Source organism: Corvus moneduloides, chromosome 12 (genome assembly GCF_009650955.1).
Source record: "Corvus moneduloides isolate bCorMon1 chromosome 12, bCorMon1.pri, whole genome shotgun sequence".
NCBI classification, from domain to species: domain Eukaryota; kingdom Metazoa; phylum Chordata; class Aves; order Passeriformes; family Corvidae; genus Corvus; species Corvus moneduloides.
The window spans coordinates 10003083-10147261 of record NC_045487.1 but is presented as its reverse complement, the minus strand read 5'-3'; the positions used below and the strand labels follow the sequence as shown (position 1 = coordinate 10147261).

The 144179-nt window shown below is 39.1% G+C and overlaps 1 long non-coding RNA gene across 1 annotated transcript; it reads right to left on the bottom strand.

The window, feature by feature from the left end:
• Positions 1-43196: 43196 nt before the first annotated feature.
• On the bottom strand, positions 43197-138657 carry LOC116450000. Its single transcript, XR_004242626.1, has 3 exons — positions 138518-138657; positions 77306-77372; positions 43197-43247 (listed from the first exon to the last, which is right to left on the bottom strand). It is a non-coding gene; the product is annotated as an uncharacterized LOC116450000 (long non-coding RNA).
• Positions 138658-144179: the final 5522 nt, after the last annotated feature.

The window sequence follows — 144179 nt, the reverse complement described above, 5'->3', positions numbered from 1 at the left end:
AGCACCTGGAGGTGCTCCATAAGATGTGAAGATTTCATATCAAAGCTGGAAAAACTCCAGTGGAAATTGCACAGGGGTTTGTTGGAGGGCATATGCCTGTATAAGTCACTCTTGAATTTACAAAGGTAGTATTAATCTCTGGAAGAGATTTTTCGAGTCAAGTCACCCCTGGAAGGAATTCAGCTCAAGATCCTTGGAGTTATTTTCCCTTCTCAAAGTTTTAAATAATTCTCAACAAGACAAACACATGCATAGGATGCCAATCCACATGCATCAAACATAGGCCAGCAACCATCTTGTTACGCCTTCATTTTCCATTAGGTGGGATAAACACTTGCTGGATCATCAGAGAGCAGCCACTGTTTGAAACAGATCTGCCAACACAGGCTGTTGGTCAGAGTTCAGATAACACTTCTTATTTTCCTAATCTCAGCAATATATATTTTTATATATAAATAATTCCTTATATATATGTATGTCATATTTATATATGAAACATATATAAAGTATACATGCTCTGCACATATAAAATTCAAATACAGACCTTAGAACTGATAAATACAGACTGCCATCCCAAGCCTTCCCAACAGCTTTCCAACCTGCCTTTGTACAGTTGTGTTTGACAACAGTCTGAGCTGCAATTTGAGGGCCTGAAAGTTCAAAGTCATGTCAGAGTTTCAGTCCCCTCTTTCTTTCTCTCTCCCACTTACTTGAATTGTTTCTGCTTTTGGTCTTTTCTTAGGAAGTATGTGTTTTCAGCAGCTAGCTCAGGGGAATGAGTTATGTTCTCTTCCCAAATCTGTAGAGAACTTTGTCTTGCTTTCCTCATACATAAAATAAAATCAGAATTTAAGTCACTGGTTTTAGAAACAATGGATCTTTTGAAGTACTTTGATGTGCATCAATTCCAAATATGCCATATTTTAATAGTCTAAAAATAAACAGCAAACTATAGAAACAAAATACCTTCAGAGAAGTATTTTAATTAGAGGCACTTTGGTGTCCACATCCAGGATACTGAAATTCCTAGGAGACTGCTGATTTGATATACAGCATACGTCTATGACAGACAGAAGGATCAATAAATACATGCTTTTTTCCTACCATACAAACCTTTTGTTACCTCTCCCCCAGTGCACTCGGAGAACTTCCCTTCATCAGATTAGTTAATCTCCAAGTGATACCAACATAAAAAGTAGAGTTTTTTCTTGCCTGTATTATGACTCGTCCATCATTGGTTAATAGTTTCAATTTAAAAGTGCAAAAGGAAATACTGGCTAAAACCGATATGGTTTTAATTCAGGATTTTAATTTTAATTTAGTTTGAGAAACCTTCAAATTAATAGGATAACTTAATTAAAAGATCCATGTAAAGTCCATAATATGAAATTAGTGGTGAAAACCTACAGAAATGCAGGATTAATTTTTTTTTTAATGTACAAAAGTAACATTACTGACTTTTAACAAATATCTTAAACAGTCATTGTTATTTTAGAGAATGGTTACAAAAATTAAAGCCAGGCAGAATTATGACAATTTTAGAAGTGTTGGGCAGCTCAGCCTTGTTGGACACACACCAAATATTATTCAAAATAAATTCACGTGTTTGTACCAATCTTTCATATATATACATACACACACACACACACACACACATATATATATATATAAAATCCTATATTTCCCCACAAATGTCTAACCTTTGGCCAGTCTTTAGTGAAGCTACATTTTCTACAGTGTACTCTTGGAGAACAAAGTAGAACAGCAACTGGTAAAGTTTTTGAACATACTACTGGAGGGAGGCTCAAGGAGCCAAAATCATTATTTTTGTATGGAGTGTTTCATACCAAACACAAACAGTGGGGAGTCTTGACTGAACTGCTTTGCCCTCCTGCCGTTTATGCCTGTGATATTGGGCAATTACACAGCTTTGGCTGAAATAGTATGTTGGATAGGAAATTTCTCACTTATTGGGGGGTTTGGACTGCACTTGTCAACAAAAATGAGACCATATAGTAATCTTAATGAATTTAAGGGGCAAATCATCTTGCTACTCTCCTAAGATCTAGCCACCTTCTGTTTTTTCCTTCCTTTAAATAGGACAAACTTTGCTCTACGCAGTTTGAAATTTAAAGGAAACCCACATCCCAAATTAATGTAAAACTACACCACAAACAAGAGCTATGGCTGAATAAGTCTGCGGGAGTTGCAATTAATGAGACTTGGCAGTGGCTTTTGCCAGCATGCTTATGCTACTGCTGAAACACACACACACACACAGAGGCACAACACAGAGCCTTGCACATTGCAACAGAACTATAAAGGACAGGTTCCATTAATCAAACTACTTTTCTTTTACCCAATACCTATTCCAAATACATTTGCATATTAGAAGGATTCCCAACAATGAAAGAGCTTTGTCTAATCTTAAGACACCTTTTAGGAAAAGTTTGGGGTTAACCTTTTTTCTCTTTTGTTTTCACTTTTAGAGGAAAGCTCTTTGTGTGAAATTTTTTGATTTCTCAACAGATTTCTGTCTCATTTCTACTCTACACTAAAGTCTTTTTTCTAATACACACATACACCTCTAGATGTATCACACAACAGTAATATACACATAGCTATATAACTCTACATACTTAGCTCTTTTCTTGCATTCCCATTACTCCTAAGATAAGCAGAGAATTTTAAGCCATCTTGCCTTTAGCACAGAAGTTTGCCTATTTGAGCTCCCAAAGGAGAAGTCTGATTAAGAACTACTGAAACCCTCATGTTTAACAACTGGATGTTGCACTTAGTCCCATGGTTTCGTTGACACGATTGTGTTCAGTCAAAGGTTGGACTTGATGATCTCAGAGATCTTTTTCAACCTTAATGAATCAATGACTCAGTTGCTCCACTCCACCTTTTAATTGGGACATGCCCAGCAAAAATCTACTGGGTACTCACTCCTCATGTGGCTTTCTGTGTTGGAGCTAAATCAAATCCCACTCTTAAGGCCGATGCTATCACTTTCACTAGGAGCAGCACTGAACCCCAGCATTTGCATTGCCCTCCCTGATTGACCTCAGATATTACCCAAGAGTTCCTCAAGGCCTGTGATAGATCCTCATTTGATGCCATTTACTTGGTAAGTGGGAAGGAAAGGGATCTTGAGTTGTAAGTATCAGTGAAGAAGGCTTTCATATCTTTCTGCTAAGAAAAGTCACCTGAGACAAAGAGAGTTTGTGCCCTCCATGAACTGATCTCCAGGCAGGCTGAAGGGCTATTCCCAGGAAGCAGGGGGGAATAACAAACTGGTCTGTGGGAGGTTGTTGGCCCCTATTTCCCCTGCTGTTCTTCATCTGCCAGAGGCAGTGAGCTTTCCCCACTGGGGCAGACAGTCTGTGAGTGGCCAGTGAGCAGGGAACAGCCACCGAGGTCATGGAGGCTGCCACCACCTTGGCCTCCCATGGAGCTGATTAATTAGTACCACAGCGGTGCCAGGCGCTCTGTGCCAAGCCACAGTTAGGCAACACACTGACGAATGTCCCGGAACCAAACGTGTACTTTTCAAAAACACAAATTAAAATGCAGATTAGCTTAGCGTATCAGCAGTGGTATAATTGCTGTTTTAGGAGAAAGGCCAGCAAGACTACAGATAACTGCCCTGTTTTCTCATTGTTCTCTTTTAATAAGAGTCAACTTTGCAATTAAACAACTCCCTAAAAACACATATTGAAACGAATCTCACTTTGTTAGTGGGTCTGAGTGCTGGCTTTGTGCCCTATGGAAGGAAGTTACTAGTCTGCAAGCAAGGCATTTTAATACTTACAGATACACACTTCAAAGGCAGTCATTGCCATACTTTCCAAGTATCTTTTCAGAAAAAAAATATAGAGGATCATCTGCAGCTATAATATTGGTCACTTTTCTCTAAATGTGAGAAACAATACTTGTATTCTTCATTATGCAATGATAAGGCAAATGAAGAGCTATATCAGATGATATAAGAGCAACATTCCTCTAAATGTGTAACTCACTCTGCCCATATAATCGTGTAAGTCTTTATGAAGTACCTCAGCAGTGAAGAGCTGCTACAACATCCACCGGCTCTCTTGGTTTAAAATATCATACTAGAAAAGCAAATCATCTCTTCCATGACTGTAACCCAGACCAGCATTACTTCAGCTTTATAAAGTTAATACAAAGATAAACTGGTGATAACAAACTTGTTTGTGGCAGGTCTGATTGTCTGAAGGACACTTCTTCTTTTGCTGATTAAATGTAGATGTTCAAAACTATTTTAGAGATGGCTCAAAAAGCTTTAATCTCTTTCCTACCCGAATTCTTAAACTCTCTGTCATGACATCTTTATGGAGGAACCAGTAACTATAACAAACAGAAATGCCACAGAGCACGTATTTATCGGAAACTCAGCACTGAAATATGCAGAGGCCAATTCAGTCTATGCACTGTCCACCAGAACCAGTCTTCCTGGATTTGGTGCTGAATCAGTTGTAATGAGAGAAAGGACAGCAACTTATTGATTCATCCTTTTTGTTATCCCAAATAAAGTTTACATATTTATTAAAGCAACAAAATACATCAAACTATTGCATTCTCCCATGTTTTATGGAGCTCCATGTGATTTTCTGCAGGGTATTCAAGCAGCCAATTTGCAAGTAGAGCAAATATTTGCAGTATTCAAGTCACCATCTGCAAACGGTTTGTAAATATTTTACCTTTCAAAAGCCACGGATTTTGTTGACGCTTTTCTATTGCTCTGCCAAATTATTATTATATATTTTTAAAATCAATGGGGTAATGCAGAATAAGATCCCCATACAGTTGCAAGCTGGTCTGAAAGGCAGTGAAAGGTCTGCTGCTAATGAATATCAATTCTCCCCACCCCAGCACTACTGCAGCCTGACATCCCAGACTTTGAGACACAGGACACTTCATGGAGTTTTCAGTATGTTTACCTTCTCTTCTTTGCTTTTACACAGTATTTTATCTAGAAAGTAGGTAAGAAGGCAAAGAAAAGCATCCACATAGGTACGTGACACTGTCCAAGCCAAGCACAGGGGAAGTTACAGGGTTTTATCTACTCAGCACCACCAGATCACAGGCAACAGATGGAAGAGAGAACTGAGCCTGATCTGAAGTCCTAGAGCTGTGTTGAGATATAAAGGAAATAATGTAAAAGTGGTGACTGGCCTTTAAATTATTTCACTCAGCAACAAATTTTGCTATGTAAGAATACTGAAACTGATTCTAAAAGGAAGAAAACCAAAAATCTTAGTCTGTGAAACCAAACAGGGGCAGCTTGGATATTTTACCCCCAAACAAACTATAATCTGATCCTTCTAGCTGTGAGGAATCTGTTCTAATCAATGTCTGATAAGGACATGTTGGAATAAATTTTCTTTTGCTGCACTATTTGAACTTGTGACATCCAGTTAAATCTTCTTAATGTTGCCAGTGGCAAAAACACATACTGTATACATCATGATTTGCTGAAATTTCAGAACAGCCTAAAGTGTCCAGAATATTAATAATGCTTTTAAGGACTAAATTACTTTGTCTTCATGTGTTTTTCCAGCAACAGTGTCCCCTCTGTTTGTAAAGGTAGAGTGCCTTGCTACTAGCACTTGAGAGGAAAGAAAAAGCTCAAGTAGCTCCTGCTGGGGGTCTCCCCCTTCCCTGCCCTCACAGAACCCCTGCTCAAATACACACAGCTCCCAGGGGACAAAACACACATGCTAAACACTTTATAAAGCAGTAAGCAATGCAATGGCTTAGCATGGACCCCAAGTAATGCTTTGTGTAACTCCACCGATTTCAGTGGAATTAAACCTAGGTGGCTTTTGGCATGACCAGTCCAGCAGCGCAGAGGGGGCTTTTATTCTGAGGTCCTGGTTTTGCTGGCACAACGGGGCAATTCATAGAGCACAAGGAATAGCAGCTGCAGTGAGGAGGGGCTGTCAGCATGGACAGGACCAGGATGAAGGATCAAACAGGAGGTAAAGAATGCCTTGTTTTTACTGGTGCATTAAAAACATAAATAAATTGGGCAGTGTATAGCTTACAACCATGTAGCACTGCTGCCTGCCTTAAAGTCTTGGTGGTGTGCTTTAAGAGTATTCATGTTATCACCTGATCTTTTCTACTTACCATAATAATTAATGTAGGAGCAGTACTCAGAGGGACCAGCTCCAAGGCCACAGAGGGGAAGAAGAAAGAGCACATTTCAAGAGGACTCCTTTTCTCAAATAAATAAAGAGGTACTTGAAAACCGTATCAAATATCTAAAGCTGAATTTAATAGCCCCTTTTTACAGAGCTTTTTTGTTTTCCATTGAATTATGCAATATTATCTGAAAAAGTAGCATCTATAATTAACTGACAACAGGATTTGAATTAAGTAGGAGGAAATGGTGATAAAAAGAATGCTCTTTATCCCCCAAATTTAGTGAATTTGTACTTAAATGGAGGCTGTGGGGAGACAGGAGCAACACAAGAGCACAAAATTTCCTATCCAACATGTAAATGTGTACACCACTCATATTTTTTCTTTCCTGCTAGTCTAAAGTACTGTGTACACAGATTTCTCTAATATCCCCAAAAGCCAGCTTTTAGGGAGTAGAAATAGCAGAAATAATTTAACATAATAGTGCCAATTTTTTCTTTGCTATACCTTGTTGCCTCCAGTGGCATTGTCCCTACTGGATTCCAGTGCTGTGGCAGCACAGAGCTCAGCAAGAGTCAGCTCTGCTCTGCTTCCTCCTTACAGCAACTTCTCCCAGGCACAGCCCGACTTTCCTGCCCCGCCATCCCCGGTGGGAATGGCAGCCCCAGCTCTGACAGACCACTGGTGCAATGATGACCTGCCTTCCCACTGACATAGGAACTGCAACAGGCAGGTAACCCATCTCCCAAGCATCACAGAGGAATTCCTTGCTAGAGCACGTCATCCTCGAAAAACGCCCCAAAGAAGAACGTCTCTTTCATAATGAATAATCTGAGCCTGCTGAGCCCCTTCCTTCCTGAACTTCTGCTTTTATAAGAAAGAATCCCCTCTGAAGTTCAAAGAGTCAGAATAAATTATATTGTTTAAGAGAATCAACACTTACTGAGTCATGCAAAATTCTTTAATGTAGACTAGATTCAAGAGACTAAGGAGAAGCATGTATACTTTAATCCAGAGGAAACTGTATGAAGTGGCTGAGGCTTTACTGAACTTTTTTGTGAAGCTGTAGAGAGGGTCTCACTCCTTTTGCTCCTAAAAAGCCTCCAAAGAGGCTTTGTCAGTCTCTTCTTTCTCGCTCCTTACCTCTGCAGAAAGGCCAGCATACCGCTGCCCCTTCAAATTACTTGGTGCAACTACGAGTGCAAAGGCTTCAGATCACTTACACAAACTTTTCTAGTGATTAGCAGTACAGGTTGCCATAAAAAGCAGACAGCTTCTGGTACAGTGAGCTAATTATGTGGTTACTACAAAATAATGGAAACAGAAAGTAATTACGCTGTTGTAGGCATTACTGCTAACATATTATCTCTTATCTTGGTAACATTGCAGATAATTAGCTCATGTCACTATACTGGTATTTTTCACTGTGCAGTTTTACACCTCAAAAAAGGTAGAAAAGTTCCATGATTAATAACTACTCCAGAAAGTTTATAAAAGATCCAACTGCTCAAGAGACAAAGGACCACAGAAGCTTCAACTGGCCAAGAGATCAAGTACCAGCAACAAATGCACTCTGTGATGGAAAACCTGATTAAAATTTCTCAAAGAAATCATTATGGGTGAGAAACTAATTGAAAGACCTCCCTCCTGCCAGAGCTTTGCTAGAAAGAGAAGACTTCAAAGGCATAGAGGGAGAGCTAATGTTTTCACACTTAAAACTGAAAAAAGGCAATCCTCATGTTTGTGTTTGTTCAGTACACACTTCTCAAATGTTGCCCCCTCACGCTCTAAATCTGCTGGGTGGAAGATCTAAACCTTGAATATACAATGCTCTTTAGCTAGGGTGTATGGTGCTATTCTTCCATGCTGTGTGCCTGCCTATTCATGTGCTTTTATTCTTTATTCTTCAGACTGATATATAGTAAACAATATGGTTAGCCACTTAAAATTCTCTAGGTTATTAAAATGTGAGTAGCATTTTTTTTTCCTCTCTCCTGGATTTCATCTGGAACCACTACCTAATTAATATCCAGAACCCAGCAGGAATCTGAATAATAATAAAAAAACCCCACTTTTGTTGTTCCTTGAATAAATCTGTGTAATTTAAACCATAATCATGGGGATTTCATCAAAAGTAACTCAGTTCTTCCAAATCCCACACCATCGTTACAAACAACTTTGTAGTGCAATTTCCAAGGCAAGATATCTCTTTACTTTCATATTTTAAAGGAAACATTTCTAATGATAGCAAGGATGCATTTTATATGTAAAAAGCTGAGATCTGGATGGTTAGAACACAATGTACTTCCCCATATCTTCTACCAGTGCGTACACCATACTGTAAAGGATCAGTTCATACAAATCCTTCCTTCTCTCAAAGACACATTGTCTTATCAGTCGAGAGCTAAGGTGCAGTTGGAGTATAATGTAAGTCCATTTCTCACAAGCTTAGAGCTTAAGCACTTTGTTATTGGTTATTAGGGCTGGACTCCTAGAGATAAACCTACAACTACTGTACACCAGCGAAGGGCAAATAAGCAAAATCCCTGACAGAAGTCTGTTGTAAAATGATGAATAAGCCTCCTAAATTGCCATAAGGCGCTAGTCACAATGGAATTGTATTTGTCAGACACGCATTGTAACCCTAAGGTTATCATAGTGGGCCAGCAGATACAGGAGGAGTGCTTAACACTATCACACCCTAATCATATCTCCTACAGGCTAAAAACTCTGCAGGGAGCATTACCACTTAAAGAGGTGGTAGTGTTTCTATGGAATGAATGCAGACAGCATTTGGTAGAAAGAAAAAACCTATAGAAAAGACTGACAGATATATTCACCCATGTACACCCTGAATTGAGATATAAAAAAAATCCTTGCAAATCATATCCCTAAGGCTAGGGCTCTAAATAATAAAATACTGTAGATTACTACTTTATTAGTTTTTTAAAAGCTTATGAAAAATTATCTTTGCCTGTGGAAAGACATTTTATCTGAAATTATAGCAACTCCAACAGTTTTAAGAGATCAAATTTAGAAACTAAGCAGCTGTAGGAAATAGATGATATTATACCATATTATTGCAAATTAAATTCTCAAGTTCTAGTCCCCCTATAAGTTATTTAATTGTATTTATCTTAAGCTTGACTAACACTGATGTACATTGGAAACCATGACTAGCTAATATTCTAAATCCTATTTATTACCAGATATGGCCAAAAACATGACAAAACTCTTTTCCCCTGCTGGAAAATAATAACTCTTGCAGAAACATTTGCCCTCATAACCCTCTGACTGGAGATGATGCCCAGTTATCAGATACATACAAGTGAGTGAAAGCAGCTCCAAAATAGTCCTCAGCCTAGTGATTAGGACATTCCTGCAAGAAATACAAACATTGTCTCATGATTCAGAGGAAGGAACTGAGCCTGGGTTTCCCTGCAGCCCAGATGACTGTTCTGGCCACTGGGCTATGCTGTCATTCTACTCAATTGCTCTATCCCCCCGTGCCCATGGCCAGTAGGACATTCAATTATTTATACCAAGTAGAACAACTCCAACAGGAGAGATTGAGGCACATTGCATGCACCTGCTCTTCCATTCGTATTTTGCACATTAATAAAAATTTCAAAAGCTGGACTCTTTTAGGACAAAGGATCATTTTCTGGCCAGTCCTATGTATTATATGACAAAAGAGAAAAGAAAATGGTCACAGTATTTGTAATAGTGTATTTCAGCTTTTCCACTGTTGTTTATAAATGTGTGCACTTACATGTAAAATATGATAAACCTTCTTTCTGAGAAAAATCAAAATTAAGCACCTCTGATCATTCTAATGCATGTAAAATAAATAGAATCCTCATTCCCATAACTGAGCACTAGGTAGTTCTCATTCTCATTTCAAGGATTATCAGCCCAATAGTAGCATTTTCATTTTTAAATATTAGGCATAATTAGGCATTAACTATAGCAGAAAGAGCAAAATACATTCAATGAAATGCACTTTAAAAAATCCATAAATAGAAGGTGGGGACTGCTGCATTAGAGCAGATTTAAAGTACAACCACACATGATAACAAATAGAAAAAAGGTAGAGTTGTGTACCACAATGCTTCTGCAGTCTTTGTGACGATTTAGAAAGCCCTTTGAATTCATTCATGCTTAGGCAAACAAGAAATTTAAATATCAACAGCTTTGCAGTGATACAGCAACACAGAATAAATGTTGGTTTTGCTGAATGCATGAAGACATAATTAAAAGCCCAGTTTGGGGTGTTCTTTATATGATGTCTTTACCTTATGATCATTCATATGGACCTCTAGTGCTTGATGTCACTATATATCCCCTTTGGATTTCCTTCCTGTCAAGTAAAAACAAAATCAACCTCCTTCACCCAAAATATCAAACAAGTAACAGAATACCTCAACATTTTTCCAAAGAGAAAAAACTGAGTTTCAATATTTGTGAGATTAAAATCACACAGAAAAATGGATATGGTCTTACTAACACAATATTGCACAGCAGATCTGGCTGCAGGTATAAGAAAGTTTCTTGTACTCAGCAAGGCAAATGTGCTCCTACTGGGCCATGGAGGGCAAGAAAGGAGAGCTCCCTTTTTCCTGATAGCTATCTCTCTTCTCTTATGCCAGGCCCCACTGACTCCACTGCAATTTAATATGGTGAAGATTTACACCTCTGGAGGCTGTAGTGATGCTTTTCAGGAAAACGAGCCCACCTTTTGGCTCTTCAAGCCCAGAACTCAATTTCACTGATTTCTTGATTTATAGTGCAAAACCACTTACTGCAATTTACACAGGCACTGCTCTCACTCTTTCTTGGTCTAGGAAAACCATTGTTTAAGTAAGGGCAACAATGGGGTTTTGCCACAGATGTTGCCATTCCCCATTTACAAGAAAAGACTAAGGCTATCAAGAGAAGTAAAAGAATAAGACAAATAATTAAAAACTGTATATCAAAGAAAAATTCCTTACTGAGTGTCCAACCAAAGTTATTCTACATTTAATTTCTAGGTTTACACAAACTGAGACAAAGCTTCCTTTTAACATGTTGCAATTCCATATGTAGGTAGACAAGTATTTAATGTGATGTGCAGTGTGAACCCACCCACAGCAGTACTTGTGTTAGTATGAAATATTCTTTTTCCTTTTAGTGAAAGAACCAATAAAACCTCTGACATGAGCTAAACATCCCCCACTCACCCTTTTCTTTTTTTTCTTTTTTAAGCTACATTTGACAAGCAGCCAGTTTACGCAGTTAAAGTCATTGCTCAAGTGGCAGGCAACTAGATAAAAACTCCCTGTTTGGAAAAGCCGAGAAAGATTTTACAAGGTGCTGGGAACTTCTGGCATTGCAATTCCATTCTAGAGGGACTAAGAATGAGATTGCAAAAGGTGAGCTATAGAACTACGAAGAAAGGATTAGGAAAGAATCAAACTTTCCTGTGTGATTAAAAAATACTGGAATCTCTTTACAGCTGAGGAATATGCAGTCTGAGATGTACAACCTATACCAGAGTAGCTTGTTCTGCACTACAGATACACGAATAGCAGCCATTAAAGTAATTTTTGAGGCTTTAACCTCTGGGATCAGCAATGATAGATCATATTTTCTTTTCTGTCCAATCCAGAATTTACAAAAATCTTCCTCCAAATTCTCCTGGTCATTCCACTAGCATGTAGCTCCAGCACACACACAAGTTACCCAGCCCTTCTGAATACTCCCAGCGAATCAACTTGTACAGGAAAACAGGTTGAAGAACTACAACCGACATCAGTGGCAGCTGCCTGTAACATGTTCTAATGGACGATGGTGCTGTTTTATGCAGGGCATCAGCTGTACCAGAGCTGCTGAGGAGTTCTTTGCTGGAGCCTTCCTTGCCACGGGACACGCACCCTTCACCCTCAGTAGTGATGCAAAACCTTCACAGCCAGCGCAGAGAGGCACGACTGGCAAGCACACAGTCCCACCAGTGCCCCCGGCACGGGGAGAGCGACCCCGAAGCGTCCCCACCACGATGGAGCCTGGTTTGTTTTCCAGGCGCGGAGCAGCAGATGGCACTGTCCGCTGCGCCTTGGCTCCGAGCGGGCTCCCCGCGGGGGCACCGCCACGCACGGAACCTCTGCGTAAGCTCAGCCCCACGCCAGCCAGGCACAGCCAGAAACTGGCCTGGCATGTTCACCCACAAAGAAAAATACTTGTCTCAACACTGTATTCATGTACAGTATGACAGCCACAATTTTCAGTGCCTGCTCATGGGCTGGGTTCAAATCATTCTGCACAAGTACTCCCCAGAGGAGGCTGTACCAGGGATGGGTGACCAGCTCTGCTGGTCTATCTAGGGCAAGCTGTGGGTGGCCACCTATGGAGAGGGATCATTTTTCCATATCAGAACTGGATGTTAACCAGAAGATCAAAAGCAGAAGAAAGTGCAAGAAAAAAAACAATAGGAAATTAGTTGGCTAGGAAGGCTGGAACAAGCATTACCTCAACAAAACTAAACAGAGAGATAGACTGAGCAATTTGTGGTATCTCTGTTTATTTTGTCTTGTGACATGAAAGCAGACTATGCAAAAGGGATGCATGCTTACTCATCAGATCTGCTTCCTAGGGCTGATCCTTCATGTCCAGTCCCTACTGAAACTGAAGGAAGTTCTTAGCAATTTTATTCAGGAGTTGCATTCAATCATTTTTGATAAAGGAAAATATTTTTCACTATACCATACTAAAAGGATTTTAAGTGCCTTTGTGAATTCTGTGCCCATGTACACACAAAGCCTTCTCGTCAAACAGCTGCCTTGATTCACACCAAAAAAAAGCCACCTGACTTGCAGAGTAGTAGTTCAAAACTACAACTCCTTGGCCTGCTCTCCCACATTTTCCTTACTCTCAACTCAGAAAACCACTGTGGTTCCAATCCCACACTCTCAGACCATGCTAGCTTCTACCAGTGTTCATTCAAATGCACAGCATGCCCAGAGCCTGACAGATGTCAGCAGTCCAGGACACGGGAACAGCATTACAGGGGTGAGATGGAGTAACCAGGGCTGAGCAGGTCAGGTGTTTCCATTTGTCTCTGCTGTGGCACAAACTCACAGGTAGTCTCCTGAGTAGCCTGGTTTGAAGGCTTTATAAATCATAATGATGGTTGCTCAGAAATTTTCCTGTGAAACATGTTTCTAGGAGAAAACATCAATTTATCACTACTAATGCATCCTAAGGGTACGTACACTAAGTTTGAAAATAAAGGGGAAGGATCCTCACCTGACCAACAGATTTCTAATGGAAATCTTACTTGCCCAGTAGCTTGCCTGCCTTGCATGTTTGCAGCCCACATTTATGCGTGATTGTTTGATCCGTGGAAACTCTGTTCCTGAGCCATCAAGGCTTGGACTTTGGGACGGCCAACACCCATCAGGTGCACTGTCCGGGGCCCATACGGCTCACAGAGTCTGACAAAGGCCCAGAGGACAAGGGCCTCAAACACAATCACACACACACACACACACTCAAATAGAAATAAAAAATAGAAATAATAGACTAACAGTTTAAATGTCTGGGTGAGGAATCTTTTTTGCAAATTTTAGTATACTGAGAAATTTCACTTCAAAAACAGTGCCCAAAAAATACCACAATCAAATCTTTTGCTGCACTATTAGAAAAGGAGACCAAACCAAATCCAACGCTAACTCTTTCAACTGCCAAATACAGTGCAGAAGTCAAGATCAGAAGTGACTATCTCTGACAAGCCCACTCAGAGACAAAAGGTTTCAGATGTGACTTGTTGCCACATGCTGCCAAGTAACTGTTCTGAGAATGAAATCTGATAATGCAATGATGGTGAAAGGAACTGCTGAACTCTTCACTGTACCTTCACAGCATTGGAGGAACCCTTAGATGAAAAGAAAAAGCAGCAAGCACAAAATTGTAGATTAAAACATTCTAAGGAGACCAAAAAAAAAAGGTATGAGAACATGACTTAAAATAAAGTGAGATGTCTTTATATAAATGTTTGATTACTAAATGAGTGCGTTGGAGAAACCCAGTCTTCCCCCTCCCTTATTGGTTTTCCTTTGCAAAAGTCAGAACTGTTGTTACACTGTCAAGCTAGGTCTATTTATATACTGGGCAAAAGCTCTTCTCTGTACTGGCGTCCTTTCACCCGCTCAAAATAAATTGCCCTCCTCACGAGGAGGTAGATTAGTTACTATTATGATAGCTCTAAAACTGAGAGCTGGATATTACGAGCTAAACTCTGTTCCCGCATAGACACCAAAACAAATCCAGTGATTTACTGAAGTCACTTTGGAATTGCAAGACAGTAAATCTAGCTCCATGTCACTCAGAGTAATGTTTTCAATGTGGACAAAATAAAGAAATTTAGAAGTCTAAACTGGCATGAAATGAGACTCAGAAATGTGAATAATAAGTAAGAAGTGTAAGAGTAGAGAAATCTGCACTAGATTTCCCATTAGCACATATGATCTAGGCCTTTGTTTTTCCAGCTTGCAAAGGAAATAATCATGAAAATGTAATAATGCAATATTTTGCTCAAGTTTCTTCATAATGACATTTTCTAAAGTCTCAAGCCAGTCACAATACAAAAAATTACTGCTGCTTATATCCATTTCTAAGATTTTTCTTCAAAAAACGCAAATCCTAAACAATTACACCAAATCCAATGATATTGGAAGTACAAAAAGTTAAGGTGTTTGTATTGATATTCAGCTAGTGTGCTTGGGGGTTTTTTTGTTGTTTGAGGTGCATTTTTTTGGAAGGTTACTCCTATTCTGCACTTATTTGAGGTGTCACACAGATTGGAGCCATTGGGCATCTTTAGATCAGTTTCACCAAATTTTGTATTAAGCTCTCAATAAAGTCTATAACTGGACATCTTTGTGATGGGAAGAAAAAAAAAAAGCAATGAGCTTAACTACTAAATACCCCAAAATCAATGTCTACCACCCATTTCCATTTTATTTGCATTTTTGGAGATGCATTGAAGAAAGAAGAGCTGGGGAAGAAGAAAGGTGCTTTACCACTATGGCACCATCCCTTTCTTCCTGGAGGGGAGGCAATTTGCAAATAGATCTTTGACATGTGAAGGGGGAGAACGACATTTCCCTCCTAGCTCTGTATAAAATAATTGTAAAATGTGGAGAGAGAGTTTTAAAGGAGACTCTCAAAAAATAATAAAACCAAAGAGCAGATGAAAATTTGCGAGGGGCCCCTAGAGGTAATGGAGAGATCTGAAAGTCAAACATGCTTAATGTACTCCTGTGTTCCCTTTTGTATATTTAAATATAGGGCTAGAAGGAACCATTGTAATAAACTAGCCTGCCCTCCCTGTGCAACAGAGACCACAAGTCCTGCCTGAAATAATTCCTGTTTGAGTTAGAGCTTTTTTTTCCCCTAAGGGAAGAAGCAGGAGGGGGATTCCACAGTAAAATCCTTGCACTACTTCAGCTCCCCTGTGAGGCACTGAATCCCACAGTGTGCTCTTCACCAGCTCTTGTTATGTCTTTCCAGTAAGTTTTAATATAAACAGGTGACAATCTAGTCCTTTAAACAATGTAAGAGGGGTCAGCCTTTGCCTTTACCACTATGCAGAGTGGTATGCCATTAACTAACTCTAATATGTTAGTTTATTTTTTTTTAACAAGCTGAGCAGGCTCAGCCCACAGTTTCCACTCTCATTGCAAGCAGACCGTTGCTTTAGGACCACTGTGGTCTGATGTACTTTCAAAGCCTTTAGCCCAGTTCTAGTTTTGCTGTGAGTGTATCTTTAAAAAGAAAAATTGTTATGGTGACAGCTAAAGAAAGCTGGAGTCTCTGGGGCCAGTGTCATGTGTTCACATCAGGAAACTGACCACTGTTGTTAAAAATTAAATGCTTGACATGAACTAAAGTCACAGAAAAATATGATTCAATCTTTCAGCAAGCACTGTTTATGAAAGCTTGAAAGAGCTGAAAGCCCAATATGATTTACATCCTGGGAGCTGGTATGCAACTTTAAACTTGTTCTTTTTCAAGTTCATCTTGTCATCCATAGATAAATATAGATTAGGACAAACCAAAATAAATGGGTGGGTACCAAAAGCCACAAAACAACTAACCATAATGGAAGTGCTTGTCCTCCTGTTCAATAGCAAAACCAGCATATACTTGGTTTAAATAGCTGCTTGGGGTAAAATGAGTATTACTGGACAGGAACACTTAGCCAGGATGATCCAAACAAGTCAAAAAATAGCCAGAGTACAACCACATAAAATAAAACACTGACCAGATTTAAGTATAATTGGTCACCCTCCCATGTTTTCGGATTCCTATTATTATAGCTTAGGAGGCTCTGTAATGTACCTTTGGAAAAAGTCTAACAATTGCACTGGGTTTCCAACCTTTACACTTCAGTAAGATGATCCACTGAGAATGTTACTGTATGAGACTAAAAAAAAAAAAAAATTAGAGCCCACTTTACACAAAGAGGTGTAGCAGACACTTCTGTGACTGTTCATCACCACCACTGTCTCCAAACCTGTTTGCTCAATGTATCCGCATTATGAAGGCAATAGCTGAGCAATACTAAGTTTGCGTGTTCCACCATTACAAGGTACCCTATTTTCAGCCTAAAAGTGGCATTTAAGTAAATATTTGTGCTATGTCATTGGGAAATAAAGGTCAGACAGCATCCCACTGTTTCCACAAGTGCCCAGGAACACTTGCTTGGGGCAGTGAGAAGGATTATTTAGCCATGTTACATAACACAGCAGACTAAATGGGTGCTTTATGTATGGGAACAAATTCAGTAGTATTTTCTTCACTTGATTTTTTTTTTTAGTTACCCTTTTCTAACCTCTTCAGCCTGTGCTGTTCTGAGCCTCTCTGATGATACACCTGAATTCCACCCACAGTATATCCATTCTTACCGAAGTACCAAACCCAGGCAGTTCTCCTCATGCCAGGAAGGCCTGGCTGTCCTGCAGCCCCAGGAAAACGAGAACATCAATGCAGACCTGCCATATGGCACCAGTATCTTCAGCCACACAGTGCCCACCAGGTTACCTCTCACAAGCCTCTTCATGATTTAACAAGCAGGGCATGTAGGACACTACTGACATTTCCTATCACAATATTTACAGAACGGTTACATGTACACATAGAGAGAAAAACCTTGCAAAACTTTGCAAAGATCAGCATCTTTCAGAACTAGAATGAGACATGGCAGGAAGCATTTGAAGTTATCATATGCACACGCTAATGTGTACACATTCAGTAATTTGTTCATGAGCCCACTGCTGTTTTGAAGAGGAAAGGAAAATCATGTATCACTGTCTCCATTGTTTTTCCCTAGTCCTTAACCTCTGCTTCCCTTCTTTTTCTTCCCACAGACTGTAAGATCCTCTAGGAAGGATTCTCCCTTCTTCAGTGTTTATAAAGGGCCTAAACAAATCACTGCCACTAAATAAGCATGTATTAAATGGCATCCCAATTTCAAATCACAAGGGGCTGGAAAGTGCAATTCAAACAGCTGCTTTTTTCATTTATGGATCTGTAAAGGTCAACCATGAGCTTGAATGTATAATACATAATCTGCCTGTGCTCATCAAAGGAGAGTTCCAATCTTCAGTTACTTTAGGGAGGGAAGAAACCAGTCTGCCTAACACCTGGTAAGATGCCCTGTGGGAAGTAAAACTGATGTCAGAGGCAATGTGGGTGATGGTCAGTTCTTTAGCTAATCTTTACAACAGTTGAATCACTCAATGCTTAGGTTTTAAATTCTCAATCAACAAGCAATATATAATCTTTGACTTCAGGAAAGCAGACTTCAAAGGAACACAGTTTCCTTAGACAAGTGACTGAAATTTTGTAACATACAGAATTTCACCATTAAACATAAAAGCCATGATAATCCTAAGTCAATTTGTAATGCCTCTTTCTTTTGCATTTTCTCTTAAATAATGAGCTTGTAAATCATTAATAATAAGATGAAGACATTTAAAACATTTGTATGAAATATTTATAGTTGTAACAAAATTTAAAATACATTAGCACCTGAGGTGGCAGGAACTGTTTACTAGTAGAGCATAAAAATATTGCCACTGAGTTTATTAAACCAAATTTAACACAGTATATTTGATTCTGGTTGCAAAGTTCTAATTCCCATTGAACCAGATGGGAACTGAAAATTAAAAGAATTCATGCTGCGTGTGAAGGAGGAATGTAGTATATTCTCTATAAAGAACGAAGTGTATGTAATTCACAGCCATTTTAATGTGGCATGAACAGTTTACATAAAAATGTAGTCCTGGAAAATTTATAATTAAAAATACAAATGGGCAGATCAGTAGTGTGGCAAAATGTATTTTGTGCAATGCAGTACTGACACATAGGGATATTTAAATTAAAACTATGTAACCCTTTAAAAAATTACCCTGACTGATATAAATTGTTCATTCAGAATTTGTCTGCAAACAGATTTGAGTGGGTGAAGCCAGGCTGATAATGTGAAAGATGATACATCCTCTTACAAACCAACAAATCTCTGAAATCCAGTCCCAGGCAGACTTTCTGGTCACCCCAGTCCTGCTATTTTTCTTTCATCACATGATGGCTTGGGTACCACAGACACTGCCTCCCTTCCTAAACAACATTTTTATTCTATCCACATTGTCAATCACAGGAAGGACAAGAAGAGTATCTAATCCACCGATTCCATCCTCTCTAATAAGCAGAGGAAGGCGGAACAGTCAAAAGTAGTTCAAGAAGATGGTCAAAGACTATTTCCTACCACTGTAACTGTATCTGGTGAGGGATAGAGGATGACATCTGACTTATTGGCACAGGCTGACAAATTTCCAAGCCAGTAACATCTAACAGGGCCATTTTTCTCATAGTTTGATACCTTGCTTGCAGTTTCTGCTGCTTGCCAACTAGTTTAATATCCAAAAAGACTTTTTTATATCACTTTAGCAGCTTAGTGAACAAATTGTGGCAATTAAAAAGACCAGTTTTCATCATTGCTTTAGATATTGCACTAGTCCTAGTGATAATAAATGGAATTTACTTGAAGGTCACAGCCTGTTGCTTATATACTTGCAGAGTTGCCAGATCTACTGGTCAGACCCATACCCAAAGTCTAAGAATAGAGGCTGGCTTTGCTTTATTTTTATTAAGTGGCAAGTTTTATTGGTAAAATGATGATTATGGTTTATTGTAGCTTTAATAAAGGAGAAAATTGTAGCAAGCTGTGATTTTCAAGGGTTAAAGAGATGCAATATGAGGGAAAAAAAAGAATTGATAAAGGCTATACACTATCAGATAACTCAAGAAGTGGCAAAGAAAGATTTAGAGGAAAAAAACAAATTGGGGCAATTTACCCATTGAAGACATCTCAAACATACTGGGGACTAATTCCATTTTCAGTAAAAGATTCCCTAATATCAAAGTGCCCACAAAGATACCAACAAATCACATTTTAGCTCTCTCCATGTTATGCATATTTTCTTTTCTGCAATAAAGAGCACATTTTATCTGCTAGGGGAAGACCCTTCTATTTTGCATAGGCAAGGGACCTCGGACCTATACAGACTGATAGCATAATCTCCTGTTTATCCAGAAGACCCCATCACAGACAGCTGGCCATAAGCAGTTTGCTCTGCATGTAAAAGCAGTCATATTACAAACCAGAAACCTGCAAGTACAGAAGAATATGGAGAATTCTTGACTGCTGGAAGATGCCAGAGGAAATTTTGGATGTATGAACTCAGCTCTTGAAGAACACCAGACGGGGCCCCTGAAGAAGAAATTGCTTCTCCTGAGTGCATCAGGCTTAAAAAGGAAACTCCATTTATAAATCTGATCAATTTCGGGAAAGAAATGGTATGAATCTATGAATGCAGGGTTGCACCTTAAGTGCTAATTTGAGAGACCAACCAGGGGGTTTGTTGAGCACTGCACTACACACAGAAGAATCTGACTTCCAGCCCACAAACTGACATGCTAATAAATCCATAGAAAAAAACAATATGAAAGCTGACACATAAATAATTCAAACATATTGCCTGTTTTTAAACAAGTTCCTACTATTCCATAAACATGAGAATTAAACTTTTAAAAGAAAATTATTTTCCTAATCTTTTTCATTAAAACAAATATGATGACATTCACTCTATTTAAAAACTATTCCTAATAAAAGCTTTTCAATCAGCCTCATACAGAGTTTCTTGGCTAATTGTGACTACTTCAGCATGGACTTTCACCACTGACCCAGAAGGCAGCGTCTTTGTTCCTTGATACTGTTTGGGGTTACTAAGCTCAAGAAAAAACTATGATCAACAACAAAAAATGGCGCTAGGTCCAGCTTGCTTGTTTGGTCTTTAATCATCATGTCTTCATATTGATATGTTCTTGACTGCTAATCACAGGACACTGATTTCTTAACTCAATTAACTGCTATCTTCAACTTCCTTGTAAGTTTTAAAGACCATATTTAAAACTCACTTTTATAAAAGCAACCGAAAATCCAAGAGCTTGAGAATCTTCTATTAATGCAAACTTGCTTTTTATAAACAACATACATCTGAGAGGGCTTATTTTGATTCTCTCCATCCATCATGCATATGACTAACTCTGCCATCAGCAAACTGGTATGTACAGAGCTAACAATGAAGCCCTGGAAAGACTTACTGGCTAGTTCCACTACAAGGTGAAACTCACAAAGTGGGGTCAGGACTATCTCGGGGCAATGGGGTGCTCTAAGGTTACTGGCAGGAAATGGGTATTCATAACTGCCACCTAAATTATTTTTTAATTTAATGTGTTGGACAGAGTGGGCAATTGGTCAAATTCTTCTCTCAGCAACATAAATGTAATTCTGAAGTGACTCCATTGACCTGAGCACTGAAGTAGAAATGTGAATCTATTTCTATCTGAAATGTATTGCAGCCTGTCGCATTAGTTCTGTGATCCTGGCAGATCCTACAAGTAAACAGGGTCAAGACATGTCAATACACAGATGGGAGATTGTCAAACAACCTCTAAACGGGTGAAGGAAGAGCTGTTGGTACCTGCATAGCCCTCACTTTCCAAGCATATCTCCTGAGGGCCTTTCTGTGTGATGTCCACTTGGACCCAAAACCTTCTCCTTACTTTAGCTACAGTGCAAGGAACCCCAAGGGTTGTGGAAGGCTAAAGCACATGAATTTTTCCACTCATCCCTTTTCATGTCCCTGAAGGCTTCCTCAGGTTATACCTCTGACACCAGCTCTCCTCCTTCCCCATACTCAGCTGGTTACGCTGCTGCCACAAATAGGCCCTATTACTTTTCCATCAGGATGAGGTTTCTCACCAAAGATCTGTTTTCTGAATTACTTAAACCAGCAAACGTCGTTCAGACTGAGATGTTGTAAGAAATTAATGCACCAGTAAGTCTCCTGTGTATAACAACAGGGAGGCAGGAACTGCTGCCTCCCAGACAGAATACCTGTCTTTGCCAGGCACTTGGGTCTTTGTGGCAAGGGAGGGAAGCAGGTCTTTGCAGTGATCTAAGACTCATTTTTGGACAATTTAATCAACTTCAGAGCTTGTTTGCTCCCAGAAGGATTGCATCTATCCAAAGGGTTTGCTTGGTTCTAGTCCCTGTAAAAGCAGCTCCGACCAGTGATCTCCACAATATGTATTTAAATAGTTTGGGTGGACAGTCTAAAATACTGGGAAAAATTCCTGACTGGATGTGTGGTGAAAATGAACGGAATTTATGCTTTGTGTGATGTTAGGTGGCAGTATGCTGCTATGTTAAAGATCTGATATGCTTTCCAGCACTCTAGGAACATTTGGGATATTAACCCTGGAGCTTCAGGCAGATTGCAAATTTCCATTCTACTGACCTATATTATTGCTGCAGTCTTAATGCCTGAAGTAGTTGTTTTTTGTCCTAAACGTCCATTTTTCTCAACAAACAACCTGAGAGACTTCATTACTGGGTAGTGATCTGAAACAACATCACTAAGTATATAAAGCACTTCACAGCTATTTTAATTAAATGAAAATATGTATGTCCAATTCTATTATTCAATAAAAATGCTTAGACAATACAAAACTAGAAAAAGTCAGAATATTCTCTTAAATAATTAATATATTTTGCTCAAGTTAACAGCACAAAACCACCACCCTATTTTAGTCCTTATCTGTTATGTAAACCACTGCAAAATGCCAAAACACACTAATAAAGCATGCAATCCATCAATAGTGAGATCTAGTCTTTTAACAAATTATGAAAGCTTAACTTTTTCACAGAAAGTTAAAAACTCACACATGAAGCAACTTAAATTTTGCCCATTCTCTGCCTCATAACAGGGCTCCAGTATTTTAATTATCTGGGGCTCTGCACATGCATGACAATAGGATCAAGCCTTATAAGACAAGTTCTCCTTTATTTCCACTTCCCAAAACTCACTAAACTTTCAATGAACTAAGACTGCAGGATCAATTCTGCTGTGCTCTAATTTTAACATCTGAAAATAGCAATAATCAATACAGCTGAACAATCCATGATTTTAAACTAAAAATCAAATAGAATCTTCTATCATCAAAAAGGCCCTTAGATAAGACATGCAAATGGATTTTCTGAGCCTGGCAGATTATAAATAGATGTAGGTATAGATAAAAACTTTTTGATGCTATCTTTAACAAAACTTTCCAATAATTAACCAACTATAAGCAGTACACAGCAACACAGTTATATTTTTACATCTTCTGTACATCTCCTGATAACCTGGCCTTCAGGCTTGTCTATTTTATACCTGCATGAATGGTAATGAACCTTTTATTCAGGGTAACAAAGAACAAAATTATCATATTTGCATATATTATATCATGCATATCATATTTGTTTTGCTCATAGAATATCTGTAAGCAGCTGCAAGTTCCTTTCATTAAAGAGATGTATTACAATATATTTAAAACTTTACAGAATTTAGGTACTTTAGAAAGTTAATTTCACTGGAAAAACTAAATATTTTTTCCACAGAATACTTGCTGATCAATTTTTTTTTTTTTTTTTAACATCTTGGGTTCTTGTAGAGAAAAAGCACCACCCCCTATGTTTTTCAGCAACTTTGAAATTGTGCGTAAAATAGGCAGTAAATTAAGGAAAACAATGTTTCCATAAAAAAATAACATGTAAAAAAGCAACTTATTCTTTAATAAATATTAGGTTCCCAAAAAGGATTTCTAGTTGGAATGTTTCAAAATGAAGAAATGGTTTCTAAAACTATGACTGATCAATACAAGACAGCAGCCTCTAAGTCTTCTAGCACCAGCTAAAAACTGCTACAGCCACATGATATGAATTGTTGGTCTGGTATAACCTCACTCTGCCAGTTCCAATTTGATCCAAAATTTTTGATGGGATAATTTTGTACTAGCAAAGCACATACTGGATCAAGTATCATCTGTCTGTACCACTCAGAGTTTATGCCAGACAAAGTACAGCGTGTCTTCTACCGTCACCATGAAAGCACAGAGCTGGGACAAGGCCGTGTAATGTGACTTGACTGATTCACCAGAAACGTGATCATGCCAAACCCAGAGCAAATTAGACCTCCTGGGTGATGCAACAGTGCCCAGGTCTAGTGTTAATGATTGTGAAAATGGCACAGTCACAAAGCCACCAGAAATTATTTCTCTGCCTTCACTCCCAGAGTGCAGACTTCTTGAAGTAACGTGTATATATTTGAAATTATGATTTTGGTTCTAAAAAAAGGCATTTTTTGGTATAAATGAGAGCATCTTTCCGTAAACAAATGCATAGGAGAACTTCACTATGAGCACATTCTGGATCAACCAAATGGAAAGAAGGTTTTTAAGCACAAAAACTAAAAAGGAATCTATTCAAATCATACAATTTGTGAAGTCTAGTTATTGTTTAGGGTTTTTTTCACAATAACAATGTTGTAGTAATAAATCAACCAGGAATAGTAACAATTATCTAATGATCAACATCTCAGGGCCTTGTTCAAGGATGCAGCAGGGTGACAGAGTGCCGTCCCCACTGAGGCTGATGACGGGCTGCCTGCACTCCCTGTATTCCAGAGCTCCACAGCTCGCAGCCTGCAGAGCCCTCATCAGTCCATCAGCAAACCTCAGGCCCGGCTTTGATAAATCGTGTTCTAAGTCATATGGCCAAAGAGCAAAAATTTGGTTATGTGATAAAAGACATCTTTGGCTCTTCTGAAACATGGATGCTGTGCTTACTTTTAAGCCAGTGCCTTTGCAGGCTCTGACACACCTCTCCAGCGGCACTCCACAAGCAGAGTGCAGTGGCTTTACCAGTGCACTGCTGTCTGGTGACAAGGGGCAAACAAACCCAAAACTGTGTCATCATTGCTGTGTCTTTTCCCCACATGATGCCCTCTCTGTGGGAATGCTGAGGCTGTGAAACTGCAGCATGCACAAAATTACACGTTAGCTATCTCCATTATAACAGGCTGTCATCGTTCAGCACGGAGCAGCCATTAATCATCCAACAATCATTCATCCATCCTCTCGGTGAAGCATTAAACTGTGGCCCTTTCTGTCCGTCTCTGGTGATCATCCAGGTGGAAATTAGAAATCCCAGAGTGCTTTTCAAAAAGAACAGGGGCTAACCTGGGTGACCCTCAATAATAAAAGGGAAAACCTGTTTCCATTGTCCACAGCTGTGTGTAAGCTATTGCCAAGTACATAATAGGCACCACATTTACCTACACAGTCACTGCTTCTCCAGCATTTAACTCATTCATCTGTAGAGTGGTTTGGGACACCTTGAGTATGAAATATGCTTTGTGAAATCAAATTCCATTATCCCTTACAGCATGCTGACAAGCATTTTCAACCAAAAATTTCACACTGCCCCTATGATTCAATCTTAAAAGAGTCTCCTCCCAGTGTAGCAATCTGCAGTAGTGCTTCACCTTCATTCAGGGAGGTAAGTGCTCAATAGATCATAAAACATATGCTAATAATGGGGGGCGAAATTCACTTAACATGGACAAACATTTGTTGTTGGTTTTTCCTCTCTTTTTTCTTAAATTGATTTTCTTTGTGGTTAAAATTATGATGCTTGTCCTCTCTAGATTGAATAAAATCATGTTCTTTCTTTTGGAGCTTCTGGATGAAAGACATTTAGGGACTTAGATAATCACCTTCCTAACTAGATTTGATCTGATTTTGAGGTCATTTTCATGCATTAGCTTAAGAGAATTACAACACAATTTAATAATAAATTCTGTTAATATAACTTAGCCTTGAAAAATTGCACTTATATTGAGCAAGTAATATTTTAATGTTTTATTCACTAAAGCCCAATTCTAAAGACATTTTGATCCATAATCACAATGTCCTTAAGCACATCCAATTTTTCAGTGCAATGGTGAAATTTAAAACCAGAAAAACAATAGCAATATAAGGCAGTTAAGTGTCTAAGTCTCAATCGAAAAGGGTAGAAATTAAGCTCCTGATGCCCTTAATATTTTTAGAGTTTCTAACCAAGGACATGTAAAGTAAATGTTAAGTGTTGACTGAGCCCAGAAGGGGCTGTGACCTCTAGAGGTCCAATCCCATCCCACACTCTTTTCCACTTGTGTGTGCTCTCCTACCTGATTGTTTGAGGGAATTCAAAGTACACTGATTCATTTACAGAACTACAATGGATTTTGCACCATGGTCACTACTATGTTATCCAGGTGACAAATATGAAAACAGAAGCAATCTGCTGGATTTTGACTTAGCCTGCAAGATTAATTTTTAGCAAAGATACATTATATAGAAAAAAAAGGAGGCACAAGCACAGCTACATGGAACAAGAACAAATAGTGGCATAGGGGACATACCATTATCCATGCTTTGGACCATAGCTCTGAAAAATTTCATAACTACACTTATAGTAAGGGAGAGAAAAATGTGTTATTCTCCCACAGCTTTGTTTCAAATTAAGAGATTACATGGACTGAATTAATTTCTAATTGTTCCCTGATGTGCACTGGAAGGCAAGATGCTCACAGCAACGGGATCCACAGTTGTGTGAATTTGTGTACATGGATGTGCTCAACTTCACAGACCACTGACATGATGTTAGAAATCAAATATCATTAAGCTCTACCTACACCGTGTGCAAAGTTGGTAAAGCTAAAAACATATATTAATTGGGGAGGTAAATGTAGTTAAACAACAACTGGAAAACGAGAGGAATATGAATGCGGATTACAGAGATTTAATTCATTTTTTAATACAGCTTCCATGAGCACTAAACTTTCAAGTATGTTCTGCAATAAGGCATTATTTACAACATGTGTTGGGCAATTCCACATTCCTTTTTGTCACACCCTCAGCTAAAAAAACTAGGACAAATGGTCCCCAAATGCAAAACCAGAGAACACATTTAAAATAGCACGTTGGAAACTAGAAGGAAATACAAAATGCATGAAACCATATAGAAGGCCAAGGTGAATTTAGTACACAGACAATGTGCATGAAACCTCACTGAACCAACATCCTCTTGGTGTCTAAACTGCAAGTGTCCTGCCTGCAAGGAGCAAAAGAAAAAGGCCCACAAGTCTCCCACTTGATACATGGCTAGTTACTTGACCAATGATTTATATCAGGTGCCTAACGCATCCAGTCTCAATTTTTCTGCAATTAAGGAGGGCAGGGCAGGCCAGTGACAAACGGTTTTCCTACAGCACTTTTGGCTTTAGCTATTATCCCTTAGATATCTTTAAACTAATTCATCCCTCTCTAGAATCCCAGGTTTGGGTTGATAAATCAAGCGAGACCTGTGTGTGCTGGGAGCTGATTACAGGGTCATTCCTCAGCAGAAATGTTTGACCATAGTTTCCCAACTTCATATTTTATCTAGCAGCTGGTGATGTATCATCACTAATCCAAATGCAAAGTATCAGGAAATAAAAGGAGGCGGCACTGTTTATAATAAATCACTGACAGGGAAAGCTTGACCTTTTCATTTCCTACAAGGTATTTCATTGTTAGACCACAGACAAACAGAATTTTTCATCTGGTGCTTAATATGCATCAGAAGAGAACAAAGGTTTATAAGACAAGAAGAGGAGGGTACTACCTCCACTAGAGGACACTTATATTTCCACAGATCAAAAAGGCAATGCTGTTAATAACAGTTTTTTTCTTAAGAATCTTTTGTTCTTCTTATTAGACCAGAATTTAATAATAAAATGCACTCTATTACCTTTCATCCTGAAGGAACATTCAGAGACTCTGTTAACTTTACAAAGCTGCTTTAAAATGTGTTCTTTTTAAGAAAAATACTTATCTTTAAAAGCAAATATAAATGCCACCATAATGATGTAAAACCACAAAATGATATCATTATTATTAATGCTCAAGCTGGAAAGGTAACCCCCATATGTTGTTATTGGTATAGCAATTGTGGCTACAGGTGACAATGCTGTTCAGACTGGACAGAGCACAAACACTTAATTAAATGTGTCCTCTGTGAGCAGCTTCTGTTTTACCTTTCATGTGAAAAGGATGGGAAACAGAGGTACAAAAACCAGACATGATTAATACAATACCTTCCTGAAGAAAAATAAAATCTCTTAAACTGAGATATCTCCTTGGTCTATCTCCCTTAACCTTCCAACGAGGTTATGTGGTACCCAACTGCAAGACTCAGCTCCTTGCCAAATATAGCAGCCACAACATTTTGTTAAAAACACAAAGGCTGTTGAGATACACATCCCCTTTCCTCCTTTCGAACAGCGTGACCCAGCACCAGAATGAGACACCAGGCAAGGCTGCCTTTGCAGCCCAGAAGGATTCAGGCAATGGCTCTGTGCTCCTTAGCACCATCAGCATTCTAAATACATATGTTCAACTACAATCACATGGAACAAATTCAGGATGACAGCAGCAGGTCCCCATACCGTCTCTTTTCCTGTAGAAAATCACACAGTTTTATGTTTGGGCTTCCTTTATGTTGGCTTCCCTTGAAAGCTGGTGAATTTCAGAAATCCTTTCTGGAAAAGCTCAGGTAGGAGCTTGGAAAACCCAAAGCCAACCATATTTCCTGTGTTACCAGGCAGAGCACATGAATGCAGCTTCATTGGCTGTAAAACACCTTCTACCATAGTATCTAAGTATGTACACAGCTTCTGTCAGTAGTGTGGGGATTCTCTGGGGTTTTTTTCCTCCATTCTCCCCTCTCCCAAAGAATCATACCAGAAAAATTTCATTTGGATCTTTAACAGACCTTTCTGTCTTGGATTTTCAGTAGGTACTTACATGTTCACCTGAGTTAGTACAGCAAAAAGCATTAAAAGCTGTTTTACTCTCCGTTTTTACACCAGCCTACACACTAAGTTTGCTGACAGCTGGTGTCCCTAGTGGTAGCAGCAACCTCAAAAGTGACAAGAGGAGAGCAGAGCAGTGGCCTTACTCCTACCAGGAAGTTGGAGGTTATTGTAATCCTGAGGAAACATCAGCCCAGCTTGCTCAACAATAAAAATGATATTACAGCAATCCCTGTGGGTGTTTCTGTTGTATTGGTTGTCTCCAACCTCACCGGGAGCTGTCATATCACTACCACTAAGCTGCAAGTGGCTTTTTAAATTTGCCAGCATCCTAATGTATTTTACTATCATTAACTGCTACTTCTCCTCTCACACAAAACAGGTTTAGAAAATCTATTTTACTAAGAGCTAGTATATCTAATTTGTACGAATTTACTAAAGCTTGTCAGTCACACTAAAGCATTTAATCATCTGTGACATTAAAATAAAACACTTTAAAACCTTTGGCACAGAGTGTTCCTGTTAAGAAAGTACTGTAATAGTATTCACTCTGCTGGCAACACAGAAGAGAGCAGCAGAAATTAACTTGAACAAAACACAGTCATTCTCATAACACTTCCATACAGGTCAAAGTTGGAAAATTGTCGATGCTCCTTCAAAGAACTGTTTATTCCCATTGTAATGATTTGAGATGTTTCAGCCTTCTATACACAGCCGCCACGAAGGCAGGGGGAAGCTGTTATAAAGTCAATACTAGGGGGTTTTAGTGTAATTAGAACCCCTCATTGCCCAGAGGGAAGAAAAAAGAAAGTAGGAAACTTTCTCTCTGCTTTTATATTACTACTGAGAAAAAATCTGAACGCTTAAATTAGAGGAGCTATCTTAAGGGGAATATCTTTTTGCCCTCCTATGCTGAATCTTCACTGGAGTCAGGATAGTTAGAAACTGCCATTTAATTTCACTCCTCTCCTCCTACCTTTCTTTCAAAAAGAGAAAAATAAATTGCAACTGTCGCATTCACTTCACTCCAAGATCCAGTCTCAAGGAATTCACCACATCTAATGAGACTGGGTGCTACTTGGTGCTAGGAGTGCATTTCAAACAGGCAGCTCTTGGTCCCCAACCTACAGCAGAGGGGAGAGCCCCTGCTTGGCCCCAGATCCACGAGGGTGACAAGCTGATGTCAGGGCACCAGTCTTGGGGCTCCCTGCAAGATCAACACTTTTTTTCAGTGAGGTCATACTGTGGATTGCAAGATTGACAGTGGTGTGGCACATCTTCTTTAAAATAAAAAAAAAAAAACCAAAACAACAAAACAAAAGAAGTAACAAACACAAAGGAGGAGTAAATGGCGCTAATTTCATAGGTATAAAAAAGCACCCTACTAAACATACTCTGAGGTTGGAACAGCTGCCTATGGAATACTATGAGTCATTGAAAACAATGTTGCTATAGCCTGGTTTACCGCTCTAATTTTCTTTCTTTATACACCCACTTTCCATTGCTGTTGATGGGAATTCTGTTCATGCATTAGCAAGGGAATAAATTCCTTAATTTCCAAATCTCAGTCCTATCTTCTGTAAACTAGAATCTCTCCCTCTTCCTGATTCAATTTGCCTCTCTGAGACTGTCCTTAGTAGAAGGTGAATCAATCACTTCATGAAAGGCACCTCTCTGCATGACTGCCAGAAGAAAGTCTCCCCACTCTTAAAGTGTTAAACCTGTGCAAGGTAAAAGAAAATACATTCAAGAAACATAGTAAGGAAAAAGGAAGTGCCTGTAAATTTGCCAAATTCTAAGTTAGTTTAATTTGTGTGTAATTATCCACAGGCCAAGATTGTGATATTTCACTGCCAAAAAAAAAAAAAAAAAAAAAGCAATTGTTCACGTGTCCACTAAATTCCTGTATCATACAGTGATATAACAGTAGGTACTATGCTGAAATTTACACTCTCTTGAGAAGAGCCTACACAGTCCTTTTGAGGGACCTGGGTTTTTCCCTCTGATTTCCAAATGACTTGCAACAAATGAGCTTATAGGTAGCTGAAGAGTCAGTCTGAAACAGGAGCATCTTTTATGAGGAAAATCACCCCATTCTTAGACCTCTACATTTTCTACAGTAAAACATCTACTTTATCCCCAGCAAAGTTTTAGTTTTACTTCTGTAACAGGCAACTATCACTTTTCTTCTGGGGAGTGTGCTTGTCAGTGGGAAAAAATGAAGAGGCAGAGGCCAGACACAGTAGGGACTGAGCATCTGTGGTTCCTCCCAGCCCATGAGCCAGGGACAGCCTTCACAAAATTTGCAGGTGTGCAGCCCCTTCCGGGTGAGAGGTGCAAACACCCTTCAGGCAAAGCCTGGTTAAGTAACACCTGCCTGTGACAGAATGGAGTGGTATGGATGCTAAGGGTGCAAAGGATGAATGCTTAGGAAAAAGGTGCATCCGGGGCTATTCAACTGAGGATTGCTTAAGAAACTCATGAAACAAACTCATCTATGAAAATGAGCATCCTGAGGAGACATTGGTGTAGGATTGCTCTGTTCTTATCCTGCCCCCGTAATATTCATGACAGACCACTCTCAGAGACAGATACTGGGGAGACAAATCTGCTGTCTGACCAGGTATGGCAATTCTTACACAGGGCCGCGCAACCTGATTGCTTTGCTTGGACGTTAGACACATGAGGGGCTGACACTAACTTCATCCATTTCCCCCATTCTCATTTTGAGCCTGGTGAAGATGAAAATCTGCTGTCCATTTCAGGTGTAAAACTAAGAGAGGCTGAACAGCTCTGCAGAGGAACCAGCTCAGCATCTCCCTGTCAGCTGCCTTGGGAAAATCTCCTCATTTTCCTCCCCTCCAGCCCAGAAGCAAAATCAACTAATATCATGGCTGCCTATACAGCGCTCCCAAAACCTTGCTGGAAATTCTTTATAGTGCTTCTGGTGAAAAGATTTATGATTTTTCTTATTTTTTTTTCCCCTAGAGCCTGGTTTAATATCCCCTCTTTTTTTATGCCTCCCTCTCCCCTCTAGGAGAAAAGGTTTCCCCTTTGCTGCCAGGGACAACCCGTAAAGTGATCCAATATGCAGCAGTTTCTCCCCAACCTGCTGAGATTCCCACCCTGCTACCACAGCACCCACGATAGCTGTGGCACTCCACTCTCACCAGGATCCTGCAGGGGGAATTCCTCCACTCTGAAATGCTTTCCTGAAATTATGAATAAAGAATACTTGGAGTTTTTCATCAGTACTGCTACCTCATCTGCAGTGGTTCAAGGCCAAACAAAGCAAAGCTTAAGGACATATGTGAAATATTACATTGGACTAATATAGTTGGAAAAATAGACAAGTTCTTCAGTACATAAATCTCTCTTTAGGTGACCTTGTGCATCCAAAGTTTGTGCTTCTTCCTGACGGTTTTTCTAGTAGGCTTCTCCTTTGGGAGTTTCTTTGTTTTAATTCAACAAACAATTCAGCAGGCTTGTCAAGAATTAATTAGGTGGCTCAGGCAAAAATACTCACAACAATCTCCTGCCTCTGTTTACAGCAGGCCTGTACCAGCCTAGCTGCACCTCTGTTTCTGCTGCAATTCATAAAACCTGTATTAATCTGCAGATTGCCTTCCCTCACAAAACCCCAACAGCTCGCTGTCTCCTCTGCTTCTCTGTTTGGCAAAACAAAACTCAGGGAAGAAAGAAAATGATATGGTAATTAAATTCTCTCTCTGTTTTAAAGGGACAAGCAGTCTTTCTGTACTAATCTGCTCCTTGCAAATTCAAGACAAATACAAGGGAATTAATATTGTACAGTTCTTGCTAACGTACTAATTATAAATTGCTGGCTACCAAATGAAAAGTAGGAACAATGATACACAAAATGTTATTAAAAACCATTTACAGTAACAGAAAGTTAACAATTTCTATCCAGAGGATTCTGCTATAGCAGATGGGAATTACACTGTGAAAAATAAAATCTCCAATATAATTCACCAATTCGTTCTTCATCAATCCTTTCAAGATTAGGAGGGTTTAAGTCATGGTAATTTGGAAGGGGAGGGATCCAAACCTGTGGGTACTCTCAGTACTGAGTAAAAACCCAGAATTTCCCATAGGTAAACAGTGAAACTTAATTAACAGGTCAAGTGAGTGATTTGAGGGATTTTTGTAACACCTGTTTCCATATGCTCAGAGGGACTATTTTTTGCAATATTTGACAGAGCCTTTTTTTTTTTTTTTTTTTTGAATTTTTTTTTTTTTTGACTACGGGCCAAATATGGTAGATCAGGTAAACTGATTTTTTGATTTTACTTGAGACACAGTTGCACCTCTTCCATATGTTCAGATTTCTGTGGATTTTTTTTATTTGTTCCCCTGCAAAATACATCATAACTATGCAGAAAGGATGGAGGATTTTTACTGTTTTTAACTTTAACAAAATGGAAAATTTTCTATCAGGGTGTGTTGTGGCTCTAAATAAAAGGGGAACTGACAGCTGATAGAGGATGATACTGAAGTGTTATACCAAAAATATTTTTAACTTAGCATACACAGCATGAAATTGGTTCCAAGGGAAGATTATTGGTTTCGTAGTGAGTAATATTATTTAGGTGGGTGCATCTCATTCTATCTCTAGGATTCAGGTCTAGTGCCTCGAGACCTGTCAATCCCTCAGGACTGCAAAGATTTAAAGTTTCTCGGGCTGGAAGCTGTGAGAGACTGGCTCTATAGAACTGACAACAAAGCAGACTAACCCAAGAAGTCTCGAATCTGCTGACCTGGATCTCTCTGATGCTGCAAGGACTAGAAAAACCCTTTAAAAGGTCTTCATCAGTTCTAGAATAAGGAGAAAAATGTTCATCTTATGAGAAGAGGTCATGAGTCCCAATTCTCAGCTTCTTGGGGTCAAAGATCCTATATGAATATTAAAGTGAAGGAAATATAGAGGAGGTGAAACAGGCATGTAATGCAAGAGCCACGTGGGATCAGCGAAGCTATGCCATTGTAAAAACACATTTATAAAACAAATATGTGTGCACTGTGAATTTTACCTGACAGCCACTAATAGCAGGTAAAATAGCAGGTCTGATTTTTCACTTATCTCAGTAAGAGTATTCCTGCTTGTGTTGTACAGATCCCAAATGTAAAATCAGACTCCAAGGAAAGTGTTCCAGAAGGTACTGAGACTGTCCGTGGTGCTGTGGCACTGATACATTTAATGGAAAATGTTGTGATGGATTACCTGTACTCTGTATGTTCTTATGTTGTAAATTGAATTTTCTACCCGGACTACACCTCCCATACTGCAATAGGGTCTCATCATTCAGAGATAAAAAACAATAAAACATCATGCAAGACATCTGACCAAGAGATTTAGTCACTAAAGAAATATGTGGCATGAAACCAGGAAATAACCAGTGCTGTAAGATATTACTGCAGCTTTCATAACCAGAGGCTTCTGGGTCCCACTGCTCCTCCCTGCCCCTGCTACAAAAACCCCACCAAAAATCCCCAAAAAACCCAAACCAAAAAAATCCCCCACATAGACCCTTATATGTGTAAATAATGCTGCTGAAATCAAGAGAGCAGGCACATCTCTATTAATGTGACTGCCAAATCAAGTTCTCAACCAGTCAGCATGTAAAATAAAGACATATGGAATTAAATTCATTGTGTTCAATCAGTAAAAAGTGAACTCAAATTAATTATGCAAACTTTAAAAAACACATTTAGGGATATGATTTGTTCAGAGAGGTACGTTTTGCACACTACCTGAATCTAGCTGAGAGAACATATAAAACATTCATTTCATTTTCTGGTATGTGCTCGTTTAGTACAATACACTCAGCCATAATGATGTAGCTAACAATTTTATGGTCTTGTATGATTCATGCTGCAAAAGATACCATGCCACACTGAAACCTTTTTATTATCAATCACTGGGAAACACAAGCTTGAAGACTGGAATTAATTAAGAGGGTAAGGATTTACAAATGCTTCTGCTTCATTCTCTAAATATAAATATTCATGGTAGTATCTGTGGATCACTTTTTGAAGTAAAAATTGATCTTGGAAAATAAGAAGTTGTAAAGGCAATAGAAGCATAATTATGAAAGGCTGTCTTCAAACCTTAGAACTGGAATATTTTATGACAATAATTCTCTCCTTTTTGTAAAAACAAAAATATTGGAATAATTATGGAAGTATAACAAAGGTGACCATGAATTTAGATTCCTTTTTAAAATCAGTTTTTAAAATAAAAAGGATTACATTTCTATTTACTTTCTTCTTTTTCTTTACCAGTTGTTTGTCTCTGGATCGTTTGTGTCTGTTTCTCAGGAGGCCTGTTAGACATGCACCTCTCATACACATCTTTACATTCCCATTTCCTTGTGTTCATGCCAATATTGCTGCCACTTCTGTCTGTACATCTTCCTGGACAAATCGCACAGGTTTTCCACATGTATTCCAAACTGAGCCTTAGCCATAAATAAAGTAGCTCGTTTTCATTTGTATTTATATTCCTAATTCTCTTTGTGTAAGCAATTATGGTAAATGCATGCCCATTAAGTACACATTGAAAAAAAACATAAATAACTGAATGTACCTGCTTGATAACCCATTACTTGTTTATATTTTTATTATTCCAAAGAACACTAAGTAATATATACATGAAAAAAATTACATATGTAGTAACAATAAGCTCAGAAGGATTGGTTCCACCTCACCTAAGGTATGGAAAACAATTCATTTATTAGAAACAGATTGAATACTGCAAATAAAAAGACTGGCACCAACTAGTGATGCCTGTGGTGAGGAACTCATTCCTGCAAAGAGTCGATACCTCGTTAGCCTGAGGTAAGACAAACACTTGGCTAACTACAGATCTGAAGAAAGTACATAAATTCAAGGGTTTTTCTAGCTTTAAGCATAAAAAGAAAAGTACGTTTCAACTGCAATATTTTCTAGGTCATCAAGAAACAGACGTTTTTCATTTAACAATTCCATAAGTAAATAAACAAGCTTCTGGTGATAAACATTCAGGAAAAATGACTGAAAACAGTGTCTCCTCAGCTGTCCTGAAGGTAAGGGAACAATCTGAACTTGCCCACACTTGCTATCTCCAAGTTTAAAATCTGCCAGCTAACAACTGGCAAAGAACATTGATAAAAACCAAACCAAACTGACTTCTTAGCTACTTTGATTTTTTTCCCCCTCTTTTAATGTTGTTGACAAGATTAGTAGATGATGCAAAAAAATCTTTCTGTCTCTTCAAACCCCTTGTTGATCTATTTTGTCTTTATTATTTTGCTCTAACAAGCATGCCCCAGCTTCTGGAATTCATCAGCCTAAAACACCATTTAGTATCTTCTATTTTCAGACCAGGACTTATTAACCTAAACCATTCAGTGAATAATGCCTATGCCTGTACAGTGTGTGATTAAATACAACTATATTCAGTGCTTTCATGTATGAATTCTGCTTGGGAGAAAAATTGCTATGCTGCTGGACAGCATATTTGAATATTCTTCCCTATCACAATTATTTATTATTTCTATTAGCTAATGTTGTTTTACTCCTAATTATGGGTAATTAGATGATGAGTTGTCAGCACAATCCACTGTTAGAAGCTTCTACATTTAATTAACTCAAGATGGTTTTGAACATTTAAATGTCAAAACAACATTAAGAAAACAGAACATTAATATGTTGTTCATTGAACTATACATTATAGAATGTGACTTAAAGAACCAAAGGTTTTGGTGTGATGACAGGTCTCAAATTCTGCCTGTAGAGAGTTCAAATTTGCTGTCCATTTTGACAGCTTTACTACAATGGCTTTGGGCTTAGCAGGTCACCTGTTACAGAACTTCAGTGCTGATCTGAGACTACCAACTACTGCAGGACTTGGTGGATAATGGAAAAACACCCTTTCCAAAACCAGCATTTAGGAAAGCTGCAACGTCAACCTCCATCCATTTTAATGGGTTCAGCATGGGGACGACTCCTCTCAACACAAAATGGAAAGGAAAGGTAAAATCAGGCCCATCATCAACTGAAGAAGGGCTCTAGACAGAGGAAGGTGTAAGATGGCAAGGCCTTCACATCCATGTTTGTTCTGGACTATGTGATAAGACACAATAGATGTACCCCTTTCTGTTGTTTTTTACCCCAATCTGCAAAAGGATGATCAGAGAAAATCAGAAGACTGATGGGAAGTTTCAGAGAAAGAAAGAATCTGCCCCATCCATAGATTTGTATTTAATGCCACTATTGCTGAAAAAGAACCTCTGAAAGCCTGACAAATTGTTATAACAGCTGAAACTCTTTGATATTTATGATGAAGTTCATTGTTCTGTTTGAACATATCTTTCCAAAATAATCATTAAGCCACCAACTGACCATCCTAGCATTAAAGTTTCCTCTTTAACTTATGAAATCATAACATGATCTTACAAAGCTTAGCAGCTACTGAACATGTTAGTGGAGTTTTCTATTCCTGGCAACAGTCTCGGTCTCCCTCCTCAAGGATGTACAGTTGCAGTGGAAGAAGTGGGGAAGGATGCCAGACCAGCCAGCAAGGACACCAGGCACTGACGTTGTATTGTTCATGAAGAACAGATATAATCAGGGATCTGGCTTTGGGGGCCCTTATGAGCTCTCTTGGAGATGAACAGAGAAAGGGTGGGAGAAGAGATCATGACCCATCATGGTTTTGAAAACATATCTGGGAACAGCTTCCTTTCCTGTGACTACACCAGGCTTGCAAGGTACTGAGCCCAGGCTGGCAAATTCTAAGAGTTAATCCTTATTCCCACAGTGACCACATGTAAGGGTTTTCATATCAGAAAACCTGCCAGAGGGCAACTGAGATGTTTGACATAATATCTGATGAAGAGTCATGTTTTTCTCCTATCATCAGGACTTCTGGAAGGAGGCTTGGAAAGGCTTGAGAGCTTCATGCCTTGCTCAAAGCCAGCTAGATCACTGGAAGAAGATTCTTGCCCTGCGAGTTTCAGGGCTACTCATTAAAGAATAGAGTCTTAAAAGCTGCCTTTTTCTAGCCTAAAAACTATAACTGTAAATTTTTCTGCTAAAGATTCAGAGCTGATGGAATCCATCCTGCTCTAGCGAAATTTCAAACAGTTCTCCAGGGTCAGAACTTCTGGCTTTGGGAAAGGGCTTTGTGGCAGAATCTAATCTATGGTCATCTTTCAGTCAATACATGCATTTGCTTAAATTTCTTACAAAATCCCTATGGCCATCCAGACTCAGCTTTACAATGCTGAACAAAGCAGCAAAACAAAAAAACAAGTCACCAGGTATATTTCCAGCACTAAGTCAAGTCATACATATTTCAATTCACATGGCATTTGCTCTTTCACATCTCTGAAAGTTACTCTGCTTTTCACTCTGACAAGCTGTCATTGTTCCTAGTAACACATTTTTGTTTCAATGTTGGGAGACTTTTCATTACTTTCTGTATCAGAAGAACTGTTTTCCACAGTACATATCCCAAAGGCCCAAGTGAAAGAATGCTGCCTGCTTGCTTTAGTACCAAAGCCAGAACTTCAGAGTCAGCACAAATGACAATAAAAAGAAATTACTGAGAATTTGGGGGTGTCTCATACCAAGTAGACAGAATAACTTTAAGGCCTATGAAATAAACACAATTTCCTTCTGTTGTACAGTAGGCATTATTCATTACCAGTATGGTTTTGTTGTGGCTGTGCTGTGTTTTGGTACTGAACATCAACAACATGACAGAAATGTTTCAGCCTTTCTATTCTCTTTCTACAATGCGAATGTAACAGTAAAGCCAAATGACAGGTACTGCCACACTTGCTGGTATTCCATCAGTCAGGCACAGTTTGAACAGCATGGGGCCCAGCTGAAGCTGCGTAAGCCAGCACCTATTAGCTGCTTCCTTTGATTCTCCTGCTACTGCTCAGATACAGGGCAGGATGTTGCAAAGGATAAGCAGCACTAAAAACAGACAAAAAAATTATTATCCCAAAGGTCAATAAGGTACTCTGAAGACCTCTTCTGTTTCACTTTCTGGTTTTTAGAGTAAACCGTCCTGTCAAGATCTCAATGGTTTCTGTGAGCCTGAAAGATAATTCAAGACCTATATATAGTTTGAGAAAGTTTTTAAAAATGCAGCATTTTGAAACCTCTCGTACAAGACTGAAAGGTAAAAAAAGCAAAGTAATCATGATGAATGCCTTTTCCTGCTCTTGTTCTTTTTTCTCCATTCCTAAATTCCTTTCTATTACCAACCATAAGACACAATTTTCAAAATAATTTTACAGAGTTACTGCTAGGCCGTGGCAGGACTGGGGATGCTACTTCCTCAAACTAACAATTCTTTACATATTATTTTCAGTCCTTGAGAGTGTCCAGAATGAGCTGGGGCAGTGACATCAGTTTATGGCTACTATGTTCATGACTGTGCATTTCTTTTCCTCATGATAGTTACATTGCAGATTCTTACATGCAAAATCACTATTTTTCAAATGAGTGAATTCAGAAAGTTAAAATGCATGTCCTACAGGCTAGGAGTGAATCTGTACACATATATATGAACACAAATAGAGGAAGTCTTGGGCAACTCAGTGGAGTTTCTGGCTGTATGCTCTTTGAAGTTTTATGCTGTATAGCTGGACATGCCAAAAGCTCAACCTTTGGTAAGGCTGAAATAAATTAAAAATAAATGCAGAAATTCTCAGAGGTTGATATGCGACTTGGAGAGCCTTAAATGGCCAATGAATTTCAGCCTTCAGAGTCACTATGCCACAGTTGCATGGTTATGAGCTTTTATTAGTTGATTGCTCCCTTCCAACCTGCCCGTTTTTTAAATCATCACAGGCCCTTCTCCACTCACACTGAAGCCAAAAGCTGTGTTCCAACTGCTGCTCCTGGCACATGGGGCAGGACTGCAACCCACAATGCACAGTGCAGGCAGGGGAAAGGTCTGTGAAGAAAGGAGTCCTGCTGCTTCTACTGAAAAGCCCACATCTAAAATAGTCTTTTTTTCCGTCGGGGATGTCCTGGATGCTAATGTATTTCCTAAGTGAGTTTTCTGGAAACTGTGCTTTGACGGAGCTAGGGTAAGGCAGAAAACCCCCTTCAATTTTGAGGCATGTTTGGACAGCTTTGACTGTGTTTCTCTAACCAATTCATTTGACTGAAACAATCCTTCAGGCAGGCACCAATTTCTCTTCCATAAGAGAGACATGGAGTCCTGATCTTGACTAAAATATTTTCAATCTTTCAGAATATAACCACATGCATAATAACAACTGGGATATGTTTTAGCATTTCCCTCAGTGAAGTATATATATAAAGTGGAATCAAAGTACTGGATATTTCTGCTCTGCAATACTTATGTAAATCGTTACTATTTTGGACACAGTTTTCTGTTAGCACCAACATTTGTGGCTTGCAAAAGGCATTATTCTACGCTTATGCTTGGCATTCCTACTGGAATTATAATTCTGAGAAATCATCACAGCCACCTAAAGGAGCCTGCGTATGAAGTTTCTGCTCCCTTAAACACTGCTTAAGCCAGAATGACTAATGGTCTTTTTCAAGGATGACTAGATTTATATATCTTCCCCATGGACTCAATGCTCCCATGCAGCCAAGGAGCCTTTTATTAAAATGCTAGCAATATAATTACGTTTTACTCTCAAACCTGCAGACCAAATATTTCTACAGAGTAGAATACTTCCCAGCAGATCAAACTGCAAAAACAGCAAACCAGGAATGACTGAGAATCACACAGATCTCACAGAAAACTGGCACTGCATTTCCAAAAATAAATTCCAGTTCCAACCCTTTCATTCCCACAATCAAATACAGGTGCAGCTGCACAACAGTAATCAATGGCAGATAGAGACAGATGTGCAACTATCCAATTTGCAAACAAAGAACGCACATGTCAGTAGCATGGACAACCACATCTTCACTTCAAAGAGTTCAGGACTGGATTTTGGCAGGCAAAAACATACATGTGTTTGGGAGGCTCAACAGTGCAAGAAACAATCGTATGCTCACTAATCAAAATCCAGCGGAGGCCTTCTTTGACAATTTGGCCCTAAATATTAAGCAGTGCCTGGGGGCTGATTAAAATTGACCTCTCCGGGGCATAGATCATGCAACACTAAGAAAACAAGCTGAAGAAACAGAAGCAAAGACTGCTGTTCTCTGCATCTTTATTGGTATGAAAACTCTTAAGACGCCAAACAAGGGGGGTGTTCAGGGGGAGACATTAATATCTGAGGAGGCAGATCAAAAGCAGTTAACGTTCCTGGCACTGCATTGTGGCATGTGTATCTTTATACTTTTAAACTTACAGTAAAAAAAAAAAAAAAATAGAAAGAAAAAAAAGAAAAAAGAAAAAAGGAAAAAGGAAAAAGAAACATTTCTTTGTTAAATCAAATATTGCCACATGTTACTCATTGTAAGTTTGCTGTCCTAAGATCCAACTTAATTTAGACTGCATTGAACATTTCTGATCCGAACATTTAATGTGGCAATGTTTTGCTCTGCCAGGAATATTATCTGAATGCTAAACATGAACTCAATTTATTCATCAGAATATGGCAACCATGATGCCAAAGGTCACTTTGTTTATATTGTCCTCCAACTCCATAACTTACAGCCTGTTTCTTTCATCTTCAACCCTCAGAACACTCAACATTATTGGATGTTACAGTGTGGGTAAGAGAACTGGATTCTGGTTTGGTTTTTTTTTAAGCATTTTTATTTGGAACTGGAGGGAAGGAAACAGCCTTGTTCAGCAGCAAGGAAAAGCACAGAAACATGCAATAACACATCTGCTCCATTATGAACCGGTAACTGATACACACGATAAGGTTGCCCTAGTGTGGAGGATGCATAAGAAGCTGTGTGCATTACATCTTAATGCTCACAATGCAATTATAGCTTTTTGATTCTGTAAGCAGTTGCTGATCTCAGCCACATCAGAATAAAACCATAACCACCACATACACATTTTTCACACAAAACATGGCCACAAAGTCTTTGCAGAACCCATGAACCAAATTCTGATATTAATTACACTGGCAGAACTTTGCAGTAGTACCATATTCATATGCAGCTCTGCTGTTCAAAACTGTACCTACAGCAGCAAGATTAGATTAGAAACTGATACTTATTCTTCAGAAAGCATCATACATTGCTCATATTACTAGTCAAAATGATTCCAACACTGAAAATGCTTGTCCCTCCTCCCCTCAACATCTAAAAGCAGCTTGAACCAAAAAGAATGAACCTTACAAATGCATAAGCAAGTAGATGAAAGAAATGCAAACAGAAACATCCATTTTAAAATAACCCAAAACACTGTCTTTCTGAAGTAGCAGAAACATATTTCCATTCTTTATTATTTGTCACTCCTTCTAAAGAAATATTAGCGTTCACCTGCTAATATTTATCAGCAAGCTAGTTATTACCTGCTTGCTGATAACTCAGTATTAGCTTATCACTTAATGAATTCAGATGTGAAATTTTCTTTTACTTTATTAAAGAGTTATTTCCCTGCTATTATATTGAATTGCTAGTACTTTCACACAGTCGCATATCAGATATCAGAAAAGAAATATCCATCTGCTAATGCAATATCAATAAAATCTGAAGAAACAAAACTGATTATTGGTACCCAGGCTTTTCAAATCCAGCCCATAGAATCATTCGATATGGTATTGGTAATTCCCATCAAAACACTCCTCTGTGCACTATAAATGCGAGACTGAAGAAAAAGAAATGTTTCAAACTTTATCAGAAGGGGCACCTTTACAGAAAACCGTGAGTGAAGCACCCTAATACCCAAGGGAGCGCCCAGAAATGCTGCACTGAGAGAAGGCTAAACAGGTAACCTGATGCAGACATTCACATGTTCAAGAGGACTAAATCCAGTTTCAGGTACACTTTTGGTGACCCAAAAGTCTCAGCCCCCGATCTGAGTGTCAGGCTGATCCAGAAAGGCATTCTCATGACAGTGGAATTCCCTAAAACTTGCAGCTCTAAAACTTGGTGTTATTTGGGATGGATTGCAAGCTGGCCAAAAGGATCAGGCATTGGAATAACTCTGCTTTCATAATCTTAGCTCTGATTTTGGTGACAGCAGACACAAACCTTAATCCCCCTCAAAGAGTACTCCACTGATGACAATTTAGAACATCAAGGCTGTATTTTAAGTGCCTGTGTTAATAGATCCCATAGTTATAGTTCTCCTCAATCATATTTTATGCAAGTAGTTAGTGACCTCAGCAGTTCGTCCTATTCATTCAAAGGCCTCAATTTTTAAAATTTTACAGATACAGCACCTTAAGTCTAATAATTACAAAGATTTTTTTTCAATGACAGACAGACATATACACAAGTGTGTTAACTGACAGAGTACCTTACCTCCATAATGCATTCTTATGTTTTATATACAGGTAAGCTTCAAGAGTGCATTTCTTAATCCAATGAAATATTTATCAGATCTGAGATCTAAAGTGTACATATTCAATTTTTTATGCACACCTTTACATGATTCATGAAATTCACCCATAATGTGAGTTCTTTTCATTAATTTTTTTTTTTATGTATCATTGTTATCTTTTTTTTTTTTTTTTACAACTAGACTTATATTGAACTGACAAATATCATTCAGGCATCTTTGAGCAAAGTAGCTCTTACCTTTTGATAGAAATCATGAAGCTCCAGCTCCTGTGGTAGGTTTCTCTGTAAATAAACAAACAAACAAAGAAAGAACTAAATTCAGGATAATGCTAAATTTGCTGCGAAAGACAGTGTGTTACATTATGTGAGTTAGTTTCTTTATTAAAGTTTATGAATATGTTCAGAGATGGCCACTGCTTCATGGAATAACACTGATTAAAAAGAATACTCTGAATGTATATAGAAATGCACCATCACACTTAACCTGAAATGGATTTTGGACTGAAGACTGTTTGAAGATTGTCAGATTTGCTCTCTCATACATCTTGAAGGGCCTCTGGATTTCCAATCAAAACCGAACTCCTGTAAACCAAAATTTAGTCTTGCACTACAGGTACAAGGGGGTATAACTTTCTGGTGAGAAACAGCTTGACTGTCGATATATATATGTTGGAGTTTGTGAGATTGCTTTGCAACCCTTTTACCAAGCACAGCATGGAGGGTGGGCACTTGGGCACAGGCTGGGAGCTCTGCTACTGCTGGTCCAAAGTTTGAGCGGTTTGCTTTGGGTGACCTTTGCCTCCACATCCCTCTGCGCTGCTCAGGGCCTCCCCAAGCAGCACTCAGTGAGGGTGCTGTGAAGTACCCCCCATCACTCAACAAATACTCCTTTGGCTGCTTCAGGAAAGAGCTACCCATCACTTTGTAAAACTGGGCTTGATTAGAAAGTCACACAGGAACACATTTTATTCCTCTAGAAACCAGATGAATGTCACAACACATTGATACCCTGCAAGCCAGATACAAAGCCATGTGACAGTGTTTGGCCAGCATTCTCCAGAGTGCAGAATATTTATTTATAGAAGCTACCTAGTAGACAGCTGGCATCCCACCTTAGCCCTTCTGTATTGCCTTTTTTCTTTTTTTGGATACACAAGTTTGGGTTCTACACACTAACACATCTTTGAGGTAGTCTCAACTCATACTGACTCCATAGGAGACATGGGTTTGACACTTTGTATAACCTCCCCTCAAAAATGGGAATAAGAAAGAAAAATTTACAATGTCATTTTTCAAACTCAGCTAAACCACACAGAACTCCTGATATTACATTACAGAGTCACAAAATCATAGGGAAAATATTTTAGCTTTCTAAATAATTTGAGGTACAAAATTGCACTACTTAATGCTAACTGCACATTGTATTTATTTTTCTTAAGAGAAGGAATACTTTTAAGTACTAACCCCAGCTACTGACCCTTTACATGAACTAATTCTTCAACTAACATTGGAATCACTTTTTCTTTCCCTTAATTTCAGTGGGAGGAAAAGAAAATCCAAACACCATCCCTCTTTCCTTCATCATTAAGATCAACATTTGCTCAAACACAAGTTACAGGCAGAAGACAGAATATTTCTACTGTGAAAATGGGGGTAGTAAATATTTCTCAGGCTGGAAATTAATTGATGTTCAAAACCAGAAAAAGGATTCTGGCTTTTAATACTAACTCCTATATAAAAAAATATTGTACACATGTATATAATATAAAATGTGTACAGGTTTATAAGTTTTATATAAATGTTCCACTATATACAGTAGTTAACTGGCTGAGATCTGGATTTTATTTTTCCTTGAAAAAGTTGTTGTCACAAATACTACAAAATATTATTGTGATAATTCAAGTGACAGGGCTATCTGTGTAGTCAGCAATTTCAGCTCTGTTTATGATTCAGAACATACAGAGTATTTTTGCAATTAAAATGAAACAAAAAAAGAGACTTGTTTAATAGCTGAAACCACTGTAAAAACTAAGGTCAACTACTTGAAAGAACAGAAAGTGACTGCAAGATTAGTTTCCCTTGAAGTTTTCCTCTACAGCCTTGTAATCTGGCATGCCAAACAGTACATCCACTTCTGAGAAACTGCTCCAAACACTGGACTTTTCAGCTTTGGAACATCACTAAACCTTCATAAAACACAGTCCCATACTACTTTTACTTATATTGTTAAGTTAATCATTGCCTCTAGAGATGTTTAAAAAAAAATTAAAATAACCTAATAGTTCAGTGGTTTAATTTCTCCACTTGGTCAGGATTTCCCAAACTTGCACAAAAGCTTCTTGTTATCTGTAGCAAATGACCATAAGCTTACTGGCTTTCAACAGTCAAAGGAACGCTCTCCCTCTCAGGAACATGAAATAATATTTGGGCAGAAAGGTTGTCCTGAACTTCTATTCAGAGACTAGAAAACTACGTTAGTCTAGAAAAAAGCATTCCTCCAGCTGAGCATGCATGCCTGTGGCTGGACTAAACTCTTTCCCCAATTAAATAATATCAGTGATGATAGCTCAATCTCCAGGAAACTCTGTCATTATGCCATCAGAGAAAACCGATGTTGATTCCCCCCTGTAGATCTCATTAGTGAGGCCAAAGGTGGGAAGAGAACCTCACTTACTCTTTCAAAAGGGGAGGATCACCACAGAGGTGTCCTTTGTGTGAAAGTACAGCCTGGTGTGTAAGTCATGTTTTAGATTCATTTGAAATAATGAACAAATCCAACAAGAGATGCTGCCACTCTCCTGCTAGTTCAAAGCAAAAAAAGCACTTAAACAATTCATAGTTTATAACAAGGCAGATCACAAAGAATAAAAGAAAATAAATGTTACATAAATCATGTAATCTCTTTCCCAATGCAGTTCATTAACAGCTTCAAAAATAAATCAAAATAACATTGCCAAAAAAAGAAAGAAAAGAAGAAAGCTGAGATAATTAGATCTGTACAGTGAACTTATTGTGCTAGCGTTCCAAGACATCTTGAAAAGCACACCAACACATTTCTGGCTAAAAGAAATTACTAGAAAGAATCCTTTCCATTGAAAAATGGCTTTGTGTAAAAGTAGTCCATCCAGAGCAGCTCCAAACACTGCTCCATGCTGCATTTTGTCTTTCCCAATTCTAAGACCAAATGTTCAAGCTAAGTATCCCAAGCAACAAATCAGAAGAGCTGAGCATCTGAAGTGACCAGGGCACAGAACCTGTGGGCAAGCCACATTCCTTTCACAGCAGCCCAGGAAGGCAGAGAGCACAGATTTACTGCTTTCACTTATCCTAGAGAAGGGAACTGTGCAGCAAGTGAAACCTGCTGGACTCAACACTTACAGCCCTGGAGATTACGGATCTGCTTTGGGGCTTTTGTACTTTAAAGTCATAGCAGATTCTTACAAGTTCAGTAGAGCTGTGAGGAAGAGAAGCTTAGATATGCCCCAATGAGCAGCTACACACTTTAGCAAGTTGCTACATCCTGTGCACTATATAATATTCATACATCTTAACATTTTTTAACTTCTCAGAAATTTCTACCAATGAAATTTTTACCAATTTTCCTGCGCCTGCCCAAACCTGCTTTGATATTTGGCTGCAAAAAGAACCTTTTTTTTTTTTTCCTGAATAGGTACCAGCATAGTCTATGAAAACTATTACAATATAACTATTATATAAAACAAGACACAAAGCAGTATTAAAAATCTTCACAATATCAGCTCAACTTTGATATGCTGTTACATGTCATGACACAGAATCTGGACTAACACATCAAGCCATGGGTTCAGGAACTTCTCTGGGACCACTTGAAAATCCCTCATACTTTTGTCTACCTTGTCGCTGAGGTGAGATGATACCACTGCAATTTCACAAGAGTGAAGAAATGGTGAAATATTACAAAAATGGGATGTCTGGGGAATATATAACATTCACAAGTGATATAAAATAGTAAGAAAATATAGTATGCAAAAAAATATGCAAAAACAAGCAACAGAACAATCAGACCCAGGCAAGCAGAAACAGATGGAAAATGCTATTCAGAGACTAGAAAAGGCATCAATAAGCTCTCCCTGGAGAGGGAGCCTATAAACATAATTACAAGACTTCCTTTGGGGAAAAACTAGCAGATAGGCAAACAATACCAAAATGAGTTAATCAACTCCAAAAAAGCACTAAAAACACTTGAGCAAGTTAAAGATGCAAAGTCCTCCATTGAAACCTATTAATGGTTCTACAGAGTCTCCAAAACCACAACTCAAATACAGTCTCTGTAATAAGATATTTTATAGTTCAAGGTGGTTAAAAGGACCTACCTTTGTTATGTATAGTCTCAGAGCATGCAAGAAAATACTGTGCTGGAAATAAAGCACCAGTAGTGCCAAATGAAGCCAAGGCCCAGCAGGCACAGCAGAGCTGACTCTCATGTGTCCTGCTTTCCAGTACTCAGCCTCATGCTTTGTTGTAAAATTCTGAGTAACTTGAGTTGCTCTTTACTTTCACAAAATAATTAAAGTTTGTACTTTTCAGACATTGAGTGCTACAGAATAAAACTGATATGAAAGGAGGACAAATAATACAAGAATCAATAATTTCTAAATACCAGACTTGCAAGAGTTGCCATTGAAGGATTGGGCAATGCCTTGCTCACAAGTACTCAGCTGGCTGCATCCCTCTCTGAAAAGATTCACTAACTGGGTATCACTGTGTAAGTAGTAATTATTACTCTCTTGGGTTTGAATCTAACCTAAGAGCAGAAAAAACACCATGTGATCTAGACAACCAACCAGTTATAGGCAAGAACTACCCATTAAATGATATTTATAGCAATTCATTAATAATCCACCGGCTGAACTTTGTTCCTTAATTATATTAGAAATACAGAATCATGAATGGGACTGTAGAAATCAGAATGATGCATGAAGATGGAAAAATGCTAGATCCATCATATAAATCACATACAATACATAAATTGACTATCATGACTTACAACCCTATCTTTAGCAGTTAAAACTATTGCTCTTAACTTGCTTTGCACTCGCTCTTATGAGAAACAATAGTCCTGCAACACTTTTGTACATTCTTTGTTTTACAGACTAAAGCTCAGACAGATGATATAATTTCCTTAAGCAAAACACAACAGTGGAGTCAGGGATGAACCCAGATGTCTTAATTTTCAAGGCAGGGATTATTCCAGACTTCATTCCTTCATTCAGTGTTGAAGATAGATGTTACAAAAATAATTTACACTGCTTTAGGTTTATTTTTTGGGTTTCAGTGGAATAATCTTTTTTTTAATTTGGTAAGTGAAATGAATACAATGTAATCCTTGAAATAAATCCTACCATTGAAATTATGCTTGGAAAAAGGAACCCTAGCCTGGTATTTGCACAGGCAAAGAACTCAAATTTCAAAACAGCAAATTTCAGCAAAATAAATTGGAAGAGTTCAACCAGTCAAATTTTCTGTTTGAAAGATCAGTTTTGAACCTCTGACTTTTGTCAAAGCATGCAGAAGGAACATGCTTTCAAGAATATTCTTGTCCATTTTGGGTGTACAAATACTTAAATGTCTTTTAACAAAAGTTTAGGCAACAAAGTTATTAAAGAAGCTGTGCATCCTCATCTCCAAAAATGCACAGTGTTGTTAAGAGAGATAGTTGGTGACTTTCTCCCAATTATTAACTTTCGGGAATAGGGGAATAAAGAGCAAGTCTCATTAGCTACTCACAAAAAACCCCAAACAAACAAAAAACAAAACCAAAAAAAACCCCCACATTTTACAATATTATGAATACTTTTAAATGTTTAATTTCTGCTCAGTGCATGAGTTATTGGTTACAAAAGCACAGGAACACGCACAGGATCACCCCAAAACAGTGCCCACTGTGACTACACCTGAGGAGGGAGGCAGGAGCAGCTGGGAGATGCAACTTTGTCCTCGCCAGAAGCAGCTCTGCAGAAACAGCCAGGGACAGGCTCCCTGCCCTTCTGCTCCCCGGACTCTGAGCACAGCAAAGCACCCTTCCACCTCTCTGCTAATGCAAACTGAATTCCAGGTCTATAACATGAACTAATTCCCCATTTTAAAAGGCTTTTTGTGGTTAAAGGAGATGTATAACCAGGATGACAATCCACAAGACAGCATGAATTTATGAAGACAGAATTACCGAGTCAGGGCAAGAAAACATCTTTTGGAATTGCCTCAGATTCTAATATTTTTCCTCAATAACTTTGCCCAGCAATAATAGAGAAAAAAACAACCACAGTGGTTTCTGGGTGGCTAGAGTGGTTATATCCCAGGCATAAAATACCAAACAAAACTATCTTTTAATACAAAACTTTCCTTAAAATGTAAAATTGATACCTTTTTCTGGTTTATGGATAATTTAGCTTGATTACTATAATTGTCACAAAAATGCTGAAATATAACTCTCTTTTTCTTTAAACAAAGATTGTCTTACAGGCTTGGGATCAGTCCATTGCCTCTTTTGCATTGGTGGAATAGTTCAGAGGGTAAACTTTTAAAGGGACACAGAAATTTGCCTGTCCTGAACCCCCAATCAGTGCAGAAGGAACATGACATTCCCCGTGACTACTTAGCACAGGCAAGGCAAAACGAGCAAGAAGCCAACAGCTCCCAAAGCGTGTCCCAGCTGAGGGAGGGAGGCACCCAGTGCTAGACCCTGGCTGCAGGTGCAAAGAAGCCTGGGAGACTTTCTGGAGGTGTAGCGAGTGCAGGACACTATGCTCCCCCAGCCAGTTGGCAGCTGGCTGCCTCCAGCCACATTCAAGTCAAAATGCCTCAAGCCAGCTCTGCTTCACTGCTCCCTTGCTCACTACCCCCAAGCATGGCTAATACACTTTAAGACACAATTTTATCTGTATGGTTGCTTCCCAGAGAAAACGAATTCTTAGTTTGGTTCCTTGAAAACATATGCAAGACCCTGAGACAGAAAATATTGACACTTTTCACTGCCATGATGCTGACTTCAACAGCTAAGTGGCTCCCACTAAAACATCGACAGCATTAAATGCTGTAACTGACAAATGCATTCCCTGCTGAAATTAGACCATCTAGTAAACAGACAGACCACACATGCTGAGTCCTAACTTTCTAGATTTAGAGCCCCTTTATAATGAAAAGCAAACTGTCTCTCTCTCTCTGAAGCACTGGAGAAACTGGCTGAAGTTTTATCTTACTGCAACCACCTCCTTATAAGTAATGAGCCACTGTATCATTTTTAAATTGTTGCAGTAAGTCACTGTCTGAAGGTGATTGCCCATCTCTGGTTCTTATTTCATACACTGATGCCTGAGATACCATCTTTGGGGTTTTTATTGTGAGTTTTAGCTGGTGCAAAACTGACCTCCTTGAATCATGCCAGAACACTACTACAGGTTGGTGCTCCTTCACTGAGAATAAACTACTTGTTCACACATTTCACAGTCTAGCACAGGCTACCCCCAATTTCTCAGTACCAAATGAGAGATGTCATCACCTAACAGTTGACAAATGGCACCTTTAGTGCTAAATGAAGCCTGGAAAAAACTTAATTGTACTTCTTCTTTAGCTTTTACCTGTTCAGTTTACTTTATGTGGAGACAACGTCAGAGCCTCAACAGCGAAACTGCAGACTGAGTCAGGAAAAAATGGAGCTGAAATTGGGATGTACAGTGTGTTTGGGGGATGTTATTTAAATTCCAACTAAAATTAAAGATTGCAAAAATGGGCCTGACAATACTCAGTTGAAAAACAACTGAGAAATTAATAATGAAAATCCTGCATAGCCCTGGCCTCTATTTACTTACACACAAGCCATTTCCTTCTGCATCACAATGTTCTCTACAAGCTTTCCTTTAGTGTCAAACTGTGCATGATGGCCAACTCAGAGAGAGACTACAAAAACTTGCTGCAAGCATTTAAAAACTGAGAAAATTCCTTGGCATTAGTGATATAGGCCTTTATAACACATCAAAACTCCTTTGTAGGGGTTTTCTGTTGTTTTTGTGTGTGTGTTTGTTTTCAAAACTCAAGCTCTATTTCAATGGTCAGGTCAAACATGGAATTTCACAGCGTATGTTTGGCATGCACTCATTCATCTGTTCACTCTAACAGCTTCTCAGTTTCCATCATTCAGAGTAAAATATTTCATCTCCCTGAAAGCTTAAATAGCAATAGAAAGACCATTAAAACACCAGCAAACTCTTGCTCAGAAATACATTGTTTAAGTGATAGACCGCATTTGGCATTTCTACTGTTGTATATGATAACTGTTTTGTTCAGAATGCTGTACACATAATGGAATTTATAAGAATCTCTTCTAGTGAATATTTTTTCCTAATTTGTTTGAAATATGCAATAACTATTAGTTATAGATTACACTTTTTTCTGGCTCTTCAATGTTTAATGTTTCCGTTTTATGAAGCTGAGATTAAAAAAAAAAGTCCAGTCCTAGAAACAAGCAGAATTTACAAGCTATTAAGATTCCACACACAGTAATCTTAGCAGTTCATATTAAACACAGAAGAGATGAATTGTAACATAACTTTCATTAAAAAAACCAAAACAAACAAAAACAACTGCAAAACACATAAGTGATCAAAAACAAAAAACTGCAGTATGAATAAACTAGTGAGATTGTTTTATGTGAAATCTGATAGAGAATTTGTTACAAGGGGCTCTTTGGCTTGGAGCGTACACAACTTAATACTGGTAGGACTATTTGGCACGTAATGCTCCTAAGGATAAAACAAGCTCCCTTCATAGCTTGTCTGCATGTTGGCAGATGTCTGTTGTTAACAAGGGAGTCTTGCATATTTTCTCCTGGAGTTTTAATTTTGTTCTTTTATTTCATTGTCAGTTCCTTTTATCTACAATGAAAGTCACACATCCTGAAAGCAGAGTTCCTTGTGCACATTGAATACCTATCTTTAACATTACCATATATATATGTGCACATATGTTTTCTAATTCTAAGGAAAAAAAAAATCAAGGAATAATCTTTGGACATACATTATTTACCAGAATTTGGATTTCAATCTTCACTCCCTGCTGCAAAATGGTCCTAAACAACCTTTGATCTCCCAGTTCCACAAACCCCATTTAACATGTGAAACCTTTTCATGCAAGGCAATGCTTAATGCTTTGTCAGTTCTCAGGTCTCTGCCCCATAAGTACAGACCGTACTTGTGCGTGTACAAGGGACACCACTCATCCCTGAGATACCACCACACAGGCTGCCTTTTACATAACAATTATTTAGCAGTTGAAATGAAAGTGCATGTCAGAGAAGCTTTAAGAGTGGATTTCTGTTTTATATGTACATTAGCAAATCTTCAGAGGCTACCTGGCTAATTGAATACCATCATAATTCCCTTGCACCGAGCCTGTGGAATGAACTGCCATTCAAACATGGAATGGAAACAGAGACTGCAATACGGCAAATTTAATACAAAGACTTTTAACAGCGATTGCCAGAGGAGCTCTCAAAATTAATCACTTTCAGACAGAACAATGTTGCTAATTCCTATTTAAGTCTGAAATATTTAACATACTGATCTTCTCAGAATGTAGTTCAAAGAGCACATTCCTCCTCCTCACAGGCAACTAGGGACCAAGCTTCTTTAATGGGATTGCAACAGCCCCAGAGTGGCTCTGCAGTAGGTTATAAAGATGGTGGGTTAGCCTGCTTACTGGGATATTTACTGCATCAGTTTAGTTCAGCAATAATATTTAAAGACAAGCCAAAATGAGGGATCAGCAATGGTCCACCTTTCTGCAGATCCACAGACACCAGCAGCGGCTGACACTAGAACAAGCCAAGAGCGAGGTCGCACCACTTGCGGAGGGCCAGGTGTACCCATCCACCTGACCTGTAAGTCAGATCTGTTTGGTTTCCCAGCACGTGCTGATCAGTTTTCATGTCAAACAGATGCACCTGTAAACTGCTTATTGTCAAGTCTCTGTCATGCTTTGTTCCTCTTGCCAAATAAGCATGCTCAGGTTGTATGATTATTGCACACCAGCTGCCACAACCTCCTGCAAAGCAAAACACACAGATGCCAAGATCCAGGTGAACCCGCCAGCTGAGTGCTATCAGCACACCAAGTACGGCTCTGAGGCCTGGCCTATCATGGAAACATTCCCCACGAACTGGCAATGGCCTTATACATGCAAATTAACGGATGTATCAAGAAAGAAACTTGTGAATAACTAATCCTTTAACCTCAGAAGCTTTTGGCAATATCCATAAAGCTGAAATTTGAGAAAACAGTAGGTTTGGTTAAGAGTTTTAACAGAGCTACTAATCCTATTGGTTTTCAAGTGTCATGGACATGCTCTACTCCTCCCTTTTACAAGAAAAACTCTCAGAAAGCTTGATGTAAGGCCCAAAGATTGTCATTTACCTCACCTGCCTTTAGACTGAGTCACATGCAGTTCATTTTATTCTACATAAGACACATGACAATACACTAGAAGTAATATAATTTAACCTTGGCTTAATTATATCCATTGGAGCTGAACTGTCAGATACAGTGTAAGTTTCCACAACATTTTCAAGACTTAAAATATTATTTTTGTAGGATAATGTTTGTGCATTGACAGAGCTTTTCTAATATTTATCTATAGCAAATATGGACTTGAAATAGTTTCATTTACTTTGGTTTCATTCTGAAGCTGCATAGGATTAAAATGACATCTAAACTCAAGTGGATCTCAGCTATGCCACAAATCTCATTCATGTTCCTCTTGTGGAAGAGGATTTATGGACTTTTAGTCGACTAATAAATGCCTTGAGTGTGTAATGGCAACATATATTGAGCACACTGTCACACACAGGGTGTGGTTCCCTGAGTGTGCACTGTGGCCAGAGTGCAGTGTAGCACATTGTGCACAATTTGTAGGGCCTTTGGAAGGAAGAAATCTGGGAGACAGCTGTCTGCCATTGCAGGGAACTAAATCAGGAACATATGTTTCTCAGTTTTCATATTTTCTTTTAAATAACACCCTCAAATATTTACACACAAACATACATAAGCACACGCACACAAGAAAGCCTCCAAATACACCGGCAAATGATTCACTCACTCCTCAGTACTGTATGTCTTCTGGCATACAAAATTCCAGCTGCATAAAACAGTTTAGCAGAAGAATATATTGAAAATCAGCTTCAAAGAACACAGAAGTTAGTGTGAGTTCAGGGAACTAAATTACACAGATTCATCTTGTTGCTGTACTGTAGATTAGTTTTCATAAAAGAATCCTGCAGGCTATGGAGTGTAAGGCAGTTGTAGGTGGTTCTTGTGGAATAAGACATTGTTCCCTCTTCCATCTATATTTGATGCCCATTTTTCTTATTTTTCTACATTTTTCTTATTTTTCTACATTTTTCAAGTAGCTACAGACTGAAACTGTATAGTCTATATCTACACAGCATTTTTTATTTTGCTAAGATGATGATGAAGGTATATAGTAATTTCTTCCCTTCAGTCATACCATTGGCCTATCAGAAGAAAATGTAAATGGGATTAATCTTCATTCTACACAAAGATCAATTTCTAAAACATTATCTCCTGCTCCAGACATCCACAGGCTGTAGCCACTAAGCAACGTGAGAACCACTGCAGTCTTCTGTCCTCTCTCAGCAAGTATGACAAAATTGCTGGGGACTCTGCTAGCTCTGCTTTCAGTTTATTGACCATGTGCAAGTCACCTTTTCTGCATCCCAGTGACTTCAGTTGCAAGAACTGTCTTCATTAAATCCACCTCTGAATGGTACTTGAACTGAAACCCCAAGCTGAACTCCCAGTTGCACACTAGATACCACTTCCCTTCATGAAGAACACTCCCCACTGCCAGCAAAAAATTAATATCAAGGTTATTGTTGCATTCATTCTCCTGAAAAGTTTCAGTTAAGTATACATATCTTTCATTCTTCAAAATACCTGCTGGCCAGCTTCAGGGTGGACATTTTAAACAGGACTAGATTACTTCCTTTTTATTACTTTATGCTAATGCTTTTATCATCATGTGCTAATCAACAGGAAAATATAGTTCCTGTTCTGGAGGATGTTAATATAAAAAAGTACTGATTTTATAAAACTATTCTTTTAATTATGTACTTGAAAAACTGCTTAGATACATGAAAATTAAATAGATCTAATGAAGTGGAATGGAGTGCTAAGTTTAATTAAACAAATTAAAAAATTTGCAGAAATGATATTAAGTGATCTTTGAAATGGAAATAGTGTACTGAGTTTTACATTTCATGTTAAGATTACAGCTGAGTGAGCAAAATACTCCCAAATGCACCCTGGTAAATTCTGCAGGGGCAACCAAGTACACCTCTACACATAAAATTCCTTACAAATATTTGCTCAGATGAAAAACTGTCTGCACTTCTAACAAACATGCCAGCAAAGAGGCTTTTTCAACACACTTTTTTCTACAAATGGTGAATTTTTACTGAATCTTAGCAAGAATAACTTCTAAAGTAATCAGCCTCAGCACCCATGTATCTCCTGAAAACCTGAGTACTAGTGCTCTGCTTGCCCACGTACCCTGCTGCAAGGCACCATGCAGGTGACCTGACACAGCTCTCCAACACTGCCCCAATGCCTTCACTCACACGGTATTTCCCCTGAACCATCTACAACCACGAACATTTGCAGAAATGGTCTGGTAATTCTGAACACACATACCCAGAAAATCCACCAACTACTGCAAAACTGGTGTGAAGCTAGAAATTAGAACATTTATTAAGTTACTGTTCTACAGCATTTCCACCTATTTTCCCCAATTCTACCTCAGCAGTCTGGGGGTTTCCACAGACAGTCCTGAAGGTTGTTAGGCAGTCACCTGCTCAGCACCACATGGGTAGAAATAAGCCTTCTGCAATGTAGCCCTGTAAGTTTACAGCAACTTTCAGAATTCAATGGGTTTTCTTCCTAAATCCTCAGTTAAACACAAGAAATCTATACTCATAAAAAAAGTTCTCTACCCACCACGTTTGTAGCCGGTACAGATGATGAGCACTTACATGTGAAGAAACACCCTCACCACACCACCAGCACTTCGGGAAGGCTCATCCCTGACCCTCCTGGCTCTCAGAGAAGGTTATTTCCTCACTTCCCCGAGCCCTGTGGGGTGGCACTGATGAGCCCGAGACAGCAGCATGCTCTCTTAGAGCTGCACACCCCAACCTGGGCGCTCCTCGATCCCAGCCGCCCATCAGCCACCAGCACAGGCTGCGGAAAGGCCTCGGCTCTGCTGCAACAGCCACATTTGGGTTCTTTTAAAGCCGTACTTTGAAGATGTGAAACACATGCTGGACTGTCAGCCAAGCTCTACGTTGCATTGAAATCGGCAGGACTCACAATTGCCCCGTCAGCGCCGGGGGCAGCGAGGGCCGAGGACAGAGCAGCCGCTTTGGCACCTTCCTGCACTCGTGGCTGAAAGCTGCATATTCCTTTCCAAGAGCCTGCCTGGAAACACCGGCTGTTCCCAAACACACACAGGCCCTGCTGGTGCCCTCAGACCAAAACGGTGACCACTACAGTGAGGAGTGGCCTGAGGTGAGGTCAGGCCCAGTACATTGAGAGTCCTAATGCAATACCACACGTGAATGGGGGTCTTTTGCTCACAGCAATGAGGCCAGCGATGAGCACAGGATAAAATGGGAGCAGGGGGCATGGATGTCTCGTGGAACTGTGGCACATTGTGCCACCAACCACGGATGGGAAGACCAGGTCTGATTTCTAGTGCTAAAGCAGCACTGGACAAAGCATGTGCTACCCATGCAGCTCTGAAACTCTGAAATTCCAGCATGGACAACCTCATTCTAGATGTAAAAAACGCCCACTCGCCTACCTCAAAACAAACCAAAACAAGGCACAAAAAACTCTTTAAGGGGTCTGGTTGCGACTTTAAGCTTCGAGAAAAGAAGGGTCATCACTTTCTACAGCTACCTGAAATGAGGTTGTAGCCAGGTGGAGAGGTCCATCTCTTCTCTCAGGTAAGAAGTGATGGGATGAGAGGGAATAGCCTCAAGTTGCATCAGGGGAGGTTTAGATTGGATATTACACAGAATTTATTCACCAAAAGGATTGTCAAGCACTGGAACAGGCTGCTCCAGGAAGTGGTGGAGTGACCAAGACCGGAGGGATTTAAAAGATGAGTAGATATTGGCCCTTAGGGACAGTGCTGAGTTAATTGTCATGTTTGATGATCTTAGAGGTCTTTCCTAACCAATTCTATGATTATTTCTTCTCCCTCACACTCTCAATTGCAATGAGTTTAGAAAATGAGAAAAAAAAAAAGGCACCTCACCACTAAGCATAATGCCTGAAAAGCTTTCAAGGAGACTTAAAATACACATTTGTCTGTCTTCATAATGAGTTGAGCTCAGAAGTCACAGAAAGGTCATATCACAAAGGGAGTGGCTCCTGAGGCACAGGGAAGCCTTTATTACTTTAACTAACCTCCTTGAGGGCAATTTCACATCCATAATACAAACTATTCAAACAATGTGCAATGAAAGTAGGTAAATGGTCACCTTGTATGTGCTCAGATTTTATTTTGCTCTATTTAAAATCTGGCAGAGCTAATTCTTTAATCCAGTATTTTTAATGTGCTCAGTTAGATCTGAAAGAATTTTTTTTTTGTCAGCACAGCTGAATGGCACAGTAATTAATAATAATCCTAATGATCAGAGCTTGTGAAATAAATTTTTACTGAATAAGCAGAATTAAATTTCTATACAGTCCTCTTGCATCTGAAAGAAATGCTTGCATGCCTCTTTAAAGTCTTATATTTAATAGGTAAAATTTGACTGGTGTGTGGCTGTCTTTTAGATATATTGTCAGAAATGAAAAAGATTTTGTAGTATAAGGTATGTATTATAAATGTACAGAATTTCTAAAAAGGTGTACCACTTTCTTCCTGTTACTAGGAAATCTTATTAAGTTCTTGCATTTGATAAAATCACCTATCATGCACTTTTTTGCCCCTGTAGGTGTAGGAGAGGACAAAGCAAACTCTACTTTTTATCCTCTTTGCAGAGCACTATGTTCCTTCTTCCTTCTCACCTTTTGGTTCACAAGAGTAGTATCACCTGCTCTGTGTGCAACCTTCCCCCAGTCATAACATAACATAGTTAAAATTAAGAAATAGTCATATTCAGTGCCTTTGTCCCAGGTGTTGCCAGGTTTAACACAAGCAGAGACCAAGTAGGATAATATTTCCTGTGTATACAATCCATCCCATCCAGGATCTATAAACACTTTTCAAAGACGGTTTAGTAATTTTACCTCTACTTGGATGAGAACAAAACAGAGGAAAAAAACCAATTACCATCAGTATTTAAAAATATTTAGACTAATATAAATAGCTAATCCAGCTCCCACACAGTGTCCAACAGAAGAAAAGGCCCTCTGCATTTCAATTTTAGCACAGAGCAAGAGCCCACTTGTCCAGGTACCTCTGAGCTTGAGCACTCCAGGTGTGTTTTTGTGCTACATGGGACCATTCCAAGTGCAAGGCAGGTTCTCTTTGTAGGTTGTTACAAGAAACACCAGCAATTTTTTGCTATTTTGCACTCTGTGAACCCCTAAAACAGCCAGTGAAAGAACCTTCCCATCAAACAAAATAGATTTTTTTTTTTTTCCCTACAGATTCTAGGAAAAAAAACCCAAAACAACAAAACAACCACCACACCAAAACATGACACGGAGAGAAGGGGACAAAATAGTCTAAATTAGTCAGAGATTAGTATCATTAATCAAGGCAAAGATTCTTGAGCCAACAACATTGTGTTAGAATAGAAAATAATGAAGAAAAACAATTTTTAGGAATTACTAAGGAAGAAGAAAACTCTGGGATAAAATCTGATAGCACTGGCTTTTTTTCTCATCACAGAACAGTTCAGTAAAAATACAGAGCTCGTCTGACACTAGGACACAGGAAGGCTCCACTCGGTAAAACACATGTCGAGGAAAAGCAAACTCTGAGACTCCATCCAGACACTTTTATCATTAGGCTTCAAATTTTGATCATTTTAACCTAAGGTTTCTATTTCACTTTTTCTTAGAGCAACACCAAGTGCACATTTACTTCACCAACACAAAATGGATGAGATCCTCACAGGGCTCCAAGAGGCAGGGCATTAAGCACAAAACCCCTAATACAGGAATATCACTAGGCCTGCAATAAAATTAAAAGGCTTGACATCACTGCTGTGCCACCTTTACAGTTTTGAATGGCTCTGAAGAGATTTTCTTCTCAGAAAGATCAAATAGAAAATAAGGTCTAAGGAGCTGGTCAGTATTTAGTGCCTGCCAAAGCCTTATTTGCAGCTCTACTTCTGAAGTCACTAACCTGAGTGCTTACCACACTCAAGTGCAGCACAGATTTATAATATGTTTTTATTTAAAGAGAAGAAATAGCCTACAGTACCAGGCATGAGATGATATATATCCTGTCTGTTCTGAATGAACTGCTGTAGCAAACATTAAAAAGGAAGGGTGAGTTTTAAGAATACAGCTTGAGAAAAAAGATTTCACCAGCTAAACCTATTTCATCCTCACTTATATCTTATTTTTAAGAAGGGAAGACAGAATGAATTAAATTGAAAGCCATGTATTAAGTCTTTAGAATTTTCACAGAAGTTTATTGAACAAAACTCCTAAGAAGCTGCTTGCTTTTTTATCCACAGAAATGTATTTATAGGAGCTGAATTCTAATAAACACAGATTGCAGTGCAAAGAAAAAAAGGTCAGCAGTGTGTGCTCAAAGCTTTATTGATGTCTTGTCAATCAATCTTTTATTTTGTTGTTTAATTTTTTTTTAAGAAAAAATGCATGTAAGCACTTTTTCTCCTAATAGTGGATTTATTGAGCATTTCAACAAATCAGATGATAGATACAATAAGCAATGATGGCCGATTATCAACTTTGTGTTTTTAGGTCAGGTTGTAAATTGACCCTGTGTTCGCTTCTCTTCTTTCTGGGGAATAGCTAAGGCCCTTTTCAAATACAATAATTTCCAATAAACTTTTTTTTCCATGTGGTCAACATTCCAGAAAAGCAAGTTTATGGGGGAAAAAAAGCAACCTTGCGAGACAAATCCATGCAGTCCCATATATTGTCTCATTGTAAACTAGTTAAAATAATAAAGCTGACTCTTAATTCTAAGAGTGGTGAATCTAAGGGACATAAAACTTTAGAGCATGGCCTTTAAAACCATCATTGGTGTGAGCTCTTTAGAACCCAGTAACAGACTTCAGCCCTGATCTTGCCCACAAAAGGAAGAGCTGCAGCCCTTCTGACTCTGGTTAAGTGGTCACCCCTTCTTTCCAAGGCAAACCAGCTATCTTTCCCATCTGGCCGCAGTCTTTCCTCAGTATTTGATTTGCCAAATTTTCTAACATCCCATCCAGTCTCGTAATTTTGAGACACAGCGATCAGCAACTGCACTTAGTGATTCAGACAGGACTGCCCATGGCAGTACTATGTTATTTGGCATCTATCATCTTGAAACTTCACCACAATCTTTAATTTTTTATCTGTGGGTTCATGTTGAGGAGAAGCTGACACTGAGGTGTCTATTGTGATAGAGAATTCCTTTGCCTCAGTTGACACAGACAATTTAATAGAGTGCAAAGTACAGTGACACTGTTTTCTTCCCTTCCAGTGTACATTACTTTGCATTCACTTGCCATTGTCTGTACACTTCCTTAATTAGTTCTGTTGTTCTTATAAGTCGCTCCTTCCCAATTTAAAAAATAAGAACATGCAAGCGGAAGAAAGTACAGGCATTTGCAGAGACCCTCACAAGCTCAGAGAGGATGGAAACAACATTTTACTCTATGGGAAACATCCACCCCATGAAATCCTTCACAAATTATGTAACACTTGCAACTGCAACTCCATTGATCTCTCTACCCATCTTTTCCATAATTAAGTATACTTGCACAGTCTGAGAAGCAACCTTGATATTTTAGCTGCTCACCTTCTGCTATATGGCAGCAGCATGAGCAAGCATGTAAAGGCGATTCACGCTCTGTATTTTGATGGTCAAAGCGCTACAATTTTTACTATTGCAAGTTTAGAATGCACTGGAGGTGCCACCAGGAGCATGTCTCAGACTGGATAACTATGGCAGTTAAATCACTGCTGAAGGCATAAATGCAAATGAGAAATGCTCTTTGATTGTTGTCACAAAGGTTACAAAGTTACCTTCTAAAGAGAGAAGCACCTTCGCACTTAGCAGTGCGTATTGATAGAAAACTGACACAGCATTTTGGAGCTACTGACCATCTTGACACCACATACAACCAAATAGTGCATTACAAACATTTGTCTTTCTTCAGTGTCTGACTGCTCGGTGACCTTGTATAAGGGCCAGCAAGTGAAAGTGAAATCCTCTTGCAGTTGGCATTACACTCTGACAAGGACAGTGCATATGACTTTTTTTTTTTCCTTTATTTTGTGAGAGATGTGACTCACTAGCATAGGCTAATGAGAGTTAGCTATATAATACTTTCTGAGAGGTCAAAACCAAACTGATTGCCATCTCTTGCAAGCATCTCACAAAGAGCTTTTAATTTCTATAAATGTGTTCAGAACTTACAGTTATTATCTTACCAACTAAAATTAGACTAAAAGTATTCCTGGAAAGAATTGGTTTGTATTCCATTTTCACATTCTGCCTTTAATGGCATTTGATTAGCTACTGAATACTTTCAGCTGTCTGACTAGTTAGCACATTATCGTGACATTTTAAACAGAAGTAGAATAGAACAACAAATAATGTAAATGCACTTCACATTCAAACTTTTATTAAACTTTCACAACATTTTGACGTATACCAGTGGCCACATGAAAATTCACAACAAGAGATAAACAGATCCTACAATGAGCAATAAATCAAATTTGAGTCACCCTCCAAAAAAAACCCACTTCAGGAATCTGTTTTTTATTATTTGGATGGCTCTGAGTATGTCTCTCATCATGGAACAAAAATCTCTGTCCAGGAGTCCCTTTGGGACAGATCTTGATGTTTTTCTTTTTTAGATAGTTCAGCTGATTCTTTAAAAAAAAAAAAATAGTATCTTGCCTTAACAAGATGTACAAGAAACCATCTTTGGAATCATAAACTGGGACTAGAACTATTCCAGCACATCTCAGCATGATTCATCTGTCAGATGCATAGTAGTATTTCCTTCACAAGCCAGGATAAAAGTCTTCCTAAAGGAACCACTGTACCTCTTTGCATTCTTTGTGTCTACTATTTTAGGAAGAATTACATTGCTAGAATAAAGATATATATTTACAGTATTCCTTTAGAATGGTTAGGCTTTCATTTTGGGAAGCAACTTAATCAGGAAAATATCTGGACTGGGAAAGAGTCTGCAACTTTGGAGTTCTGGGTTGTCACTTAAAACTCAGACAAACTTAACCCTCCATTGTTCACAGAGTGAGATTACACTTATTTTATAACATTGATGAATAAGCCACAAATCGTTTTCTTCTTATCAGATCCCTGTTACAAAATGTACCTTTCTTTTTGTTTTACAAAGCATAAAACCAAATTTCATTATAAACTTCTATAGTACACAGATTTAAGCCCTTCCTTTAAACAAGTAAAAGATACTGATCCAGAATGAAAACAGCAGCTTTAAGATCAACAGTGATTCTCCACTTTGAGTCATTTACACCAAAATCCTGACTGCACAGAAGTCAATGGCAAAAGTCCAACTGACAGTAGGGTATTAATGTCACCATTCACACCTAATTCAAGCTGCCATGCACTAGGTAGCAGAGAGCTATTAAAAAGGATCAAATCTCAGGTTTCCTTCCTGATGCACTTAGTTTAACAGTATGAATGAAATGTACAAAGATTCACTCACTCCAGAAATTTTACAAAAGGAATTTTTTCTTTTTTTTCCACTCATTTTCAGAATAAGGATCACAGAGAACAGATGAGCTGGAAACTGACCTCTGGATAACATCTGGTCCCAACCCCATTCAAGCAGAGAGAGCTGGAGCAGGGTTCCCAGGACCAGGTCCAGTTGAGCTTTCAATGTCTCTAAGGATGAAGACTGCACAAACCTCCCTAGGGAATCTGTTCCTCTGCACAACCAGCCTTAAGGTGTAAAAGTCTTTTGTTTTCTTTTGATTTACTTTAGTTTAAATAGAATTTCTTCTATTTAAATTTATGCCCATAGCCTCTTGTTCTGTCATCAAGCAGTACTGACAAGAGCCTCTCTCCATCTTCTTTACTATCCCTAAGATGTTTGTACTCATTGATAAGGTCCCCCGAGCTGTCTCTTCTGCAGGCTGAAAAATCTCTGCCATTCTTCCTAAAACAAGCCACTACTTAATCATCTCTGTGGCCCTTTGCTGAACTCAGACCACTAAGCCCATGTCAGTCTTAAACTGGGGAGCCCAGAACAAGCTCTGAATAATTTTACATTCTATATAAAAAAACCAAACCTGGGAAAGGCAGATATGCAGATATCTGTAAGGGAACCAAACATTTCATTATTATTCTTGTGTGTTTTATATAGGCTTTCTGATGGAAATGATACCATGTAACAGAGAAATTGTATGAAGGCAGAGATTTCCTTGCCTATGATAAAATATTTACTTGACTCTGCCAATACAATCATTACTATATTTATCCTTCCAGCATCCCTTTGAGGTAAGGAATACCAATATACAGATTGTACACATGGAAAACAGAAGGACATAGTGACCTACCTAATATCACACAGGAAGTATGTGGAAGACAAGGAATGTTTGAGCATGAGGCTAAATGTTTTAACAGCAGATGTGTGACATATAAAGTAAAAGACTTAAACTATTATTGGAGAAAAATTAGAATGCTGCAGGATTTTAGTAAAGGATGTCCTAGGGTGCATGTTCTGTTTTTCCAGAATTTCATATAGCTTCCATGAAAACATACAGAACTTTTCTTCCCCTGTGTTTTCATTAAGACCCTGGCTGGACTCAAAGCGGGGGAAAAAAAAAAAATTTTAAATCTATTCAAGAACTATTGTTTCCTTCTATGTTGTCAGTTAGTTTAGGTACTTTCCTGTCTGTCTCCAAGCATTATACCCTGGACAGAAAGCATAAGCCCTCAGCTTTTATTTTGCTATGTTAGAACACATAAAATCCTTTTGCTTCTTCTCATAAAACAGGCTTTTCCATTGCCTTAATAATCCTTATGACCCTTCTCTACATCTGTTCCAGTTTTACTGAACATTCTTGTCCATGGGTGACCAACATTACACAATATTTCTGAGGTTGCACTGCAGCCTCTGTAACAGCACCAGCATTTCCTCTCGAAATACTACTCCTAGTGCATCTTAAGGTTGCACTGCCTTTTTCAATGCTGCATCATTGCTTAAAACAATCTCTGTATAACTCATGATATACAGCAATAGAGGTATGTAATTACTATAATAGAAATATGGTTGGGTTTTGAGGAATTTCTTTGAAGGAGAGAGCAGTGGACACATTTCATACGTTACCCAAGAAGTCTTTTTAACTGAGAAGCATATGGAGATGTGAGAGAAAAGAAGAGATGGAAAGCGAGAATTGGTGGGTGTTACATACAAATGGAGCAGGAAGATGAGAGCATAGGAGTAATGATTTCTTATGTGCAACAGCAGCAGGATATAGGCTGTCTTTCCTGTTTGGAAGTTCTTTGAACAGCTTTACAGAGAGGCTTGCCTGACTCTCCTAATTTCTAAATGAAAGGGGATGGTTTGGAGAGTGCTTTTTTAGAGAGCCTACTCTGGGCAAACGATAGATATCGAAAAAGTTGAAACTTGAAGTATACCTCTTTGAATAAGCTTTATACAGCAACAAGGGTCTGAATGACCCAGCTGCTTTACACCTTTGTCTCAGTATCCAGAAAGACCTATACAGCTGTAAAACCAGGGCTTCATGCTGCTGCCAGGACTATGTTATTGTTGCAAAGTAAATAGAAAAAAAAAAAAAAAAACCACACCATCTTGCTACTTTTTCATAAAAATTAAGATAGTACCCCCTAGTGTATTTACTTAATGTAAAAGGAAGCTTTTCATACTGCTGCCACAGTCACAGAACTTACAAAAAGCTAGAATCTGAATTCTTTTGGAAATTCAGGATTTTCTTTCTTTTTCTGATATCTAAATAAGCACAAAGAATTCCCTGTGTCAAAAAAAATCAACTTACTATAATTATGCACTTTCCTCTGAATGTGAAATTAATGAAAAAACTTTCACAGTATTAAAATACAAAGTATATTTTATATTGCATATGTACGAAATAGACATCAGTAAATAGAAAATGACGTATTCAATATTCTTAAAGCAAAATCTAAAAGCTGACAATTCATTTTGACTTTTTTATGTAAATAAAGATTTCAGCAGCATCGGCACGTTTCTATGAAACACCTTTCAGCTTAACTTTTTGGTTTTCAAGTCGAAAATGTTGTATTGAATTTTTTTTAAGCCCTAATGAATGTCAACTGACTTCTTCATAGGAAAAACCTTGAAATCCTTAGTCAGTCAAAACCCTCATTGATTGTATCCTCTGATGTTAAAAATTATTCATTGCTACTATATTCCCAGAAAGGCAGAGAATGTTGAAACATGAACAAATATGTACTGATTAATCACACATCTTTTTATGCAATGTGTCTTTTTCTTACACAGACTACTTTCTGAAGAGTCACCACTGGATGAAGGGTACAAGTCATCTGGCAAGGACTTCAATCATCTTGCTCTAAGGAGCTTCCAGGCCAAGGAGAGACAAGGCCATAAGTAAGCGATTCTTAATGAGTTCTTTACCCATAGCTTTATTAAGGCACAAATAACCATAAAATTACTTATTATATTGATTTTGAATCCAGCATAAGACTTGAGTTAATTCTAAACCCTGAAGAACAATAGTGGGGAGATAGAACATCTTCAACCAGGTCAGTAATTATTACCAGAGTAATAATTTTCATTGTCAAGTAATCAGTAAACATTTAGGAACAATTGTATGTGACCTGGGAATGCTCTTGCCACTGCCTGAACCATGACAGGAGGGAGGACACTCACACTACCCTTTCTTTTGCCCAAAAACTCCAACCTCATTTCACTTGAGCAATGGGAATGCAATTCTCCCAGTGCCAGTAGATCATGCTCCAGCAAATTTGCAGTCAGCAGATCAGAAATTACTCCTGTCAGTCGAGTAAGTGGCTGTCTGTCTAGTCTCTAAGTGGGGCTACCTCTGGCTGTTTGAGAGAGGTGAAAAAGCCCATGCATTACATATCTGTGGAAAGACTTGCATACAAGGAGAATATTTTTATACACATCACCAGTTAGAAACTGCTTTTGCTAGACAGATAGAGTCTTACCTGACTTCTAAACTCCAGGTAATATTTTACAACCTTGTCTCTTTTTACATACACCTGTTTCTGGCTGGACAGGTATTTCATAACTTGCTGTGAAGTCTGTCCCCTTTTAAGAATCCCTAAGCCAAAATCATGGACACCTTTTTCATCAAATAAAAATCCACAACTGTAATGCAGCAGCTGGGTTTTGGCAGTAATACATTACAGTACTACAATACATTACAGAAATACATTGTCTTTTAAACAAATATACACATACAAGCTCTGTATGGTCACTATTTCTCAGCTCTTTTTTCTGACTTAACATCTGATTCTGTTTCTATTCTAAGTCTCTTGCTTTATGAAAAATCTCGTGACAAGTTTTATAGGCTATGTGATTTCTGAACAATTCCTAAAAACATAAATCAATTTACTCTTCCTTCACTTCTTATTTCACTCTGCATCACCTAAACTTCCTGACACTGTTTTTTCCTTTGATTCTTCTTCCATTTAAAAATACCTATAGTGCAATTAAAAAAATTTACAGAAATAATGCAAAAAATATATCTCTGCTAATGGGCCTACTTACATCTGTGATCTCTTCTTTGCAATACACGTATAATATATATAGTACCAAACATTGCTATGCATGCTGCTGCATTTTTCCCCCCTCAAAATGCATTCTAATTACTAAAGCAAAATTGAATTTGCCTGTGCATACATTAAGGTTAACCATGCAGTCAGTAAGGAATGAAGCACTAAGAATCAGTTGTGTAACCAAGAAGGAAATACATATTTAAAATCATGAACACTATTATAATTACTTTGTCTGAGAAATAACTCAGTTAATTTCTGCTCTAAGAAATAACTCTAAAAGATACTAACCTGCTTTCCATGCTTAATAAGGAGCTCAAATTCACTGAAAAATTCCTGAAATGCCATAGTCAATGGCAGTAAAAGTATCTATTTAAATTGTTTTCTGAGATGTCTTTGAGAGAAAAGTGTTATTACTTGAAAACTTTATGGCATGCAGCAGAAAGTTATTGTATTCTAATATTACAGTTTTGCTAATAGATAAATTGTGTAAATCACCACAAAAAAAACTTGGAAGCAATTTACATGGTAGCATAAAAACTGATGAACATGGCAGAAACACCATTTAGATTAAAAAAAAAAGGCATTAAACATGAAAGAAAAAAAAATTAAATTAAGAAAGTCCTGAAATTGGAAAGTAACTGCATCAATTTTGACTAAATAATTCAAATATTCTCCCATCAGTGTAACTAATTTGAGTTTTAATTCTCATGAAAACCCACTACAAAAAGGAAGCAGCAGAGAACTTTCTGGTCAATGCATGAACAGTCTATGGTAAAAAAGAATAACCATAAAAAAAAAAAAAAAAGCCATTTGCAGCTGGGGAAGAGAAAAAATAAATGAAAAGTCAATGTATGGGAGGAACTGCTACTAAAATTGCTACAGAAACATAAAATGGTTTGGTTTGGAGCACCTTAAAGACTATCTAGTTCCATCCCCTCTTCCATGGACAGGGATAGCTTCAACTAGACCAGGTTGCTCAGAGCCCCACCTAATCTTGAACACTTCCAGGATGGAGCATCCACATCTTCTCTGGGCAACCTTTTCCAGGAACTCACCACTCACACAGTAACAAATTTCTTCCTAACATCTAACCTAGACCTACCCTCTGTTAGTGTGAAGCCATTCTCCCTTGCCCATCACTCCATGCCCCTGGGAAAAGTCCCTCTCCAGCTCTCTGGGAGCCCCTTTAGGTACTGGAAGACTGCTCCATGGTCACCCAGGAACCTTCTCTTCTTCAGGCTGAACAACCCCAGCTCTCTTAGCCTGTCTCCACAGCAGAGCTCCAGTGCTCTGACCATCTTTGTGGCCTCCTCTGGGCTGGTTCCAGAAAATCCATGTCCTTCTTATGCTGGGAGCCCCAGAGCCAGATGCAGCACTGCAGGTGCGGTCTCACAAGAGCAGAGCAGAGGGACGAATCCCCTCCCTCGACCTGCTGGTCACACTGCTGGGAATGCAACCCAGGATTACAGATGAGCTCTCTGGGTTGCCAGGGCACATTGCCAGGTCATGTTGAGTTTCTTGTCAATCAAGTAGCTAAGATTGTTATCAGTATTTCCCTTCAAACCGCCATTTTTAAAGAATTTATATTACTTGACTGTTAAAATATGTTTCTGGGCAGAAACAAGGGTGCACTGTGCACAGGCAAATTTTTAAATTAAAAACGGCCTACAAAATTGCTCCAGCAATTTTCTGCACACAATTGTTTCCATGTGAAAAGATCCACATTTAGTCATGAAAACAGCACCCTCAAAAAAAGAAAAAAGATTTTATCAACTCAGCATTCAATCTTAAGTGGTACTATGACCCTCAGTTATTACTACTGTGCATACACATGCTAATACCCAAATTTCAAATAAGAACAATGCCAGAAAGTAAGACTTGGTAGATTTATCCTTGCATTTGCATAACAAGTTTGAAACTGCAGGTTTTGGAGTAAATTTGAAATCAACCAAGAGATTATTTAACAGAATCTCAAATCAGTAATCATTTTCTTTCCTAATGTACAATTGCGTCCCTTGGCAAATACACCAAAAGAAGCAGCAAAATGATGAGGCTTTAGCTTTTTATATATCTTTTCAAATACTCATTTTTATTCCCTAAGTGAATAATGTGATCTAAATCTTATCAGCTGACACTGTATCTCTAAATTCATAGTTTTGCCTTTACATTTCCAAGTATTCTACTTTTTTAACACCTCATTTTTTTGGTAGATAAAAATCAAGATTACAAACCATTGCCTGTGCATTAATAAAGACAATATAATTGTCAAAAACGTCAGCTCTTTTGAGCAAGATAAACATTCTCTTAATCCGAAATGTCAAAGCAATTTTGTTAAAGCAAAAAGTCTTTTTAAAGAACAGCGTGACGGTAGGAACCCATGTCAGCAAATTACAAAGTGAAGCAGAGGCAAGTCGCTAAACTGTTTCTAGCTTCAACGGAGAACACACACGCACCAAGCAGCCAGCATTTCTCATTCCCTCAAATCCTCAGTCTCTGAGCAACACAGGTAAATAGATGAGTTGGAAGTGCCAGATCAGTTACTGATCTTGCTCAGCAATATGTCTCTAACAGTGACAGAAAAAGACTCTCAGGAATAAAATGCAAGAAATCTAAATATAAGAAATTATACTTTCCTCCAGAAGGAATTCCCTACAACTACATATATGTGTGTATATAAAAATATGTGTGTTTGTGTATACACACGACTAATTTTAAAAAATTATTCATTTATTAGCTGTTTGTTCTAGTATGGGCATTCTTTTGAAATACTCATATAAAGACAGTTTCTGCAGCACCATCCCCCCCAGACTTTGGGTGAAAGAACAGGATTTTCATTTTTTGGAGTTTGGACACCAGTTAAGCTGCTCTGCATGCACATGGCTGGAGCACAATCCACAGACTCAGAACCTTTGCACTCTTAATAAAGAATTGGGTTTAGTTTAGAGAGATGAAGGCCTCCTCTATTATTACCCACCACGTGGTACATGAAAAAGCTCTCAGCCAGGCCTGAAGGCTTGGAGCACCAAGGGCTGTAGGCACACGGATGAAAAGACAATGCTGGCCAAAGACTGATTACAAAGCAAAGCTATTTGCTATTTGGAATTGAAATACAGCTCATCATGACAAGCCTGGAAGCAATACTGGTTCACTGATGCCTGAGCCACTTACAAAGTTTGAAATTCACTTTTTTGGAGGTGTTTTCTCTCATTGCTTGAAATTGTATATAACTAGTCCTCATTTCTCACAACAGTAGCGTTGACCACGCCACGCAGTCTCACTGGTTTCTGTACGCACATATTTTCTAATACAGCCAATTAAATTATATTACTGTGTACCACTATTACAGATCTAGAGAATCAGCAATATATGTTAAAAAAACACCAAAAGAAAACAAAAGCCTTTTCCCCACCTAAACAGTTTAGGAGGATGGCCTAGTATTCCAAATTAAAAACTGAAACTTTTAGTCACACCTTTTTCTCTCCCACTAATTGTTATTGAATGATCGGTGTTATTTTTGACTGGTTTTGCCTTTAAACTATATCTAAGTTCATAAACCTGAAGACAGCAACACTAGAGATCTTCTGAACTACATCACCACATACCTTTTTTTCTTAACGCAATCCCTCCAGTCAGTGGAAAGGTTGAGCTCATTCCATTCCCTCTCCCCAGGCTAGCTGGGCTTCACCACTGCTCTGCCAAGCTTTAGTGCTGTGGAGACTTCCATGGGAGAAGAACTGATGCTATAAACTAAAATTATGTCTCTGGTGATCCCAACTTCATCTGGAGCGGGAGCCTGGCAATTCACAGAGCCCCAAGCAGTCCTGAGAGAATCTGTCCTCTATGGCCCTTTGGCACCCCAGGGCTTGTGGTTTAAGCCTGATTCAGACAGATTCGAGAGACGGGGGGTGAGGAGGACAGCATTTTGCTCTTCAAACCCGAAAATGAAATTAATTCCCCCAAATCTAAAACTCAGGGTCCCCCACCAATCTCTGTGTTTTCTCTTGAAGGGACTATTCTGTTTCCCTGCTCCCAAGATGAAAAGCCAGTATAAGTATAGATTTTCAGAGCAGAAAAAAATAAAATTGCTGGGGGAACTACAAAAAAAAAAAAAAAAAAAAAAAACACACCAAAAATAAGTCCCCTGGGCCACAAACTGTATTGGTTCTGGCCTCATCTCTCCAATAGATCTTACTATTAATATGACTCATTACTCAGTCGGATTCCAGATTAACAGAGAACTCCTTACTAGATAGAACACCCAGTTTCAAAGAACTCACACTGATTGTACACTTTAGCTCATCCTTACACAAATTTAAATACTTAAATTATTTGCTGAAAGGAGACTGTAGTTGCTTATATAAGTCAGTGGCTGATTAGCTACCTAATTTTAGCACCTGCAATAAAAACAATGTACAGGCCAGTTCATTGTAAGCAGACAGAAGGCTTCTTCCCAAACGATACTCAGACAGAACAGCAAGAGTTAAGAAGTTTTAGAAATATTTTCCTTCTCCTCCCCTGTGAGAAATGCTCAGAAAAGCCTTTTTCTAACCTAGCCACCTAGAGTTTGATGCAAATGCTGAAAAAAACAGGCTACTTTCAGTTCTTTTCATATGACAAAATGTTTAAGCCCTTGGAACCAAAGTTTCACAGTGGTACATTCTAAGCTGACAATGGGCATATGCACAAGTCACTTAAGACTAATACAAAGAACAATATAATTTTATAACCATAGATTAACTATCCACTGGAGGCTGGTTTGGCCAGTCCTGTAGCATGTTCCCTACTTTACACAAAGAGTTAGTTCTTCTCTCTAAGGAAATATTGTGGCTGGAAAGGGAATTTTAGTTCACTGTCTTAAAACTGGTTTTCTTTTCTTGACTTGGAGATGCCAATAAGGTGTAAATGTTTTTGAGGAGACTGTTATTATTGAATAATGGCATTGTTCTGTTTCTGGTGTGTGCATACCAGGGTGGGTTTTTTTCATGTTCTGTTATACTCAGCCCACACAACTTTTTTTTATTATGAATGAAGTAATTTTGCTTAGAAAGCCAAATATTGAGCCTTTGGCTATACCAAGGTAACTCTTTTCAGCACAGAGGCAATGCTGTTGTTCAGCAAGCAACTGCATTTGGTTCAGGAATGATAAGAGCCAGCTTCTGAGGCAGTTTTTTTTTAGTGTCAACTCACAGAGTGGGTTAATAACATAGGCCTTCTTTCTCAAGGTTCACAGATACTCCCACTATTTGATAGGACTATTCCTACATATAAACATTTGCAGAATAAACAGGAGCGTTTGTACTTAGATACCAGATAATAAGACCCAGCGTATCCATAAACACCTGAGCTCAACATATAATCTGCTAATCAGTGCACTATCCCAGAAGAACACAAAAGCAGTGTTTTTTACACATACACAACGCAAATTGTCCCTTCTTCTCAAAATTTCATCTTTTGGATAGAAAAAAAAGCAAACCCCACTAAATTCTGTGCTTTCCATCAAAGTCACTGTTCTCTGAGTCCATGTATCCCCTGTTGGAGCAGTAGAACAGTGTCAGGGGCCCTTCCCCCCTTCCATGTAGCCCTGGGAGAGGGGCCCTGAGGGGAGGCATGGGGTTCCCCTGCCCCTGGTCAGCCTCGTTCCCCATTGGTTGTTTTGGGTTCCCCTGCGCAGGCAAGGACCTTCGGGTCCTGTGATTGAGCAGTTCCTCGGCAGATCCTGGCCATGCAGCTGAATAAACATCTCTGAAACATCTATCAAGCATCGGTCCATATAGATTTCTTTTCCACGGGCCTCGTTGTCTGATGCATGTGTTGCAGTTTCCCCACTGTAACAAATGGTGGAGAATTGAGAGCAGAACGATCCCCGATCCCTAAGCGACTGATGTGTGAGTAAACCCTAGAAACTTTGGATTCCTCTTCTTGTTTTTGTTTTGCTATTCCATATCTAAACTATGGAGGAACTGTGGAAAGACTCTTGGCTCTCAGAGCCGCATATGGACATTTATCTTAAACTTGAAAAGATTCTTGAACAACGATTTGTAAATTTTAGCTTAATTCAAGCTCAAAAGTAACTGAAACACTTCCTGGCATGGTTGTTTAAGAACTTTTTCTACGTTTCTTGGGATTTAATTCTTACCAAAGACTTTTGGAACACCGTTTGGACACAGTTAATTTTTGAGTCAAAATACACGCCAACGGAAGAATATTTTCGTGAATATTATTTAATTACCGAGACTGTTGAGCAATGGCAGCTGTGTCTTGGCAAAAGGAAGCCTGGCTCAGGGACCATACAGCCTCGGCCACATGCACCAAGCGCTCTGCAAGCAGCAGCGAGGCAGCTCCCGCGCACGGGCGGAGCCACGCAAGCCGCAGTGTCAGCAGCGGAGCGAGGCATAGTGGGAGCGGGGCGACCCGGCAGTGTCCGCCCAGCCCCGCGCAGCGTGTGGTGGAGCGAGCCCCGTGAATGCCCGACCGAGAGAAGTGGCAGTGCAGCTGAGAGCAGAAACGGCGGAGCGCAGAGAGCTGAGTGGTGCGGTCCAGCCCGCGCGGCCCTGAATGCGAGCCTGGGAAGAGCGCGCAGGCACAAGCAGCCCCAAAAGCAAAAGAGAAAGCAAGAACACAGCGAGACAGAAAACAGCAACCACTTGGAAAAAGGAAAAAAATCACCGTAGCTAACATTTTAGGAATAGTAAAATGGTATAATGTTAAACAAAATTATGGTTTTATAACAAGATGTGACAACCAAGAACACATATTCATTCATAGAACTGCTATTAAAAAGAATAACCCTAAAAAATACATCCCAAGCTTGGGAGATGGAGAGGTGGTGGAATTCAAAATTGTACAAAGTAGAAAAGAGTTACAAGCAGCAGAGGTCACTGGGCCTGATGGTGTTTCTGTGAAAGGTAGTATATATGCTAAAAATCGTAGTCATGTTAGACAATATCTCCATTATAAGCCCCCCCTACAGTCTCCCTTTCCTAATCCCACCTTTCCCTTTTACCCTATATCCTATTACCCCCAGTGTATTCCCAATCTGTTTTTCACCCCATGGCTTTCCCTACAACTTCTCTCTGATGCCGAGGGGAGATGAAAAGGGGGAGGGAAGAAATTAAACCCTCTCCTGCCTCAGTTTCCCCACAAAGCATGCCCAGAGAGTCCTGTCTCCCTTCTGTCAGCCTTAAGATGTTCCAGAGAATCTGTTTGGACATTTAAAGACTCAGGAAGGTGGCTTATTTTGTTTTAAAACGGTTCTTGTTATGTTTATCCAGTTGTTTTCAATGTTAAGTTTTAAATCTCTCTTTGTTAAAAATAAAGGGGTGAAATGTTGGGGCCCATCCTCCCTGCCATGTGGGAGAGGGTCCCTGGGGGGAGGCACGGGCTTTCCCTGCCCCTGGCCAGCCTCGTTCCCCATTGGTTGTTTTGTGTTCCCTGCGTGGGCAAAGGACCCTCAGGTCCCGTGATTGCCTCAGTTCTTCGGCAGAGCTCCGGCCATGCGGCTGGAGAAATAAACATCTCTGAAACATCTAGCAAGAATCGGTCCATATATATTTCTTTTCCATGGGCCTCCTTGTTTGATACACGTGTTACAGTATCCACACTGTAACAGAACAGGGTACAGGATTCTGTGTACTTCTTAATCCCAAGATGTCACTGTCCCATCTAGTCCTCACCTCAATAGTACAAAGTGATGAAGTACTGAGGAGATTTTGACTCTCTTGTAAAATTTTGTGAGGTCACATGGTGACATGATTTTGGTATGAAACATCTCTCCCTTAAAGTTCTCTCCCTCCTTAGTACAAATTCAGCCTGTAAGGCTACCATACCTTTAGTGCAAAGTCTATGAGTATTTCTAACCAGTAGTGAAGTATAAGATTTGGGATGTATTAATGAAAATTTTACTATTTAAATTGCACGTGTATATTGCCTTATCTAAGCTACTTTTGTTATTAAAAAATAGTTTTGAAAAATTCTTACTGCACATAAATTTACATCTGTCCATTACCTTACCATAAACATTTAGATTTTCTCTGTAAGAAATACACACAGCACTCAGCATTTAAACACAATTACTCAGCCTATAGACCTGCTGCCTTAATTATTGTTGGTAATTTTATACACTTTCTTCATCAACTAATTTTTCTTTCCAGTGATATCACTGCAATTATTTCTATTCTGCCTGAATCTTTTACATTACTTAGGCAGCTAGACAGCTGCCTTAGACTTGAATTGCTCAGCCATTTTTGGAACCCAGTCCCCTGTAAGATTTTGCTTCCCTACTTTCCAGGGTGGTTTCCAGCCAGCCATCATGGTATTGCTCTGAGGGTAGTTCACAGTCATTTAGCATTTCTATCTCCCAGCATCTTGGCTTTATTGTAACATGGGAGCAATGGTTTCTCTGAGCACACTGGCTCATGTCACCTTTTCCTTGGCAGGTCAGGTAGCAATCACAAGTTCAGCAGAGGCACTGTGATTGAAATCACTGGCATCATTCGTGCATTGGAGTGGCTCTGCTAAGACTCATAGATTTATTCATTGATCAAAGCAAGATCCCTAACCAAAGTTCCAGAAAGCACTTTTACTTGTGCTTAATTTTAAGTCTGTGGGCATTTGAAACTTCTGTGTTTTCCTGGACTGGAGTCCTTGCCAGCCATTATGAAGTTTGAAAGACTTGCTTTAACATGGAAAGCCTGCCCATTTTCCTATACATTTCAACTAATCACTATCAGTGTACCATGAACTAACAAAGGAATGAAAAATGAATAGTTTGGCAATTTTCCTCAGCATCTAGCAAATCATTTATTATCAACAATCACCAATAATTCAGCAGAAGCTTCTCCTTTGTTGCCTCTATTGCTTGCCAAATATACCTCCTTATTTTAGTAAGTCTGGCTGAACAGGGCAGAACATGTTGGTAACATTTTGAAAACTGTCTTTTTCATCTGAAGTGACAAAGACCTTTCCTCCAGGGCAGCAGTAGAAAACAGAAAAACCCTGTACCTGAGTTAATAAGTAAGAGCAAAACAAGTAAAACCTTGGGATTTAGCACTTTTTCCAATTGTGATTTTCCAGAGTCCCTGTTCATCAGCATTTATTATTTACCTTTTAGCTTCGTAGCATTTCCTTTTCACTTGGGACTTGGGTTATTGCTTTGCAAATTGTATATTAATATTGCTTACCAACAAATACATTAGGTATGATCCCAAGGGCAGTGCTGTATGCATTTTGATGAACATTTGAACTTTTAAAATTCACTAGCATTTATTTTAACCAGAACTAAAAGACAAAGTTGAATTCCAAGTTCGGTGATTAATTTACATCTACTTAAAGACACACTGAAGTAGGGCAAAATTCACTCCTTTGCAGAAGACTTGCAGTTAAGTTTTTGTTTAAAAGCTCCCAACAACAGACCTTATATGTTTGAAAAAGCCAGTCCTGAGACATGCCATGAAGAGAAAATACTAGTTTTAACTAAGAAGGAGCAAAACAAAATGTATTTAAGACACATATGTCTGCTTAGAAAATTTGGGACTGAAACAACTTTGGAAGAAACCTGGCAGAGTAGTTTATAAAACAAACAGTTGTTCCCTCTTTGGATATTAGTAAGACGTCATGAGAAAATTAGAAGAGCCTAAAGTATTGTCAGATGTTTGCAGTGAACACTCCCCAGTTCAGTGTTTGGAAAATCCAATGTGTAAAATTTCCCATAAACAAAAGGTTTTTTAAAATGTCTGTTCTGGGATGTTCTTGGCTGAGATTGCTGGAACAAATAGAAATAGGTTTGTGAACATAAATAGCTGATGTGGAGTGTTCTTGGCAATATCTGTGCTAATAACCCAAAGATAAAAATAAAGAAAAGAGTAAAATTACAACTCAAAAAGTGACGGAGCTGGGAAATTAGGAGTTTGGATTGCCTGTCCATTTTCTCTCATCCTGTTACAATTTGCTGTGTTAGAACACCTGGTATAAAATCTGTCACCAGACACTAATCCCAGAACCAAACTACATTCTGAATGATCCCAAAGAAACTGTACAAGGATATGTGTGAACGTCCCATCTTGCAGCAACGCTCTTGCAGCCCCAAGTCTTTCATGCAGTAACTGACTACATGGGTGACAGTGCATCTTTCACATAGAGGACTTGCTTCAGTTTCTGCTAGGCACTAAAGCTGGTTGACTCTGTTTCATTTCACAAGAAAACCCTTATGGATAAATAATCAAATTCCAGGAAAGCATGTCTAGAAGATAAAACGCAAAGCTTTGGAAATACAGCTGTGAGAAGCAGTGAGAAGTAGAAGGGACAAAGTCCAAACTCTAGGAATAAAACTAGTTTCTTACCTTTCTGTCATGATTTGATTAGCAGCAACAAGTTCCAGGTTTGATTTCTGGCTCTTTTCTCAGAAACCTAAGAAAATTAAACCAAAATGGTTGAGTGTTCAGTGAATGATACTTTCATCTTTGCAGTGAATGAAAACGCATAACTTCACTGGAGGGACAGAGGTGAAAAGAGTAAAAAATTAAAATCACTGAACAGCTGGTGTTCCCCTAAATATAGTAATAATTGGTCAAATCATTACTCATTCACAATCACAATGAAGAATCTGATCCTTCTTGACCAAACCCTCTATTCCCATCTGCTTAATCTAGACCATTTTGCATTACCAATCTTCAAGCATTAAATTTTAGATGAGATTTGATCAATTACATCACAGTGACCACAGTTAGGTACTGAATTACCAAGATGTTCCTGCTTCATTACAAGCACACAGTGTCATCAGATTTTGGGAGGAAGTTGTTTTGGGGTACAGGTTGTTGTGAAGGGGGTTTTCTTGTTTTATGTTTTGGTTTGGGGCGCTTTTTTGGCTGTGGGTTGTTTTTGTTTTTTAATAGTCCCAAGTAGGCAAAACAAAATACTAAGTGAAATTGTTTTAGACCTCTCTTACTACCACTGCCAAAAACTTTCCTTCTGACCATCTGTTTTCTGGAAAGGGCTCCTCACATCTTTTGGGCCTTAGCTGTCAGGGTTTTCTGCACTTGAGAAAGGATATGTGCCTGTGCCTGCACATGAGGTCTTTAATTTGGAAACGAGCACAAAAATTCTGTTTTATAAAAAGGCTTTCTTCTAAAGATGCCCAGAAAACATTTCAGATCAGTTGCAATCACAGCTAAAGCTGCAGAAGGCCAGTGCAAAGCAGCAGAAGAAGCTCCTCAGCTAGGATTAATTACTGACCATTGGTCTGCCAGAAACCATAATCTTTCTACCACTATCTTGGGGGTTCTCCTTTACACCTCCCTGGGTACAGTCATCAGAGCACCAAGCAGCTGTCTCTAAATCACTCTTCAGTGCTCTCAGCACATGAACAGCTACATACACAACACACTAACACGGGTTTTTGTTGGTAGCTCAGCATATTCTGTTTTCTCTCTCTGGATGACTCAGTGCTGAGGATCACTCCTGCCAGGAATGCCCTGAGTTCACAAACAAGCATGCCACAAGGCAGTGTAGCAAGAACTGCATTATTATTATGCCTGCCTGATGTGCCAGCTCATGCATCTAGCTCCTTCAAAGCATCTACTCATCTGTTTTACTGCGCCAGCTACTCAACCACAGCAGCAATGAGTACCTACCCAGAGGAGTAATCGTCTGCATCATGGCAAAACCCCACACCAAATGCAGAAACAGCTATAAAAGCAGGCAAAATGGGAACCAGAGGTTGGGCTCCTCCTGCCAAGAAGTAACTTGGGTGGATCAGCATGCCCCAAGGCCACTGTGCTCTTACGGACAAACCAGTCTGCTTTTATGAGCTCTTGCTAGCTGTACACAAGGAAACCAAACACAGGATCACAGAACCTTAAAATAATTTAGGCCAAAAGAGACCTGTGGAGCCATCTTGGCCCATCCATGCTCAAAACTGAGCTGACTTAGATCAGGTTAGGGCCACCTACAAGCCTCTAACACACCTTACTCTCTGCTGTGTTAGAGACTTGGACAACAGGCACCGCATGCATACACATCCATGATAATTTTGGATCACACCAACTACAACACCCATAACAAGCTGCTAAACAGAGGGGCAAAAAGAAGAAACTGCAAAGAGAAACAGCATGTTCACAGCAAAATTCAGACCCCATGCTTCCTTCTAACCTCAGCAGAAATACATAATGTGGTTTAATGCATACAATGCTATTAAAAACCATATACACCCAAGGAACTCAGTCAGGTCTGTATTGTACATTTTGGCCTTGCTGATACGTGTTTAGTCCACCAAAGTTGAGCAGATATGAAAGGAAAAGGAAAAGCATCTGTAAATGCCACACATTTTAAAACAGCCAGCTGGATCCTATTGACAGTGCTCAAAAACATCAGAGTATTTATCATGTCACACTCCCAGGACGGGGCCAAAGCACATTCTGGGTTAACAGTTGCTGTTTTCATTTATTTGGCTTTAGCTGAGAGTTAAGAAAAATCACTTCAAATGAGGGTTCTCCTTTGGTGAACTTTACCTGTTGGAAAGGTAGGAAAGGCAAGACAACAAAAAGAACCTGCCCAGCCTCAGCTGGAGAGAGTGGGTAAGGCAGAAGACGGAATTAGAATTTACTTGCTTCCATAACCATGGACAGAAACCCTAACCCCACCAAAAACCCTAAAAAAAAAAAAAAAAATCTTCTTGACCATAAAAGGACTGGAACTTTTGTTTAGCTAAATTTACATATAACTTTCACTCGTTTCTCTGTGTGTTTGGTTTTTAAACAAAAATACCCAACACTACATACTCCAAGGAAACATGATTAAAGGAAATTGTACAGCTCTGATTTCTTGTTACCACTTTAATTTAATTTTGTTTCCCTGACTTTTTTCCTTAAGTAAGCTGATAAAAATGTTTTTAATAACAATGATAATTTGGTTGAGGATAAGAATAAAAGGAGGTTTTTCTGAAGGAGGTTCTTCTTCTCATAAATGTACACATATTTAGTGTGCATTCTGTGAACACTTTCTCCCTATGTAATAGAGAGCCAGAAAATCATCTGTCAGGGGATGATGGATGATGAACTCTGCTCCTTAGGCCTCAGGGCCCAGCCCTGCTGCTATACTTGACTTAGCCTTCAGTAGGCACTAAGTGCTCTGTCAGATTCATGCCAAGGGAAAAGCATAGGCCTGGAACTCCCAAAAGTGTGGGAACCAGAATAAACATTTTTAATGTTACCACACGTTTTAAATCTGCTGTGTCACTTTCCTGTAAGCGTTGTCCTTATTTTTGTAATATATACAGTCATTGTGGGTTTGTCACTCTGCCCATCACCTCTGTTCTCTGTTGTACACTAACCAAGAAAAAAAATGAAAAATAAAAGGAACGTACTGCGTACATGACCATTTGGCTGACTACTGCACTCTTTTAGCAAAGGAGAGACAAGTTTCTGGGGTTTTCTTTTTCTCCCTTCCCCTTGACAATGCTTTTGTTGCTTTGTTGCAACAAGGCTGTTCTCACTGCACACAGCTTTATTAATTCAGGGGTGCTTTTGGAGTCCTCTTGGGTGTTGTATCACCACACACAGATACGTACAACAGGGCTATAAGCTAAAAGCCATCTTTCTCTCATCTTTACACCCCAAAAATTCCATCAGTTATTGAATTATGCTGCTTGGCTTAGATGGACTGCAGGACTCAAAATCTCAAGCATTTCCATTATGAGCTGAAGGTCCCACAGGTCCAAGGTAAAATGATGGTTTAAAACTGATGCCAATCATAAGCATGGTTTTCTAATGCATATTTTTATTTCATATTGCCTAACCACTGATTATAACCAGGCTTTCAGAACAATTTTCTTAAAAGAGAATTGGTCAAATGCAGCTATGATGGAATTTCCATCTTTCAGAAATTCCTCAGCAATGAATATCTCTGTCTCCTTCTCTTTCATCACAGCTCTCTTTAAATAAAATATTTATATTGTGGCAAGTAGTAGAAGGTTTTATTCCTTGTTTAGGAAAGGCTAACAGAAAATTCCATAAAAATTAATAGCAGCTCAAATTACACAAAATAATATTGAGGCTTTTCCTCCCCTCCTCACTGCAGGTATCTTTTCTCATAGAGATCACTATAGAAGGTTTGTGAAAAACTTCTTGTTTAGATGTCCCTTCAGTTCAAAAGGGACATTCTGCAGCCCTGATTTACCACTGGATCAATTCTGAGGAAGGAGCTTACCAGCATTTTACTCCCTTCTAATAGCTTCTCAGAACTAGCAGAATTCATTGAGGCCTAACAGGCCCAAAAAAACACCTGCATTTACATTCTTCAATCAGTCGCATTAACCCTTAGAGGCATCAGCAAGACTCCTGCAGCACCAAAAAGGGACAGAGCAAAGCAAGGACTGGGAGTCATAGAAATGAAGGCATATTTTTTGGCCAGAGTCACTGTCACAACTCAAGCAAATTCCAAATTTATTTGATTTTGACATGAATATTTATCAGAGAATGATGCCTATTTCTGAAAACTGGCTTTCCCTAGCCATATAAGGCTGTCATTTGCAACCCCCATGTCGAAAACTGAACTCACACTATTAAATGAGGATCCGCTCCTCCCCAGTGTTATTAGGCATTTCTTTCCTACAATACACATTAATACAAGAAGATATCCAAAGGTCCATTCATCTTACTTCACAGATGGGTTTGGCTGACAGCTATGAGCCTGACTTGTCTTTTATTTCAATGCATTCATCCCAGCACCACTCCAGGCTTCCCTACAAAATATGGCTGTCATTCAACAGTGGCAGAACAGTTTAAATGCTCTTATCTACTCACTTGAAATCCCACCCCCTCAGGCAAACTGTTCCCTGAGATGGTCTTTACCCTTCATTTGAGTCTAATGCACCGAGACCTAAAAAGACATTACGCCCAGAGACTGGTGTGGCTACAGTAACAATTACCAGTTCAGCAAATCAGCTTCTCGTTGCAAGCACTGCTCAGGCTATATATAAGCCAAGAAGAACCTAGAATCATTGTGTCAGCAATTCTCAAAGACTATTTTAAATGGTATCAAGTTTTATTAAACTTTTACAACACAGTACAGAGTGTACTTTGTGTTCCTTTGAAATTGATGGAACAAGCCAATTTTTCCAGGTTTGTAGGCATAACATTTATTAAATTATAATAAGAAAATAGCTATTTAAAACCATGAAATGAAAGACTATAATATACATTTAAAGGTCAAAAACTGCACGAGTTTCCTTATTATGTATTTTATCTGAGAAATCCTGGGAGACAAAGGAGCTCTGACTCTACCCATGTGCAGCTGCACACTGTGGCTATTCCCTGCCCTGATTTGGACAAGGAACTACATACTCTTGTGGATGGCCCTGCTTCACCCAAGCCTCTTATAGAACTGCCTTCACCCATTAAGATGGTGACTTAGATCCTCTAAATAATTTCCACCACATATACCACATATAGATGGAGCTTTCGTAGCTGCAATAGCAAGGTCAGACTGAAATACAGTGATTTTATTCCATCTCTGCACTATACTTCCTTTAGGATATTCCTTAAATCAGTTTTACCACCTCCACCCCAATTTCCTTTCTGCAACTAAGAAAGGTTAATATGTTCTCTGCAAGGCAAGAGAGGCTGTGTTAATTAATACTGCCAAACAGAAACAACAGAAATGATCAACAAAGAAAAGCCAATGAGAAAATACCCAGATGAAGTGGAAACTTCAGCACCGAGAGTCTGGAAAGAAATGTGATCTAGGTTTTGGCTTTTAAAAGCATTTTAACATTTCAGCATTAAAACATTTTTATTTCTTCCTAAATATGTTTAACATCAAACTTGAACTACAAGGAAAACAATAAATATTGCTGGGCTTTTTCAAGTGCTATTTCAGTGGGCCTCATTTCACACTCTTCACTTATGCTGAGCTGGTATTTAGAAGGATTTAAACAGAACCTTTTTTTAGCAGCCCTTAGAGTCATACATCTTCCTGGATGCACAAACAGAATACATGGACAAGAGCACACCATAAACCTTTTGTTTATTAGTAATTGCAACTATTTTTCCAAATTCATAACATAAACCCCAACTGAAATACAGTCTTCGTGATATAAAACTGCCTAAGTTTGACAGACCTCAGAAATCTTCATTGAAGTTTCCTTCTACTCTGTGAATGTATACATATCTATTGCATATGGAGCCTGATATAAGTCCATTAACATCTATGGAGCACTTCAACAGAAAGTAATTTGGATCAGCACAGGCAGCCTTATGCCTTTAGGCTAGCAATCAGCTTTTGAGTATTAAATTCAGCTGGCGTAAATGATAAATAAAAATAGAGAGCCACGCTCTTACAGTATTCATCAAATATGTAAAATACAACACAGAAACACTATCACAACGCACAGGTCCAGGTGTTTAAAGATGAATGTTGTAAAATTGGCACAACTTTGAAAAACACAGCTGTGATTAGGATATAATTATCTTATGCAAGAAATCCATTTCAGAGCTATAATTCTTTGCTGCTGCGACAGGAACAGATTTTTATTATTTTCCGCTCACCTTAATTCTGCAAAGTCTGTGCAGCTATAAAAGAGTGATTTGGATTATAGTCTAGCTCAGAGTTCTAAACAAATTTTCTTTGTAACTGATTAAATAACAGCAAATTCTTGTGAAGAACCTAGCTTTAATTTTGGATCTCAGACTGATGGAACAGGACTGTCGGAAAACACACCTATTATCTATTACTGGATACAAATTATATGAAAGTAATTGGAAGAAACAGAGACACCACAGATATTTGTAGGTTACATAGCTTATCTGCATTGAGATTTTATACCTGATGCATTTTATCATCTCTGAAAGGCACCACATTATCAGAAAATAATTGCACTGGTGTATGAATGCAACAAAGCTTGGATGGACAGGTCATCTGCTGAACTTGCTTGTACATTATATTCTGTGTAGGCATCCATAGAAACACACATGTATACCATACATACATTTTTTCAGATCACAGCCTGTTACCATTTGAATACAATTGCAAAATTGCGCAAGAGCCATAGTGTTATAATTGGCTCAAGGTAGGCAGAGATGTAGCTATGGATATATAAATCTCCTTCCACCAGAAGGAGAATTTTCTTCAGATGCAGAATAAATACAAAAGGGGGAAAAAACCTCACACTAAAAACCAGCCTTATCCTGTGTGAAGAATCCTTCCTGAGCAAAACACACTAAATATAACAAAACCACCAAAACCTGAAAAGATTTATTTTTATAGTGACTTAAAACTTTGTTTAAAACTTTCTCTGTTTAGAGAAAACAATCTATCTGGTATTGTTCCCCTTCTAAGTTTGCAATGCAAAAGGGGAAATAAATATGTTCCAAAGATATTTCAGGATTTAAAAATCACAACCTATATATGGGCTGTATCATTTGCAAAGCCTAGATATTAATACTAGAATCTACTTGTGAGAAAATTAATGTCTATTTTAAAAACCTTTTTTTAATGTTTGGTATGTTTAATTTAAAGAATGTAAGACTGCAGATGAGATGAATTTTCCAGTATCTTAGTCATAAAATTATATCACCACTACATATTCACAGTATGGTTAAATAGCAGTCGTAAATTAAAAGAAGAGTCTAATAACTTACACTGTTCTAATACAATACTAAAGGCAAATAAAAATAAAATACTCTATCTGGATATTTCAATTAAAATATGCTACATCATACTGAGAAAATACTTGGAATTAATATAGTCAAATACACCAGAAAAAAATCCTTTTGCTCTGATGGAATAAAACTGATTCAACTCTGCCAGGGGCTCTGGCCACAAGAGAAAAGCTGCACTGGATTACACAGCACTATTGAGCCATCTTCTTTAAACAGGTATTTTAAAAAGTCATGATCCCCCTTTACCATAGCTGTTCTCTGTAAACATTTGGGAAATGAATTGCTCAGCAGCCATAGAATATAAGAAGCAGAAAGCACTGAACTTGGAAAAAAATAGCTGTATTTCTTTAAAGAGACGAGATGGCTTCCTGTAATATGAAAGCAAATCTTAAAAGATATGTTAGATCCAAAGAGATCTATTGTATAAGGATGAAATTTACCCTCTGTGCAAAGTATCAAGATTTGCCCAGTGATTAGCCGTGATTAAGTGGTATCTTACAGATTTACACAGGACACAAGAGAATAATAGATATTGTGCTGGCCCTCTTCTATCAGCATTTATTTACCACATAGAACTAACAAAGACATCAATACCTCAGTTACACCTCACTTTGAATTAGTCAAAGTGAAAATAACTGTGCTGCAAAATAATAATTTATAGACCAAATTTATCACCTTGCCATCTCATTACAGGCATTTCACAATTCTTTTAATGAGCTAGAGTCTCTGTAACTGTTTTTTCAGTTATGTGTGGAAACCAAGTGTGCAGATAAAATGGATTAAAACATTCCAGGAGTAGTGGCACTGAACTAGGCTACCTTCTTTCTTTCTTTTTGTAATTCACTTGTGTTTTGGACAGTAAGTCACACCAACAGAACATGTAACCTACAACTGAAACAGGACTCCAAGAGAGGGGGTTGATGCTCCAAGTCTCTCCATGTTTAAGAGGCATTTGGAAAAATATCCTTAAAAACATGCCTTAACTTTTGGTCAGCACTGACTTTCTCAGGCAGTTGGACTAGATGATCTTTATAGGTCCCTTCCAACTGAAATATTTCACGTTCTTCTACTCTAAACTTAACACTTCATACTACTTTAACAAACTCTAGCCAAAAGTACCATTGCCCTAGAGTCAAGGAATTGCATGAACACTTCTGGGAGAATGCTTGGTAAGATACTTGAATTATAACTCATAGAAACAAATTGTAAATAGAGGAGACTAGGATAGATTTTGGAGGGTAAGAATGTTTGCAACTCAGAAATCACAAAAAGTCCTGAGTGTTCCAGTGATGAGGCAGTTCTGCCTATAGAGGGGAAAACGTAAAGGCATCATTCAGACTACAACTCTACACGAACCAGAGTATGTCTTGGGCTCTGCTCCTTTCCCCAAAATCTCACGGCAATGTTCTTCCAAAGAAACAGGGAAGCATTACAAAAATGAAAATTCTCACTTTCTGAACTTTATAGCTAAAGTGAAGTTCAGCTGAAGAAAGCATATTTCCACACAGAAGTAAGTTGGACTGGTTTATTAGTTCAGGAAACTTCTGTTCTCAAAAGGTGACTAGAAATCGCAAGTCAAATAAATCTCCAGTCAAATTTTACTGTTTCTCTACTTTCCACTAATTCTCAACAGGAGAACTAGAGGGAAATGTGCACTTTATTTTGAACTGTTCCTTGTCTTCTCTCATTTTCTTTCCTGCTAGCAGGATAGAGAGGAAGAGACAAAGACTACAAAAGAATTACGGTAAAGACTATTTCACCGAATTTTTCAAGCCTCATTAAAAAAAACTCAACTCTCAATTTTATAATCCAGTAACATTTGTTTTGAGAATTTGTCTCTTTCCCAAAACAGAGGGTGCCAGTAAATCAGGTCCAAACTCTGTATTTCTCAAAATGACTTTGAGTTCAGCAGTTTTTAAACCCTGTTAATAAAGTGGAATCTGTGACATATCCAAAAAAAGTATGCAATTTGTTTGACATGCCTAGCAGTCAAGGCCTAACAAGTTTATGGGAAGTATCATCTAAACATAGAAAAGCTCAAATCAGGAAACACTTAAAAAGACAATATACTCACAGCCTGAAATAGGAAGAGAGATTGTTGGATGAATGACTGAGAGCATGACTTAGTAGCTATAAATCTATCTGGGAATATTTAAGTCAAGAACCATGATTTGCATCTATAGAAAATATGAGAGTTGGCGGTAGATTTCTAGATTTGCTTTGTAAATTAGTCAGGAAATTATTTCCTGCGTGTAACATTATTTTCGCAAATGCTAATCATGTTTTTGGATTTGGATGTGAAGACATGCAGGTCAATTTTAGTAGATGCCTCCTCTCTCCTCCCCATTTCCCCCTCTCCTCCACTGCAGATGAGGCAGTGTTAAAGCACACTTGAGAATTTGAAACTTAAACTTAAAACCATCTTCAAAAAGGAAGGAAAAAAAAAAAGAGGAGAAAAGCATGAATTATGATGAACAATTAACTGACTGCAGCAAAGTTTTCCCCATAGCAGGAGACTGGTAAATGTTGGGAAAACAAATCTTCATAATTATTGACACTTGTGCTGGAGGAAATTAAGCCAAACCATTAAGTTGCTCAACCACAAAGAGATAATTAAAATTGTTCTGAAAATCTGGCTGTGTTTTTCTTTTGGAAATAAAAGGTGAGGTGGAAAATGGAGTTTATATCTGCATGTCCCACAAAAGAAATCAAACTAACTTTTATATTTACTTGTTGAGTTTAGAAGGAGGAAAGAGAAGCTTTAAAAAGGCCACTGAAGTATTTCTTTGGTGATAAAAACCTGAACTGAATATACTATTTTTCAATTAAAACATCTGAGGCATTTCTTAATTTTCTTTACAATGACAGTGTGGAGAACATGTTCAAGAGTGGGATTGGCAGAAATAGGGATTTCCAGAAAAATCCTATCTACATAAGCATCGTGCCAACTTAGAAGAGGAACAGCAACACTGAAGCTGCATGATCCTTAAGGTGACTCTTTCTTTAAAGACTGCAAAGTAAGACAAATAATATCCAAAACAAAAGACAAAAGCTTTCTAGTCACCAAAAGTGAAATTAGTCATCTCTGAGAAAGAAAAAAAACAACCAAAAAATTTCCCAATATCTCCCTTCAAAACTGGACTAAAACCAGTTTATTTTAAATGTTCTGAGCTAATAGTCTTTTATCATGCCATGTACTGCCTTTATGGCTACATCTTGTTCCAATTTTGGTTTCATCCATTCCCATTTCCAAATGACCATAACTTTTATATAGGCTTACCATACACCAGATTCCATCTGTCTGTGACCCTGAAAAAACAAGGGGCCTTTGATGTTCTTATGCACTTCAAACCACTTTGTCCTTTCCCGTGATATATGAGCCACACTGTAGTGAAATGCAGTCATCACTGGTTTGTGGAAGTGCCTTCCTGCTTCTTCTCTTGATGTAAGTTTACCATAGAACAAATTTACTGTAATCTTTGTGTTAACTTGTGCTTCCCTACAGAGTGAGAAAGAGGTCAGCAAAACAGCAGCAGGAGGCTAGAAATAGAAATCCTGCACATACAGCATCCTCACAGCCAAAAACAAGGGTCTGTCTGTTGAAGAAGCAAAAAAACCAAATCACACAAACCCCATCCAACAAACCAATTGATGATCAGATCAACAACTTCTTGAAAACAAGTATTTCAAGGAATTTGTTAACTGATGGACAGATTTACACACCCCACACAGCAGCTTTGTTGTGGCATTGTGTGTTCATCCTATTAAATTTCAAGGCTGCTGTACGAGGCTGTTGGGTTTTGGCACTGTCAAAATGAAACAGAGATTATGTGGTACCATATGTCAGGCAGCTAAAGCAAAGGATTCCTGGTCTAACATGTTTGCCTTTCCAGTCTGGAGGGAGTATTAAAACCAAAGGAGCAGGAAAGGTGGGTGGACCAGCACAAGGAGGGATGAGATGGTTTTGCTTTCATCCCGACATCTCAGCAATCCTGCAGCACTTCTGAAGACTCATGTCTGGATGTTTCTGCACCAGTCAAATGCAGAAAGATTTCATCTTTTCCTCCAAGACAAAAACAAAAAGCAAAACTCTTCAGCAATTATTTTTTAATGCAAATGCATGTTTATTTCATGCCCTCAAGCCTTTTAGTCCTGGTTCTTTGTGACAAACATTCCACAATAGACTCTTTAAAGTCTGGCATATGTGCCAGTGCTAAAAAACATACAGTAGAAGACATAAGACAATTAAAATGAAAGACGACAACAACATGCTGCTAATGGTTTTAAATTATTACATTGTAGAATAGTTACTGGTACATCATGGAAGACCTATCCCCACAGCTCTGCACAAGCCTGAGCTCCATCAATAAACTAATCTTTATCATGTAATACATTGGTTTTCTGTTACAACGATGTTTGTGCCATACAGTCCAGCATCCTGTAACTATGGGTAAAGGGATGACACAACTACACTCCAATTAGCTCAGGTGTCTGCTTCAGTAGATGATAGGTTTTCAAGGTCCACCTCTCTAGTCAACATCCACTGAAGAGACATCATTGATTGACTTCCAAGATGGAGTTGTACTTGATAAATACAACAAGATGACCTGCAAGCCCCAAGGTGCCCAGACTGAAGGAATTTGAAGTACCTTACAGAATAACCCATTTTTAGGAGAAATCTGACCTAAATTGCATTCAAGATGCACCACGAATTAGCTCCCAGAGGACCTAGAGCAGACACTGGTGTGTAAGTTGGCTTCCAGTGCTGGCTTACTTACTTTTTACCACAATATTTCAATTGTTTGTGTAGTCTCAGTTCAACTAAGTGTTTCGATAGACAGTACTTTGAAAACAGGATTTAGGCATCTGTTTTTAAAGTTACCTATATACAAATAAATTCACAAAAATAACTAAAAGCATTTTTCTAACTTAGCAAGGCATAACAGTGGGTTGTGAGTTTTTTCAGCATGAAATATGGAGGTGTTTCAATGTCTGCTATTTCTTCTTTTTGAGTTTGTTTGGGGGGTTCTAGGTAAAAAAGGAACACAGGAATATTTCTTAATAACCTATTACCAAGTAAGTAAGGGTTCTTCTGGGATGCAAGAAGCTGGCGTTTGAGTTCCAAGCTTCCCCCATTCCAGACAAATGTCCTTGTCACTCATGTTCTTACCTGTCACTGGGTAGCTTGCTGCCTTCATGCAGATGGCAAAGCTAATGCTTTCAAATAAAGATTTTTAAAAGTCAGATTTCAGCAATGTGACGCTCTATCTGGATTTAATAGATATGACCTCTGAAAAGCTTAATTTTTGAAAGATAAATGGAGAATTACATCCTCTACTTTAAGAACTCACTACCAGAGGCTCCCTTTTTTAGTTCTTCCCTTATGTAATATCTGTGCTTTATAAATATTTCAGATGGAGTTTTCAAAGCCATTTTAAAAATAAAGATATCACATTCAAGAAACACCAAGCAGAAAAAAATAAACTCAGTGTTGTCCCTTTATGTTACTGTCACAGCAAGTAGCAGTAGCATATTTTTCTCCATCCAACATATATTTATGCAACGATAACTAAGAATTTTAACTGTAAAGATACTCCAAGCAGCTAAAATAATTTAATATAGAGTAAGAATTTTAGAGCTTCATGGAAAGATTTTTGCACAAAGCAAAAATTTATAATATAGCTTTTCCTCCTCCCTGACTTATTTTTTAACCAAAATGAGAACAGACACACTTGGCTTCAGGTTAACACCACAAAAGGATGAAGTTTTTAATCCTGTGAAAGAGACGAGACTCTACAAAGCTTAACTGCTCTAAATTATTGAAGTATTAGAGAGGCTTGCAATTCTTCAGCAGTCCTGAAACACATTTGTAAGGAACATTAGCTCAGTTTGAATGGAGAAGCAGCATTACTTCCAATGTGCTGTTGGTAGCTGGGATCATGGTGGGGATGTTTGCCTAAGAGCACCAAGGAAGTCTCCAGAGAAACTATAGGTGTCTACACACAGCAAGTGCCATGGCCACTGGCCCATCCTTTCTAGAGCTCAGTAAGAAGTTAAAACCCATCCTTCTTGCTGACAATTGATATTTTTTTTCCCTGTCAGAGCTCACCACAGGCAGGCTGAAACCCTCACACCAATGTCACCAGCTCTGCAGTGTGATTATACCCAAAGACAAAGAGAATTTTAGTCCCTTCATGGAAAGTTAAGGATGCCATTTAAACACCTCTTTTTCAAAGTTCAAGAGAGCTGGCTGAAATAATTGTGAAATTAAGCCTCAGTACATACTGCCTAAACCATCTGAAGCAGCCAACCTGTGAAGGGTGGGAGATTCTCTGACACAGAAGACCATGCATGAGTCAAGAAAAGTTATTAAGAAAGGTTCCATTAGCTTGGAATGTAAATTTCCAAATTCAGCAAGACATCTAAGTAAGCACTCTGTAGAGTCAATTCATGGCCTGAAAATACCCAATATCTATGAAAATTAATTTGGATGAAACTTCTTAAAAAAGCAAACTTATTAATATTTTTTAAGAGGATACATTTAAAGTATTGCAGGTGAAATGTTTATGTAACAAGAAAAGACCAAATTACTGTAATGTATGTTTCAGACAAACCAGAAATCCAGTGCTCAGAAGAATAAACATTCATAAACTCTGCAATCTAATTTTATACAGCAACAAAAACGTACAATAAATTTCATAGTCTTATTGATCCTAATACCATTGGCATTGCCCCAGCAATTGATTTAGTCATTTGATCATCAGGAGAAAAGGCAGGGGAATATAATATTTTAGTGGACTTCATAAATTCAAACCCTCAGCTTTCAAGTCCAACCGATAATACAATAAACCATGGAGATCATAAATGGAACAACTAAAGTTTTGTAATTACAGCATGGTTTATAATGTAATAATTTAGCAAATAGCAGGCATGTTTGATTTATGCAAGATGCAGAATTGTTTCTCATCAGAGCTGTAGCAATACATTTTCTAATAAATATTCAGAAAAATCAAGTTCTCCAAATGGTGACGGCTTGCTTGGCATTGTCTAAATTCAAGGGGCTGTTTTAAAAGTGAAACAGATCTATTTCCCATCTTCCTTCTACAGATTTTCATACCCAGTGTTTATGGGTTTTTAGCTATAGAGAGTGAAATGGTTTTGGTTTTTTCCATGATAGTAGGACCACGAAGTACTTAAGATAGGCACAATATTTAGCATTGTCCAGTCAGTCCAAAAGGCGTCGAAATTGCAGTAGCATCATTTAGTTACTGGGTTGCTTTGCCAGCCTTTTGACTGGCATGTGTGTGCAGGAAGTAACAGGAGAATAACATTTCCCCATTATTCCCATGTATCACCTGCCCCTCACTGGAGGTTTCTGGTCTGGGTGTTTGTCTCTCTCTGCACCTCTAAAATACATTTTAAGGCCTGAGGTTTTTTTTTTTCTTTCAGAAAATATAAACAGATTACAAAAATACCTCAGAGCAGATCAGGTACTGGATGTTTTGATTCAGTTTTAAACCAACCCCTTCAGAAATACAGCCAGAAACACCCTGTGCTGCAAACAGACCTGACGAGCCCAAGAACATCTGTCTCAGCCATTAATACAGTTTGGTCATGGCACTTTACAGGTAGTAAGAATTCTGTAGACATAGAACCTTCTTAAAGCAGCTTCCACTTTATTAAAGGTCAGACTTTTAAAATAATACACTGAGAACAAGAAGCCTGCATGCCACTCAGTAAGTTGAAAAGTCAGCTGGCTGGCAAACACCGCAGCTTTCGGGAGGCTGCTTCAGTCTGTTCAGGCAACACAGCGCAAGCTTGTGAGCCAAGGAAACACATTCAGCTTACTGTAGCTGGGGATATTATGTCTGGCCACTGATGTCTAGTTCACCTCAGAAAACATCTCTGTACTGAGAGAAAAGAAACCTTTATTCTCCTGACAATAATACATCCATTTTCATAAGTTCATTTTAAACTTAAGGAAAAAAAATAAACCCAACAGCAACAAACCAAGGCATCAGCCCTGCAAAATCAGTTTCACTGTGTTGAAACCCCCTGAGCTGTCTCCCCAGGCATCCTGACAGTCAGTAGAAGTTCAAACTCTCTTGCTGCAGCCCAAAATATAAATACATCTAAAAGTCAAACCCAGAAAGTATTGCAGTGCTCCTAGGAATCCTGTTTTGCACAGCAGAGACCCATCTACTTGAACAGTGCAGAGCAAGGGAACGACTCAGGATACTGCCCTTGTCCATGGGTAGGTTTCCATTTACAGGAACAAATACTGGTGGCAGCAATAATAATTGTGTGTGTGTTACCTCTCTTCTGTTCAATGTGTCTACTGGGCTCTAAGGAAACTTTTCCGATAATTACTCTGTGGAATGTTCTTACGTTTTGGCCAAAAGATCAAAGTTCAGACAGACTTTCAGAGGGGAGAGTCAATGAAGGAAGTGCCTAAGCCCCCTACCCTCCCTCAGCACAGGCGCTCTGCAGCCAGCACAGAAGCTGGTAACTCAAACGGGAGCTACGACACTGCCCCGTGCCTGTACACAGGGGAAGGGCTGGCCAGACTGTAGTGAGCTGGGACAGCATTCAAGAAGCTTCCTAGTCCCAAGGCTTCACAGGCCTCATAAAATTTATTAGCTCCAAATTTATGGCAACCCTTGAGCAGCGAGTTATGTACAGTCCAATTCTCAGTGGAAAATTCACAGTAAAAATTCCCACATAAGAGAACTAGCCAGTGACGTGGGAGTCCTTAGCAGCATGGGAAATTCTGGGAGAGACACCCAAAATCTGGCCTGCTGTATATTCACAGCTCAGGACAGCATCACATGAAATACCTGCCTGTGACAGCAAGGTCTCATCCCTTTGAAGGAAAGGCATCTGCTGCTGAACAGTCCAGCCCAATAAAGGAGGCTGATGTCACCATGGGCCTACATGAAATACTATCAAATATGTGACTTATTTCCACTAGCTGTTACTTCTAAAGTAGTGTTCCCCCCTTTTTTTTTAATCTTAATTTCTAAGCGTCTCTTAAGGAAAAAAAAAAAAAGCTCCTCTTGAGTTTCATCAGAAATGACTTGGATGATCTTCTGTTAAAAGAATGACTTTTATCCTCATTCAAATACATATTGTATTGGCTTAGAAACATCAAAGAGGCAATGTCTTTACATATTCTATTTCTAAGAAAAGAAAAGGAGTTCTCTCTTTATTAACATTGGTAATGTTGAATCTTATAATGAAAAATGCACAAAAGCAATATTTTTGATGAATAGGTAATAGAACAGCACTGAATAAGAGAGCATTAATATATTTTTACCCAAAGACTCACTCAGATAATGCATCAGGAGGTTTTGAACTGAGATGAAGCCACAAGCAAAAATGAGGTCGGTGGTCTCCCAGTCCCCCTCCTACAGCCCAGTATTTGTATTGACCTTGAAAATCCACCACAGAGCTCAAGCACAGCTTCCAACACGTGCCTGTCACAGCCCACAGCAAGCACAGCAGCAGCACTTCCTCTCAGGCCAGAAGCACTTTGCAGGACACAGATAATGCTGTCTGACCACGCCAATGCACAAACATTACCTAGGGCAGTTATGTGAATTATGAGTAGAAAAAAATGCAGTAGCATCTTACAAGTAAGGTTTCTGGTACTCATGAATATTTTCAGAATTTTTATTGCACCAGCAAGTGACCTGCAGAAAAGTCTGCAGCGTTTTCTGGTAGAAAGTGTGCACGTATCCTTTCTGTCTCTGCTATGTGTAGCACAATAGAGCTTTTGTGATGTTCCCCAGAAAACCTATTTATGGACTTGGATTTTGAACATTCCTTTCACTCTTTGTCATCTTTTACCATTGTCTTTGAACCACTCCGATAATGAAATTACAAAGGGCCATATAAGCAGTTAGATTGGAAAACAAAAAAGGAGAAAGAAAAAGAAAAAAGAAATTTTAAAATAACCAGGCATGACACTCCCCTGCATTTTTCATTACTTAATTACAGTCAATAGAAATCACAAAAATCTAATATTAATTTGAGAAAATAAACTTGTCTGTTGAAGTCTAAAATTTCTGTTGAGGTCTGCAAAAGGGATGTCATAGGAAAATACACTGTACTGGAATAACAGCCACATATGTTACATTGAGAAAGCACCTTCATATGTATATACAGAAAAGATAGTAGTTCATTCTTTAAAACACTTTAATTAGGCTTTGGAATTTCAAAAATCCCAACTAATCAGTTTTGGAAAAATCTAGATTTCTATAGTGACCCCTTCACACCATTTTCTTTGCTCCTCTGGCTTTACGTAAAATGGATATTTGCATTTGGGAGTGTTGTACATTGCACAGTATTGTACATTGCATATTCCTTCTCAATTCTTCCTGTTTTCCTTTACTTATTTTACAATAAAAGAATTGTTTCATGGTTTTCCATGAAAATATCTTGAAAAATGAAGATGTGTTGGCATCTCTTTGTATGAAACAAAAGTATCAATGCAGTGGTAGATGAAGAGTAAGGCTATATTAAAGAAAAAAAATCAAAGAAAAAGCAGAGAAGCATTAGTGTATCTATGAAGGACATTGACGAGACACGGCACCCTCATCCTCATGAATCTCTTCTCTCCCACACAAATGTATTTTCCACAGAGGATTTAATCCACATCTCTATTCAAGACCCTCTTGTCTGCTCATTTATCAGTTTCTTTCCCCATCATTTCTGTGCCTGAAATCACAACTTATGACCACAGAATCAGAGCTATGGTCATGGATGTGACCCAGCTGAATGCACTGGGTAGGTTCTCATTCCATCCATATTTCAAATCCCTTGCAAAAGCAGTGTTACCATGCTTGTCATATTAACGTACCTAAGATTTGCCTATCCTTCTCCTTTTTTTCCTTTTCTCTTACATCTCTCTACTTGTCTACTATGTACAACACTCACAGCAAGGACTTTCTTGTCAATGCTTGGAGCTTGGCTCATACAGAGGCCTACCATAGATAAGTAAGATAACAATTTAATCTGCACTCAATCTCCGTGATCAATGGAATAACAATGTCTTGTTTGAAGTGTGGTATTACATTTGGAAACAGCAAACAAGAAGCTAATTATTTTTTGTGTTTGTATCTGTCACTCTTTTTCCTACAGATTGAGCCACTGTCTCAGCCTGCTGACTCTGAGCTTCAGAGAAACAAGAGACCAACAGGGCTGAACTGCATTGGGGGCAAAAAAAAGTTCAAACAAAGAGAAAGAGTAAATCTATATGTCTATAACACCTGAGCTAGTGGCTCAGGACACAGACGTAATACTAAGTTACATAGGGAAATGCTGGCATTTTGGCAATTATGGAGTTCAAAAGATGCCCACCGTCAATCAAATTGGAATTAACAAATGGAATACAAACTGCACAGGGAGCTGGGAGGTGAGAGAAGATGAAAAGAGTACTGGGACTAGGAGCTAATGCAGAGCTGCAGTAGGCTCATAGGGTTTGTAACAGCTACTATAATTTCTGCATGAGAATAAACACTTCAGAGATAGGAAGGGGAAAGCAGAAGAAAGAACAACGAAAAGAAAGGGAAGTGGTAGTCTTTCCCTCTGCTTTTAAAATATAAACCATTAGTAGTAAAAAAGTTTCTAAAGTTACTTTCAAAACCAGGAGATGTAACTGCTCCCTGTGCTGTCATTTTCAACCAAAGATTTTGTCTAAAAGGGACTGGGAGAAAATATTCTTAACAATTATTCAATACTCTGCTTTTAAGATGCAATAAAAGTTATGAAAACAGAATTTGCACATGAAATTTTACAGAGCTGTGAAAAATTAAACCATATGGGAAATAGCCAAAAGAAATGTTTCATATATTTGTGTGTACATTCATGCATATGCTCCAAAAACACAGCTCACTCAGTACCAACCAAGAAGCTTGCATGCTACAGTGAAGGATTTATGAGAGTAAAGTCAGGCCTGTCTCTTGAGGCTGGAAAAGAATGTGTTGTTGCAATGTGCATCCTTTCTGTTTCATCAGCTCTTGGATTCCATGACAGTATTAATACATACACCCCAAGATGCACATCGACCCCAAAACATGTGGTCTAAGAATAATCACCACATCAGAGATTGACATAAAGGACAATATTTGTCTCACAGAAGAACACAGAGCAAACAAAGCACTGACACACAGGCTTGAAGCCACACAAGGAAGCACACTTGGGTCTGCAATCACTACTCTCTGCATCTCGCTGTTGCCACTCCCAAAAAATGAGCAGAGACACTCCACGTTTACATTGCTACTGCTCCCTGGATATAGGCATTTCAACAGTGCCTATGGGATGTGAGTCAACCAAATCCTGCCACTTTGCTAAATCCCTACCCGTGTGCCCAGTGTTCAAGAATTAAACTGTTGCAGATATAATTACGTCTGATATCCTCTACTCCTGTTTCATTCCTGCTGCAAACAGGGGCATGGCCATTTTTAAAAGCATGTGCCTTCACAACATTGCTTTCTAAGGATGCACAAGAAAATCTTCCCTCACCATGCACAAAGTGGAGGAGAATCATGGAAGGTCTGGGGCTGGAATGGACCTTAAAGATCATCTCATTCCAACCTCCTGCCACAAACAGGGACACCTTCCACTAGACCAAGTTTCTCAGAGCCCCATCTATGCTGGCCTTGAACAATTCCATGGATGGGGCATTCACCGCTTCTCTGAGCAACCTGTGCCAGGGCCTCACCACTCCCACAGTGAGGAATTTCAAAGCCATGCAAGCATTTTGCAGCAAAGCCGGGAAGAGCAGCCAGGTTTGTTGGCTGGGCAGGTGAGCTGCCAACAGCCTGTCTCCCGCTCTTCTCTGTACTGAGCCATGGCAGAGGTCCTGTGCTAGGCTAGAACAAAGCAAGGCATTGCAAATTTTCATTACAGACATTTTTCCAAAGCATGTATCCAATTAATACATAATTATGTTTTCTTTTTAAAAGCATAGGACAGAAAATGCACAGTCCATAAATCCTACAACATTCAAAGATACAGCCTTGTTTAATTACTGTACAACCACAAAGGAAAGATTCCCAAAATCTTCTAATTGAAAGGGTTATTGCTATAGTTTCAAGGGCAACAACATAATGTGAACTCTCAGTTAAAGATGCCAACTGTATTGAAAACTAGAAATAACAAACAACTTATAGCAATGAAGAACAAGGCAAACAAAGAATATAACCATACAGAGAAGAGCAAGAAAAAAGAGAAGAGATAATTCACAAAATCCTGCAGGACAGAGGGTAGACCTTGGGGGGGGGTCTAAACAGAAAAGAGCATTTCAGCTGTTATTTCAGGATCTGAATCAGTAGGATACCGAAACTAGCAAGCAGCAATGTTCTTGAAGCAGGCATTGCTAGGCTTACTACCATCACAGTCCACCAGTAATGAAAATTTCAACGCTAAGCTCTTGGGGCTTCCCAACTTTCTCTGCAGTAACTGCCTTCATATTATTATCATGAATATCATAATCTTGATGAACAGAAGTTGGAAACTGTTTTCTGTTTTGGCTGTACTTGCTGGAGACAAAGCTCTGGGTTTCTGTTATGTATGGACTTAGGTAGGGGATGTTTCTAATTTCTGACTTCAAACTTTCAACACTTTCTCCTAGTCAGAGCTCTTTCTCCCAAGAAAGATGACTTTATAACAGCACTGCTGCAAGTTAATGGTCAGTTCTGCCAAAAGAGGACAGAAATGTTTAGGACTCTCACTCTTGCTTACATTCTATAGACAAAACATTTGACATGGAGATGGAAAGATGATGACTGCACTGAGTGTAGGTTATAGTAAACACTACTGCTTATGCAGAGAGCTGCATGTTGCACAGCTTGAATGCAGGATCTCAGCCACAATTTCTGTCACTCAGTCACTGCTGATGGAAGCTCTGTGCTATAATTTCCCTATATTTCAGCAGCACCTAGAAACACCAGATGTGGCTAAAATCCTGTGAGATTACACAGAACACAGCCCTTTTGTAAAAGACCAGTTGCTTTCATTCAGCTGCCCAGAGCTGGATGACATGTAGTGTGAAAGTTGCTCTTACCCTTGAGGACTCACTGCTCAAAAAACACATTCCTTGGTTTTGTTCTTTTTTTTTTTTTTTTTTTTTTTTTTTTTTTTTTTTTAATAGAAGGAAAACCAAGTCATTGTACACAATTTTCTAAGATTCAGCAGAAATAAACCCCTGATTTTTCTGAGGGTGGGGCCACTGCTTAACCACATCACAGATCACCTGCCCTACCTCCTTCAGTTCTGGCATAGCCAGGCGTTCCCTCAGCTGCAAACCCCTGCCAGAGCAGCGGTCAGTAGTGCCCATCATCCCAGGCCACCAACAGCAGTGCTTGGTGGTCACTGTGCATTTCAGCTGCAGCACTCCCTCATGGGGCTCAGGCCACAAGCCTTGCTTACAGCACTAGATGCTTGTGCTCAGGACCCCAAAACTGCTTCTCAGATACACTGGGAAATTTCTCAGGAATCTAAATAACAGGTTTAGCTTGTATCCAGCCTTCTCCTACACACACAGAAGAAAGGGTTTTTTACAGCATACCTGATCTACAAGCAAAAAGACAATTTAGACAGTTGGAGAAAATGAAGGAACTTACACCTTACAAGGAAAACCCTTTTCCTTGGAATGATTCAGCATCCTGAGTCCACTACTGAGCAGAGACTACCCTGACCCTCCAACATTCCCCTTTTAGTCCCTTTTCTGAATGTCTCCTATTTCCTACTACTATCACTGCGATATTTGGAAGCCATGAGTTAGGCTGGGCTCTGCTAGCCAACATAGCTATCATGAAGTCAAATTAATAAAAACGTGGGACTTCTTAGCTGGTTTTGGAAGTTGTGAGTGCTAAAAATTTATCTGTTAATGAATGAAAATGAAAAATCTTTTCTTCTCCTTGACTCCTAGAATTGGGACCTTAAAAAATATCATCCTCATAAGAACTGCAAAAGACCATCCTAACTTCACACCAAGGATGTTCCAGTCTCTGGAAGATCTTTATCTTATTTCCTTCCTATCTGATGTTCTGTTGTCTATCTTCATTAAAAAAGCAAAAAGCACGTTACTAAATTGCTGAGAGCAGCATGATTATTTGTACTTCTGTAATTTGTCATGTACAAGGGGGAAATTTGCCATCGTATTAAGTTACGGCATTCTCATAACTAGTTGCCACAGCCAGAAAAAGACTACTCAAAAGAAATTACTTCAGGACACCAAAACAAAAATGACTTGGTTTTGCTCTGATAATTTTTCAGCTTGCCTTTTCTTTAGAGAGCAGTAGAACATTCTTAGTATGCAAACATTGAGCCCAAATTCATCTGTTTATATACAACCTGCTTCCCAGATGTGCAGAGTGCAAACATACATAATATATATGGGTCAAATTTGATTGCTTAGGAAGGAGGCAATAATGCAGGACTAATTATTTTCCTGACCTGATGGGTAATATTTTATTTAACTTCACTCTAGGGAAGCTAAACTAGATGGCGGGAAAGAGAAATGTATTCTCAAAGGAATAATGCCAGTTTATGCAGCACCTTTGATTTTTACATACACTTGATAGTTGAGACAATTTTAAAATATTATTTATTCATTATGTTTTTATTTGGACTCCCAATGTAAAGGTTCCATTTTCCTATTCCCCTCCCCGTGCCTAATATTTGTTACAGTTGCATTTTTCAAACCATTTACTGTCTGAAGGGTAAGTAGAATGACACTGCTCATAATGTGCAAATAAATGTGAAATAAGCTAGTCAGCTCAAGTGGAATGAATTACTGTCACTGGTAAAATAAGGCAAGAGGGAACAGCTGCCTTGGGAGCTAAAAAAGACTCCAGCAGGTACTGCTATTGAGCGACTGGAATAACACTTACTATGATTTATCAAAGACCACTTGAAAGCACTTCTGAGACATTAAATAGGCATGAAAAGAGGCTTTAGTGGCAACAGGACTATGCCAGAACTGAGTGATTAGGAGACTCAAAAGCTTGACCCTAACTTGCAGCCTATGAACAAGGGATGCCAAAAATCTTCAAAGTTGTGTGGAAGAAAATGGAGGGTACAGTCAATTTAGAAGAGATGACCACAGAGCTACTGGTTCCTATTACAAAAAGCTGATAGCATGACTATGGAGAAAGCAAAAAACCCCAGTCCATGATTAGTGCCACAGCCCTGCATCAGCCCACCAGAAAATAGCTTTGTGTAGGAATAATCTCATAACTGAAAGAAAATACTTAAAGTATTTTCAGTTGCAACATCCCTGTGGTCAAAGACAATTTGCTGCCCTCCCAGTTTTCACTGCCAGTCTGCAATTACAGCAATGCCTTTGTGGCAGGGGCTGGCACAGTGGTACCACAGGTACCGTGCTGCCTCTGCCAGGCCCCTGCGGTGATAAAACCTCATCTGGCACAGACCAAGGTCGTGCTTCCAGGTCTCTCCTGTCCAGCCACTGATCACTCTGCTGGTGAGAATAAAGTGTTCTGATGTTGGACAGGTTTTAAGAACAGTCCTGCTCCACAATGTAGATCCCACGTTTTAAGGACTGGAGGATGGAGTAGCTCAGTGCAGCGTTTCGCTCCACTCCAGCTGACCTTACAGCAAAGGCATTTCCCAGGAAGGGAACATTCCAGTCTGCCGAGGGGCATGGCAAGGACTTCTCTGCTCAACACGAGGCAGCACTTTGCAAGCCCCGCATTACTCCTGCAGCCTTGCAGCACCTGGTGTTTCAGCCCTCACCTTCTCAAGAGAGAGGCATTTGCACCCATTTAACACTGCTTTTTCTTCATAGGAAAATAAGTCATTAAGTGAAGATTTTAGAAAAGAAAACCTTAGCTTGTGGCAGGGTTCCCAGCTCCCTGTCTCATCTTCAAAAGAATGGCAACCTAGGGACTGCTGTGGGTGGGGAAAAGCATTAATGGAGCACTCTGAGGTAGACCGGGAGTACAGTTTTTCTTACACTGCCTAATAAGCTACATTTCACCACCCAACTTCATGAATTTCTGCAAAAAATAGACCTCTCCATACTTCTCTGCAAAGATTTAATAGCAGCAAGTTGTAAAATGGTCTCACATTACTAAGACTTCATTATTTTCACAAAATACACTACCGTCATCTACTTGCACATTATGAAGTGTTATCATAAAACAAATCTCTTAAAGTCATTAGTATGAGTTAGTGAATTTCTACTGTCTGTTAAAGACAACTGTTGCTATTCTGAATCTTAAAGAACTAAACCCCATCACCATTGTGCCTGAAACCAAACAATGCTTGAAAAATACATCAAACAACTGCTGATATTGCAGTGCACAAGGCCTATAGCATTTCCTTATATTCCCAGGAAGCTCTCAGAGAGAGACATCTGTTATAATACAACAGTAATGGCACTGAAGATTTATCACAGTTTTATCTATAAATAGTCCTAAATGGCACAAAAGCAAAATAACCACGAGGTCATCTGTCCATAACAAAGGCAAAACAAAATAACCACTCTCCTGTTGTTTTAACTGTGGAGAAGGCACCAAGATGGGGCAGGAGACCCTCCATGAGGTTGTTCTACCCAGGAATGCGCTGCTGGAATACAAACCAGTCAGCACTGTATGGTGTGACTGTTCTGAAGTTGCAGATGTCCTGCAAGGTCCCATTGGCACAGAGAGTCAATGAATGTGGGAGATTTGTACAGTCACAAGGCAAGAGATGTGACAGAACTTGGTTTCTCTGCTCTGAAAAATCTGTTCTAAGAATTTATTTCCCATAAGTGTCCAACTTGAGAAGTATGAGCCAGCAGTTCTGCAGTGTAGGCAAATTTCCTCAGATGAGACATGTCTGTACAATTATACAGCACACAGTAAAGTCAGGACCTAATGCTCCTTGAAAAGCAGCTGAACCTCAAAACCCTTTATATAATTTTAGTATACCTCAGAATTCTTCCCCTATAGCATTACCAGGGCTCCCAGAGCTTTGATAGAAAGAGTTAGACCCAAAATCACTGCTAAAACAGTGCCAACACAGGTTGCCAGCCATTCCAGCAGACCACAGTTTCTGGGAACATCCTAGGAGTCCCCTACCCCTTTGTGCTGCTGTGAGGGTGCAGAGGGGTTTCTCTGGAAGAGGAACACAAACCACTGCACTGTCCTGTGGGATCACTCTCTCCAAGTACACTGTAGAACAGCTTAAAGAGAGGAAACTTGTTTCAACACTTCTTTTTTTTCTGGCATCTGCTTTCTAAACACAACAAGTTCAAAGGCCATGCCTGTGCTGCAGGAACCAGAAGCTGCTTTATACCACTGTGTGCATGCCTGACAGAAATATCTGAAAATGTCATTATTTCCCCAACAACAACCACGATTTTTAAAGGGTAATTACAGTGCTCCTTGAGAGGTTAACTAAAATAGGTAAATTAGTTGTATCTGCAGCTGATTGTGACAGGTAGGAAGAGACTCACAACATGCACAGCTTTAGTTACAACATCTCTGTAAAAGTCCTCAGGGATTTAGAACAATGAAACTGTAATTTAGCCAGTCAGTCACAAAGAGCCATAAACAGATTCATAGAGACACTTCTGTATGCACAGCTCCTTGTATATTTTATGAGGGAAGCACTATCTGCCTCCCCTCTCCTTCCCTGATCCCGGCTCTTCCCTATACATCAAGCTCACAAACAAAACAATGCAAGTGCTAAGATAAAAAAAAAAAAAAAAGATTTTATCTACATGACATTGCTCAGATCTAATAATAAATATAATTCTTCATGTAATTATTTATTTTCAAAGAAAATCCATGTTTTCAAAAATACAAAAGACACCATCAGTTGTTTTGCTTCAAGGTTTGCAAGGTTCAGCTAACAAAATTAAACAGTAGATACAAAGTCTTTGATGACAGCACTTTGGTTTCCTTACTATAATTACATTTCATAGCACAGGAGTTAATTCATATAACAGGAGGCATTGTTTATATGCAACTGCATTTTGTTGTTATGGCAAATACTTCTCTCCTTCCCTCATCTTTCAAAAGTCAAAGCTTCTGAGAATGTTTGTAGATTTTGTAGGACTGGCTGGATAAGGATTAGCCAGGAGAAATGCATGTGAAAATCACCCACAGACTCCTGCAAAGGTTTACACTTCCATACCAGCTTAGTTGAGTAGCAATAGCAACTAGAATGGGTCTTGAACTGGTGAGACAAACTTGAAATGATTCTCTGCAAACCCTTGTAATTAGAACACCAACAGCTGCTTAGCCTTGCTGACTCTTAGCCAAAATAATGATGATTTCAACTGAAAAGGCTTCAGTCCCAGAAGAAATACGACAAGAAGCATATCATCAAGTATCCACATCAGGGAATTAAGCATTATTTGACTATTATTTTGAGTCCTCTCTTGACAAGGCTGAAAGATAGAAAAATAAAATTTGGTGCCAACTATAGAAAATTTTGGTTGGGAAAAAAGAATGCACTCTGCAATTCCAAAGGGGATTCACTAAGCATATTGCTTGTCCCTAACCAATGTATTGCCACACATCTGAACTAAAGCCCCTCACAGCTGACAAAATTAATGTGGTACAAGATCCACAACTGAGAAACATGGTTCAAGTCTAAGTAAATATCACTTTTTTCCTCCCCTTCTCAGAAATTACAAGTTTCAGTGCAGCTTGAAAACAAACACATGTCTGGATGCTTGAAAGGAAAACAGAAAGAAAAGCAAACTCATAAACCTGATGCAAACAGTGCTGTGGCTGGTACACCTCTTTTCTAAGGCTGCATATGTGCCTTACAAAGCTCATTTGCAAATGTGGTTGAACCAAACTCAACCTGAGCCAGCCCTGTAACAATGACCAGTAAAACTGATGTTAGATCTGACTAGACTGTAACAATATAAAAAGCCCAACTCCAGGAACCTGTGGAAAAGGAAAAGCTATACTGCTGACAAATCAGCATAATGTGGAAGCAGTATGGAGGAAGGAAACTGTGATTCAAAAACATTGCAGAATACAAACAGAATTAATTTAAATAGAACAGCATGGGCATAGGGCTAATATTCAGAGTTAACATAACAATACAATATAATTACATCAAAATAGGGAAAGCCATGGGGCTCCAAGCTTAACAGTAAATTGTCTCCCTCTGCCTAGGAGCTGCTGGAGCAAGCTGCTGCTCTAAAACGAGGTGCCTCAGCTGCACATCAGCAGTGATGTGAAGATGCCCTCCTCAGGGCTCTTTGCTGGTGCCTGTCAGTGGAACAGAAGGCAGCTGTCAGAATACCAAGTCCTAGGAAAATAGGAGGTTCAAGGTGTTACCCTTCTCAGCCCACTGAGCCAGGCACAGCAAGCTGATCTATTTATTGCATGGCTCTCTCCTCCAAGGAATTCTCGCAGCATTCGGTGTGGTACTCATTGTTGGTTTGCCCCCCGCCCCCCCCCTCCTTCTGATAAAGTTTTCTTGGCTGCTTTCAACCCAAATTCCTGAACAGTTTTAGAATTATTAAAATATTTTGATTGTTGGGTTTGCTCAGTATTTTTGTCAATTTCCCATTCATTAGAAATCCTTGACTCCACTTATAGAGCAATATGTACTGTTTAAATTTTCTCCCAAAAGAAAGGGAAATTATGTTTATTAAGCTGATAAACCAGCTATGCTCAAATATGCAAGACAGATTTGATTGTGGCAGTCAATAGTATCTCTTCTGGGAGTTATGAAGGACTAAATGCAAGTTCTTCCTTCACAACTACAGGTAAAATACCATTTTTCCGTTTGTTATATAGCTCAGATCGAGCAAGTGAAATATTTCTCTGTAGTCACACTTTAAAGGAACTTTTGTTATGTAATAAAAAAAAAAGGTGTGTGTAGAGAAAACAATGCACCAGGGTGGCTAACACAGACCACTGCCCATCACAGACTTAGCAGCACCGCCCACACACTTTGCTTCCCACCAGCACTCAGGGACTGCCAAAGGACCTGGGGGCTCCCATACACGTGGCAAAGGCAACCTAGCCCCAGTCTCCTTCCTCAAGACTGCCCAGATGCAACGTGTGAATCGGTACATCACCATTAAGAAGATTTTAATGGGCTTTGGAGACATGTGATACTATTTATAATCAACCCTCCTAGACAGTTGTTTGCATACTCCTCCCTGATGCAGCTTCCCTTGAAGAGAGTTGCTACACAATCATTACAAATTGATTGCAAAAGAGCTAACAATCATGATTAAATCATTAAATTCTTGTCTACGCTTCAGAGAGCGGAGAGGAAATTAACTTCCCACCAACCTAATTTTTTCCTGAACATGAAATAATGATTTTCTGCCCGTCTAATTACAAAGCCAACATCTGATCAAGCCGGCATCCAGAGGGGATTATCACATGCACAAGTATTAGACCTCATTACCAGCTTGAGTGCAAAATTATTACATCTTGTAATTGGATGGTGAGATTTATATACAGATCGGCCCGGTTTCTGTAAGATTGTAATTACAAGCTTCGTTGGTTAGCTACTTATCACTCAGCACAGAAGAGAGGAAAATAAGCAACAGAAAAAGCATTTCATTAACCCATAACCCTATCAAGGGAGAACCACTGTAACATCCATGTCTGCATTAGGGAGAACAGCTAAATTCACAGATGAAACAATTTATTATACTCTTTGCAAATGGGATTTCATTTTGTTTAACCCCTAATGAACTATTTTGGTAAACTGTATGAGCAAACCATCCATTTTATAGACAACTAGGTTCAATATAGTAATTATAAGGGGTAACTGACTGAAATAAATACTCATCTGCTTAGGGGCAAGGTTATTTGATATACAATTGCACATAGATCTGAGCATTCACAATAGGCAGAGTAAATAAGGAGCTCGCCTTGGCTTGTTACAGAATCTGGAAAGCCCCTTGCATACAATCAGAACTGGGAGAGCATAAGAAATCCTGCTGTGAGAGTAAGACATACACACATACAAATTGCCAAAAGGTAAGATCATCAGGGTCTGCAAGGCCAGGCCATGTTCAGAGTGCAATTAAAAATACAGAACATCCTGCACTGTTGCTTTGGGGATGTCAAGGTGCAGGTGTGTACAAGCACCTGAGTGGGACAGATGTACAACATCCATTCAAAAAGTAATTTCTAAATCACATTTCTAGGTTTTTTTAAGCAGAAAATTCTAGGCTTTCTAAGCAAAGTAGAAAGGGTAAGCACCAACATTACATTTGTGCTCACTTTCTGTCCCCCTTCATTTTCTAATTCTGATGGCAGGATGTGAATGGATGTTTATCACTGACATCAGCTCTTACTTTGAATAAGCTCTGACCTTTTTGGGTGTTTATTAAGGAAGCCTAACCTTAAATTGAAATTCTTGCAGTACCATCACATTCTTTTCTCCTATTTTTTCCCCAAACACTCATCCTTTTACAACCTAGAAGAGAAAAAAATCACGGCACAGAAATCATTATAACAAACTTTGAGGATTTCTATTCTCTCTTGTATCCAGTAACAAGTTTCAGAAGGGTAAAAGTCTTCCCATTCTATTGAACTACAAGCTATTTATTTTATTAGTAGCAAGTAAAGTAATCAAAACCAGGTTAGAAATTAAAAAAAAAAAAATCCCCAAAACCCAAACTCACCGCCCAAAAAAAGAATGCTTAGAGGGTCTAACTAACGGGAATGTACCCTGGGTATCAAGAAGTGTTCTCCATAATCCCTCACACTTTCTACCCAACATCCAAACCCAACGCAGTAAAGTTCTGTTGTGGATTGAAGGTGACTTCGTGTAACAATGCAGAAATGAAGAGTGTTTCAAAAAGACCAGGGTTTCTAAATGTTTCATGAAATATTTCGCAACTCAGTTCAGTTTTGGAAAACAACCTTAATTTCAAAGATCATTTTCATCACAAACCTAATTAGAGTGGATCTTTATCTCATGTCAGCTGTTAAACTCTGATCGATTTCAGTAGCGCAGGGTGAACCCACAAGCAGCATATCAAGATTATCTGCAAGGAGGGATGATTCTCTACTGTTATTCCAAGCTGTGGCACCCAAAGATTCCAGATGGGCTCCACATTATTCTGGTCACTCATCACGCACAGATAACAGAAAATATCTACTCCAGAGGTCTTACAGTCAAAGGCCACTGATACGAGAAGTGCATAAGTGAACTGCTACCTTGAGGGGCCTCAGCACAATAATTCTTTTTAACAGAAGCTGTTTGCCTGGCAGATCCTTTCTTTGTTATTACTCTCAATCTTTATATTAAATATTTCCATGTCATTCTAAACTGCCTTTTCTCTAGCCTTATTGGCTTCTGTCAACCCCAAAAGTCAAAATACTTACACAAAAAAAGAGAGAATCCAAGCACCCTTTCAATAGCAAAGAAACCGTGAGGCTATACTTGTACTTCAAGAACAAAAAAGTGCTTTACAGAGAACAAAGATACTTAGGAATAACTAAAATACTAACTTGATGGGCAGTATCATTATTAAGCACTGTGGGAGAAAAAATACAACAACTGGCTGAAGAAAAGACTTAAAATTCAGAATACTTGAGTAAAACCTACAAAAACTAAGCCTATCAAATGCAGTAAGTTAGGTGGCATGAGTGGAGACAGCAGCAGCTTGGACCACAAGCACAGAATCCAAATTCTCAGGGAAGAAAAGTACTCTAAATCATGCCAAAGAAAATAATTCAATTCATTTTACAGAAGCAATTTTACCTCAGAGCAGCCTGGAAATAGTCTAGTCTCCCTTTTGGGCCAAAACAAGTATTCAGTAAGGTGAACTTCCACCTTGCATGGGCAGCTCCCACGAGAGGAAGAAAGGCAGGAAAAATTTAACTGCTTTTGGCTGTAAAAAACATTGCACTGAATCTGTTTCCTCCTGCATCAACCTGTCCAAGGCCCACTAGGTGTAATGTGCTTATGGTACAAGAAACATTAATACAGCATAAAAAGCCTGAACATGTCCCTACAGTTTTCCTGCCTCTACCCGAGCAGCCCAGAGCTCCTGTGCTTAAGGACCTGTCCATAGGGGTACATCCCAAAACACATCTGGCAGCATCAACCCAAGAAGGCATTCTAGGGGCGGGAGAATTCCAAAATCTTCTTGCAGACAGGGCATACAGACAACCTTTATGTTTACCAGTTTCTGTGGACAGAATTGTCAGCATGTAAAAATCATCATGGAATACAATAAAATAGACTAGATTCAGGAACAGGGAAAATAAAGAGAATATATAACCTTAGGGCAAAATGAAACACATTATTTGGTATTTTGCATACTACCATCTTACTTCAGGTCATTTCTATATACAGAGAGATAACCATTTATATACATTTGCACTTCACAGTAATACAGAAGAATGAAAAATCCCCAATTTGTAAAGCTCCCTCCCACCCTTGCTCTGGTGCAAAGGGTGAGATTGGAATACAGGAAGCAGAGGTGCACATATGCAAAAAGAGTACAAGCAAAGATATCAATACAGAAGCCACTGTATTTAGTCTGCAGCCCAAAAAAATACTTGCAATACTATGTTGGGTTTTTTTCTCTTTGATTGGCATATTTTATATACATTATTTATTAAGCTGCTCTAAGGTCATGTCATAGCCTCAATGTTTTGCTCCCCACATTTATTGCTCTATATTATTTGCAGGCTAGTAGTACCAAGTACTTGCAGCCATCACCTGAATTCCATCCTGTTAAGCTCTGTCCCAGCCAGACCAAAGGAGAGGGATGCACACTCTCTGGGTAGGAGGTAACAACGTTTAATGCTTTACAAGTAAGGACTCGCTGAGCTTCTTGCATGTCTCTAATAGATTCATTTTCCCTAAGGAGGGGCGTATGGAAGAGAATGGGAAGATAGAATAGTAGCAAAGTGGGTCCAAGAAATCTCAGGTTTCGATAAATAAGCTGAAAAGAACGTGCACATTAGCATGCTCACACAGTTTAGAGACAGTTATTCTTTACTACACAATGTCTCAGCAGACCTTGTCATGCAAACATCCAGGACCCTGAAAAGATGCATCAGTTTCCCCAGAATGGAATATTTCACAGCCACATCAGAACAGTCACGAACCTTGAACATACATGGGACCTTGACTTTAAACACACCAGAACAATATTCCCCACAACTCACTAATGTTCTGCAAAGAAATTAAAATAGACAAATAGAAAAACAAAAGTACTTTCTATGGGGAGAGATATTAGGTCTAAAGAAAAGTGTCAAGGCAATTATCAAGGTGATCATTAGCACTTCTCACAGTCCACAACAGCAGGCTGAATATGGAAGCAGGAAGAGTGTGTCATAGCTTTGGGGAATCTTTGGTACCATTTGATTGATTCTCTCTTAAATTCTAGGAATGGGAAAGAATGAAAACTGCACTTGTTTCAATCACTGGGGAACAGCAGCCTATTTGGAATTTCTTGTCAATCTTATTTTTCAACCAGACCTCAAGTTAACAGCTGCAGTAGAAACCTGCCTTCTGCTTCACAGCACACAAGGCTGACACAGAGCAGAGACCAGAAACTCCCTGCATTTGCCTCCTCCCACACTCCAGCTTAAAGATTTCATAAAACCCTGAGTGAATACACAGCTACTGTTTGGTGAATAAGTTTGCTTTCAGTTGTGCAGAGTGCAAGAGGAACATATTTTACTTTCTGTTCTCCCTTCTCCCTTACCTCCTGATTTAATTTCCATTATCTCATATGCCATACAGCCTATTACAGCCATGTTATAGGTAGCCATGGCAAATTGGCAATAGTTTCCATACTAATCTCCTTCAGTGTGGGTGGTTCCATGGATACAAAAAAAACAAGGAGTCATTTGCTTTTTACTCCCAGTGGATCATGGAGCTACAGGAAGGCGCCATCTCCAGTGGCAATTGCTACCATGCCCATGTGGGCTGTACGTGGTTGGATTATGTTATACATTCACTGGTTTAACCTCAAGGCAAAGAAACTAATATGGCATTCAAAGATGAATACAAAAGCATTCTAGACTAGTATACATTCTTTTTCTTTAATGTATTTGAAAACATAAATGCATAAATTTTCTAAAAATGTTTTGACGTACAAATTTTGAGTAAAATCAATCAAATCTGCAGGCAAGACAGGATTCAGACATGGTGCTGAACCCTAATCCAGGCAAAAAAATTGTCTTTCTCATTTATCAACTCCGGTGGTATTTGCTTTCTGAAGAAATGGCACGGATTGCACACTGTGCTGGTTTTTTGTTTCCAGCCTCTGTTTTTTATCTGGACTCTTTTCCTCAAGGCTCTGTGGGGAGTCCCAGCAAGTGATCAATATCAATGCATCCCATCCCACGATTCACACTCAAATTCTGTGATTTGGAGCAACTCCTCCTTCACCCTCAAGTTGGTATCACTTTTTCTTTGATTTTGCTCCTTTCCATGACCTCTTCTACTTTGGTTTAGAATCTCTCAGTAGCTTTGCACAGCTCTTCCAGAAAGGAATAATCTCATTTTATACCCCTTACTGAAAAAGTGAAATGCAATAAATCCTAGCAAATCTGGTACCTTTATTCACACATTTGTGTCTCTATTAAATGCTGCCTAATAAATTCTGCATCATAAAAATTAAGGTTAGAAAGGGAGGGAAGAGGAACCTACGTGGTGTTTCTGAAAAATCTAACCAATCTAGCTGATGGGAAAGCATGATGGAATAGAAAGCAGGTGAAGAAAAACTGCTGCTTCCCTTGAATTTATTGGAAAAGTAACAGCTAAGTCAATTCCAGCAATGCTTAGGGGTCCAGAAGAGGAGTGGAAAGGAAAAGACGTCAAATTTGCCAGGTTAAAGCAGGGCGGAGTAAGTAAAATACCATAATAAAAAAACCTAGCATAATGTCTTTAGGTATGGTATTTAGTTCTTGTTCTGTCTCTGGGGAAAGGAAAAAACCAACAACTTAGAACTCAAGGGAATGGAAAGTGCAATAAAAAACAGAGCAGAAAGATATCAGTATGTGGAGAGGTGAGTTTGAACAGGAAACTAAAGTGCTGAAGACAGACAAAACCAAACAATGGCACAGCAAAATCTTGTGCAAGAGCTAGTCATTCCCTAAGAACAAGGAATTTTCTCCAAGCCTTTGTCTATCTTTGAAACCCTGTGGCCAAAGCCTCCACGCTGTGTAGCAAATCACCACAGCCAACACCATAGGAAAGAGCCACTGGAGCTCCCATCCCTTCCTCCCTGCACTCAGAGCTTCCATCATTTGCTCCCAAACTGCACTTTAAGTGACATTGGCTGTTAATGTAACACACACTTGGTGGACTCAGTGTAATTTGTTCTTTTTAAAATATCACTGCACACAGGCAGCTGCTTCCACAAACACAGACACCAAGCAGTGCTACGGCAGAGCCAGACACTCCCCAGCTGCACACATTCAACCTCCTGAGGACAGGAGACACCCACCAGAGCTGTGCCATCCCCAACTGGCCTGATGGGGCAACTCAGACCCTCCATGCTCATAAACATTTATAACTTGATTTTCTATTTATTTTCTCGATGCCCAAAAAGAGGGCATACCTAAACCTGAACAAGATCTGAAGACACCACAGCTTAAGGAAACCAACCAACACACACCCAAGTGTGTCCTGCCATTCATTCACAAAGCAACTAAAATAAAAAATACTGCATTTAGCAGTGGCAGAAGCACTACGAGCCAGGCTACAGCAGCAATGAGCTCTATTCACTGCAGCCCTTCATTATGTATCACCCAGAGAAATCCTGCTGTTTTCTCTGTTTGCAAGCAAGCCTCAAGCCTTTTCTCAGCAGCTGTCACTTGGTTCACAAAAAAAAGGCCTCTCGGCACCATGGCGATTAAATACCATTATAACTTTCCTCCTTCTGCATACTACAGTAGGCAATCAATATGGGCTTACATTTTATGAGACAAGGAGTTAACTTGTTCAATTACGCTGCAGACAGCTCTATTCTTTTGTAACAAGTAATCTGGGTAGGGAAATCGATACTGACAGGCCCGATGCACGCCAGCTAATTTCATATTATCCTTAGCCAATCGGGTACCTGCGAATAATAGAGTTGTTGTTACAGTTCATTATGGGGAGGTGGGATCAATATCGGTACAATAAGAGGATTGGCAATGCATCTGCTGCATAAGTAACCCTGAAGGGAAAGAAGGTCCCACCAGTGCAGCCGGCACACTCGCATTTACATAGCCGGAGAAAACAAAAGTGCCAGAGAGGTCCCTGCTCCCTGGCCTACAATTAAAGATGAAAATAGCCCAGAACTGGAGCAGGATAAACAAGCCTCCCTCGCCTACTGCCAGGATAAAACAGAGAAGGGGCAAAGTTGAAGAAAATGTTAATAGCAGATTAAAAGATGTGCATATGCTTCGTAAAATGAGATAACACGTGCACAGCTAAATGAACCAGAAACAATCTATTATTTTTTGAAGCATTACATTAATATACAATCTGTGTTTGAAAAAATGCAAGGCAGAAAGAGAGAAAACATGCAGTCCTACCCTGATGAAGATTATATATATTTTATACACATAATATTTCATGGAGCATGTTTTCTTTGATGATGTAAAGTCCTACCTATGCTAACATTTATTATGCAGTGTGCAAATGGGGCATGAGAAAAATGAGAGATTCTGGTATTCAAATTAGGGGTTAGAGAGAGAATTCTCTGCTGTGTGTTTAAAACAGCTTGAGAAGTAACAGTGTGCTTGTTATTTAGTTGATTAAGAAATACAAGTGAAATAATATTTCTTAAATACAAACTTTTGGGGAAAAAGAAGAAGTGTTTTTTTTGAAAGAGCTGTGTTTCTTCAGGTAAAAAATTAATTTTTTTCTGTGCCTAATCACATAACAGATACCAAAAGTATCCTGGAAGGGAACACTTACATCTAACATTTTCATACAAATTTTTCCTCTTAATAGGTATCTAATTTGAGACAACACAGGTTTTGATTTCAGAGGCAACAAAAGCTTGTAAACTTAATTGGCTTAGAGTAGAGCTGGAGCTATCCATTACACCCTACCTTTAAATCAGTGGCAGAAGTCTGGTTGTCTTCCCAGGGAAGATCTGCCAGAGCTGCCTAAAACCACATCCCAATCTGGGAAACATTTTTCAAAACACAAGCTTTATCACAGTGAAAAATAGTACATACCGAGATGAGCATATACTGACTCCAATTTCAAAAGTGTGCTCCAAGGATCAAAATACAAGGGCTTAAGTGTCATAATGTCCCCCAAATGGAATGTAAAAACAGAGGCCATCTAGGAGACAAATTTAAAAAAACAATATATGCCAAGGACTTTCACCTGTGTACTAAGTATACATTTGTTCTTAATCATCCACATTTCTCTATTTACACTTCCCAACTTTTGCCTTCTAAAGGAAATGTAAATAAATTCAGTGATTTCAGCAATCTCTACTGGGCAATTTTCACCTAAAACCCAAACAAGCCACTACATAATCTGATACATTTTAACCTGAACATCCATTTTTACTCTTCAAAGGCTCATGGGCAGGAATATTTGCACACCAAAATTTGGCTGTGTTGGCAAGGCTGGGCAGAGCAGCTATTCCAGCTCTCACTTGGTGCTCTAATACTGCTCATCAATTTCTGAAAACCAAAATATCCATCAGCTCAATTCCTTCCTGCTTCTTGTACTCCCTCCAAAATTCTGGATGGGATACGAAAGTGTCATTAATACTAATGACCCTTTCAAGCCAGCCTTGAAAGAACAAGTATTTTGTTAACTCTGCAGTTCCTGTTAACACGTTATAGCCTTTGGAATAGATTACTGGTAGCCTAATTTCATTCATTATTTATCCTGGGCATTTTTAAAGTCCATTAATTATTTTTCATCAAAATGCAAAACCAGGCATAGGGACAGGGGGGAGGGTGAGCACTCATGTACAAGCTGGATTCACTCCACACTCTTACCAGCAACTGATGTAATAAACACAGACCACAGGGAAGATTTTATGCATCCATCAGTAACATGTGCCAAAGCCATCAAAAAGTAGTTGGAGAAGCCTCACTCCTAACAGAGTTGATATTATTTTTGTTAGAGAAATCAGCTCCTTTGTCTGTGCCATGGGGTCAAAACAGCTGCCATCAAACTTCAGGGCTGCAAAGTAACAGGGTCTGGAAGATGCCTTAGAAGGAGGCTACATTTAAACAGCAGAGAAAAGAGTCCTCAGCTGTGTGACACCTCCATCCACTGCTGGCATCAAGACATCATCATTTTATTTGCCTCACACATCAAAATACTGCACAGGATTCAAAGTAATATACATGGAAATACACCCAAATGTTTTCAAATTACATCTTGTTAACATGGAAAAAATAGCACAGAGGTCACAGAAGAAAGGAATTACATACTCTCTAAATGCTCAGCTACCTTAGCCATTAAGGTAGCAGAGCAGAGAACATGGAAGACTGATCAGCAGATTCTTATCTAGCCTCATGCACTCTAGAGTAAAAGTAAATCAATGTATATTAGCTGGGAGCTACCAGCAGCAGCCAGACTCAGTCTCTCCAGGTGCTCTGGTAGTTGTAAGAAAGAAATATGTGCATTTCTCAGTAAGGGATAAACGGTTCTAACTTATCCTCAGAGAGCCCTCCTATGTATCAGTGTTCCTATTCTCCTGATAGATGCTCATTTCTTACAGCAGAGTGTCATAAATATGGACTAAATTTTATATCACAGCTCCCAGGTGACCATCCTTTCAAATTCCAAGTCATTAGAGCTCTTCAAAACCTAGTAAAATTAATAGAAGAGGAGGAACAAAGTTTTGTTTCAAATCCTTAAAACCTGTGGATCTGGAACACTAGAGACATCTCCCACCCTGTCACTCTCTGGGTGTCTGCAGAAGCAAATTTTTTTTTTTTTTTTAAACAGCCTGAATCCTCAAATCATTTATCCACCAGAAACTGAGCAGCAAACAGCCAGACGGAGTTAATTTTTCTGAGACAGAAAAACAGGGCAGCATTGCAGAAGATTCATCTCCCATAACATACTGTGCAGTCATCACCCCAAAGCCTTCACAGAGGGAGAGAATGCAGGGTTTCGGGGCTCAGCATGTTTCAGACCAGCTCATTTGGCAACCACAGTTCCAGACAAGCCTTTGTGGATTCCGCTTATCCCTTGGTAAAATAAAGATGATAATAACCCTCCTTTCATTTGATTCTCATAAAATTCAGCTTTACAATTGCTCCTGACAAAGGCACCTGCTGTGATTCTTGCAACCAAAGCAACAATTGATGCATTTGTATAATGACGTGCCATATAAAACATTATAGTGAACTGATAGCTTCACATCTCCAGCTATGGGTACCACGCATAACTATTTCTAACAAACAGCTATTCCATTTAACAGCTACTAAATCCTTGGATATATTTACTAAAAAGCACTGAGCAATTCATGTTTAATTACTCCATAGAAGACACAGAAGTAGTAGTGAAGGAAGAGTTAAATATGGTACTAAAAGGAAAAAGTTACAACTAACCACAATTAAGAGGAAGTCCCAGGCTATTTAAATGCTACAATCCAATTATATCAGGTAAAATGAATTACTCCTTTAATGCTGACTTTATATGAAGATACCTTCTTATTGCTCTCATTAATAATCATCAGACATCATTTTAGCCCATATTGGCTGCAATAACATTTCTATTAGCATCATGGTGTAGCAGAGCTGACAATTAAAATAAAAAATAAATCAAACCCAGAACTGAATAAACGTAATTATAGTTCAGAAAAGAGCTTTTATGACTATTTGATTAGTCAACTGAACAGTACTTGTCTTTTACATCTTGAACTTCAGTTAAATGAAATTTTAGACTTCTTATTACAGTAGTCCCTGAAAAACTAAGATACAGGCAGCAGATGCTTCCAAGAGTTATTTAGCTGCCTTACTACCAATATGCGATGTGTTACTTGAGAAGCATCGAGTAAAATAGACTTAATAGGGCTGCAAACCACCAGAACAGAAGAAATTACAGGGGGCATAAAAAAACCCCATCCAACAACCCCACACAATGCCACACATAGACAACCAAAACCCAAAAAAACACCTACTGAAGACATAAGCAACCGGGCTGCTTCAGTTGCTCTCCAACAGATTCCATACACCTTTTTATGCTTGGAAACCTTACCATGAAAAACAACAAGGTATGAACAAGACAAAATCATGCATCCTTAGCAATATTGCCATAGTCCAGCCCATGAGCAACAGGAGCAGAGAAGTTCTGGCTCAGCAGATTTTCATGGGATGCAAATAGAGGGTACAGAATTGGGGCCAGTATTTGTGGTACACAGTGACTTGTTCGTAACAGACACCAACATGTTCTATGTAAAAACCAACAGCACCTAAAAGAGGCAGGACTGGCTGTTCCAGAGAGGTGAGAATTTATTTATGGGCAAAGAGCAAATAATTGTGGTGGCTTACCTACAGCAGCATATGGAACACTGCCAGCCCCAGGCAGCTCAAAGGGATGCGCGAATGTTTGGAAACTTATAAAACAAATATTTGATCAAATATGCATCACTATCAAATTTTCTCCAGGAATGCGCAGAATTTTTACTCCCAGTCTTGAATGTTTGATGCTGAGAATTTGTAACTCATTTACACAACAAAACATGCAGAACTATTCTTTTCTTTTCCTTTTTTCTAAAAGGAGCAGGGGGAAGGTAATTTGATAAGAATTTCTATATATTCAAGTTTTTCATCCTACACTGAACACTCCTATTTTAAACTTCTAAACTTCAAGAGTTTAATCTAGAGCTCTAGTCCCCATAGCTGCAGACTGTGACAGTTATATTCTCATCTTTTCATCTTTCATACCAAGACACCTTTACTAAATCCTCATTTGAAAGCAAACTTCCACTCACCCCCAGAGGTAAAAAAACAATTTCACTTGTAGAAGCAATTAGTTTTGTTTTCTGAAAAGTTACCAGGCAACAAAAAATAAACCAAAACACAAAAATGTTTCTGCATTTTCAGGAAACTAAATGGCCATTCAATATAAATAGATGCCGCAATATTACAAATACATACTAGTGATAGAAATTTTTGAGATAAATCACTTAGAAGCCATATTATTCCCCAACTCCCACAGATCTTTCAATGAAAATTGGGTGTTACAACTCCCCTTCCAACAGCTCTCGCAGCCCTCCTTCATCACCAGACCCAGCAACAAGAGGTACTAATTTATCATACAAGTTATTAATCTCATTAAAACAAAGCAGTATTATAATGAAAACTCAAGTACAAGCAACTGAGTTTCAAAAGGATGACAGGTGTATCCAATCTGAAAACAGTGGATTCACATCTGCCTCTGGGTATGATGTCCTTTAAATTCAGGTGTTCTCAGATTAAAACTTCAGTCACATTTCTACCTCGCGTGCACCACTGCAGGTGAGTGACTGAACCTGGGAACTTCAAACACCACTCATGGGACAGATACCCACTAAGAGAGTTACACAACCCAGCCTTGGCAGACCTGCTGTCTGGGGGAAGAAACTTAAAAATGTGTATCCAACTCCTAAGTACTGTGCAACACACTTACAGGAGCTCTGCTCCAGAACTGCAAAGGCAGAGCTTCAAAATTTTTTTCAAGCATCAAAATATAACTTTGGGCCAACCTGGCTCCCTTTCCCTGCCTTTGGGATTCAAGTGCTTACCAGTCCGGGAAGTACCAAAATATTCCTTCAGTTGATGAGCTGCCACCACGCATCCCAACTGTTACTACTTAAAAGTAAGTTATGATCTCTAAGAAGAGATGAGGAAGCCTGGACCATGCAGGAGGAGTTTTCTGTGTCTGTTCTAAAACCAGCCAACAGCAAATGCTGGGCTCCTGCCTTGAGGGAGCTCTACATCGAGTCAAAAATTAACACAACAAATTACACGTTTTTAAAAGCAAGATATCACTTCTAGGCCTGCCTGCCTGTAGCTCCTTAGCACTGCACTTCACCTTCTTTAAAAAAAAAACAAAGCAAAAAACCACTTTATTACCCAGTCAAAATACACTTCAAAACCCTGCCATATCCAGCCAGGCCACCCACTCTCCCCCACATTACAGGTCAGAAAAATCTCTGTCAGTTCACAACAGCCATCTCCTCAGCATGGAACAACCTGCTGGAAGTTTCAGTTTACAGTAGCTCGAGTTTTACTGAAAGTCTCAGTGCATTTGACAGCAGGGCTGCTATGGAATCACAGCGCTGTTCCCTAAACTGCTTTAGGTCCCCTTGAAATTCCAGGGCAGATCTATTTCTCTTGGTCCTTAACACACTATTACATCATGCTGCTTTTGTTTTCAAAGCTCCACTACCTTGATTGCTAAAAATTTTCCGATTTCTTTTGGAAATGTTCAAATTCCCGTTAAAAGTCCTGATCCCTCTGTAATAAAACTATGAGTTAGAAATATCCAACACAGTAATTTCTGGACTACTCATGCATGGATTTGAAACATCACTAGACAATTTGTTTTGTATTCTACTTTTCTCCAGTGTCTTTTAGAGAGGAAAAAAAAAAAAAGGGTTTAGTTTCAATATAGAGAATTCTTTAAATCCTTGTGGCTTTGACTGTTGATTATTTTATAAAGCCACAGAGAACAGTTTACAATGAGCCAAATGGGTAATCATTATTCCCCATCAGCAATGAGCTGTGACTTGTGTAAATTGCATAATAAATTAGGTATTTTGAGATAAATGAATTTACAATAAACAATCATGGACTGAAAAGCTTTACTTCTTGTCTCCAAAGGCACAAGCTCTGGTTAAAATCAGCCACAGGTAGTTAAGTGATTATAAACTGTAAAAATAAATCAACCTGATATAATTGCTCTAAGGAAAAAATTACCAACATATTTAAAATTTCAGCAGTGCACCTTTTCCCATATCCATTTGGCATTATCTAATTACCTTCACATTTCATTTCCATCAGTGATATGACCTGTATTTTCCTTTTATAACTGTCAGGGAGGGGGCTGGAGAGTGGAGTGGAGGACCACAGTGATAAATCAACCTCACCATTAGGACCGAAATGGCTCATCGCTGCAGCTCTAAATCCAGGATTTATAAAGATGTCTAGGCCATATAGCACACTTGTGGACACCATAATAAATTCATGAGCACATTGCCAAGGCAAACCACTTCATTATGTGGCAGGCTGCTAGCCATTAATCTAGCAGAGAGAGATTCCTGGGAAACTGAGAATGCTTGGAAATTTATGCAGGCCTAAAGTTACCCATTTCATTATGGATTTAATCTGCTCTTTCTGCCAGAGTGCATGAAAGGTTTTTACAGTTTAGATCAAGTGCTTGTAACTCCCTATTTTATATTATTTCTTCAACAATAATGTCCTAATTTTCCTCTCAAAAACTATTCAAACTGAATGCCTTCACGCTTGCCTTCCTCTAATATTACACTAGATAAAATATTTATACAATCAATTGACAAAGAGCAATTTTTTCCCTTAAATGTTCCATTAACATGTAAATTTTCATATGATCTTTATCTCATAGACAAAATGTGCTTAGCAATGCCCACCTTCTTCCAGGCAGTTAACCCTTTTGTCGACTGTAAAGAATCCAGATCAAAACAGATTCAGTGGCCCCATTTCTAAAGCCCCTAAAAAGGTCTTGTACTTAAATTATTATTCATTGAAAGGAGATGTAGCTCCTAAAGTAATTTGCATGCTTTTTTGATGTCTCATTCTCTTCTTCTCATACACAGCACACAGACATGCATTTTAAGTCCAATTCCAATATGTAAGGTAATTCAAATTATTATTTTCAACTTTAATAATGCAGAATATTCCAGATGAGACAGAGACTCTGACATAAAAAATGAGATTAACAAGACAAACTACAAAATAAAACTTATTTATGATGAACTGAATAATTGCAGGTTAACATCTTCTGTAAATAAAGACTTCTTCACATTCCAGGTGACCCTGTTAATTTATGCCCACCATGCTTATATTACAAAGTGAAAAATTTAGGCAAAAACTACTTCAATGTGCTCGTTCTCATGATGACACATAATGGGAAGACCAAAACCTGAAACTGGAATAAATAATATTGGGGGAAAAAAAAAAAAACAAAAACAAAACCCTAAAAACTTAGCTATTCCATGTTCTCTTATGTTCAATATTCTTTGCTGCTGTTATCTCACTAGAACTCCCAGCCATGCATTTGTTAAAACACTCCAATGCCTGGAGATGGGTCTAAAAGGTTATATTTCTGTGTTAGGGTGGTTCTCACTAAATGGCTGAAGCTAATTTTGATGAACAAGTACTTCATGTGTCTGCCTTCAACACTGTGATGGCAAACACTCTCTGCATCATCCTTCTCACTAGCCCTGGTAACCTCCTGTGTGAGCATGCACACGAGGGGTACTGGTTAATAAACCCATCGCCAGCTGAAGGCAAACCTACAGCCATTACTTTAATAACACAAATTTATCTTTAATATCCATCTTAAAGATTATTATGGAACAACAAAACGCACAAGAACACGTCATGTATGTAACAGCTTCCTTTTATTAAAGCTCTTCATTTATCTCTTGTTTTAGATGAGCAAAGTGGCAGCTTGTCTTCCCTACTTCAAACAGTTTTTCCCCTATCAGGAGCATCTGGGTTGTAGGAAATTACATCTCCACTACTGACCAGTGTATTTTGGTGATAATTTGTCATCTCATCTCTTGGATAAGCAAACTCATAATAAAGCTCCTATGTGTGCTAAAGTATTTCTCTGGGATCTCTGGAGTAAAACTTACACATAAATAGGTGTGAGCCACCTATCCAAAAAACACCCCAGGAATCCAAAACAAAACCAAAGGCCACTCTCCTCCTTAGCAGATGAAATCTATACTGCAGAATGCAGTCTGAATCCCATTTTATTTTTTCCATTTTACAGGTAATAAAGGGAAGCAACCTTTTATATAATTATTCTTCTACCAAAGAGAACACTCAACTCAAAGTGTACGATCTCCATATCACAATGTGAAAAAGATTCACGAAACATAGGTTCAGATTCAATAGCACTTTACATCTCTGACTTGCCAAGACATTACAGTCTGCCTGTGCTTTGTCTCATGGTAACGTGCATTTTCCTTTTTCCATCATTTCCCCCAAAATATTACCTACTTGATTCTAACAATGGAGGAGACAACTTCAATGTAGGGACAAACTGTTGAACTCTGATATGAAATACTTATGTGGAATTAAACTGCTTATAAAAATACTATAAATCAGCATTGGTCAATTATCACACTGCGAATTACCTAACAGACACACTGTGTGATCAGAACACAAAAACCAAGAACATGCAAGGGACTAAACAATGAATTTGAACAGGTCCTTTTTTCCAGCAAAAGGGAGATTCTGCATCAACCCAGGAGTTGGGCATAAAGCTACTTTTAATAATATTTTTAGTTTGCTAAAAGTAAAGACAGTCAAACATCTTATATATAGTTAGTCTCAAACTAAACAAAAATAACTTTGGAACTGGCTGCACAGACCTTACCTATGGTCTATTACCTTCATAATCCCCAAATCAGCGCACTGCTGTTTTACAGACTTTTTCAGTTTGGACACATCAGACCTCTGAGAACAGCCCTGACCATCTCCAAACATTCCTAAAGGTACCTTCGATACTGCTGACATATTTTAGGAATGAACAGTAATGACCATCTTTCTAAGATAAGAAAATTACTTCTTGCTCTGCAGTCAGATCTTCCTCCAACTAATCAATCTGCCTTGTGCCTTGGGAAACAGTTCATATAAGCAACTAGGATGCATCAAACCTGAAGGAAATGACTGCTCAGAACTTCACTGCCAGTGAAAATAAAGTTACAATAAACACACATCTCAGCCACATCCAAGAGAATTCCCTCCTGGACACAACTGCTTGGAAAACAAGAAGCTTGAAAATGTTATATTTAGTTCATCTAATGAGTAATGCATAACTGGATGAAGTAACTCTTCACAAATAGACCATCACATTGAAGACAAAGGTTCTTAAAGTATGAAGGAAGACACTTTACCTCTTCAAGAAAATAAATTACTTTAAGAAATAAAGCAAAATAATCACAATTTGCTTAGAAGTCACTTAAGATTATTTCTAACATCACTAGGTATCCACATCTCTCTCCACTTACTTTCTTTTTCCCCAAATAGCATTTCCTTTATCAAAATTGGCACTGAGACCCATTCTCTCAAACACTTTGAGGGTCTTGACCCCAGATCCAACCCAAACCCAGGAGTCTCCCAGTCAATTTCAGTAAAGGCTGAATGTTTCTCTGAGACAGCAAGTCCATCCATCGGACCCCGAAACACCCACAGCAGGCAACAAGTCCTCACACCTTTCTGTGCTCATTTGCAGTCACAGATGCCCAGATCCCACCAGAACACACCAATGTGCCTTTACAGCCATGACCCCCTGAATTCACCCTACTTTGGGACTTGTCATGCAAAGCAGCAAACATTTTGGATGCTCACAGAAACTTCAAGCCCAACTTGAGCAGAAGGTCTTCCTTACAACACTTGTGACTCTTGTCTGCAGCACTTTTATGGCTTTGCGACTAAGCTGTTACAAAGTCCTGTAACACTGTGTTCTTCCTGGGATACACTAAGCAAACAAGCAGCTGATTTTCCACACCCTGTTTTTCAAGACTTTTCCTGTATCTGGATATACAATAAAAATAAATTTCCACCAGCAAGCTGAACAAAATCCAGGGTTTTAGCTAAATTCAATTGATTTAGGCCAATGCAAATACAGGAAACATAATACAGTTTAACAGTGCAAAAGCATATAAAACTTACAAAATGTTTCTGGAGGCAATGCTCCATGCTGAAATGCCAAAAATAATATATCCAATAATACACACACAACTTTTAATGTAAATACAACCCACATTTGTGTGTCTTGACTGGTATCACCAGCACTGCCTATTCCAGATACAGAGGAGCTCAGTAAGATTCTCTAATGTATGACACATCAACAGCTAATTCCATCTGACTACAGTGAAGCACTTGGCAAAAAGATATGCTTTAAGACAGCCAACTCAATAAAATTCATGGTCCCATATAGCCAGGATCCTCAGTCTTACAACCTGAGGACATGCCTGTCACAATCAGACTGCTGCCAGTGTATGGAGACAAACTAAGCAGGGGGCCAGGACTCAAGCACTTTTTCAAGTCCCTGGCAGCTCAATGGTCTCAAGTGAAGGGATGGTATGATTATTTTAATATTTTGGCTTGTGCCCACCTCGTTCCTGGCTTGCCTGTTGGCTGTTACCCTCTGCCCAGAGTGTGCTGGGCGGTGAGCTGGTGCCCACAACAGGAGAGCAGTCCTGGTGGGCACAGCAGGCTCGGGGCTGCTCAACACGCTGAGTGTGCTCGTACAGGACAGTTTAGAACAGGGATGTGTTCTTCCAACCAATGCTTTATGGAGGGGAGGTTGGAAAATCTCTGACTTACTGAGGTGGCCTGAATCACGAGCCCGGTGGTTTTGAGGGTTGTGGGTTTTGGCTGAGGCCTCAGCAGGGTTGCGTGCTCAAACCCATGTAGGACCTGCATGCAAAACACAAGCTCAGTTGATATTTACTAGGAGTTGATTAGCTCCTTTGTTAAATATTGAATTTCAATAAGAACTGCAACCAAAAGAAGTGCAAAAAGACAGAGACGTTTAAAAGGAATAAGCAAAGTCAACTTAAAGTAGTTTTCTGACAGCAGTGTCTTAATTACAGTTATCCCATCTAAACTGCTCCAGACAATCAAAAAGCTATTTATAGAGATGTACTACACAAAAAAATACCAACTAAGAAGTGATAAAGTGTCCCTTTACAGAAGCCGTATCATTTGGCAAGGAGCAACTGAGCAGCTCCACAAGGAAGGCACCTCAGGCACTGCTCGCTTAGCCTGCACAAACTTTGGTGGAAAGAAAGAAGGGAAAAAAAAAAAAAAAAAAAAAGAGATGATCAGAGCTTCAAGGTGAAAGCTGCCAACTCTTTCTTACCAGGGGGTAGAAAACCACCCAAGTTTAAATACTTCATGTTCACTGAGAGCTATGCCTTTAAACTGTTGGCACCACTGGTCCTTCAGGTTGCTGAAATTAAACTGCACTGGCATTGCCAGAACGCAGCAGCAGCACGTGCCAGCCCCTCAGTCCCTGAGTAGGCTGATGGAAGCCGAAGCACACAGACACCACCACCAGGAGCGATACTACTGAACCAGTGTGACACTACAAAGAGGGGTAATGAAGCTACAAAGGAGGATTTCTCCCATAATTTTAGGTAAATGCTGGAACAGAAGAAACAACTGCATATATGAAATATATGGATGTAATGTGAATGAATAGCATAACTGAGTTACAAAGTTTTCACACCAAAGGGATTTGAAATTTGCACAAGATTCTGGGCTGCTGCAAAACAGCTTGATGCACAGCACGACTACACAACTACTACTCATGTTGCAATAAGGGCAGAACACTGGAGTAATCAACAGATTAGCCCTGGGGTAATGCTCCATGAGCTTCACAGGGAAGGGAAGATAAAGTCATAAAATAATTACTGGGTCCACCAGCATAAAAATACATGCAGAAACAAACTAAGTTCTATGAACTGAGAAAATAAAGACTATTTCTATTTCAACATATTTATAGTTTTAGTTATACAAAACATATATCCCCTTTTTTTCCTCTAACCTGAGGTTTAAAGTCTTCTGCCCTGCCATAGTCAAAGAGTTATTTTACGTCTTATCTATGAGGCAATAAGGCTACCAAATGTATTCATGTACTGTGTTACATCCCAGACACAGCTCACAAGGGTAATCTAAGTTTAAAATTACTGGAGCACCAGTGGGAATCTTTTATTAACAATAGCATAAAATTATTAGCTCTATAGTTGCAAAACCCTTGAAGATTTTTCCAGGGAAGACAGAAGTTCAAGCCTTCATTATGACCCCTTTTTGGTGCAGAAAGGGCTTCTGAATTCATCCTGGTACTGCTTTTCTAACAGAGGCCCTGAAAGAGCCCTTCCTAAATTATACAGGAAAAACTGCCAGGATTCGTCAGGCCACAAACTCATAACTCTTTCAATCAAACAAACCAAACCATCATTATAAGCACAATCTGTAGATTTTGTCTTTTGTTACTAAATCCCATTCCCCTTAACTGGAAAGAGACTAAGCCCCCTCAAAAGTCTTCCTCTGCCCCCAACACTCCCATTCTCCATGGACTTTTCCTGGGTTCCACCCTCAGTGCCTGAACTCGAATGCCAAGGATGGTGTAATGGCTGCACTTTCTTTTCCAAGGCCCCAGTGCCAGGAACTAACGATATGTGAAATGTTCCATCCCTGCAGGTTTTCCTGCTCAAACATTTTCTAAATAAATAAATAATTAAAAACAACAGCATGTGCCACATTTGAGCCCTGAATTCCCGGAGCAGCTCAGGTCCTTAAACTGAATAATTTGCCTCAGCTTGCGTATTGCAAAACCCATTCAACAAAAGATTATGGGCCTTTAAGTGCCATCCAGGCCTGAAATATGACTCTAGGGCTTTAGGATGTCAGCATTGAGAATTGCTAGTGAATATTCTGTTCTGGCAATACTAAAACTACAGTTATTTAGCAATATGGGAGCAGGGAAATAGGGGCAGGGGAGAGAAGGAATCTGACAGAAAGGAAAGGCTATAACTTAGCAGAAACAGAGGTGCAGTTTTCATATGTGGCCACATTAATTCTTTATGGAATAAAATGCATTTGTGAATCAAAAAGCGGATACAGATTTATATTCCCACTTAAATCTGCCAAAAGCAAGTAAATGAATACTGAGAGCTCATTTTAGTTCAGGAAACAATTTATGAGGACATGTAGGTGGGTGCAGGTACTCTACATGAGCAGTCTCAAGGGGAATTAGCAGCTGCTTCTACTCTTCATAAGAAAGAATAAATAGACTAAACTGAAAATTAGCAACACCTCATTAAATGTAAAACCATCCACATATAAAGCAGCTAGGACTCAATCCTTAAAAAATTCAAAAGGTGCAATGTAACATGAAAGCCAAAGGAGCTTTTGTCATCCCATCACAAATTATTTAGGCTTAGATTGTGGCATCAAGCCAAAGCTCAGAGATAGAGCAGTTGTGAGCCACTTTCCCTGGTAAAAGTTGCCTTCTGACCTTAGGTTTTTTAGCCCTCTTCAGCACTTCAAAACCTCCATCTCACATCCCTAAGTCCCCACCTCCCTCCCCAGTGTAAGTTTACATCTGTACTGAAGAGAATTTGTCCCATGCACTGTGTCTAACCAGTACTTAGGGATTATTACTAACTCCAGCTACTTCCAAGAAAGCCTGGATGCTCCCAGGAAAGGCTGGCAATGGCTTTTGGGCTCCTCTTGTAACTGCTCCTCACTGGAGCTCAACTCAAGCCCCATAAATGCATCTATTTCCTAGCACAAACCAATTTCCATGAGAGTTGCATGTCAAAATGAAAATTTGGTACCAAGAAGTCTGTGAGTATCTGCAGCTTCTGCTCTTGTAGCACTACCTCATATTCTCTCCTCTCTCCTACACACTAAGATGGGCACAATCACAGACAAGCTCTGTGGACTCATGATTATTTGCTCAAGAGCCATGCAGCAACAGCATCAGCACATGTGCAGTGGGAATGGCATGAAGTCTGAGTTTCTACTTGGGTTCCTTTCCCTTACTTTGCAGCTCATACAAAGGTTTGGGTTGGAAAGGGCCTTTAAAAGTCAGATAGTTCAATCCCCTTGCAATGAGCAGGGACATCTCCAAGTAGACCAGGTTTCTCAGAGCCCTGTCCAATCTGGCCTTGAATGTTTCCAGGGATAGGGAATGTTTCCATCATCTGGACAAGCTGGCCAGTGGTTTCATCATTCTCATTGTAAAAATTTTCTTCCTCATATCCAATCTGAAAAAAACCTCTTTTAGTTTAAAACTTTTGTCCCTTCTCCTGTCACAACCAGCCCTGCTAAAAAGTCTGTCCCCTTCTCTCTCATAACTCTCCTTTATGGAAGTTTCCCTCTTTTTATCTTTAAACTATTTCAGGCACCAGGTGAAAGTTTCCATAGAAGAGTGGGCAGTCTTCATTATCCCCATTTTGGAGTCTCCAACCTAATGGATAATCATGTACCTGACTTCCAGTAACCTTTAAACACATTCTTCTACTATCAGACCTTTCAGAGATGTTTCAGTTCAGGCTTGTAAACTAAAACACTTGGATTAGTGTCAGGTTTGAAAATCCAGATTCCCTAGAGCTGTGTTGGGGTTTGTTTGGGGGTTTTTTTATTCAAATCACAGTGTTTTCATGACACAGGAAATTAAGTGCTGATCACCCAGTTCAGAGTTACATATGACTCTACCAAGATCATATATTTGTCTTGCAAAACACCAACCCCTGGCACAACAGAGATTGCTCTCTAGTCTGATAGAACTCGGCCAGTAAATTGTTTTCTAAGGACAAGCTCTGATCTCTGGTTAGTGCCAGAGGAAGGGTGATGCCAGGTAAATCATGTTTGGTACTGTGCCATCTAGGTTTTCCTTGGAGAACCAATATCGAATCTCTCTGCTTAGCTTTGGATTGAAATTATAATACTAAGTAAGTGGCTCTTGATCTACTCACAATTAATGGACTTAGAAAAGACTGAAATACAACTATCAAGAAAAACTGTGACAGAGAATACACTAGGGTTTACATCTGATATTAAATTAATCTTCATAAGTAAGAGAGCCAGTAACTCTTAATTTTATATGCTTATAAACAAGAAAATCATTAAATTGGCTCAGTTCTGACTGCATATTAAATTGAATGAGTAAAGAAAAATCTTTTACTCAACTTTCCTGTTTTACTGTTATTTTGAGTTTTCTTTCAACTCCCTCCAACAGGCTTTTGAGGAGGTTGGGGTTTTGACATTATTTCCTGACACTCATGCATCAAAGAAGTTAATAACCTATAAGAGAACTCAAGGAGAAGGTGCATCTTACACCTGTGAGGCATTAGCAGCATCCTGAGGTGACAGAGAAAGCTAAAATAGCATCAGCTCTCTTACAGAGCAGTTTCAAGATACACAAGTGAAATGTCCTCATGTGAGACAACAGAGTAGGAATTCACCTGATAACAGCCCATGAGGAGAGCTGGTGACTCACACTGGGGCAGAAGGAAAGCTCCTCTCTAGCCCAAATACATCTCCACTACAGAAATTTACACTGTATTAACAGCAGGCATCTAAACAGACATGACAAGAAGTAACGTAAAACCATCCCTTACATAAAATACGTAAAAAAAATTTCTACCTTTGTATTTTAGCAGCAAATACTTCAGTTTAAGGAAATAGTAATAGATATTCAGGGTTAGAGTTTCCAAATATTTAGAGCTATAACTTTACTGAGCCCTGTGGTTAACGTTCCTGAAGTCATCTATTGTATGCTAATACACCCAGCTGCTTGAGTGTTTACAGGATGAGATGCTTCACTCATTACATGCATAAATATGAAGGCCAGCAGGGACCACTACAGTCTGGGCTGACCTCCTGCATAAAACAGACCATCAAATTCCAAATGTAATATAATTAGGGTTCTCAAGTCTAACTGATAACAGCAGCAAATGCCCCATGGAGACTTTAAAAATGTGTCAGGCAAATTTACACGTTGAAGGTATGCTTTGATGTATGTCACTGAAACATCACCAGAGCTAAGCTCATTCATGCCCAGAAGATCTTGGATTTTTTATTATTATTTTTAAAAAGCTATTCCTGACACCATTTCTGCTTCAGGGAAAGCTACAAGGACTGTTTTTGCTCTTGTCTTTTCTTAATATTTTTAAGCCCCTCTCCAGGCAATGGCCTAAGATATTTTTCTGGTTTTCTTATTTACTTGCCTGAAATGACTGTGAATATGGTGCCTGAGGGCTCCTCAGGCTCTCCAAGGACAGAAACTGATGCAGCAGTTTTTTATTTTTTAACCGTCACAATATCAATAGCCTCAATCATGTTGGTTTTTCTCTCCTTTTTAATTACTTTTAGCTAAGTGGACTTGAAAAAAAGCTCTTCAATTAACCCTTACTTACTAAGATATTTCAATTTTTATTAGTATTTAAACCATTGAATCACTTATGCCATCACCCAAATTGGCTGTGCTACATTTTTCTCCCCAGTGGAAAAATTATTCCTAGATAATCATTAGTGTCATCAAATTACAATTCCATGGAGAGCCAGTTCATGTGAATATGCCAATGAACATATAATAGTAAAAGAGGAATGGCAAGTTGCCCTGGACTTCCTAGGGTTTGAGTTTCTTATCTGTTTTGGTGTATTTGCCTGTTTTGAGGCTTTTAGGTAATATTTTGTGGTTTTTTACAGGAAGGTTGAAACTTCTTTCAGCAATCAGTAACAGGGGAAAAAAGGTCCAACTCTTTTGGTACCAGCATATTCTTCCACAGTGATACTACTGAGGTGCAACTGTAAGTAACACTAATCTTCAGCCATTTTCTAGCAGGGGCCAAAACACAGCCCAAACTCAGCCTAAACCCATCTCCTGCTTTCAGTGAACACCTACTGAAAACCATTTCTTAGGATAATCCTAAACTTGTGTAATACTGAGTGGTAAGCGTGATATTTAAGTAATTAGTGTATGCAATAGCATCATGAGACATGACACACATGATATTTCCCCTGTGGAGGCACTGATGCTTTCGGCAAGAATGAGGAAACTGGTACAGAGAGTTGAAAGCAGCAAAGCCATGTGAATTATATTAGTTCCCATCCATTAAATATTCATGAATATGGGCTGATATTCATTAATTTGGCACAGATCAAGCTACCCTGAATGACTAGCTCTGGACTTCTAGCCAAACAATTCCTACAGTTAAACATTTTCCTAAATGTGACGTGATTTATTTAAAGAGATGTTTTCAAAATGATCAAGTTACCAAGACTTTATGTATCACATTGCAGCTTTAAAAACTTGGTGCCTTCCTCTCCCCCCTCCAAATTTGCCCTGGTTATGAACTCTCTGTGCTGTGGTTTATAGTGGCACTGCTGGGACACGGCTTCAATCAGGCTACAGTGGTGCTGTCAGGTGCTGCAGCCAATTACCTAAAATGTAAATGTTTTAAGAAAGGCAGCACTTTTTGTCAGGACCAAAATGATTTCCAGCCTCCAGTTCATTGTTTCAGAACCAGAAGCACATAACTCAAAAACATTAAACATACAGTAAAAACATCACATGTTGATTTACACATAGATATTGACTAATGCTATCAGTGGAGTATTTACCTTAATCAATATTAAAAGATGCTACCAGTGATTTAAGTGTTGAGTTGGCTCAAAGTAGTCAATAAATGTTTGCATTCATAATCATAAGCTTATACATTAGTTTTTCATTTTCCCCACCCCAATAAACAAATTTAGTAGGAACATTTTGCTACCAAACATCATCTCATCTCCATTTATATCTGAGAGCCCAATTCTCACACCAATGCCAAAAATGTTCTATAATCCACATGTACAGTCACCAGTGAAAGTTCCACACACAAAACCCTTTTTTGGGAATTATGACTAAGGGATAGAATTAGGTGCTGTGTGCTAACGATAAGAAAGAAACAGAAGTTGCGACAAGTTGTATCTAAGCAAAGTTCCTTTCCTGACGTTCAGTGAGTGGGGATTTCTCTGTTACCCACTAACTCATCCCATCTCCAAAGCCACTGCAATAAGCTGCAACTCCAAAGCTGCAGTAATTAATTTCAAGCTCACCTTTACCTTCCTTCATGACAAACTCTTTGTAATTCACTTCTTCATTCTATTCAACTTCAATTCACTACAATTACACTATACTCCTATTTCTGTAATGTTGTTCTCCCCTTCATAACTGTTATCTGAGCCACCAGCCATGATATTATTTGATACACTTTGCAAGAGAAGGAACATATTTATCTTTATGTGGGCTGTACCATCTAGTCAGCAAAAGTAACTTTTAATTCTAGATCTAAACACCACTTGCATTTTGCAGCCTCAGTTGCTGCACTGGACTACAGACAACTTTGACACGTATAGAAAACTAATTTTGCTTTTGCACAAGCTCATTCAAGTCGGACATGAATTGATGCAATTTTTTTCACTGATAACAAGCACAGATATTAACAACGTATCTACCTCATGCCTAATTTTTAACCATCTTCAATCCTGCTACTGCCACTGATTTTCCCATTAAAAGTTATTTTGGTCCTGTAGCAACAAAATATTCTCAAATACTCTGCAGCCCCTATGCTTCACAGAGTCTCCCAGCAGTTCCAGGCTCCCACCAGGCAACAGCCACGCACTCCAGCCTCCCTTCACAGGCAGACACTGATCCTTGACCTTGTGCCGTGAGGGCTCCCCATGCTTTGAGGCTGAGGCTTCTCACTGGAGTTTCATGGCCTTGGCAACTGCCCTGTTTTAGACGGCTGTGAAAAATAAATCTCCTCTGTCTTTTCTCACCAACTCAGCCGTGTTGGTGATAATTCTCGATGCTTCATTCTTATCAGATTCCAGACTCTCAGCCTGAGAGCATCTTCCCAGGCACTACCAGTGAAATTGCTCTGTTGGTATTCAAGGAAAACCCCAAGGAATACTTAATGTTCCAATGTTATGCCCAGGATGCCATCTTGAAATCGTGGTCCCTCCTGGAGATTTAACCAGACAAGTCACTTCCCCTGAATGCATTCACTTCATGGACATGACCTGGGAGTTTTGTGACAAGACTCAGTCAGGAAACTGAAGCTTAAACAAAACTATCTGGTTCATACTACTTTTTTTTGGAAGGCTTAGACATTACGTGCATCAAAGTGACGAGGTACCACATTTCTTATAATGCATGCCACACCAGGATCCTCGTGTGAGCTCACTTTGAAGCCATGGGAAACAGACAATTTGAATGCACATTTTGTTTGTGGGGTTTTTTGCTTTGTTTTTTGTTGCTGTTGTTTCTGATGGGCCAGAGACAGTTTTCATACTCTATCAGTCTTAAATTGCAGAGGTGTCTTCCTCCTCAAACTTCTTTTCCTGGCCCTACTTTGTCATCCAAAAGACACATTTTTTTGTCACTTCAAAAATGGCTCCTTTGCTCAGCCTCCTACCCCCTGCTCTGGATCACAGAACGGCCTCAGCTGCAGCAGAAACAGGCTGAGAATGAGGGCAAGCGCACAAAGTTCTTCTATAACTGGAACTCTTGGAAGCAGCGGGGACACAGACATGAGTAGTGGTTTGGGGAATTGCCCCCTTCAACTTCTTAATCTACTTTAACAAACCTCCTTATTTCCCCTTGATTTAAGGGACTGTTACATACAGTAGCTCTCAGATACATTAACCTGCAAGCAAGGGTAGAGAGGATTGATAAATCACAAAAATGGATTTCACAAGGGATAATTCACACGGGCAGGGGAAGCATGTCCCTTGTGTGTGTCCTGAGGAGAACACAAAGGGAACGCTTCATAAATCCTCAGGTCATTTATGAATGAGGTTCTAATTTCAACTGTTCTTACAACTGTAAAATGAAAAATATTTATACATAATAGAATTAACTCTTGTAAAAGCAAGATTTACCTATTTATAAATTAGAGTATCCTTTCACTTCACATCACATTACTTGCAAATAAAAACAATTTCCTGTTCAACTACTGTGCAGCAGCAGTTCCTGAAAATACTGTGCATTTTTTACAGACAAGTTGTGTGTATCATAATAGCATAGGCAGCAACACAAATATTCTAGCCCAAACGTCAGCAAGACCCTCATCTTAGCTTTGGTAGAGAAAATTGTATTGTTACAGTCTTTAATAAATAAACTTCAGTCAGATCTCATTGCCAGAGATTTGTCACTTGAATATCTTCGGATCTTTCCTCACTTTTGAGCTAAAAGCAGAAAAATCATCCAGATCTAGCAAAGCAAAACCCATGAAAAACTAAATTGCAGTTTAACTGGATGCCTATGCTAGATATTTGGCAACACAGCAACAAATCTGAGATCTGAATCTTCAACATCTATACACATCATGAAATCATTCTGCCAGTGGTACAGAGTGAAAAGTGGCTATAAAATGCTCCCATATCACAAAGGTAATACTTCATAGCACAGCAGGTACTAAATCCAGTATTAACTACTTATTGCACAGAGGGGAATGGGCTAAAAATACTTTTTAAAGAGGAACAGCAAGTCTCCAATCCCCTATATTGGGGCTTGCCTAGAATTAAGATTGGAAAGACAACCAGGAAGGAATGGGCCAAGGAACTGAGCTTACTCTGATCAGGCTCAGCCACATGCTTGTGATTAGATGTTGGAAATAATCCTTTTTGACCCCAGTGAAGCTACACCATGTGTGAATCTTTGGGGCTAGCTTGTTTATTGTTATTCCTAGAGATGTGGGAGTGGGAACGAGAAGACTTGGAAAGGACAGTTACAATTCTCAATAGCCAAGAGGTCCACTCTGTTGTTTTCAGTTGCCATGATTGCTGTGGAAACATCCTAGGTAAATAGGAGTCAGATTCACAGCAACTGGCTCTCACATGCAATGGGGTTATGAAGCCCATGGCATGTTCTGGAGCACCAAGCACAAACTTTACTGGCGCACTGCTGAGCCAGGGGATGTGGCTGCAGTTGCACATACACTCTTCTGTTTCTGCCTTAAGACAAATTAAGGCAACACTTGGCCCAGATTTCAGGTAGGGTGTCAAATTAGGGGAGATGGATTTGTTCTCTAGACAGAGGACTCCTTAATACAAAATAATATATGTGCACCCATTTATAACAGGTGGTGTAATCTGCAACAGCTTTTCTGGCCCATGGAAATTCTACAGCATTCTTTCTCCCTTGTCACCGTTATAATATTTTTAAATGCTGTTTTTCTTTCCCCCATTAAAAGGAAAACATTTCTCAGAAGCAGTAGTGGGCTGTTAGGGCTATAAAACAAGTTTGCACAGACCTGTAACACATTGAGCCACAAGACATGACACAGTGTGTTTTATGGAGCAATTAATACTTGCCTTGGGAGCACTGTGAGGTATGAAGCCCTGTCAAACACACCCTGGTATATCCAAATGCAAGTTGTAAAGCTGCATTTTGCTTCTTGAAAAATAAATATGGAATTAGCTTGCTGGTTTTTAACTTGCCCCAGCTAAAGAATGGAACCTTTCCTCCAGGAGCCAAGCTCAGAGCAGAAGAACATCAGGAAGGAACACTAACAGCAGAAGACACCAATTTCTAACCTACATTTACATTCTGTGGTCTTGATTTTCAGGTTAACATTGTTGCATTTCCCAATACAACCCCACTTCACTAACATCTTCTGTTATGGATCCTGTTCCACAGTTGTTCAGGATTCTTACAGATATTCCTCAGAGCATTTCCTACGTGCATCCCAGTGCCAGCATTTATTATACAAGTGCAGGGCACAGGTTTGTCACATTATCTGCAATAGCTACAGCCATGTTAAAATAGCTGGCCATGGTGCACATTCATATTTTATAGTCCTTATTTGAACACTGGCTTGAGCTGTTGCAGGGTTTGGAGAAGGCAGTTGCAGTTTGACAGGGGGCAACCCTAGAGAACCTCCCCTCTCCCTGTGAAAGGGAGCCAGGCTGTCAGATTTATAAAGCACTTCAAGTCACAGTGTGCACAGGCACAGCAGACTTTTCACAAATGCTTCAAGCTTCCAGTAACAGCCTGACCCCCACTGTGCTGCACAGCACCAGCCCCTACCCCTCCTGTGGTATTTTGGGACAGCCCAGCAGGGCTAAAGAGACCTGGAACAACTGCAGCAAGCATCATCTTTTCTTTACAAAGCACATTAAGGAGACATATTACAGTAGCACAGGTAGTACCTCAGCTGAAGCAGGACTTTGTGCTAGGCTCTAGCCATGATCAGTTTGTAATGGAATTCAGAAAATTATACCTTTCATCCACAATAATGGGACTTATGGTGGCAGACTGGGGGCTGACCAAAAGCAGGTCTGAAACAGCAATTTAACTGCTTGAGCCCCAAACCCCTCTGTCTTGAGATTAAGAGCAGCACTTCTCACTAAAGAGGTCCCAGATCTGCTCCAGTGACAGGCACAGGACCAGCGCTCCGGGCTGTAACAAGTGAGATACTACTGGTAGTAGCAAGGTTACAAAGACAATGCAAGTTTCCACATAGAGATATTTGTCTCCACTAACCTGCCACCACTGCTCACTAATCACAGTCACATTAAATAGATGTCAAGGAATATCAATTTCTTTGATTTCCAAGGGCCAATTAAAACAAAACATATGCAGAACAACTCCAGTACTTTTCCATAACACATTAGCATCTACATTCCTCCCGCATCCCATTAGACATTTTCACACGTACTGGAGATGACACACTGTGTGCTGAGGAGGTCAAAAACCCAAAGAAAACTGTCCAAGAATATTGAAAACACTAGAGGCATTTGACATAATTTATTGCACTAAAGAACTGGGGAACAGGAAAAGGTTGATGTAATAATAACATTAGCAGGAACTATAGTCCAGGCAAGCCAGTGCTAAATAAAGTGCCAATCAATAGCTCTTTTATTAGTAGGTACAATCAATGTACAGCAGGCAAGCCTGGCCAATTAAGCTTATCGACTGACCAAAGAGTAGCAGGAAGCATTCTTTCCTCAGTTTTGTTTTCCTTTCTGTAAGTGAGAAATGAGCTCCAGTTTTATCACTGGATTCCCACCAAGGCATCTCCAGCAGTTCCTGTAGAGTGGAAACACTGACAAAAAGCAGGCTTGAGCTATCTTGGTATCCTTTAACCCAGGGTCAGCCACAAGAACCAAAATATTCAAGGGTCACTTACAAAGTAACTTTTTTTCCTAGTGACTGTATGAAGTTAAAATGTTGTTCTTCTAGATGAAGGGGAGACAACTGGTAAAGGAAGAAAGTACAGTCCCTTAGCAATGCTTAACCATTAACAGTCCTGTAAGACTTTAGAAAATTAAGCCTATTTGTTTCTAATTCCCACATGCACTATCTGAACTTCATAAACCTCCCAGTGTGAAGCAATGTCTGTATCTTTCTTAAAAGAAAAAAAAAAAGCCAAACTACAGCTCTGGTAAAAATGACACAGAATTTAACATCTCACATTGTAATGGCTGCTGAAAATAACAGGAGCTTTAATATTCAACTGTGCCTAACTGTGGAGGTACAAATAGGGTATTTATTCACAACACCCCACTCTCCCTTGCTGCTCTGATCCCCCTTCCTTCATTATCTCTTTCAAAAGGAAGAAGTTAGAAGACCAGATAAGATGTGGGTTCTCAGCATGATCAAATAAACACTGTGTGGTGATCACAGGGAAAGAAAACACATTGTAGGAACGAATGGTAAAGATTACATTTCACAGAGAATCACACACAAAATTAGCAGCCCAGATGCTGATTTCCCATTGATGTCAGTTAGATGGGATTTCTGCGGCCTGGCTTCTCAGCAGGAGGAGTGCAGCATCCAGCCCTGCAGTCAATCAGGCCACAACTGTCTGCTCCCTTAACTTATTATTGGAATTCAGTGAATACAGCAGAGTTCACCAGGTTTATATCCCTTCAGGTCTGGTGCTCTCAGAGCTTTACAGGTATTTGACATCTCAAAAAAGTCAGGGAAGAGGGGAGAGATTCTCAGCATGTTTGACTACAAGCACTACAGGACAGACCAGTTTTCAGCTTCCTATCAGACTGTTCCCCAGCTGTATCTATTCAGAAAATATTTCAGTAATCATCAGAAGACACCTTTAGCATCAGTCAGACAAATTTCTAAAGCTACAGGCAAGCATCTCACTTCTTACACTTATGTTGTTTGCCATTTTCTTCTACCTGCATATAAAAACTTAAACTAGAAGATTAGAGAGAGCAAATCAAATAATTTTGTATCATATCTAAATGTCACAAAGTTCAGTCTTTCCTGCTGCAACTCAAAACCACGTCTGACTCCATAGACTCCAACTCCACTGTGTCTTGCCTACTTTTAGCACTATGGCCTCAGCTGAAATTCACCATCAGTCACACATATACAAGTTGCTTGTATTCATTAGTCAAAAATCAACTTAACACAGTAACTCATTTACTTGCAGTTTTCCTTGCCTACACTTGTGAGACATTAAATACTGTAACTCTTGGCCCACTATATTATGACAGTTTAGGCTGCAAAACAAAGCAATGAACAAAAGGGAGGATAAAAATGCAAAACAGACATTTCCATTTGGCTTTTTATATGACAGTTCATAACAGTTTACAGAAGACAAGAAGCTTGACAAGAAGCTTAACTTGAACAACAGTAACAACCTTGAGGAACAGTATAAAGTAACCCAATTTTAAAAAAGTGTTTCAGTCAACCCCTCTGGCACAGCTTTGCAGGAGCTCAAGAGGTTGCAGAGCTTCTGAAAGTGTCAATCCTTCAACCAGCTGCAAGAGGAAAATGCTTCTCACTCTGGTTTATTCACTTCCTATTGGCAAATTCCTATTTTGTCCAAAAGAAATTTTTGCCCAGGTTTTTCCAATTTTGTCCAGAATCCCTTTCTCGAATCAGATCTGGCTACCAGTCTCAGAGAGACATGAAGGTGCCTTTTGGATAAAGATGGTTTGCTCTCTCATGTCCCTAAACAGTTTGCACATCAGACACATATATTCTGTCCCAAAATATAAAGAGAATTAATGACCTGGGCTCACTGCTTTACATCAAGCACAGGCCACTTCTAGAGGAAGGTATGCAATCCCTACCCATCACATTTCTCCAGCAGAGCTTTGCTTCAACATTCTGCTGTGCATAACTGCCACAGTAAAAAACTACTCCAGGTGGAGACAAACATCTCTGGAACATCACAGACATGTGGGGCAGTCAATCCCAAGCTTTACTCACCTTTCAGAGATGCTCAGTGCCTGTCTCTGCACACCCATCACCTCTCCCATGGGAGACATACAGCAAGGTCAGTTCGTGGCTGGGTTTGTCACTGCTGGTCACTGCTGTCCCCAGGGGAGACGCTCATTCCTTCACAAGTGGCTCTGTAACGCAAAAGAGGACATTCTTAGCTTGGGTTGACTGAATAAATTGAGCTAAATATCAGGCCAAAAGTATTTATCAGAGTAATGTTTGCCATGACCTGCACAGGCGACTCCTGTCTTCAAGTTTTAGTAAAGCCAAACCCTGATCCTGGAGTACTGCTATGCCCTTGAGACTTAGGAGCTAAGAGATCTCAAAGCACCAGAACATTCATCATGACACTCCCTTCTAATTCTTAGGTCAGCCAGGGCTCTCACACATTTGCATCTTCTTTTTTTTAGTTTAAATACACCAGCCTAAACCTTGTGCCTGACTGAAGGAGCTAACCTTGTAACAGATTGGGTAAAGCCAGGTTTGTTAACAAACACAAGGCTTGTTAATATTGCTGAGCAAACTCAATATGAAAGAGCGTTCTAGGATTTGGGTTCATTTTTTTCTGAATTGGTGAGAGGGCCCTCAAATGTACCCCACATCACAGCCAGAAATGTCTTCTGGACTTCTGTTCAGAAACCTGCCCTTTTGTCAGAAGCAATTTGTTCCAAGTCAGATGCAGATGAGTGACTACACACTCAACACACCATCAATGAGAGGCTATAAGGATACAGCTGGACACATGCTACAAAACCCCAGTTGTCCAGCAAAATCCTTGTCAAAATTCCCTTTGTGAATCCATTTTAATGAATTAAAAATAAAAAAAAAACCCAAACCACAAACAAAAGAAACCCCACAGATCTCCAAGAAACAAGATACTTGAATGAAGGCAATTCTGTGAGTGTGGAAGGTGGAGCCTCAAAGCTCACCATTCTTCCTCCTACTGTTTTATGTGCTCTGTATCTCTTCCACTGTTACGTTCCCTTCTGAACTGCACAACAGATGGGAGCAGTTGGTTTTTACAAGGTTTTTATTTTCTGATTTCAATTTTTCATGTGTCTTTTGAATTTGGCACAATACCATTCTCTAGTGAAGAGGAGACATTGTGTTAAGCTTAATTATCAAAGGCTGAAACCCAGCAAGCAATCAATCATTTAGTGACATGCTCATGCTTTCACTGATTTGAAAAAATATTTTTTTGTGGCTATTGAAAAAAGAAAAACTGTCAGAGACAAAAACAGAATCACTCACTTTGCAGCATATCAAAATATCAAAACTGTAGGGAGATGAGTGAAGAATGTTCGTTTGTTTTTTCTGAAACTAAATCCAACTCTTTCTGGCATGTGAGCCCGGAAGTTGTGTAAGATGTGTTTTATTGTAAACACGATCTTTCTGTCAAGGTTTGCCTTATAATTCAGGCTGAACAGTCACAAAACTTTTTCATAAACGACTTTTCTAAAGAGTCAAGGTTGCTTTGTTCTTTAATTTTCTTTAGTCTTTCTACACATCCCCCCCCTTTTTTTTTACTGCCAGATAAGTGCTCTGGCAGCTGCATTCCTGGGGAACACTGACATCCAGTGGAGAGCTGGGGTCATCCCCAGAGCCCATGCAATGGCCCCCAAGTAAGCATCTCCCCCCAGAACTCTGAACAGCTGTAGGAGATGCCTTGAATTACAAACTCTGAGCAGCAGTCTCAGACAGCAGCTCAGCAACAGCCTGAGCCACCTTCAGCTGCAATTGTTATTTTGTCTCCTAAATTCTCATAAAGGTGATAACATTCCTGGCTCTCTTATTTCTAGTGGTTTACACATAAAGCTTAAATGTGGGGTTTGGGGTGGGTTTTTTTCAGTTGAGGAAATGTTGAAAGAAAAACCACTTTTATCCACTGACCAGCAACTCTACCATGCTTGCTTGTTTTTTCAGTGACATAGGATGACAAATCCCATGTGTTTAAACAGCACTGTATTTCAAATGATAGTGTACAGTCAACAGTTAACACTGTTTTTCTTTGGAGAAACAGTCTCTATAAGGTCACTCTGGTGTTATCACCTAGAATAAAGGCATCTGATATCATTACCCTGGCCCCAACAATGACGTAGATGCATTTGCAAGTTTACGTAACAAAAACCTAACCAAATAAAAACATCAGACCAAACTTAGCCTGCAAAACAGGTCCACAGAACCTATGTAAAAGTGGAATTGTCTTCTTGTTGCTTTGCAGTAGCACCCTAGATTCATCCATTGGCATTCTCCTTTTGATACCCTGTGTTGTTGAGGAGCATGTTGGATACTGCTACAGCGGAGGACAACAAAAATTATGGTGCTGGTACCATTGCCTCCAAACCAGGGTAGGTGCAAGTTTGAAGAAAGAACAGCTGCACTGCAAGCTACAACTGAGAATCCTGTTTCACAAGGAAATGGTTGATGTTTCTAAACTAGTTTTCTTTCTGCACTGCATTCCAGCACAGAACTTCAACATATAGCATCCTACCACCCCAAAATGGAACATACCCCATTATGACTGCAAGGCTAACCACAAGCCTGAGCTGTGGGGGAACTTGAACCTTGGAGTCCCATATCCCAGGGACATCCTTGCAGCTATTTTGGGTGAACAGCTCCATTTTGCTCCCTCTCATTTCAGACCTAAGGCACTCTCAGACAGATCCATTGTCACAAAAGCTCTCTTTCATTGCATCAGTATTTCCAAAGAAATCTTTTATCAGACGTTCCCAAGCTGCTCCAATTGACTGTATTTACCTTCTGACCAAGAAACAAGCCACACTGTGCTCTGCTCCACAACATGTAATTTTAAACCAACTCCAAAAGTTGTTTTAAAAATCCTCCAGATTTACATGGGTAAAAATGAGATCAAGTTGTGTCACATGTTTCTTGGCTTGCTGTAGTACAAATAACAGTGCAGTTATATCCTCTGCAACCCACACTGAGAGAGCATATGCTCCAAATGGTATCCTTCAGCACTTTCCTATCAAGAACAATACTTCAGGACAGCCTAACCACTATCACATTTTCTTCAGAAGGATTTGTGTGCGTACTTAAAAATAGCAGCAGGGAGTGGAGACACTTTAGAAGGATGTACCAAAACCCTGTTAAGCCAAGCCTCTGCTCGAGCACTTTCCACAGCTGGGACCAGGGAACATGCCAAACAACCAACCTTTGTCTTCCAAAAGAGTCCCGGCTCCAAAGGTGAATAGGAGACACCTGTTTACTCATGAAGGTATGACAAAAAAAATCATAAGTCTCCACCAAAGCTTATACTATTTTAACCTAATTTTCAAAAGAATACCTAAAGATTTTGAGTGCTGTGATATGTTTTCCTCCCTGTAGCAAGCCTAACTACTTCTGTCTTATCAAAGCAGGATCTCTTTACTCTCTGATTTTTTGATACACAGATTAAATAGAAAAAAATTACCTTTTTATTAAAAATCAGTTTCTCAGTGCATCCTTTCCAAGGAAATAATAGTGGATGGCCCTCATTTCTACAGCTAGCAAACTATGTGGTTTCTTTTATGAGCTAAATGAAAGGAACATACAAAATAATCATTATGGATTTGTATGAAATTACTGGGTATGGAATGCAGTAAATCCCCAAACAAGCTTTAACTATAGCTTGTAAGATATAATCATCAGGTAAAACTGCAGACTCTCCTTTTGTAAGATGCAGCAGAAACCTAATATTTTATCGGAAACCTTGATTTATGTTTAATAGCTCTGCTACCTACTAAAAAAGATCTTGTATTAGCAAATGGGTACAGATCCAGTCCATTAGCTTAGGACAACCGAAAAACTCAAGGGTTTTGTGAACTAATGCAATAAAATATCATTAAATACTGTAGCATGACAAGACAGACAGAAGGTTTGAGTTGAAAGTCAGGAGAAGTGTTTGAAATGAAGTAAAATGTACAATAGATATGTTTAGGTACATCTGGCTTACATTTGCAGTAGGTCGTCAGAGGACCTTAGTGTCTGTGATGTAAATGAATAACAGAGCCCTCAACAATTTAACTGTCATCAGTATAAATGGTTTAACTGGCACAGTAAAGCAAAGCTCTGGGCCTCTTTCTAAATCTCCATAAGCTGCTGGTCTGAATTATAAACTGGGGCTGCATTACCTGAAGATGAAAGCAGCCAGGTCAATTCACTTAAAACCAGAGAATTACCACTGCAAAGCTGTGATGAGCAGCTAAGGAGCACGTGTGTGTGTGTGTATGTGTGTATGTGTGGTTGTGTTTTTAATGTACAGTTTCACAGAGACAAGAGGAACGTCTGACTGTGCAGTGATTCCAAATCCAGACCTAAAGGTTTGGTGAGAAGGGAGATAGCCATTTGATTTCCAACTACTTGAAACTCCTGGACTGTAAGGCTAAATATAAGCCACCAGATATTAGATCTCTATTAAGAAGAGGAACACAACTGCAAGGAAAGAGTTGCTTCTGTATCAGCTGCTCCAAGCCCACTGTTTGCAGACATTTCCCTATCAGGAAGGGCCATCCTGTTGAGGAAGTCGGACTACACAAGCTCTGTCACTGACTTAAAGGGCTCTACTGAAATCCTCTCTCCTTCCTTAGGCACACTTCCTCCACCTTCTTTCAGCCTTCGGATCACCAGTTTTGGGAAGCAGGAATTAGCTCCCCACGTGCTGTAGCATACATGGCACCACCACCACAGATCTCAAGTCACAATACACCATATAACCAACAGCAGCCAGGTGTAACTCCCCTCCACTCCTCTCACTTACCACCTTCAACACACATTTCAAAGCCACTCTTCCCACACAAAAGTCCAATATCAAAGAGCAAGACAAAACTGAGTGTAAGATTCCCAAGGCACACTAAACCCAAGCAGGCTTCACTGCTTTGAAATTTTGTGAGTTAGGTATACTGAACAGTTTATTTGACAAGTAAAGGCAACTATACTTAGATGTGAAGGCAGATTGATCACATTTACTGCAATGTGGCCAAATAAGCATATTGTCACCATAACCTTCTGGGCTCAAGATGAAATTGTTACCCTCCTCTCCAACAAACACATAGAATGTTCACTTTTATAATAAATTCCAAACAAATTAATGGATTCCAACATGCATCATCAAATTTATATTTCCTCCTCCACAGAGTCCTACCCCTGTAAGTAATCCTTAAAATTCGTCATGAAGCTTTCAAAACAATTTATGCAAACAAACATCAAGCAGAGCTATTTGTATTGGCAGCACATTTCACTTAACAACCTACAACAAGGAACAGATGGTCTGAGCTCTGGAAACAGCTACAAAGAAAACAGTAGGAGCAAGTCCATCAGAAGCACTTTTTTCCCCCAATTTTGTGAAGATTACAGACTTGTTCTTGTTTATTTCTTTGATTAGGCTGTTATTTTATGTACTCATGAATCCTTCCCTTGCATTTCATGGAACAAATCCACCAGAAGCACATTCCCCAACTGTGTATAGTTACAGAAGCACTGCTTTAAGAACTGAACTATCTGTTCCTCACTGATTCAAGGCTCTCTAAAGTGCCAGGGAAGAAAGCAAAACAACGTGCAGATGTTGTACAAGGGATTGACAGATTTAAGGCAAACCCTCTCAGCAATTCATAGTTCTCTATCCTTTTGCCCATCCCTTGGTGTCCAACATTAA